This window comes from Trichoplusia ni, chromosome 7, assembly GCF_003590095.1.
Source record: "Trichoplusia ni isolate ovarian cell line Hi5 chromosome 7, tn1, whole genome shotgun sequence".
Lineage (NCBI taxonomy): Eukaryota > Metazoa > Arthropoda > Insecta > Lepidoptera > Noctuidae > Trichoplusia > Trichoplusia ni.
In genome coordinates, this window is record NC_039484.1 from 2,357,752 (window position 1) to 2,501,930 (window position 144,179).

Consider the following 144,179-nt stretch of genomic DNA (forward strand, 5'->3'; position numbering starts at 1 on the left):
CCGATACAAAATAAAAAATTGAGTGACGTTATTGTTTCGTGTCCCACTTTTCTCTTATTTTGAACGACTGTTCGTGAACAAGGAAAACGATAGCGCACTCTCGTCTTGAAAAAGATTTACTAAAAGATCCATTAAGCACCCGTCCAACTGGATGACTTCAATAACAAAGCAAGGTGCTTTTTAACAATTTCCTAATAATTATAATCTTCCGCTCTGACGGGCCGCGACAAAGATAGAAATTAACATATTTCTTTAATTTTCAAGTCGACTATTGTCCCAGAAAATTAGACATCGGGTGGACTTAATCGTTAGTCCAGCAATTTGCTGTAAAAATTATGTGGCGTGGGAGCCAATTAGACGGAATAAAGGTTACAGCGGAGGGCTAGTTGGAAACCCGGCTTTGTGATCGTTAATTCATCTTAATTACCTTTTTTGATGTACTTTTCGAAGGTCGGTCCGTCGAAATCCTTCGTCACGGATTCAAAGGGATGGAATTAGTTAATATTCCGACAACGTAAAAGAGCGTCAAGGGGTTATACATTATGAGTACAGATTTTGTAGCATGTCACTGACTGTTGATAAATTGGGGTGATGTAAACTTGTGTAGTTCTTAGTGCAAGTTTTGATGGTTTTATTTTGTTAAGACTAGTGACACGTGCGAGAGGGGTTTCTAATTAAGATGTCAACATCATTTCAATAATTTCATAAAAAAGGCGCAGTCAAAGTACCACAAAATTTATTAGTGCAAGAGTTGACTCGAACAAATAAGAGCACAAAATTTTTTTTTGTATATAATCTATTGTTGACGGAAATCTAGTTAAAACTTGCAAACTACATAAAACCTATTTAGAATCCTTATTCACTTATAGGAACAATACGCTACAAAATAATAAGACATCATAAACCAGGTAACAGCTAACAATGAGCCACGGTAATAGCAATACGTGTGCTAAAACCTCAAAGCATTAATATTCCTCCCCCAATTAACCTTAATAAAATTAGGCGATACTCATTTTAGAACAATACAACATTTGCTCGCACCACAAATTACAACGCGTTGGCTACGCCTTGCGGTCCAACAACACATTTACCGGGATAATGAGTAATAAATCTAAAAAGACTAGACCAAAACAACGACGGCAATATTAAAAGTTTCAGAGGACGCGTAGCCTCTTTAAAATAATGGGCTTGTACTACAAACGCGTAAACGAGAGCGTAAAACCCGGGGTGTTATTATAAAATCTGAATTTCATTAACCATAAATAAGTGGACCAATTTGTCGGGGCGAACGTAATTGCGCCCATGTCCACTCTCGGGGCATCGACATCAATATTCTCTTTTTTTTTACTCAGATCTGGACAGAGAAACTACTCCAATTTAAACATAATTAGGGACGAGATTATTTCTTAATTGCTTTCTTTTTGTCATAAATACATATTATTGTAATCGATTTTGAGAACGGCGGGAAACGACTGAGTGAAATAAATTTAATTTACTTGTTTTATTTTTAAGAAGTTGAGTAAACCTCATAACAAACACGAATGAAACTAATTTGCTTCTCGTATTAATTTGTAGCCGCAAACATGAAACGCATCTTGTACATTCTTGAATGTTAAACTGCAGTCGTAAACTTATAAATGCGGGGCCACTTTCAACCGAGTCAAATTTTATTTATCCTTGGGGACAATTTCCTCTTGTCAAGCGTCGGCCACCCGGGCATTCGCTATAATGAGAAAACGACGAAATCAACTTGGCCCAAATTAGACGCACACCGCCGCGGCTCACATGGGGTTCATTTTAATTATTAATCCAACTAATATTATAAATGTGAAAGTTTGAACTCAAGTATGTGTGTGTATTCTAATAAAATTCGGAACACAAATATATTACTTTTTGAATAAAAACATGGACTATTTTAGTTAGCTACGCGAAAGATAGTAAATTTTTTTTTAATACTTTCCTAACGGGACTTACACGGGCAAAACCACGGGTCACAGTATTATAATAACTACATAACATCGAACTTACAAATACGGGTTCTACAGCTATTGGGCGTCGCTTCCTAAATGGGGGAACTCGGTTAGTGATTAAGACAGTAAGCCAAAACGTAGAGAAAGATCTATTGGGATTAATGACTGCCATTATCCGATCATTCGATTTGTAACGTCAGATACTTATAGCATTATGTGTTTAATCTGGGTTCATTGTTTATACACAAAAGGACACTAATGAGAGTAGGTACATGAATGTAAAGATTTTTTTAGTTGAAAAATATTGTAAAATTGCAATTGTAAGAAACAGAATTTTGGTCATAAAATTAAGACACAATTAATTTAGTTACTCTTTATTGCATTTAGAATTTTCTACTTATATTTCATATGTATTTAACCAACAGTTTTACAGTTTAGAAATGAGTTAAAACACGCCATCTCAGCCGTTTTATTAAAACTTGACACTTTCTATGTGAAGTCGAACTTTCTTTTAATAATTCAATAATTTATATGAGAAAACATGTTAGCCAACAAATTATTTATACTGATTGCTTAATTTATTACCGTACAGTTTCACGCTGTGCTTAGCGTTAGTTGTTTTACAAATAATAATTTATATGAAATATTGTGAAATCATAAAAACCAAACGCGGTTTAAAATATTGTTGTTATTAGTTACAGATTTACATTTCGTGATTGTATAAATCAATAATGTGCCTCTCCTACTGTCCGTACCGTGTTCTTATGGAATTAATATTCAAGATGTGTTCTTTAGATTATGATCAGTTTATATATTTGGTCAAGAAAGTAATGACAGAGACATAATTATAAAGTGACTGGGTGGTTATTTTAGCTTTATTGTAAACGAAATTAACAATTATATTTTTGAAATAACGTAGCAACAAACTCTGCTTTCTTATGCAAAGAGTAACTTTTATCTCAAATTTATAACAATACTCGAATATTGATGGATGAAGACATTAACTATATGGAATTATCAAAACAGTGTATCCTTTTACGACTTGTTTAAAATTACCTGTCGCATTCTCAAAGAAGTTTTTTTTTCGAATACTTCAAAACACTTAACTAAAAACTTGATAAATGTTTATCGATAATATAATTCGATAACAATGTGTAGAGCTCGCCCTCCCAAATTTCTACGTCTGGTAAATCATCCGTGACTGTCGGCAGTAAAACTGTTGTTATGTACACATTTGGGGTTATTTCCCTTCATTAATGAATCGAAATAAATTACGAAAGCCTTTACTACCCGCTAATAGAGGCATCGATTCCTTCATTGTTAAATGTTAGACAAAAACGTGTGCTCAAAATTTATATGGGAATTGTAGAGCGTGAAATATGTGACTATAATTTTTACGACTCTTATATCGCTACTTATCGTTAATTTGTAAGGTTCTAGAAGTTGGAATGGTTACATTATTTTTATCGATCACATTAAATCGTTAAGCTTTTATATCGATAGTAAAGTATTGACATTGATACACCCACACGATGTTTATCGACGGTCAGGTGAACGAGACGTTGTCTTGACGAGTATTGAGCGACAGATTTTTATTTGAGTGTTTATTTTTCATATCATAAACGTTTTAGATACATTATCTTTGAATAGTTTAGAATAATTGTGATGTAGAAAATCATACATACATGATTGCAGGTATGATAGGAATAATTACGACGCATTAGGGAACGGAAATATTCTTCCTAGTTTTTAATCATCATCATCACCTGCCGGTCTCAGTGCACTGCTCGACATAGGCCTCCGTAATTGAATACAACCTCGAAATATTTATTGTATAAAATACCAACTGTAACGACAGCTACATAATTACCAACCTTATCATTTATAAAATAAGAACCAAAACAATAAAAACTCTACAATATTTTTTCATCGCCATGTAATCCAACGGTATCACCACTTGTAGCTGAAACGTTACGTTAGCGCCACGTACAATTAAAGTCATGATCAGTATCTGTTCGGCGAACAGTTCACCCCTAAGTCCAGTAATGTCATCAGACGAAAATAATTGTAGACTAAACTGCAGACGGGAGGCAGGACATGTGTGCTTAAACAGTAACGACAGACATGTGTCGATGTAGGGAAGTTGTTGCAGAAGTACCTTGATATCAGGCTAATATTATAAAGGGGATAGTTTGTGAGAGGTTATGTTTGTTGATATTTCACGCTTAAACTGATTGACTAATTGCGATAAGATTTGCTAAGGGGATAGGCGTCATATTGGATTGACAGCTTTGACCGATTTCTAAGCAGGAAAAGCCGTAGATAAAGCTTGTTGTTTTTAATGCTTTAATAGTGATTTCAAAAATATGTTTAGCATAAAAAATCGTCTTTTATTTTAGGAGTGTTGAAAATTTCGTAAAAATATGAGTTGCTTATATTATCATTTCATAGTTTATTAGTTAAGGCAGCATATTCTATATGATTTTAAATGCAGTGCAGAAATTTTAGATGAAATATTAAATTAAACAATAGTTTTTAATATTTCTGACCGCAAAAAGTTCTTACATATTTTCAGGGTCCAAACAAAGCCAAGCTACCGTATATTCCTGTCCGATGCCACCGACTTTCGAGATAACATTTTAAGTATGCTTAAACTTTTATGGCAAAATATTTTATGCTTTGGTGCCATAACTGGCCGAGCGGTAGCGACGATCTTTGATAAAATAAATGATGGGAATTATGCAACTTAGCGCGAAGCACTTTCATGTGAGTGTCCAACACGCCAGAGCTTTTACGACTTGCCTCTGGGTGGGTATTTTAAAACTTCTGGGGGCATACCATCATCACTTAAAACCATATTTTTACAAGCGTGGAAAAGAGAGGGCGCTATTCGCTGCGTAGAGCGTCATTTCGCTTCAACGACTAGTACAATACTCGTAATTTTAATAGGTAGTAGTAGACTCTCAGGACGGGGTTATCAGTACTATCGCGATTTATGGGTCTGTCTTAACCGCGGAAAATTTATATTGAGTTTCTTAAGTTTGCTATCCGATTGGTATTCCTATTCAAAATGGTTAATAGTTGTATTGCTCAGAACAATAGATCAGATAAGCAAATTGGTGAACATAATTTGTCAGATATGTGTGATATATGTATTCCCTACGTGTTTACGCTTATAGTTGACAACTCAATATTATATGGTTTTAAATTAGGTTTATTTAACTATTTATGTACACAGATATTGTCAAAAATACAGGATATGAAAAGATCGAAACGATGTGTCAAAGATACTGATTTTGTCACCTATTTTTTAAATTAATAAGTTTTGTTTTTACTGTAATCGTGTGCAATGGCCGTGCTACAATAGTTAATTCACCAAACAACGGCGAAGAAAAAGCACTTGGGTGATCCACGAATGCTTATTTTCAATTTGGGTGACTTTGTGTATGGGAATTGAATTTTTGTGTTACCCCACGACATAAAGAAAAATCCGCAGTTGCTTGTTTCGAAATTCAGTTGACGATCATTGCCAGTTTTAAACCTCCGTGGGCTGCGGGTGTACTTGACTACATTTTTCTTTAAGATACGTTTTAAAAATACTTTCCAATGCATAAATAAAATTCCTTACTCATTAAATGTTAACTTTGTATCAAATACAACATCCGATAAACCACACACAATTAATTAAATTCAATGACGTATCTCTAATTAAAATACTGTCGCAATAAAAGACAGTGGTATCGCATTTTTTTCTATGAACTAAGAGGAAATTATTCAGAAAGGCAAAGCATAAAGCCGGCACTAAACTGATTAATATGCATTTAATATCCTTCAGTATTCACCAGCTCCCTCGAGTAATTTCACTCGAATTACCAATGCATTATTTATATGTAAATGAAAATGTATGGATTCCTTTGAGGTGCATCCACTGTTATAATAACTAAGTGTAAAATGTATTTAAACTTTCGTCCTTTTGTTTATTGGTAGATGGGTCCCGCGGTGTTTCTGATTTTTATCAGAAATAAAGAAGTGTTTTGTTTTAATGATTGGTAATAATATTGTTTTTAAAAACGTGTGACTTAGAGAACTGCATAAATTTGAACTTCGACTGTAAGTTTGGGGAAACGACAAATATACAAAATCAGTATATTTCGTCTTTTTCATTAATGATAATAAATCTTATTACTTATTGGTCTAGGTTGGCTCAGCATAGTCTAGATTTTATACTTGGATTCTTAATTATATTCTTAGTCACTTAATTATTTTCAATTTTCATTTTTTCAACAAACACTTACCCACAGGCACTTATTTTTTATTTATATAGCTAAAAGCAGAAGCTAACTTTTTATAGTTATATTTTCAACTTTCAAAATTTCACAAGTTGATGTCAAAGGATAGTAATAAAATAAAATAAAAACTCGGATTTCACATCCTCGGGCGAGAAAACTTCTAGGAAAAATGTTCTGACGAACTAATTCTCTGCTCCAAGCTTACGCTAACTTTGTAAATTATTTGACTTGTAACGACAATGCGGTTCATAAAAGTTTTCATACCCTGACTCGGGCACCTATGTTTGTAAACATACAGGTTGTACCTATTCATCTTGTGTGTTACTAATTTCGAAACACAATATCAGCTCTAGAAAGTTAAAAACGACTTATCATACACCATTTTAGTCTTTAGTCGTCACTGAATCTCCTTTTTTTCGCGACAACTTTTACTAAAAATATAAATAAATTGTGTGAAATATTCATAAAAAAGCTGCATCTAATAAAGTTGAAGAATTTTTAGTTTCCGATGTACAAATGAATATAATTTAATTTAGTCTACTATTTTGGTAGTTTAAAAACGTTTAAACATATTGATAGCCAAATAATTACTCGTCCATTTTAAAACAAGCAAGATCAAACAAACTCAAAGCACTCCGCACTCCGCGCTCGCGTACAAGCCATCAATCTTATGCAACGCGCCTAAAAGATTCGATTACTCATTAATCTATAGAACTAAATAACGAAATTAAAACAAAACAACTGCTAGACCCCGAGAGTATCGATCAAATGTGGACTCTTATCTTTTGTTGACTTATACCGATTTGTCACTAGCTTCAGCCGTCACTGGGCAATTAGTGGACCACCCAGGAATCGTCAAAAGAGTTTGTGACGTGCGTCAGTTATGACCGGCTAAAACAATTTGTTACCACACGAATGTTTGGGAGCCGATAATTGTGGACAGTGGGCGTTATGCTTTTGTTTCCTCCCAAATAGTCGCGCTATTCTTAGAATCGTGGTGATGACAACAGTTGACAGTCGTAAATGTACGTAATTATTGAGGATTGGATTAACTTACCTAAGTGACATCCAATCGTAATTTTATGAAGGTTGATCTGAAATATAATTGATTAACAGAGTAGTATTCCCATTCGCTACTGTGTGGCATCGCGAATTTTTTCAGAGAATAAAAAAAAAAAAAGTTTTTTAGTCTATGGCAACTCACAACTAAACGTCACTGATTTAGAGCTAACCATGATTTTGTGGGTCCCATTATGCCAGGGTTCAGCTATTGATGCTGGGGTTGGGGTGGGTGATTATATTTCAGATCAACCTTCATAAAATTACGATTGGATGTCACTTAGGTAAGTTAATCCAATCCTCAATTTTATTTCATGTTGATCTGAAATATAATTGATTAACAGAGTAGTTGTTCAGAGATTGAGGCATAATGGGTACATCTTATAAGCCTGGATATGATGAATAACGGTTAAGGCTTTATAATTATTAAGATATCTATTTATAGTGGCATATTATCCTAATATTAGTATCTATATTTGTTTTTATCCATATATTCTGTCATACACATTGATTATTGATCAACTATTAATTTTCATTTTTTATAAAATTAGTCTGTAGTAATTAACAAATTTTTCTAAATGCCAAATTTGTAAGCCAAAAGGGCAGAACATGTTGATGCATATATTGTCCTTATATTTTCACCACATCAAAAAATGTTTAATACATATATTCTGTCATACACATTGATTATTGATCAACTATTAATTTTCATTTTTTATAAAATTAGTCTGTAGTAATTAACATTTTTTTTCTAAATGCCAAATTTGTAAGCCAAAAGGGCAGAACATGTTGATGCATATATTGTCCTTATATTTTCACCACATCAAAAAATGTTTAATACATATATTCTGTCATACACATTGATTATTGATCAACTATTAATTTTCATTTTTTATGAAATTAGTCTGTAGTAATTAACATTTTTTTCTAAATGCCAAATTTGTAAGCCAAAAGGGCAGAACATGTTGATGCATATATTGTCCTTATATTTTCACCACATCAAAAAATGTTTAATACATGTTTTAGGCAAATAAATACTTCTTTATCTTTGTTCTATTACTGAGATTAATGTAATATGAGTTTTTAAGTGGAACAATGAACAAATTTTATGTTATGTTACACATGTTTATGCAAATAAATATATCTTTATCAATTGTTCCACATATTGTGGAGACTGTGTCCACCAATTTCATGATTGACTATTAATTACCAATTTGTGCTCTTTTTGACATCAATGTAACTATGACTTTTTTTAAGTCATACAAATTTCCTGCACCTTGTGCAATTTGATACTTAACCATTAGCTTTTAACAATGTAACTATGGATTTTGAGTAAGACACATTTCCAATACATAGTGATATTGTGTACAGTTTGATAATTAATTATTCATTATTAACAATGTAACAATAAATTTTTAGTAACAAATTTTCTACACATTGTGTTAATTGTGTCAAACAATTTGATAATTATTTACAATGTAATTATGATTTTTTTTGTAATACAGATTTTCTTCATATTGTTTTAATTTTGCCATAAAATTAGATAATTAGTTACTAATTTTTGCTCTTTTTTAGCGCAGTAATAATAAGAGTATTTAAGGTACTGCAAATATTTCTTATTTATAAGCTATTAATAAGAAATAACAAGATGATAATGAGATATTCCATTTACTGTCAGTTGCAGTTTGTAAGTCACTCAATTATGATTAAAATTAAATTAATTTTTTTGTCACTGCAGTTGTCGGTTCCTAAGACATGAGCTATAAGGCCTTGCAAAGGTAGTAGAACCTACAACCAAACCACCTTTTTCCCTGATTAAACTCAAGAGCATTCCTGCTGCTCTTGCAGATGTACTGCTGGAGTGTGGGATACAGCTGTCAGCAGGTATAAATTTGATACCTGATTAACTGTTTTGAAGGCCAAGGGTAAAACTTTTAATATGGTAAAGTTAACTTATTTCAGGTATTGGTTAAGGCTACAAGGATCTTTAAATCTTAGAAGTTAGCCATAATTTATGATCTTAAAAGTAAAAAGTACATTATGGTTCCTTTCCTTTTTTACTGAGAGTAAGGTTGGTTATCACAATTCTCATCTTATTAATTGTCAGGGTGTGACATGGGCTATGTTATTTAGTTTAATGTATGAGAGGGCGTCTAGTACCCATTGAGCAGCTATCCAAGCTAGGAGTTAGAAGATTTTTGTGTCTTGGTTCAAATAAATAACTAAATAATTCTGTGTCTTCAGATACAGGTGTATTGTATGTTTCATTAACATAATATATGTATGTTTGTGTCTATTGTCAACAGAGTTATTCCTGTGCCATATAATTATGTTCTAGCCTATTTTGTCATCATGTTGCTTGTAACCAGTTGTTGCAAGTTCTATTTAATAACCATCTATACTTTCTTAACCGATAAGCAATATGTTTATAATATTGTGTTTTGAGGCAGCTAGCAGATGAGTTAGCTGGTTCAATACAAAATATGGGTTCTGGCTTTCTGTAATACAGGCAAATCTCAATCTGAGTAAGCCTCTCAGAAATCCTTTGTTATCCATGCCTAATTCCTCTCCCATCTTTAGAGTCAATGCTGATTTGTAGAAATTTAGGGTTTTGAAGCTAGCTCCATTCTCTAAACTTTCTATTAATGTTTCCTAATTAATAAGGGTGAAGATCAAAATTGGATCCCGGTTACTGCTTTGTTGACACAGATGGTAACATGATGGTTAATGAGCTATCTAACGTTGGCTTCTAACTGCTTCCCCTAAGAGATGCTTTTTGTCAGGGCACCTAGTCTGCTCAGTGTGTGTTGTCGGTTAAAAATCCCAAAATTGGGTGAATAAGAACTTAGTGACTTTTTGCTTTGTCATTATTAATATTCTGAAACATTTAGTAAGGTAAACAAATGTTGGGAATGCTTAAAAAACATATTCATGTCCACTGAGTATTGATGCATATACATTTAGTGTTTAGTAGCATTAATGTTATTGGGTGCCTCACTTCTTAGAGATGTGTGTGTCACATTGTTTTTATTGCTATAGATAAACTTGTGGGGCCCAAAATCTATTGATAACGAAACAAGTATGGTTTTTTCATTGATTTACATGTGGAACTGAGCACTATTTATCTTACTTATGTATTTGCAGCCATGTTACTCTGGCTGTATAATCTTGCAATGTGTTTTAATCCAGTTAATATTATGTTCTAATTGATGTATTAAATGCAAGTCATCATTCTAAACAAGGCACCACACTACAATTGTTTTCGCCATTACAATGTGTCACCATTCTATTAGAAAAGCTTTAGAAACTAGTTCTAGTATACATTTTCTATAATGTTCTTATAGTTTCGGATTATGTAATGGGGCCCCATCTTTTGTCAGTTGACAGCATCAAGATTGCTATTGTTATGCAACAAGGCTAAGTACTTAACTTGTTCTATTATTTTTTGTGTGTGTTTGAACATAACCTCTTGGGCAGGTTCACAGAAGGTTCCCAACAATCTTGCCAATTTGCTGATTGGGCAATGTTTAATATCATTGATATTTAGTATCTCTATAGGAGTTGCATTCTTGCTGTATTTCTGATGTTAACTAGTCTCTATTCATAGTAAACCTAAAGTATTTATTGCACTAATATACTTTAATCATAGTTAACAATGAGGGAAAATCATTTAGATAAATGTGAGTGTAGCCCCTCTGTCAGCCAGACATTTATACTGATTCTAACCAATGGGTGGTCATTCAGACAACAGTTTGTTAAATTTCTAGTCTGTAAGGACTGTGGGTGCTGTACATGGACTACATGGAATTGCAGTAAATTTATATGACATTTTCAAACTCAAAGCGGATTAATTTTTCTGAGTTTAGGTGTTATTGAACCTAAGGAATCAGTTTTATCTTAAGACTGTGCAAGACATGTGATATTGATGGTCCAAGGTTTCCATATCCACAATTTGAAAACTATAATATTTTTCTATATATATCTTTGGTTTTCAGTTAAGAACAAATCTGATCTGTCCGTTGAGTTTGGTGGTCTTAAGAATATTAAATCTTTAGACATATATGTATATAGATAGAAATTTTTACTGTGACGTTTAGTTGTGAGTTGCCATAGACTAAAAAACTTTTTTTTTTTTTATTCTCTGAAAAAATTCGCGATGCCACACAGTAGCGAATGGGAATACTACTCTGTTAATCAATTATATTTCAGATCAACATGAAATAAAATGTCTATTTGGTTTGTAATCGAATTCAAAAAGAACGAATTGGATGAACCGATTTGGATGATTCTTTTTCATTTAATGTCGAACAGCTATCATTTAGTCCTACAAAACATTCATCAAGTTTGGTTTAGTACTTTTCTGAAGTGTCTGAAGTCGGTTGTAAGTTTTTGTTCTTAACAAAAAATATCACTTTTATCAATTGTAATAACCTCCTGCACGGTTGTTTTATTTTAAGCAATTATTTTATTGTGACGTTTTTTATTCACGGTTTATAGCACGGTTAGTGGTTTGTAATACAGCAAACGTGATTAAGAACCATCAAAATGACATAAAATATAATTGAGTACACATTAATAGAATGAAACCACCAATGCTTATAAAAATGTTTTATGGTAAATAAATTTCACCTTGCAGATGCAGTAGCCGACTATTACTGCAAATCGAAACGATGTAATTGATTATTTATACGATACTTATAATCTAGATAAAGGTTAATTTAATCTAGACGATTAAACAAAGTAATCAAGATCTTAATAGATTCATATTAATTGCTATCTTTGAAAGGCCATAACGTTTTATAGGGTCGTCAACTCGCAGCCTTAACAGAATTAATACTTATTTGAAATTTAATTATTTTCGCTGTTTAATCCTGCCACGTACACCCGACATTCGTTAACTTTTATATCTGTGTTTTTTCTGGAAACTTCAAACAGAATTTCTTGTGCCAAACCTTTTCCCATTGGCGTAGATTCATCAACAGATAAGAGCACGTCGTCAAGAAAAACTTCTGCAAACATCCGAAAAAATCACGTGAAAGTACTGCGCAAATCTTCTACATCCAGAGCAGATGGTATCTTTGACGCCGAGAATAATATCCCCATGAGCGATTTCCTTAATTTCGTGAGCGAATCAAGGGGATCGATCCGCCCCGATCGCTAGTTAGTGATAACGTTTATGGGCGAACGCCGGCTCGCAAATAACGAGTATCTTTCTTTCATTCGATCACGACCAAAAGCGGTATTCGTGTCTGGATGTCAATTGGCAATAAGGTTGCGAACCTTGTACAGATACGGCGAGGTCGTCTTCTTGTTTTTGGTTTTTGTTAAGCGCTTATGAAAGTGTTGCCCAAGCGTTATACATGATTGTATTTGAACGTTCCTATTGTATCTATTCTATTATATTTGTCTTTTGTTTCTTTTATCGCATTGAGGCTTAGGGTAACTTTGTCTACTACAATAATTTGATATGTAACGAAGAAATGTATAGAAAAATAATTCACGTACAGGTTAAACGGAAACACGATCATTTTAAATTTAGAAACACACGATACGTACACCGTAAACCAGATTAACGAAAACCTTCACACCTACACGTCATTTAAGAAGCCATTACAAAAAATCCCTTTTATAAACAGCTTAAAAGTTTTATCGGAGTGACGTGGCATTACCAGTGTGATCCATGTGATGCTGAAACCCTATACAGTACGTAAGCCATGATTTGAGGACCAATCGGCTGCGAGGCGGCGGGCTTACCGCGGCTGGGCGAGGCTTTGTGAACGCTGTGTTCGGTTACATACCACATATTTATTAGACTCCATGGTTTCACAAACCTTTGTCATATTTGGGCTGTAGTGGGAATTTATAGTTTTAATTTTCTGCCGTTTATCAAGTCTTATTCAGTTAAGATTTAATAAAGGTTGAAGGTTGTAAAAATCTAATTTTAAATGGAGTATATAATTAACAAAAATTTGTACCAAAACATTGTGACGAATATACAAAAGACATATCTATTATTAAACAAACTGAATCATTAACCTTAATAATCCATATCCGTCATAACATTCAATTAACAACCATTACTCGGTGAAATCAATTGCTATTGTCTCCAAAAGACAACCTTCGCACATCACTAAACATTCGAACAAAATTACTCATACACATTGTTCGGAGCGACTCACCGCGAGAGCAATTAAACCACTTGAACGTCATCCGTGGATGACAGTCGCCAGTTGTCAGACGACGTTGAAGCATAATTGTCGATAATTCTGTCGTCATTGGTCCCAGCTCGGCCCACCCAGGAATACGTTGCGTGTAATAAGGCCATACAGCGATGCGCTGGGGAATAGACTAGATTTATTTTTAATTTTAAGTTGTGTTGGGGAAAGTGATTTTAAAGTGAAATTACGTTCAGAACAGAATGAACAGAAGAGTTGACAAGTTTGTGTATAAGGATAGAGAGTAATAGAGAGAAATCCATGTTTTTTTTTCATAAATTTAATAAATCTCATTTTATTTGGATGTTTTAAATGATTGATTGAAAAAGAAAACTTCCGTTTGTAAAAATGATATTCTATTCTACGCCCTCGTAGTACGTTATTTCGATTCCACAGTTGCTGTAGTCTTAAGCTTTTAATATTCATCCTATTTTAGCTCATCCACGTTATTAGTATAATTAGGACTTTTTTCGTGTCATAGAAACTTGTGCTGATTACATCACGAAGTTTGGTCTTAATATGGCGTATCAAACGATCGTAAAATTTTGTAGCTTTCTCTATGTAAGAGCGTTACTTCGAAATAGGGATTTTGCTCATAAAAATGTTTCTAAAACTCCTCTCATTTCTAAGATAGTCGTTTTGTAGCTCCTTGAGACCTTAAACCGATTACGTAATGTCTATTAAATAACATAAAATTTTATTTTGGTAAGAAAAATTAGTTTTATTATTTATTTAAATTAATATTTTTGTGCCTTAAGCTGGGTATTTCATATTTCTGCTTGTGTATAACTAAGTTGTGTTCTGCTAGCTTTCTGATCCGGATTAACTGTTTTCCAAGTAAATGAAAACTAAATTCAATAGTGGTAATTCATTAGTATAAAAACATTTTAATTATCTCAAAGTGAAAGAAAACCAAACCCAAGCTTAATTTAACAGTAATTTACGATATATAAACTTCAAACAACAAACTCTAAAAATCACGTGAAAACGGATGCTCCCAGATCTTTGATTAAACTTTAATTGCTATCACCAGTTAAACGACTTTTAAAAATAGAATAGAATTGATCAATGGAAGTTTACCTATAATTTGAATCAGCATTCGTTTCAAAGAGAAACTTTTATTTTTACACTTTAATGGCGTCTTAAAGTCTTTACTACCTTTGCTACTGGCTGTAAAGACTAACACAGTATTACAGGACTATTTTATTTGTTCCTCATTTTTACTGAACCGAAGTTTTAATGTGGTGCCCATACACGGGGCGCTTGGCTAGTAAACCAGGGGTACTAAGAACATACAAGGATATTCCGTAGTGTCAACCGCTCTCTCGGTTCATTTACACCTCTGGCAGTGATAGTACCTAACTTAGAAAACGTGATAGAGAAAATTTGCCTCAATATAAAAAAGATCTGGTGATATTAAAAATTCTCGTAAAGTATGGTTACACCGCTGCACGCCCAATGTTCCTAATAAACCTCGTCTGTGAAAACAAAGAAGTTTTATTTATCACCAATAATATAATTGTTTGAAAAAGTCTAAATGAGGTCGGCTTAAAAGTTATTAAAACCAAACAAACTTTTAAAATAATCTTGTCAAAACTAAGAATGTTATCAATTAATTAAAATTAAAAACGTTATTTAAAACACAGATAGTTTCTTGTATCCAATTTATTAGTTGTTGTATTTTTTGCCCAATTTTAATTTAACTTCACTGTTTTTTGGGTCAACATTATTCATAAAACTCTTGACTTGTTATAATATTCTGGGCCGCCGTTGTCTATGTTAATAAATGACTTAAGAGTAGCTTAAATTATTTACAAGAAAATTATTCTAAAGTTTTATGACCGAGGTTAGTGGAATCTAATTATGTAAAATAATGACGAAGTTAGAAATAATTACTAGTTGTCTAAGGACTCCTAACTATACTCAGAAATTAAATACTTAGAAAATAATTTAAACATTAATTTATTTATTTTTGTTAATTTAAAGTTTAAGACCCCTCGTATCCTTCTGTAAATGACACAAGTTCTATTTGCCAGTGCTTTCATCATCGGCCTAGCCTTTTCCCAACTAAGTTGGGATCGGCCTTCAGTGTAACCGGGTTCAGCTAAGTACCAGTGTTTTACAAGGAGCGACTGCCTATCTGACCTCCTCAACCCAGTTACCTGGGCAACACGATACCCCTTGATTAGACTAGTTGTCAGACTTTTCAAGCTTCTGACTACCTGTAACGACTGTCAAAGATGTAGGAATAACAGCCGGGACCCACAATGTAACGTGCCTTCCGAAACATGGAGGTTCTCGTTATGACAAAATTGGTGACCCATCTACGGACCAACCGCGTCAAGCGTAGCTTAACCTGTGATCGTGTCACTTATGCGGTTATAGCATAGCCACGAGCTACCTCTCTAGTGATTTATTACTGCTTGAATTTAATCTTAAAACAATACTTCCTACTGTCACCAAGTCACGTTATCCATCATTCTTTTAATCACAGCTATCAGATGTAAAGCGTAAAACTGGTCTGCTAGGCTCTCGGACAAGTCGCCCGGCACAGACAGTTTTGCATTCATCATAGAGATTCGTACGAGCCATAGTTTGTACGATATACTGAAGATGAATGGGACAAACAATTCTATGTTTTCATGTATCAATGCATGGATAGGCTAGGAACCGCCTGTCACGAGCATTCAAAGGCCTTTCTACTTGAATTTATCAATCGACTAGCATTTTCCATGAAAACGTTCGCAACTTGAATCCTAAAAACAAAATGCGGGATGCGAGATAGATAGCGTTTGTTTTTTGTTTATATTGAGAATTGTTTACGTAGAAAGTTCGAATTTATAACGCCTTTAAGACTTGATAGTCCTTCTTGTAGTTTGGACTTGAAGAAATCCAAGAAATAATTTTAACACTATAAAGGCAAACGGCGACAATTTTAACACATTTTAGTACATTACCTGTCTTCACAACAACGGTTATAAAAGTACATCGAAATAAACACTAAAGGTTACAAAACCAATGTAAAATTAGGACAATCAAATATATTTGTAACCAAAGTATCGCAGTTACTTCACACCCGTATTTTATTATCCAAACAAAAAGGGCAATATCGAATCATTGTTAAAATACGCAGCGAAAAGCGAAACAAAATTTAAATCGCTATCGAGTTTGCTTCGGCGTTTTCCACAGCCACATGCAGATAATGTATGCAAACGCAAGACAGACTAATAAAACTGAACGTTTCAAATATTAAGTTCAGTTCGACAACCAATAAACACATGTTTGGATACGCTGTGGTACAAATAAAAGACAATCGTAAGTAATGATAATTGTTCTTTTTGCCCCATATCGCGTGCACCTTAGCGCGAACTCGTTTCGCATTAAAACTCATATTTTATTGCATTAAGGTAATATTCTGTCTCTTTTACGCAGTTTCTTTGCTTTTACTGCCTTATTATGGTAATTAAAACAGGATAATGCATGATTTTGACCTTAATATAGGCTTTTCATAGTACTGCGCTACGTTAAGTGTGAAATTAACTTTTTGATATTAACACGTGTAAGATAGGATTATCGCGTAATGTATATTAATGAAACTGTTTCCTTTAAGGACGGTGTGAATATTATCTAGTGAACCTTATAAAAGCCTGCTAAAAGGGCATATCCATTTGTTGTTTAAGAGGTGTAAAAATAGAAGTGGATAATAAAAGTTTAAGATATGTTTAAACGTGTATTTTATACAAATGGGTATTTAAAGTATGGATTATTGAAATTCTATTTATTGCAATAGTCATACAAGCACTTAAGTGTTTCTGTTAAAACATTTAATTAAAAAAGTACAATCTGATTAAATGGTATTACTTTAAGCAATATATTTATCTACAAACTCATTTATTTTCACAATATTCCAATTTCACGACAGATCTGTGTTCGACTGAGCCGTTCCGGGAAACTGTGCGCGTTGTCTGTCACATCCAATTGTACGCGACCACCGTTTCGTAACCCCAAACACATAAATTTCGATGCTATCTCCACAACGCTACCAACTTATTTAAATGTACAACATCACAAAAGATTATTAACGTGAACTGTCCGATGCGAACAATGACAATGACAACCCTGCAGCGCTTAATTTAGATTTCAGTGGAATACCTATAAGCTGACAACTCCAATATAGGCTTGTAAGTCCCAGTCAAGTTCGACTCTAATTTTTTTCGATAGATTGGATTTGGATAGCGCTCGCGTACCAAATTCGAATCGGCGTTTGAACGCTGTAGTAATACGCGTGCTCGGAGTTGAGACGTCGGCTTATATAGGTGTACAGAGTGGAATAGATTTCGAGCTGAGCCCTGCTTCACGCGTTGTCAGCCTGAATAAACTTCCAAATCGATTCCACAGCTGAGAGTGACACCCTTGGATAAGGTTGGCCCGCGTCTCGGCGTTTCTACATTTGCATAAAGAATAGAAAGACGAATATTGGATATGGGAGTATCTACGACAGAGGTTTGCAATTTACCGTTTTCTTTTTGAAATATTTCCATTCAAAGTCATAACATTGCATGTCATGAAAATTCGTGGATTGTTCACATAACATTTGTGCATCAGGATTCTTTATTTATTCATAGATCAGATTTGTGTAGCGAATATAGAAAAACCTGCAAAAGATTTGTTGAAGGAATACTGTCATTTGACTTAAAATAAAATGAAACAAGAAAGTAGATCGTATTTTATAACAAGCGTTTAGAATTCAAAAGTATTTGTCTCAAAACCGTTGTATCGCATATACAATTTATGGTAGTAATTTTACAAAAGCTAGCAGAATTTGGGAGAAAAAATAACAAGATGTATAGGTTCAAACACAATAATCGAGTTTCCACACCACAATAAGAATAAATAAGTCATAATAGACGAATAGAAGGAAGCAACAAACTTATATTCGCGTGAAATGAACATAAAAATGTCAAATGTTAACATTATGCCGCCCGCAACAGTTTTATTGCAACCGGTCCGAGTCATTTAACACATCAACCTATCGGAACTGCGAATTGTTGGCATTGTGTAAGCGAGATAGAAAACTACAATAAGCATATCGGCGTCCCGCTTACTCCATAACGACAGAATATTTTAAGAGCTCATAGTACAGATATTGTTGTTTATTTTATTGGATACATTCCGCATCATATTCGTTAAGTTATAATAATACATTAATTGTGTTGTGAACATTTTATACTATTTTTTAATCCAATATTGGTAATAACTTAATATGTAAGGTTCATCCTCCCCAGATTTTAGCAATTACTCGAAATCTTAAATTCCTTTTCTTATTCAGACAGAACTTTTAAGAAACATATTTTTAAAATTCTTAGTACCTTAAACGAGGATTTCAATGATTAATTTTAAGTTAAACTATATTAATTTTCGATCTCACAGTCAAACAGTGTGTACTGTTTTGTGAGACCCTGGCCTTTCTAAGAAGAGTAACATGTAGCTACCTTTTCATTAAAAAAATAAAAATGTATAAATTGAGTCACAAAACGACATTATCAAACTTAGTTCCAAGAAACCGACATTTAGGTAACCTTTCTTTGATAGTCTGGAAAGTCAATTATATGCCATGTTTTCACTCTTCAGAAGACTAACAGTTGCTTAAGGGCAGACAAGAGCAAAGCTCTCAAACATTTTCTCTTGAAACTTTCAAGTTACATCCTTGATGGCTAACATATCAAGTCCTGGGGCGGTGCCGGCACTACTAATGTTGTTGAGTTCAGCCAAGCCTGATAACTGTGCACAAATGAATAGCTTTGTTAGACAAGACGCAGTCGGACCAGTGAAGTTGTCCAATATCGTACGTGTAATTTCCATTTTGCTATGCTACATTACTTTTGAATAGAATTTACATCTCCAAGGGATTCTTGATCGGTTCGGGTATGTTAAAGAGAATTTTGATGGTATTTATTTCTATAATACCAAGATTAGTAATTTAAGGAGAAGACACTTATTATATGACTACAGTCATGTTGTATTTTTGATACCTTTATACAATTCTACAGAATCTTTAACGTTCAATTTAAACTATAACGTGAAACAAAACGAGACTAAGTATGTAGTTCTCTTAAAAACGGTTAGTTCCAAACAATAACTTGTACGACCCATGTAAGGTGAACGCATAAATTCATACAACACAATTTCCCCGGAGATAATTATTTGAGTCAATATAGTGCTTTTAGCAAGGCGGCAGACAATCGATCAAACAGCTGGTCGCGAGGCCGCGTAATTTGATACACATCGGAATGTGGACACAAATAAAATCACTTAGCTGAGGAGTGGCGTCCTGTGGAGAACATCTACCGCTTACTGCGAAGTACAAGGAAACAAAACTGCTAGAAGGGATGACCAGAGCGACGGTTGACTGCACGGATAGCCGAGTAGTTGAGGTCACCAAGCCAAACCCACTGAGCACGACGTGTCGCGGGTTCGATCCCCGCGTAGGACAAGCGTTTGTGTGATCCACGAATGCTTGCCTAGAGTTTGGGTGTCTTTTTGCATTTGACTTGAATGTTTGTGAATCCCTCCGAGACATAAGAATTTCATAGTGATTGAGTCGGTGTTAAAAAATAAAAATAATAAGAAGCACCAAAGCATTATTCTCAATTAAATACCCAAAACAAAATATAATATGCAACAAGTTTCCATATTAGCATAAACACTTTTGGTCCGCACTGTACAAATAATTGTAGTCGTCAAACGACTTCAGTATTGGCTACACGGTTCTCAATAAACTTCCCAAAAATGGTACCGCTTTAAATAAAATATTAAAATTTGTTTTTAAAACTGTCATTTTGATAAGCATTTCAAATTACGAATTCAATTGAGTCCCTCAAAAATGAGCAATAAACGTTTTACGAAACTGCATACTGCGTTAATATTTGCTTATTAAATTATTAATTTACTGCCTTATTAAGTAAACAAAGTATTAAATTTCTTTGGCAAATAAATTATTTTTGCTGGCTACCGTTTCCAAAGTCCACAGTATTCTTTACATCTCTTGATACGGGAGTAAATAAAACTGAACCCAATGATCTTACAAAAGGGAAAGGCGAGGGAACTTCAATTCTCAGTTTTGCTACATCCGACAGATTAAAACGTCAATACTGGTATATTAGTATCGGTATTGACGTGGGAGGGTTCTGAGAACTGGGACATGAGCTTATGAGAATCTGGGAAAAAACTGTTTTTGCCTTAGATAGTTTTCTTTTTAGAAGCTCTATGGACGGCTTAATCGGGAAGGTACTCGTAGTAAGGCTTTGTGATACTTATTTTTAATTATAGTTCTAACAACTTATTTTAGAACTGGTAATTTTTCAATGTAAAGTTCTAAATGAAGTGTCACATTATTTATCCGTTAAACTACTTACCAATTTTAAGCAAATTTACTCGCGATGTGTGATTTTATGCAACTTGAAAGATAGGATATTTAGCTTATTCTTCATTTTTATGTTTATCACCCACTGTTAGGCGGTAGGAAGTTTGTCGAGAGAGCTGGTATTATATAAAACAGCCTTAGTGCGAGCCTAAAAATATATCTAAATTATTAAGTAAACAAAGTAGCTAGTACCAGTTATTAAGCACTTTAAGACGACTACGACATACTACGTACAAAAAACCTACCAGAATGAACACATTCAACTCAGCATATAATAAAATTCACGAAAATGTGGGAGAACGGAGAGACCAACTTGTATTTTCGATTTAGTTTGATTGAAAATTCAATTTTCGTCGTCCGTATCCTGTCGAGCCCAACTATTTGCCTCAAAAACCTATGCGGAGGCATAAGTTTGAGGAAAACTGAGTTAACTTCCATCCTTAAACATTTTAAGGGTTTATTTGGAAGTAAGTACCTCCACTCTTGTAAGGTAAACCAATCAACAAAACATAGAAAAAAAACATCAGTACACACAGACCATGGCGAAGGTAATATTAACGAAACCGGGTTTTTAATCATAATTATGCAAAGAATAATTTTCCAATTAAGCAAACATTCTCATATCCACCGTTCGCTGTAATTTATAAAGTCATAAATCTTTAATTTTGTTATCATAAGGCACATTAACAAACCACACAGACTAATTGCTTTCGAATCTTCATTATTTACAGTAGCCGGCAAATAATTGTGTATCATAGCGTCCCAGAAATGAATGAAGCAATTTATTCCACCATGGCGAGTAACCAGCAAAATTAAATTGAATAAAGAATGGAGGTCATTTATTCGGAGAAACTAAAATGGTATGTAATAAAAAATACTCATACAAAGGCCTGGGTATCGTGAAATTTCAACTGCCTTCAACTGGCGGACTAGAAAATTCGTAGGGGTAAAATAGGGCGTGAAATTGTTCCGTGAATGGGTGGTATTTGTTTATAGAGAGGTCTACGGGTGTGAAATTTAGATGTAATGCCTTGATGTGTTCCGTGTGGCAGTGATGGTGTCGCGTTTGTCACGGCCTTGTACTTGACATGTGTACTATTGGAGTTTATTATGCGGAATTTTTACTTACGTCTTGAACTTGTTTCGTAGCTACGTATTCCGGTGATTCTTTTGTTTTTTCGGTTAACTCGTACGATTATTTTTTCTGCCTCCCAAATTCTGTTGATATTTACTCCAGCCTTTTCCCTGCCAAACATGAGATGCAAAAACGAAAAGCAGATGTAAATGTATATTGATATTAAGCCACAACTGGTTGGACTAGTGACCGACTACAACACAGTTGGAGAGAGGCCAGGCGATGACGCTTATGTTCTAGTAGCTGAGCTTCTACATTTCATAACATTTACTAAAGTGAATGGCGGGGATAAAGCCTACTTATTTCTTTTTATAAGTGATAGTTAGTAAATGTTAAGTGCCTTAGTTAAAAAATATTTGGAGGAGTAGAATAAGCCTGTTTTACTGCTTTTGGTATGTGTAAATATTTTACTAATAACTCGCTATATGAAAAAAATATTGGCGAAAAATGCTCATGGGGTAATCCTCTCCTCCGCTCCTGCTAATTTATTAGGCACTTAAATAATTTGATAATTATCTTTAGCCTCTTTGTACCGAAACGCCCATGTTGCTTGTCCAACAAACATTTTACCGATTTTAAGATAATGTTATAACCATTTAATTTTCTAAAATCAGTTCACCTGACCCAAATACAAAACAAACACACCATACACCAAAATTAAAACCAAAAATGATCTTAAACTAAAAAACTTAACAAGAATAAAGAAAAGTAAATTCAAACGCGCTCTCAGAATACGGATGCACATTGACAAATAGCTGTAGTTTCTTCAGAACAAAGTGGGTTATATTTCGTTCCCACACTGTAAACGTTTATTGAATAAGTAAGCAGTGGTTTTCAGAAAGGTAACGTTTGTTGTTGACGATGCTGCATTTTTATCCCGACGATAACAATTTGTTAGTTCCTTTGTTCGTGGATGAAATATATGGTACTTATTGATGTCTAGACCCTTCTGGGCTAATAGTCAAAGAAACTTTAAGGTAACCGTAATTTTTTTGTTTGATTGTTTTTAAAACTGTACTTACTATACATAGGTACTTGCATTTTTTGCTTAAAGTGATTTCATAGTAGAATTATAGCGTAGGTTGGTGCGTTCTTATTCCAGGATTCTGAATTATTCTTGGTAAATGATAATACACTCGCTTCCACGCACAGGTTATGAGTTTAATGTTATGGAAAATTGTGTATGTTTAACAGGATCGTCCGCCTACCCCTCGGGCTTTAGTAAACATAGGCAAGCAACAAAAGAACCAGTAACAAGGAAAAAGGCATTTTAATTATCCATAATTTGCATTTCGTTGTAAGTCCCATACTTTAAATTCAAATATAAAGCTTGTACTTTGAATAATTTCTACATAATTACGGTGTTACGATGGCAAATGACATCATCACAACGTTCTCAGTCACATGTAACGGCATTCGAAATGTATTCCCTCCGTGTCCCAACTTAGCTCAAACATGTTGCGACAGTTTTTATCAACATAATAACCGAATATGTATTCAAGTGTTGTGCTTAGTTTTACTCCGCTACAACTATGTTCATACACACTCCATCTAATACTCGACTTTATCTCGTCACAATAGAGACTATAAATAAACAAAACATAATATTGTCTTAGCAATAGATGGTCTCACGGACTAACGGCGATGCGTGGTGGCGCTTAGGTGCTACGATAAGTTCCTTGCCCTTATTAGTAGCTATTGCTCATAACCCGTAATTAATAATGCATATGGAAACATTCATTCTTAATTTTACCGCTACGCTGCATTTTTTATTACCGCAAAACCGATTCCCCTCAATAATAAAGTTGTAAAGAAGAAGTACAAATATTAATTATGAGGCTGTTATGTATGATGTTCCCTCGCATTCAAATCGACAAGCATTAAATGAGTCGTCGCTCCGGGTTCGGTCATTCCGATTATCAGTTGGCATATCTTCGTCCGCCAACAATGAGAGACAACCCGCTAAATGCGCGCTGCACTCGAACATCTTAATAATCCGTTGAAGGGCCGTGTCGGCCCAGCATGACGCGTACCCAACACAACCGTAATTATTTTTCAACGGAGTGACATTTTACGCAGAAATAAATAATTTCAATGCGTCCAGAAATTACGACTACATTAATTCGAATGTGCGAATAAATAATTTAGTGCCAACACGAAATTTAATTATTTCGACACAAAATGAACCGATCCAATTTAACATCAATTTTTGTCGCTCGGATTGGTTTAATGCGTATTCGATTTCGAATAACGTGATCATAATATGACTAGTTCTCGATACTACACGGAGTTTGGTGTTCACAGGCTCGTACCGGGGCAACACTGCTTCGAGGTGACATTTGACAAGCGTCTCCTTTAAAGTTTAAAGTAATTCAACCGGTGGGGACGTCACGTCGATGCGCGTAGAAAGTCAACCTTTACGATGGTCGAGTGAACAAAACAAAACAAGTTGGACATGTCAATGCCCACGCCTTTGGTACGGTAACCTGATACAAGCAGGCGGATACATTTAACACCAGCGAGAGGTTCGCAAGCGGTCGCGTCGCGTGCGACCAGAGCATTAAGCGGAGCGATGAGCGATGCGGCGAGCGTAGGTCGAAGGACGCCGTCGATAGTTCAGCGCAGCTAAGTTATTCTACAACGACGGTAATCTCGCTGGAGACTACTTGATGTCACGCACGCCGCTACGTGCTTTGTACTACTTTAGCACAGCTTTTAAGTTGCCACGACAAGGTAACTTTAGTTTTTAGATAGCATTTTACAGCCGGTCTTAAATATCGTGGTAATCGACACGACTAAAACAATTGAAGCTCGTACCTGGAAGTTATGTAATGTCGGAGAAGTAGTATTAGTAACTTGACTCGGCACGCGATGGTCGTTAATAATAAATCTACGGAAATTTGGTACCTCGTAGCACTATGACCGCAGCCTTACCTACCCATCCGCTCGCCCGTGTCATGAAAGAAGATACTTTAATATCCGATTCATTGTTCTGTTACAAATTTGTCAGTGATCTTTACATTAAACTTTTTCTCTTTTAAAATTTGAGATGGGTCCATAATCCTCGTGCGGCCGGCACGTTGTAAGTAAATCTTCGTCACGTATTGACGTTTAGACCACACAAATAAAAATATTAGATATCGTATTAAAGGGCTAAGCATCTATAGTAAGCATTATATGAGTGTCGATATTGATTACACTTTATTTTCTTTCTTTGTAAGTTCCTGTTTCCAAGTCGTTTCGGTTTCTAGATATTACTTTTCTGTGCATGCGTTCTGAATATTACAAGTATTGTTATAGTTCGGGGAATGTAACAAAATATATTCGTGTGATGTGGAAACTAATAACAAATGGCGCTGATGCATTTCATGTGTTATAATGTAACGGTGACTTTGTGGTATAGGAATTATGAGTTTATGGAATATTTGCTGTGGAGTTCTAAATAACTTTAGTTGCACTTAATGACATCCATTTCAGTGTTAAAACGTTATTCTTACCTAACTGCTAACTACTCGATATTGTTAGATTATGAAACGGGCACATTATGAATTGCATTTTGCCATAAATGTTATCTACCCATACCATTATGATTAACGTAGTCTCTACGTCCGAAATAGGCATGAACTTTATTATTATTATCATAATCACTCACTTCTATCATTATATAAATAAGTAATAACAAATTTTAAATCAGTTGAAATTCATAACAACTCTAAGTTTTGGCAAATTAAGGTATATTTGCATAAAATAAGAATCGTGCGCCCGTAAGGATCTGATCGACCGTAATTACTTATCATAATTATTAATATTTTGTAGCTGTCACGCAACGGGTAGCCTCGGGGCGGGCCTTAATGCTTCCCTCAGATGATGGGTAGCATCCACAGTAACCGACTCCAACGATAATTTGAGATAATTTACGTAATTCGGCACAATTTTCATTCGAAGTGCATGTTATGCTCAGCTGAACATCATTATATGGAAGTATGCTTTGAAATCGTTCACGACCTAATTCTAACTGCCTTCCAGCGGTTTTAAGCGAATTAGAATTCGCTATACCTCCATTATTGGAACGCAAATACTCGGAACATGTTAAAATTTTAATATTAATATATATTCTGAGAAAATCTACAGTTTCAAATACATCCGTAGTTACTACGATAAAAAATAAATTATTCTCACGGAACCCATCGAGAAGTTAACATGTTTTTTTCGCTACATCGCTTGTAAAAATAAGCGTCGTTATTGCAGTAATTAACTTTGATTGCGCAACACAATCTCCCGTTGTGCATTAATGATATCAGTGAGAGAGCCAATACAGAGCATCGAAGCTCTCACACAGCGATCGGGATCGAACCGCGACGACACGCGGGGGACACAGACCAACAATGGAATAGAGGTGAACAGCGATTTACGAGCGTTATGTATGGCCCCGGTTTTTTGTTGCAACGTTTATTGACTTTGCTGGGACTTTGTTTACGTGGGAGTTATTGGGTCCTTGCCGATCTATTTATTGATAAAAAATATATTGTTCCCATGGGGGCGTTTTGCGTCGTGGGTGTTTAATAGTCTTCTTATGATATTTTGCACTTTAAGATATCAAAAGTGAATTGAACAAGAAAATAATGTGTGAATTTTTGGAAGATAATTTGGTGCTTACTGTCAAAAGTTAAGTTCAGAGTAACACTAAAGTATTTTCTGGTACAATAGTATTTTTTACAGAAAATGAAAGACATACGCCATTTCATAGAATGGCTTCTATAGAGAAAATAAAGTATGAAAGACTGATAAGTGCGACAATATTTGCACAGAGATAGTCCACATTTTGTACCTATATATAAAGTAAAATTTAGCCATAAGAACTTAATGAAAGTCCAAATTTCAAATGTGAGAGAAAAATGTGACAGTAAAACTAAAACATTAATGTACTACAGAGCACTTTTGGTAGCTGTAATGAGCACCAATAGTCGAAATGGCAATATTGTATCGAAAAGCAAAACGGTTGTCGATGAAATGTTTTAATCGATCGGATAGTGATTAAAAGACGAGTATTTATATAGTTACCTCAAAGAACAAATGAAGAATATTCATTTTGATTATTGTTTTCAGAAAGCGATAGTATCGGGCGCCTTTTCTTCTGGTTTACCCATATGGCGCCTGCTGACTAGTTTCAGATCAAGCGGAGTCTTCAATCATGAGGGTTCGACTCGTGCCCACGTGAGCCGATTTTTCACTTTGGTATGAATGAATATTATTACGAAATATACTGTGGATGTGTGAACTAAATCCATACCAAATTTCATCGAAATCGCTTGAGCCGTTTATGAATGAAAAGTTAACAAACACTTGCACACACAAACACTTTCGTATTTATAATATACATGTGAATAAATGAGAAATAACAACTACACACAATATTTTCCGTTCTGTTTTATTAACTGGTCTACGAGTTGGACGCGCTTCGCAAAGTTCATCAGATAATGAGCACATTTGTTGCGTGTGAAACTAGAATTCCATTTTGCACGAAGCTACATTTCGCGTAAGCATCAAAGCGAATGCTTGCTCTTAAACCACGGCCCGGCCCGATAAATCATGTTTCGTTTTAAAACATTCTAACGCTTCATTTTGCTGATCCAAGTTGCGATTCTTCAGTGCAAAACACTCTTAACAGGTCTTTTGTAATAAATCCAGGGAACGTTGCGTTACGACTGCTATAATACGAATCAGATTAAGTACGGAGTGTATTACCTTTTGTTTAACGTTTGTGCTCTGGCTTGGCTTCGTAATTAATGTGTAGAATGTCAGTGGTTCCCTGCCTGGACATAACATCCCGGGCACGACTTCGACGGACCTCCTTTTTCTGTTGTCTTTGTTGTTTTCTTAAAATAACGTATTGCTAAAAAACAGTCTCGACTTCGCAATAAAGCTCAATATAGCTATCGATATTCAAATAAATTAAAAAGAAATTTGCTTGGACTTTTTGTTTTGAAATATTTTTCATTGATATGTATTTTTAAAATATTTCAATTTTATAGGGAAGTAGTTTAAGCGTATAATTCAATTCAATTGGGATTGAATTGTAAATTAAATGTATTTTAATATACAATTAAAAATAACAATATACTATTTTGCCCTCTTTGAATATGAAAGTACTTGGAAAATGTTAAAAAGTTTTAGCTCGTATGTTGATTATAGAGATAACTTTATATTTACATTAAAGAGATGTCTGCAACTTTAATATTTTTGCAAGAAAGTTTAATGTTATATGAAATATTAAAGCCTTTGTACTAAAGTTAAATTTGCTTTAATAATTTAAAATACAATTTATCTAACATTTTTTTAAGAATAATCAGCTAAACTGTTTTTCACTAATGAGAAAATTTATTTCACTGTCCCTTTGGAGACCCTAATTAATTTGACGCCTTTACTATGTGACTCTTCATTTAATCTTACAAAAATAATCCGAAAACATCTGTTCAAAATTAGTCCATGACAAAGATAACACAATATTTCACACTCATAGAATAACAATAAGAATTCCACATGACATTCCCCGCTTTGTGAACACCAGTCACCATTCAATCGCATTCAACATGTCCAAAGCATTTCGTGGTTAAGTGTCTACAAATAGACACCATATTAAAATGCTTGCTTCAATCATCAAAATTAATATGTGTAATAAATAACTTAAGCCATTCGCGTTCCATTCGACCTAATGTAAACATACACCAAGGCGTTACGTTAAAAAATTATATTCGTCTAATATCTGTCGAATTTTTGTAGCTACAAATTACTCTGATGCGTTGACTTACTGAATGGGCGATGGCAACAAATAGTATAGTAATTCCAAAGAGTTTTGAATAGAGTCCAACACTATTTTGGTCGCGAACGGTGATCTTTAAGCTTTTATTTCGTTTTGTCCAGAGATCGCTTGCCGATAGAATGACGTTCCATAGAAGCACGATCAAGAAATGTTTTGGATATTATAAGGCTATATTTAGAAGTAATTTTTTGAATAGAAATTATTGGAGTTCATTGATGTTTTCGATTAGACTGGTAATTTACTTATCTGTGGTTCGGATTTTAAATGAAAATCAGATAACTTTTACTTGCGACGCATTTTTATGTTTTGTTTTTTTCTTTTTGCTTATTTTGAAATTGTTCAACTACTATAATCAGATTATAGGAATAAGAAATTGATTGATTTTTAATCTTGTTTTTATTTCCATTACTAGCTCTACTGTACATCTACTGTAATCAGAGCCGTCATATCATCATCATCATCATGTTTATGCTTATTGACAAACTTTACTCCGTACTCCTCACTTTAAATTTTGACCCAAAATATGATTAAACTTAGTATTTTGCATACCAAAAAAACACACACAAACATAATCACCAACCACAAAAGAGCTTAGAACTTCTCGCACCATCGTATAATATCTAGCTTTTCGAGGTTCCATAGTAGCGAATGCAGCTGTGCTCGCTCGCATCTCAATAATGAATGTATTGTCCGCCGGTACGTACCCGATCACAGTCCAGACTATTTTTGCTCAAACCTGTCGGCGTCTGTCACAGAATATTTTTTGTTCATGGCCAACGATGGAAGGTACGGTATTCATACTCCTTAAAGTTAACTATGTCATTCTGAAGAAATGAAAAAATAATAAAATTTAAAATTAGAAGTTGATTTGCCAGCGCAATAAAACTTGTCAGTTCGGTTTTCATCTCCATGCCATTCTAATGCTCGGTCTACCATCATGAATGAAGACACATTTGCCAACGACAGCAAATCCAACGGAGTTATTTGATTTATTCCGAGCCGGAGACTATTGAAAACTTCCATCAGAAGTCATTATTTAGACGGTGTAATGAAGCTGTGTTAGGAATCTTGAGCAGTGGACAAGTGCAGGCATCAGTCCTTTGTTTTTTATTGCCAATGCTGTTTGTGTACCGCTTGTTCGAGATTATTTCGAGCGCCGCCTTGCTTGGACAATATTGATTGTGTAACATATTATGTTGTACGTTTTGCACTGTTATGAGAGTGGAATTCATACAGGTACGATCTAAAATAAGACGGATCTTGTAAGAGAAAATTAGATGAATTATTCTCGATAATTAATTGTATTATTAACTATATTTACAAAATAGATAAACATTTTCTTTCTAAATTAAGGTTTTGTTTCTAAAGACAAAAATAATTGACGAGTTTAGCTTTGTTTTGCAAACACAAAAACGACCGCAATAATTTAATAGTTATTTGTCCAAGTTTCCAAAGAAATGTTTGAGCAATTTACAAGAAATTCATTAATTATGTTCTAAGAAAGTTTAGAGAAGACAGAATTTTACTTCGGAATTACTAATTTAATTTTCGTCCAAGTCTGTTGCTGTCACAAAAAACGTGACTGTCATCTCGACATTACTGAGAATAAATAACTGTACTTTGATGACGGCAATCTGGTAGGATAGTACAACATAATCTCCCTTTTTGCAAGAAATACCTTCAATTATAAAAGACTGTGCAGTTAGAACAAAATGCAAAAGCTCATCGTCTTGTTAAACGATCGATCTTTGACATTTCCGTGGTTCGTTGTCGTATCGCTTCGTGACGTCGTGGCGCTACGGACAATCTTGCAATTTGTCAAATATTTGGAATAGTCCCGTCTGCGGCCACCAACGAATACGACTGCGGACCACTGTATGTGCGGCCCGCGAGCATTAGATACTTCGAATTGGTTTTTAACTAATTGTTAGCAGAATTCACTGGCCACCGGCTAGATTTATCGAGGACACACAAGGTGGACCCCACAACACAACGATTAATCAAGAAATACAATCGAATAGAATGGCTTCTTCGTAGCTTTCGTTGAAGAACACAAAACACGTAATTGTTTCTGTGTTTTGATTAACAGTATTAGCAAAATAAAATAAACAATAGGTCAACAAATGGTAAAGGAAAATACTATTAAGGAGTTTGTTCCCACATTGATGGATTCCCATATTAAAGAATTTTTGATTACAATCAACATCATATTTTGCTATCTACTTTTATCGATAGGTATCTAGGTATCGGGAGATAAGCTAGTAGAAAATAGCGTGCAGAATTATCTGAACACAAAAAGATGCAATTTGAATGTAAATCCAACTTAACTCGATCAAACAGTAATAGGGTTAAGTGGAATTTGGCATTAAACTAAAACATCACTCTTTGTAAGGAAAAGGGGAAAACAATTTTATCGCTGAAACTAAAACATTGAGCGCAGCTGGAGCTTCGAACTAATCGAGTGTGTAGTTATATTATCTTCAAAACAGACACCCTTAACCTACTTCTCCCGATATCGTCGGTATTTTTTTTGCGAAATCCTCCTAATAGTGGGTGAAGTGTTTCCAAGTGCACGACCGTGTGTCTCGCGCGGGTGGTCGCTACGTAGACGATTCAATAATGATGCCCCCTGACGTAATGTGGCGGCTACAGACGAACCGCGCAAAAACCGACTTGCAGGAATCACGGACAATACAATAAAATGCACAACGGACCATAGATGCGGTATCTTTTACTTCCTTGAATTTTATTACGTCATCCTTTTCAAACAACTATCATAAAGTATTGTTGTACTAGCCTAATAAAATTGGCGGCACCTTCTGTTGCCCCAATAAAAATCGTTTCGTGTAAATAGTTGAAAAAGTAACCAACGTTTTTTTTGCTAATGTGAGGATCGATTTTGTTGTTTACTCGCAGCGATATTTTGGTAAACAATACTAGGTAGGTAAACAATAAGCGTTTAACGTTTGTCATCTCGCACCTTTTTTACTTTACACGTGTTTTTATAAAACTTTATCTGAATAATCGTTATCTAATCTCCCATGACAGCGCTAAAAATTTACTTATAACATCCAAAGTGTAGGTTTTTACGAAATATAAAAAAAAATGAATCTGAATTAATGATAGCAGAGCGTGGTTTCGATCCACGGACCTCTGGGTTATGGGCCCAGCACGCTTCCACTGCGCCACTCTGCTTATGAAAGTGTGTTGTGAATCAAGTGTGTTGTTTAGAAGGCTGACGCAATAAGAGCAAATTATGACCAAAAGTAACAATAACAAAAGAATACTAGCAGAGCGTGGTTTCGATCCACGGACCTCTGGGTTATGGGCCCAGCACGCTTCCACTGCGCCACTCTGCTTATGAAAGTGTGTTGTGAATTAGACGTCTGCTCTTTAGGAGGCTGACGCAATAAGAGCAAGTTAGGATTACATATAAAAATGTCGCAGGTTTTTTGTTAACTTCTAGATAACTACAGCCACTCTAACTTAAATTAAGGTTCACTAATAGCTATATGATTATTTGACTTCGGGTGCGAATTCAGAGCTTATTTTTTTAAAGTAAGAGATAGTAGTAAACAACATACATTATGAATAAATGAAAATGTTTTTTTTTTCTATCTTGTGGAAGATTTTTCAAACAATTTAATGTACAAATGCACGTATTATAAAAGTCTGTATCTTGAAAATATATACAAGTAAGCCAATTCAAATTAAATTGGACTTTTTAATTTATAAATCGTGACAGATGTCTTTTTTTTAATAGTTATAAAAACCTTTGGTTCTTGGACCTAACAAGTGGTCATGACTCGACAACAAAAAATTGAGCTCGTACAAGAATGAAAATTTCTAATTTATTCCCTGTTACGCTTGATACGAGTACTACATTAGGTATAAAATTATAAAAGCCCAAAATTTTCTAAATCTAGATTTATCCAATACTTTAGGTTATAAAATTATCTTTTAGATTAGATAAGATTAGAGTATTCCTTATTGTATCCAATAGAATTGTAGTAGCGATTATCATTAGTGCATAAATTTAATGTATAATGGTGGTCTTATTGCTAATAACATAATTATATAATACTAGCTGTTTTCTGCGGTTTCACCCGCGTAGTACCCATTCTCGTGGTGATTTGACAACTTTTGTTTGCTTTTTGTCTGCCGAAATTCTTCCATAGTTTCGCACCATTTAAACCGTCCCTGGACTGCCACCAATATTTCAAGACTAAAATAAGCCAAATCGGTTCAGCCGTTCTTCAGTTTTAGCGAGACTAACGAACGCCAATTATTTTTTTCATATAAAGAGAAGATATATCATTCACGATTTTATGTCGACCTTTCATCAGCAGTGGCGCAGTGGAAGCGTGCTGGGCCCATAACCCAGAGGTCCGTGGATCGAAACCACGCTCTGCTAGTATTCTTTTGCCATTGTTATTTCTAGTCATAACTTGCTCTTATTGCGTCAGACTCCTAAAGAGGAGACCTAATTCACAGCACACTTTCATAAGCAGAGTGGCGCAGTGGAAGCGTGCTGGGCCCATAACCCAGAGGTCCGTGGATCGAAACCACGCTCTGCTAGTATTCTTTTGTTATTGTTACTTTTGGTCATCATTTATTTTGCTCTTATTGCGTCAGCCTTCTAAAGACTAGACTTAATTCACAACATAACGCCATCAGCAGAGTGGCGCAGTGGAAGCGTGCTGGGCCCATAACCCAGAGGTCCGTGGATCGAAACCACGCTCTGCTAGTATTCTTTTTGCGCAATTTCTTCTTCAGTAAAGGAAGAAACCATTAAATGATATAAATTTATGATGTAAAATAAATTTTATATTCTAGTAAGCACTGTATAATTTTGTAATTGACCAACCACAGAACTTCAACGTTCCATCAATGTTATTTTAGATTTTTGTTATTTCAAAATTGATTTGAGGCATTGGCAACCCAATTACGTTCATCCGTACCCATTCAACTGTGACTTTCTGTTATTATTTTGAACATCTGTCAATTTCACGGGACAACGCTTTGGGTCGAAGAAACAGTACCTACCTTGTCAGATTGTCTTTGTTCATCGCTAGTTAAGCGGAAGAAAATAATTATATAGACGAATCGAAGACGACAGCGGCTGAATTGAACGTAAAATAATTATCGTTTCTATAAATCTGAATCTATTATCAGGTATACAAGGGAAATGACTCGATAGGCCCTCTGATTTAATTTTATTGTGATTGGAATTTGAACAGCGGAATTATCCATTTGGTATTAAATAAGGTCCATGATTGTAATTTATGGCTACAGATAATAAAATCTGTTTGTGTGTTTTCTTTATGACATGCCAACTTTGATTGTCTGGGTGGTCTTAAATATTGACTTATTAATTTTCTTCGGTATCATAAATTAAGTATTATGAAATTTTTATGACTTAAGAAATCAATAATATGTATTACTCATAATCCTTGTGTTATGACTGATATGACTATAGCTGAATGGGATAAGTTTACAAAGTTTTATTTTGTTTACATATTTTATGGTTTGCCGTTTTCAATTAAATTTGGCCCTGTACTGCTTTTAAAATATCAATTTTGACGATGTATGGAGTAATAAACCAAAATATAAATTTTATTAATAAATAAATAAATTTTGGTTTCCTTAAATTACTTAACCATCTATCGTGTTGTGGTTATTATTGTTTGGGAAAAGTAAAGCTGTTTTTTTTATTATTATTTAAATACTGAATAAAATAATAATGGTAATAATGTGCCCCAAATATGAGAGCAACGACAATCGACAAAGACCCAAGCAGCTAGATAATTTAATTAAGTTTATAAGCCAGGCTAAAATGTTAGGTTACTGTTAATCCAGACTATAGAATCTTTCCTAGATCCTGGATTAATACTAAAATCTCTTTTATAGCGATTGATGCGACAAACAAAATTAAATAAACTGCCTCAGCCTTAATTTTGGATAAAATTTAAATAGGGATTGTGAAAACCGAGATTTCAAGATATTTAAACAACAATAACATGCACAATTTAATTAGTGTAATATCAGCCTTAGCACGCTTTTACATATTTTTTGTGAAAGTAATTATAATATCATATTTTATTTTAGTCTGGAAATAAACCTAGGTATTCTGACTAGCTAAGTATATTTGAAACCTACCTTAAATATTGATGTTATTACAATTTCATTACAGAGAGATGGCGCTATATGCCTTGTAGTGCGCTGCCACTCTTTCTCAACTGCAGGCATATTGATTGAGAAGGCGGTTGAAGGCACCCAGGTTGTGTTTATCCTTGGCAAGGGGAAGATTTTCAAAATACTATATACGTATTTACCAACTAAAATAAGGTACATTCATAACAGATGAAAACAAAAAATAATATACTAGTTAAGGAGTCTAATTACAAAATTACACACAGACTTAAAAACATTCAAATAAGTTTAAGTAGTCCTTGTAATCACGGTCCTTAATTAAAAATAGCTTTATATTTTAAAACAACAAAGACTATGAATTTAACATAATATTCGGAATGCTTTGCATAAATATTTCAATTATTTTATAAACGGTGTGCGTGCTGTAAAAGCCTAGTTACACTGGGTCGCTATGTTTTGACAAGAAATTCCGACGTTTTTTTTTTTTTCAAATATTTAATAAATAACTATGGAGTTTGTTTTGCATGTTATGTGTTAGCTTTTAATTAAAATTCTGTAAAACACGAAGTTACAACATGTTATTTTTTTTTTAATGATTATGAATAATGATTGTCATATTTATTTGAATATTATTTTTAACGTTTCGCACCCGAAGGGCACCCTTGTACTGAACTACCGCCGTCTGTCCGTCTGTCACCAGGCGGTATCTCATGAAAATGATCATGTGTATTCCTTTTGCTATCACTACAAATACTATTGTTACCTTTAAAAATACAATTGCGACTCAAAACTTGTCTAATAAGTGAATATTATCTTCCGCTTGTAACCCAACATATTTTACAGTTTCGACAAAAGTCCAACATATAGGTGCATATATTAAGCATATAAAAGACAGTTATACAGGTACCTTTAGATAATTTACAGCGTTGAACTTTTTAAATCGTAATTTAGCATCATAAGCGGTCTTTTTGTATACAATAAGAGTAAATTGCTCTACATAAAATAATTACAACATTCTGTTTGTTCAGCACTGCTATGTAAGGAGGTTTTACTCGTGTAATTTTCTTGTTAACCTCTGGACATCGGTTCTTATTAAGTCATCAAAATTATACCACACCGGTACTCAGTCCGTGTTTTGTTTTTGAGCAAAAAGCTAAAGGCGTACTTTTGAAAATTAAATTGTTCGGCCGATGATCGGAGTCAATTTTGTGAAACTATATTTATGTTTGAGTAAGCTTAAATTATTTATTATGTTTCTTTTGGAATTTTAAGACGGTTTATGTCTTTCAGATGCTTTTTAATTTTCAATTCAATTTTGTTTATACTTATAATATTATTACTTGATTTTAATTAAATTACTTTTATATAATAAATACAAATGTGTAATGAACTAAAATACGTATTCAAATATGCTACTAACGACGAAAGATTATTTGAAATGTATTGAGAGCACATTAAAATGTATACATCGTATCCGGGAAGCTTAAAAACAAATACATTACATAGACAGTTGATATTACACAGTGCATCAATAATTCCACAATCACGAAAATTAAAACCCAACCATGAAAAAAGAAACAAAACAATAACCTCTAAATACAAGTGGTGAAACTTCGCTTGAATACTTCTAATCCATCGCAAACACTATAGGAAACATTTCAAAAAGCGTAATTTTCGCTCACTATTGATCTGCTATTCGTCCATTGTCCTTGTTTTTTATACACCCACATACGCTTTTATTGCGCCCTCTGAATCTGCAACACTGTAAATAAAACTGGAACTGGAATTTTCGGATATCCCTATGTGATATATCCGAAAATTCCATTGTATTATGAATAGATCTGTCGTTTATACGGGCTTCGAATATTTCGACGTGTTGATTATTTTCAGAATTTCTAGCCGACTTGCAAATGTTGTAGGTATAGTTTATTTGGTTCTATCTGACTGTTGGACATATTTTTGGTTGATGTAACGCAAAAACAAAAAAGGTGACTTGAATTAGATGCTGACTAAAAGAATTCGAGATCACCGAATATCTTTCTGTCCAAACCTATACTAATATATTATTTAGTTTGTTTGAACGCGCTAATCTCAGGTTCTACTCGTTCAAATTGAAAAAATATTTTTGTGTTGAATAGACTATTCATCGAGGAAGGTTTTAGGCTATATACCATCACGCTGCAACTAATAGGAGCGAAGATACAATGGAAAATGTAAAAAAACAGCTTCTAGCTAGTATTTTATACAAATTTGATTTAAACACAGTTTTTGCGATCAATTCTTTGATACCATTTCGAAATTGAAGTGTCAACGTTTTTGTGATAGTTGCACTTTGCGAAAAGACCATACAACATCAAGTGGCCATATTGATTTGATATCAAAAGGTCCGTCAAAGCATTGCATTGTGTCGACTGCCTGACATGGCTATGCAGTTGGCCTTTCACGTGAGAGTTTTAGCTTAGTATTTTAAAATATAAACTGCATAGAATATTTAACATAATGTATAGCTGTTGGCACTAACATATCTAGCCATAAATTCTAAATTTAATTATTCGGTCACACATACTATTAATTATTTATAAGTAGCTGAGACGGATTTATATGCTAAAATATTAAATCGTTAAAACGGTTTTCGGCTTTATGTTTAAGATAGAATAGCCCCTTTTTGTTAGGAAAATCTTCATGGACATCCATGCCCTCGGCCTCGGTGTAAAAGTGAGTAATGTCACATTTTTACTGACTAAACCTGAATCACTATCATCTCCCGTAAAAACTATAAAATATACTATTATTCGAAACCATGTTTTAAAAACTAAACCAACACCAGCCCTATCAGAACGAAAGTAAACAATAGGAAATGAATCTTTAAACCTAAAGCAAACAAACAAAACTCGTGTTAATCATAATAAGTTAAAACCCAAACATTTCCATCTTAAGTTGATTGTATTCATTAAAGATGTTGAAATGAGAAGCTCAAAGTAGTATTAACGGAAAAGGTTGTATCAAGGAAATAAAAACAGAAGTGTAGCTAATCTTTATTGCCACTTTAGGCCGCAAAAAATGTACGCCATTATAAAGTCGAAAAGTATTTTTATATCTCAAGTTTTGCTTTTATTCGGTAAGGTAGCTATTTTGTTTCGTGGTTATTGTCAGTCAATAAAAATGAATGAATTAAGTATACGAAATAATACGGCGTACGAAAATCTATTGGTTGTAGATATTAGCCTAATTTTTTCCTCATAATGCGAGAGCCGTGAATATTTCACGTTTTTTCGTTTGTGACACTATTGAAACAAATACTGTCTAAGTTTCAGTATAGTACCTGTTTTTCGGCAATTTGTAAAACAATTTTATATAAACAAATATCATTTATCATTGTATACATTCCAAATATTTATCTCTCATAAACAAATACCTCAAGAAAAATCACAGAGCAAATTTTTACAAAATAAATCCGAGTTGGTTTTTCACAGTAAACGGATTAAAGTGTGGTAGCAGGACCCATAAATCTGTGGATTAAACCAACCTATCTGGAGATTGCAATCTTGCGGCCGCCAGTACCCGGCCATCGATAATTGTACCGATAACCGATATTCTCGAAAAACGTCTCAAAAAGGTCTAAGAGTTTAGATAGAGTCTATTGTTGGAACTATATAACTTTCGAGTTTAATGTTTATTGAATTATAAAGTTGTAAAAAGCCTTGGGCGCGACAACTTTCTGACCTTTCGGTTTCCCTCCAAAGAGGTCATTAAAGGTCACCGAACAAATACATCCTTAGAATTACTTAATAGAAGTAATAAAGTATTGTTTCTATTGCGTAGGTACTTAAATTAACAATGGGAATGATTAATTTTCCGTATAATATTTAATTGATGGTTCGAACTCGTATTGAGTTTAAAATAGACCAATCTATCAATTGTTTCTAAAGTTGTATAACAAAAGCCGACTTAAAATTTGATTGAATAATTAATTGTATTGTGTGTGTATTTATAGCAATGTTCTGTTAAGCTCAAAACAAATTATTTCAAATAGGGATCGAAATATTCAATTTATCAGAAAACTCGGATTAAATTCAAGCATAAAATATTCTAATTTTAAAAGGAAGGATCTGTAAATAAAACAAAAGTTGGTCGATTATAAAATGGTCTCCTTAAACAATCCGAGTGCGTTCGTAAATTCGATTGCCATATTGAAATAAATTGCTTGTAATCTTATACCCAAACAGCCAGAAAACAACTGAATGAGCAATATCAGGTTACCCAAGAGGAAAGAATGGTCTCAGTTTTGGTCCTTTTGTATATTTTGTCATACGTTCTACCTAAGGAAGCACGAACAAAGCGAATCGATAACGTTCCTAACACAAACCAAATACTTTGATTGAAAATTCCCATTAATAACATATTTTGTTCCACAAAACCATCAAAACAATTATATTTTATGAAAGCATTTAGACTTTACGATGAAAAAAGGTTTATGATTGTAATTTTCGTATGGAAGTCGATTACCGTCATTAGTTTCACTAATTACAAGACTTTACAACCACAGTTTAGTTTTATGACTATTGAAACATTTTCTATTGGAGGACTGGAGTCCAGACTACAGAAGAACCATAAAGACATTATTACTCACTCCTACAATTTTAGGTTGTAAAACGCTTCCAGAAAATTTTGGTAACATTCAAAGTAGAAACGAAAATTACTAAGCAGTCGATCAAAATATTTTGTGAATTCATACACATTTACGACGGGACGTGGAGAAAATTTTGAAATAGTTCACAAAAAATAAATTTATAAAATCCCAAAATACTAGTTTAAATACTAAAACATAAAATTTACACAAAATGGAGCAAATAAAACACTTATTACCAACTGACTCCCGGTAAATATTTCAAGAATAAAAAAACCAGCAAACTTTGAATAAGGTAAACCGTGGGCGTTCCGACAATGAGCACGTCACTGACTGGCCTTTGAGCTGTCAGCCTCTTGAAGAAACCGGGGCAATTACATTGAAAACTCCCGCAATGCTATCTTTAAGAAAAATAATACTTACTTTGAGTCAACTGACGTAAGGGGCTTATTAGCACGCCAGCTGTGACGGCCAGTAGGCTCCGCTTTGTCTTAGACTCGGCTACATTATATAAATGACTTGTTTCCATGCTAAAAAATAATAAAATATTCCTGTAATAGCCGACATTTGTAACTGACAAGACTAATGCCATTTACTGTGAAAACAAAACAATTTCTGTCCAGTCTCTTAGATCAAAGCAGATATCTAATGAAGGGGAAATACAGCATTAAATTACTGACATCAGCTTTATGGGCTATGATGAGTGATTATTAGAGGTGTCATGAGACTTTGATTGAACATCAGATGGCATGGCAAACGTAAGTAAATTAACACAGAATACCATCAAGTGTTAATCACATGATGAATCAGTGAAGCCGTCGAAGCACCGAAGCTTGGCGTTTGTGATTGGCCAGCGAGGAGGAGGAGGTATGACCAAAGCCGCAGTAAACCCATTAAGATCTCAAATTACCTAGTACGCCCAAACCACGGATCGTGTGACTAATCGGTATTAAAGGTGCTGTTATGTCTTAATTAAATTATTCTCATAATTTCGTGGTAATTCTGTTGCGGTCGAAGAATTTTACTACGTTACAAATTTTGTACAATGGAGCAGTTTCTGAGGCGAATGGGAGATCGACTGCGTTAATTAGAGAGTTACACACGGAGTTACATTTTAATGGAGCATTTGGGATTACTTATGCTGTTAGCAAAGGTAAAAAATGGAGGTTGTTAATAAAATAATAGCTGCGGAAAACACGAGCGCTTTTTAAAAACGGTTTAAATGTACGACGAACGTTATGCGAAATGGAATTATGCGGTAGCGGTGGCGGTTAATATTTTAGTGGTAACAGGCTTTTTCTATTACTCATAAAGGAGATAGTTTTGCTAGCTCAACCACGTGAATAGCCGAGGGAAATAAGGATTCCTTCGACCGTTAAATTTACGACTTGTCCCAAGAAAAGCCTTGTCTCCTACCCGAGATCTCTTTTTATAATTTATTTGGTTTGTTACGACCGCACTTCCCAAGCTACTCTCATGAAAATGTATGTCTTGGATGCACATTGAAAATTTGCCATTCATGAAAAATGTTTTCAATTATTTACCTAGTTCAAATTTTTCATTTTGCGAGTTGTTTTGGAGGTTTTATGTAAATGTGTCGAGAATGAGTCGAAACTCTGTGGTTAATAAATCTGCAGAGCGCAGCAGTAAGGGTCTGATACCTATCACGTGGTCACGTCCAATCTTTTCGGATGGGGACTCTGCTCACTGTGTGTAAAATTTATGGAAATTGCATTTCCGCATTATGTCCGATATGAGGGTGAAATGTAAGTTCGCAGGAGAAATTTTCTTTGAAGGAAAACTATGATGAACAGCTTTTTTGGTGTCTTATAATAAGCGCTCACAGTTTCAGTAATTTATATAAAAGAGATTTAATACAAAGATAAGATTTACACAACGTAATAACCGACTTGATATTAAAAAGAAGCTTTCATTATCATAAAATTTAATTTACTTTCCAACTAAAAATTTTATACTTTATTTTCACTATAGATGCAAATAAAAATGACCTTTAGTACGCTATTGCAATCTCTTTAAAGCTATAACAGGATCATAAACACGAAGATCCTCGGGGTTAAGACTGTGTAATAAAAGGGGAACTTCATTAAAGTTGGTCAAAGATACTGGCCAAGTAATTCTGGACTTGAAGCTACCAACAACACCCGACTCATAATCTTAATATAAATTTCGAAGAGCAAACTATGTATGAACATTGGAGGAGTTCAGAAGCTAGCCAGATATTCGAATTCAGTGTGTTTAAGCTATTTTGATTAAGTATGAAATATTTGTTCCAATTGTAGCCAAGAAATTGAGTTAATTTATGTGCGAACAAGAATCTTGCTATACCTACTTTATTCAGAAGAAACATTTCTTAAAAAAAATCAAATTAAAAATGAATTTTAGTATTTGATAAAACGCCCTATATATTAAGAAAGCTCTTGAAAGTGACAAAAACAGATTGAGAGGTTTGAAAAATATAATAATAAAATTACAACCAATTTTCTCTACATCTCTCCACCATAAAATATATATGAGTACGCACTTAGTATCTACATCATATTCATTTTCGAGTCAACGTATCATAGTACCTTCAACTCTGACCACCTCTCTCCACAATAAAGTTGTAATCAAAGTAACGATGCGAGCTCATCTTTCTCCTTTGAGACCGAAATCTCTTTATATCTTCAAAGAATACGACGGTAGAGCAACTCTCTAACTTTTGAAATACGAGTTTTTCCTAGAGTTAGTTTCGGACGTACAATGTAACTTTTATCGACAACTTCGTGAAGCGATTTTTGTATTTGCCCTTGAAATATATTTGTTTGTTTCGATAATATTCGATTACAGGAATTTGCGATTTTGTTGTATGGAGGCTCATCTACACATAAAGCCTTCGAATTATAATTACATTTACTTCTTTCAATTGCCATCTAACACTTCATAATATATTTAAAGTCTTTATTTTACCACACATGAGTTAATTTTGGATCAGTTTTTGTTCCAAACGTTTTTTACAATAAATACAGGAAATATACATTTTTGAAACTTGTATTTAAGTTAATTAATGTTCGCCCCACCGTTTATACAGTAACAGTTAGCTAAGGGTGTGCTCTGCCATGCGTTCAGTGAGGGTGACACTCTCTCTAGTCATCAATTTAAGGACCATAAATACTTATAAAAATGCTTACATTTCTAAATCTTTTTATAATGTAGGGTTTTCATAGATAGTAAAGCTACGTCGTGGAAGCGAGAAAGCGCTATAAACGCCCTAGAGCGCCGTCTTCCTCGCACAACTGCTAAATTACTACCAAAGGTATTGCTAGAGGCCTTCAAGGCTTTAAACAGTCTCATACTATTATTTTAATGCAATATTGTTATTTCCCACCGCCCGCAAACAATTCCTTAAATAAAACACAAAAGATGTCGCTCAGACTGGATCTTGAAATTATAAAGACCTTTTGACATTGCCATGAATATGAAAACTACAAAACTCATTTCATTTTAAAAATAATGTCATAAAAATAGTTAAATAAGGAGAGATGGCTCTGTTCTTCCTTTGGTGTAACAGTCCCATCTTTACAACTGTACATTTTTGTGCACAGAGTAGGGAACTGATTCAGAGAATGATGATATTCATGATAGACAGATTGGACAGACTTTGTACGAGTACCGCATTTTTATTGTCATTACGTACTTGCCCCATGTATTGTTCTATTAAGTACTCGAATTAATTGCAGTTCTGCGTATTTTGTCAGGACCAATTTTCAACTTATACAAAGTACCACCGATCAATAAAACAACCGACGATGAATTCTACTATTAAACAAACTAGCTATTAACTCTCCAAACGATTACATAAAACCGCGAAATCCGATAATGAATACAAAACAAATTATGTGGTTTTAATGAAACGACAAAGTCATATGGCAAAGTGGAAGTTCCATTGAAAATCACATGTTTTAGAACATGCAAAATGGAGGAAAAAATATTCATAATTGTCATTGTAATCTCTGTCGTTTCAAAACCTGTAGTTGCATGGCAGACAGAACGAGTAAAATAAAAATACTGGGACTGAAGAAATAAACGAAAGTATGCATTATTATGATGACGATTCGGAATAGGAATGCATGGAGATTCCTCGTTATGAAATAATTTTAGTTTATCCTAATACTCTCATTATCTTTTAGTTAAGTCGGTAGATCTAAATTGAAATTTTATAAATAACTTACTTTGAAGTTTGGTAGCCGTATCGATATGGTGCATATTTTAAAGATTTATATTGAATCTGTAATTAAATATTGTGTCGTCTGTTATAAAATTTGTTGAATATTTTGGTTCTGTTTTTTTTATCCAAATATATGGACTTATTTCCTTATAAATTAACAAATCATATTTTTCTATTTGGACTTTTTTCTGAAGACATTTGAAATATCCTATAAGAAAATTGGACGTTTGTTTTCCAGCAAGAGATTTTTTTTTAAGATTTTTTCCATCTTCTCAATGTCCTTCTTCACTTAAATCACAGACATTATAATCTCGCCTTAATGTCGACTCAGTACGTTTCTTTGTACCTGTAAAATCAATGAAGAAGTAGAGGATTGCGGTCCCCAGCCACAACGCTGCAGGTTTTATGCATAGATGACATGACGGAAGAACATACACAATACAACTTATTTTTTATACTTGTTCGGTAAGCGTGAAAATTTACGATCAGCTTTAGAGAGCCTCATATTGGTTTCCCGCAAATATACGAATGAAAATTATTGACGATTGCTTTTTATGTTCTTGTGTTTCGGCGGCGAAAAACGAGAGTAGTTACTTTTAATTTGGATGAGAGTTCTCTAGGGTTTACGTTGGCGAATATTTTGGATAGAAACTGCGGCTCTGCGTAGTAATTCAAAACAAAAAAACTAACGTATATATACTAGTAGATACTAGCAGTAGTAAATCGGTTAAGTGCGATTCTGGTTTGTGACACCGAGAGTGTCGTACAAAAGTGGTAAAAAAGAGAAATTTTCCAAAGAAACCAAACAAATTAATTAATGACTCTACATTATAGTTATAGCTGCAAAATGTACATCATCTGTGGAAATTTAAACTGCTTACGTATAACAGTTCTTGAGATAGAACCTGGTGATATACGGAGCTTATGAGATAGACTCTGGTGATAGACGGACAGACAGAAAACATGGCCTTAAAAATAAGGTTGCATTTTTATCTTCAAACAGAACTCTACATAGAAATGAATGATATTGGATTACAGTCTTGGTTTTAATGCATCAATATACTTATACAGATAATATTATAATATATCCAGTATGTTAGTTCAACCAATAACCACAAACAGAACATGACATATGCGGTCGGCAGTTGGCATATAAAATAAATACACAGCGTGGTTTAAAATTGCAGCAGCATGGATACAATAATGAGGAACCCGTTTTGTACGCTCATAATGTTTGAACATACGCATTTTCTGACTTAAGTTGAGGATATTAAGAATAATTTGAATAAACTTTAACATTCGTGTAGATATTCTTAGGATTCTGTTACCAAAGGGTAGATAAAGAACCCTGTGACTAAGGTTCCGATAAAACAGCTAGACAGTTAATATTTCTATAGATGGTGCATTCCTGACGACGTAATTAAAAAAATCTTTCAAAAAATTTAAAAAAGAATACAATTAAACAAGGTTATGCAACGGTGAGGACATAAATTTGATGGGTGATCATTTCAATTTTTCTTTAGCCTATCGTTATGTTGGAAATCTCAGTGTCATATCCGACTCCGAAATAATGTCTAAAATACAATGATTACAAGTAAACTCCGTTATTTAAAAAAATATTTGTAACTCAACGATTTTTTCTTTTGTCTATTTGTCCCTAATCCCCAGTGTCGTGGGTCCGACTAGCCCTTGACCGGTATTTTTATTATTTAGGTATAAACTAAGATACATATATTAACATGAAATCTACTTATCCTTTCAGAGATTTTATCTTAAACCTACGCACAATTTAGAGGCTAAAATTGTATATTCTCCCGCAACACAATTTCAAACAAAAATACCATGTCAGACCCAAGAAATTACAACACATTTTCAGGAATCTAATTAGCAACAAAGTAACGTAAGACATAAAGCCAGCAATTTATAAGGGATGTTTTAATCCGGCCGTTTCACAAATCGTGGTTACCAAAGGTACAATACATACCTAACTTAGATAGTACCTACGTAGGTCGCTAGGTACATACTGTTGCTAATGCCACAAGTTGTTTCTAAGCCCTCAGCGTTAGTTACTTCGACCATCTTACAAGTTCTAATTAGCCCCCTTGTTTCACGAAACAGCTACCTACGGTGTCCGGTTATTTCTATTACATTCGCTTTAACGTTTATTGGTATTTTAATATTTGTGCGCGTTAATGTCAGTAGTATATAAATAAGATTTATATTTTTATTTTAACTTAGCATTTAATTGTAGCTTCCTTTGCGTGGATTTCCTGTAACGCAATCGGATTAAAAGTTTATTTATAAATCTGCATCTTACTTAAAATTTCATTAACTTTGGTATTATATAATGATGAGATATCGTCAGAAAGAGTAAAAATCAACCTTTGCCCTTCAATGGGAAAGTAATGGCTTGCCATAAAAAGTGTGATGAGCGTGCAAAACTTAAATGTAAAACAAATGCACCAAAAGCCCAGCTGTAACAATGTAGTGTACAATAAAGAATATTCTAATCTAATGTACAGTATGCAGTTAGCACGTCTTACTAGTTTATCGATGTTATTGGTTCAAGTTAAGATCATAAATACAATATCTGATAATGTATAAATTATTGCAAAACTCATATGTATCAAACGAATTGCTTTTGAGATATTAGAGGCGAACAATAAAGTTTGGAGCTTAATGTTAAGATAATGTACGAATATCTTACAATTTAATGTATTTTTTCTCATGCAAAATGGATTCATATAATTCTTATAAGCCATACTGAAATAAATTTACGACTGCGTCGAAAAGTAATTACCAACCGATTGATATAACTTTATTTCGATTAAGCCTTGGACATCGCAATATTGAATTTTCGGAATACAATGATGTATTCAATAACAGATCAGATCAGTCACAAACAGATCCAATTTATGAAAGCACTATTAATAAAGACAAATTCGTCTGCCCGCATCGCCAATCCAAGTTGTCAATGTTAATGGCTTTCTATTGGCAGTAAGATGGTTTAGACACTCGATAGTCAACGACAATTAGGTAATTAATTGTGCTAAAAGTGGTGGTAAGTCAGTGGTATGAACGGTGATCTTTGTGTGTCTAAAGATCAACGATCGTAGATTCGATTCAATATTGTATTACGAAGTGATTTTTGATTGAAGGAAACAACCTTAAATAAGAATATTTCAAGGTATTAAAAATCTACGTGAAGGACGAACGATGAAAACTCTGGTACTTATTTAGACATTAAACATGCCTGAAGAAAATTAAATTATTTTGAATTCTGCGAATAAAATCGATCGTTTATTGACCTTTGCCAAACAATCAAGCTACCTTTGACCTCCGAAAGCGAGCACTTGTTTTTATGGGGCCGTAGTAAACCTTTCAACGTAGTCGACAATGCGTTGGCTGTCATGGCGAGCAATAAACTGCCGACGTGGCGGACTGATCGCATTTGTCAACAATATAAACTTGAGACCGCCGCGGCTAAAAGGACCCAGGACCGCGAATAAGGGTTCATTCATCTATTCTGTTTTATACTCAGGGACTCATGTTTATTAGTTTTTTTTTTCTACTTTCATATTAGGTATTGAAATAAAGATTAAATTGAAAGAAATCAGATCATATTTTATAATTAAAATTGGACATATCGCTTTCTCAATTCGTTTCTAAAAATGTTGTCGAAATAAAATACAATACAATCAAAATAAAAAGCGAGCACTGTTAAATCTGAAAATGATAGCTTTAATATAATGCCGATGTTTTATGTACTGGTATTATAAAATTAAGTGGGTTGATAATAATCATAAAACCAATCAACTTCCTAAAATGCATAAACACATCAAGTTAATTTTGCAACTAAGTATTTTTTAATCAAAAGCAATCAAATTTTATACATCGTGCTAAGAGTCTGCAAAATTAATTGGGATTTTATAGCGTGCAATAACACTTTACGAAAACCTACACGCCAATTAAAAAATAAACAAAGTAGTGATTTTAGCGACGGCAGAAATGCAACAGATGATATCGAAGGCTTGAAAGTTAAACTCGCGTACTACTTTAATCGACATTCAACTGTCTATTTAAAATATAAATAACCATTGCTTGCTTACGCAGTGTAAGGTAGATACCGCTAGCGATATTAGGCCCAGTCTTCGATTATTCTACTTGTACACTTGCCTCTACAGAACTATGTTCGTATCGGCATTTACAGTTTCCAATGCAGCTAAATATAAATTTTATACTTATGACCTGTCTGACCTTCGCTACTCAATTACTTGATGGGAATACTTATTCTAGTCTCTTTAGTAGCTGAATTTACTTTCTTTGATCAAAATGTTTGCTAAGCTCACCGATCCAGAGACTGAACTTTGTGTAACTTATCATGAAAGTTTCGAGATTGAACCGTTTTTTTTTATGTCTTAAATTTTGCTACTTGGATTTGACGAAAATGCGAAGAAATTTCTTGACGTGTGTCTTGTTAAATTTCAAATACAAAAGAGTTTGTTTATTTTAAACGTGACAGCTCTAGTGCATTGTTACGTCATGAATCACTTGATTTGTCTGTCTAGTATAATGAATGCATGAGAAAATAGAAATTGTCATGATCGTATATTTAAAGCCAATTTCTTCAAACAAGGATTTAACTACTTCAAATAAAGCAGATTTTCTTTTTGAATAATTATTGAATGCGTGTTGAAATGAAAGATTTTAAAGAGATTTATTTGACCCATAAACTAAGCTACAACCTACAAGTACATTCAGCGTCTAAGATACTGCCGACGAAATAAATCTACGTAAGCTTTTACCCCTGGTAACAGCGAAATAACAGTAAAGCCTGTACATAGCTGTAGCTTTTCACACTAAGTACGAAACTAATAACTTAGGTCCGACAGAAACATTCGTCCTGGTTCGACCGTATCGAAATTGTGCGCAGTTACCTTAGGACGGCCTCGTCTAGACAAAGTCTGCCAAGAGGCTGGAAGATTAAAGACAGCGAGATGAATAGAACGAGCCTAGATTCCGGAGAAAGAAAACGAAAAATGCCTTTACGTAAAGGCTTGTGCGCTGTCACGAACACTGTATTCTTATTTAATCTTTTTTTGCTGAGGGGGTTTTGTGCGAAGCTACCCTCTCAGCGGATTCTTACTTCTCCCATCGGTTGAGACGCTGGAATTTATACTTTTTATGATAAGCCCGGCTCAACATAAAAGAAATCATCATTATCTTTAAGGTTTTATAACTTTATATTTGTTTGGAGAATTTTGTTTCAGCTGGCCTTCATAAAACCTTAGGGCCAAATAAACTATTATAAAATTAAGAATTCATAAATGGTGTCATAAAAAAAGTTGTATTAATAGTTGATGCGGCAACCATTAATATTATTAATATGGCTTCACGATGTGAGGACCATAAAGTTGAACAAACGAGAGAGGCGGGATACTTTTTACCGCGTCGGCTCCCATAAAAACGCAAGCCCTGAATTAGCTCGATTCTTTGTCACCCCTTTTGAGCAACCCTAAATTTTTACTACCACCGTCTTTGTCTAACAATAACCACTACATTCCCATCCGTTAAACTGCATCAAGGAAAAACAACGTGAAACCGCCCGAGATGAAACGAGATAGAATAATGTATATGCACTAGTAGAGAGGACAGAGAGAGCGGCACACGTAGTAGTACGAACGTAGCCATGGATGGGTGCTTTGTACTGGGAGGGAAAGAGACGAAGGAAAGCTCGTGCGTGCGAGCGAGACAGACATTAAAATTAACCAACAGAGGGGAGAGGAACCGAGCTTCTTCAAGCGGGGTGGTTAGTCCGCATTCGACCGCGTCGGCGGTAACGTCGCCTCTCGGGGAATATTCCGCCGGAAACGATTCGAACTGTGAAAAATATTTTCCAAGTGCGATTTCATACTGTTAACGTTTTGTGTTTATTTTAAGTTTTTTACTGATATGCTTCGCCGTCTACTGAATTTTGGATTTCGGATTTCAACACCGCAGCTTAAAACTTTCGTATTTGTTTGAAATACGATGTTATTGTGACGAAAAACCTGACAAGTTTGGAATTGTAAACACTGAAGAATAATCAAGAAGACGTTATGAGCGATATTGCGTCGCTTAGATTAATGTGCCGGTTATGATAAGCTTTGAGGTTTAACCAAACTTGGATTCGCTAAAAGAGGGATACCAAAGAAAATGTGTGCCAAAATGTTATTTTATTGTTTCTCCTTGTTTACCCTTATAATGTCTTGGATTGGAGTGTCGGCTGAAGAGGAAGTGTCATCTCCGTTGCGGGTAGCACAATGCAGAGCAACATGTTTACAGAAGGTAAGAGAACTATACAATTTGTTTCTAGTGTGCTTCAATTTTGCCTGCGTCACCCGTAGTTAGCTATACTCGTGCCAAAATACGCTTTTACAATGTGAAACTCAATTTGGCTACTATTTAATTATTCGTCAAGAGAACATGGTCTCTCAAATCAACTTGAATGTAGAGCCCTCTAGAAATCCTTTGATCCTTTGACCAAGGGTCCTTTCTCCGTCGTTTTTTGCGACGACGCGATAAAACCGACAAAATCATGGTGTTTAAACACATCGACAACATCAAACAATATTATAAGGGCAAACAATCACTTGAACTACTGCGCCAGTTTGGCACAGTACCTTTAATTGCACTATTATGATGTAGAGTGAATGTGTAGAGTCAAAGTACGAAATGCACTTTATCACATGTGTTATCTCTGCTGTCAAGAAGACTTTATATTTATCATCAGAAAAGATCAATAAACACAATCATTGGCTACTCTCACTGTTCAACATCTGTAATAATTGAAAGCATTTGAAAGAAAACAAGAGAACGGAACCATAATCCAATTTGGTTGTATTGACTTTTTTTAAATTACTTATCGTTGAACCAGATCTCGAATGAACTTGTAATCAAAATCGAATCTTGTACGGAATTAGAATACATAATAGAATGAAAAACCTTTTTATTTGTTTGTCCTTCGACTAAGTTTTGATGTTCTTGACAAACGACATCGATCATGAATAAAAGGTTGACAGTTTCTGATCATAAATTTGTATTCCATGCCTAATTTTTGGGCCTACAGTTGACAGCGCGACTCTACATTCTACTCTACGCTGAATTGATTGATTTACAATTAGCAAAATAATCTTTATTTTTCAAATTTTCCAAAAAAATAGATACATGCTTTCTAGGAAACCGTTGGTAAATACATAAAAAAAAGATTACGGTTCTTATCATCTTAACCACAATTTTTGTCGAAGATTTCGATGTTTTGTGATTTTTTTTATGTCATTGTATATGGCAGTTAAAACTTGACTAGTGCTTGTATGTAGTTAAGATCTATTTTCTATTTTTGAGTAGCTAGTAGAGAAAATATATTCAAGTACAACCATTTTCACCATTATTCCTATCTGCTTGAAAGATGTAATAATACAAATGTTAGAACTTGACACTAACGTAAGTTTTATGAACGTAGAATTGGAATGGATGAGAGAACTATTTCTATTCATAAGATGTGTAGTTATGCCCTTTTTTAGGTTTGGATAATTTCAATTAACATTTGTGTGACATTCCATACACAAGTACTAAAATAAAGTAGGCCTAATTCAAACGATCCCTAAATTATCATAAACTCCTCTGTTGTTAAGTGGGCAAAAATGTATACAATGTTTTTTTATAAAGCAATATCTACACTTTTTGTTTTATGATTTCATATCATCTAAAACTCAGCCAATTATTGACAAATAAGATTTGATACTTATTCCTGAACAACGAAATATTACTATTTTTGAGTCTGATAGATCTCTATATTTTTTCCGACTCTACCGTTACCAAAAGCTCCTTGACAGATCTCTACAAAAATACTTAGTGTCCTATCGATAAGTATTTTCATGGGATTAATCTTCGCTGGTCGCATTATTTATTCGAATCAATCGAAACAGGTTGCCTGCTGGTTATCTCCCGGACCATGCCTCCATAAACGTAATTTGTATCGGCTATCCCCTTTAAATTGGAATATACTTATTTGTTCCTCTCAACTAAGAGATTACACCATAAATTATTCTGTTTGTTAATCATTTCCTTCTTTTGGTTAAGTTTAATTAAGTTATTCGAGAAGATTTTTCTATTATTATTTATTGTCCGTTCTTGTTTCATTAAAGAAGTACTTCATCGAAAGAGTGGTATTTCAATAGCTCGATTTCATTGTTTGGAGAACAAATTGAATTAGAATAGTATGCATAGTCGTCGATAGTGAAGCCATAAAGAATGTTTCTTAAGAAGGAATAACTTAGTAGCTGTCAATAAATGGCTTTGCAGTCCATTAACTTTATCAAACGGGAACCACGTCCTAAATCAGATTTCAATAGGACCATAAATAAGTACCAACATCCAAGTTAACAATTTAAGTACCAACGAATGCTTGAATCAAATTACTTAGATCGAAAATACCTTCCTAATCGAAACTTTTGTTGGAGAAAATTGATCGCATACATTGGTATTTTATATTACAATACCCTATTGAAGACTCTACTTACTGTTAAATAGGTTATTTTTTGCCATTTATATTGAAAACATGATCAATCCGGACGGAAAATGATTATTATCCTACACCAACTGTACAATGAAAGAAATTTCGTTGTAAAAGTTTCGCCAAATACCTCTTTTTTAAGATAATCCTTTATCCCCAATTCGTCATAAGACACGCTCGAACAAATTTCAATAAATACACAATACTGAATAGATTATAACGCATTGTATATTTTGTTGAAATTCGGCAACAAAATATTTATGATTTCAGGTAAAATCGTAAAAAAAACTCGTACCCATATCATGCCTTTCATCTACATTTCAAATATCGACATCTGCAGCTAATCCCGACGTATTTAGTACGATCACGCTTTCATTTTTTGCGGACTAATGCTTTGCTTTTAGTGGGCGTTTTTTATCAAATTCTACCTGCGACAAGGGCACAATGATCTTTTTTTCATTTTGTTTGTAAAGGGATATGCGTGACGTTGCCGGAGGCGGAAGGATAGGTAGTTTCTTTTTTAAAATTATTTAGGGACGTGAGGAAATACGCAAATTACTTAACTATAGGCTTAGAAATCGGACGCCTACCTGCGTTTTATCTAAGTTGTAGTCAGGGGCAAAATTACATTTATTGGGTTGATGTGCAAAGCGGTCTTTGTTATTAGGCGTCGATAAAAAATAATGGATGCCATATTGGGTTAACTGCAAAATACAAAGGACTGCCTAAAACAATTGAAGTTGGCTTTAAAGAATCAGGACAGTTACTGTCTCCGTAAAAAATGCAGACATTGACGGGCCACGCTGTCGCCAGAAACTATTTTCTCCTATTGTGTGTCATTGAAACATGGACCTTTTAAAATATATTGGCTTGTTTTTTTTTCTCGTTTTTTCTTTTTTGGGTAGCCTTTTTGTTAGAAGCGCGCCTCCCTCGATGGTAAGTTGGACTTTTGGAACACGTGATGAATTCTAAAAAGTGCTTTAAGTGCCAAGATATAGATATGGTTATGACTACATTATGGCATGTAAGTTGACTTGTCATGTAAATTTTATGTGTCGTTCCTTTATAAAAAATCGTTTTGAATACTTTCATGTTTGGAAAATTGTTATGGGATGTACATGCTTAGAATCAGAATGAGGTCTTTTATTATTTATGTTACTGCTTGTGGTATTTTCTTCAATTTTATTTTGTTTGTCGGTATGGTATTTTTGGAGCGGCTCCGAACAATGTTGTTTGTTTACGCTTCCTAACCTTCTACTATTTCAACCTAGATATGGTTTAAGTAACTTTAATAAATTTCCAAGTCTGGGTTTTCATATACACAATTTGAAATCAGGTCATACCATTTTCGGTAACAATTTTGTCGAAACCATTAGCTGATTGTTGGCACAGTTTCAACGTTTTTGAATCAACTTTTATTACTCCATTTTGTAAATTTTATTGCACAAATTTTAAGTTACCCAAATATTTATGTCCCATGCCGTATTTTAAAAAAAGGAATAATACCGGTTTCACCTTGAGACCTAAAACATTGCAAAAAGAGACCACAAAGAACAGGCCGGCTGATCGTGAAATAAAGTCTCGATTAGAAATTTAGGAACGTTTCGACCTTCGCTTACGGTCCCTTTTTGAAGCAGTCATTCTGACTTCGAGCATTATTATTTTATCGTTGTTCAGCCATGCACAAGAGGTAGAATAAAAATTTTGTTCGAGAACAAAAAACAAAAAGGCTACTTTAGACCAAGTTTGTATCATTAAGAGCGGGTTCCGTTTATTTAAATGTTGATGGAATTGTAGTAATTTAATAAATCTTAAGTAAAAATAAATGTGCTGTTATACTTGTGTCCTTACTCATAAAAAACTAAATCCAAAATCTACCGAACAGTAAACCAAAAAAACAAAAGCACATATTTTATGAAGTTTATAAATATTAGTCTCTTGTTTCGGAACGACGAAATAATTATGTTTTAAATTTCAATCATAAGACAGCTCGTAAGCCCAGCATTCACTTTACTTAAGGGTCCCATTAATTTATATTCAAAGTGCGGAACCTTAAAAAAAGCTCTCAAGGTTTCGGATGCACGTCCTCGGGCCACGCGGCGTTTAGAAAAAATAAACGAGAGAGTCCACGTCGAAATGACCTGCGTTTTTGTCCACGATTTGTTTTCGTTTTTGTTACGTTTGAGTTCATTTGGAAGTAGCCATGTCTGCTGCTTACTGAATTAACTTAATTGCCTTCGCTTTTTTGTGTTAAGAAAATTGCTTTAAGTTCTACTTGGGGTTACAATTTTTAATGTTTAGCGCAATTGGGGTTTTCAGATTAGAATGTTTTATTACTTTACATAGGTGCTACAGGTTGGTTTCGTATTTTGATCATGACCTACAATTTGAGAAGCTACATAGGAATGTAAATAGATGTAATGACCTTGATTCGAAATCGTTAAATGAAATATGAAAGTCATTAGTCGGCTGAAAATGAGGAATTATGGGAGAGCCCATGCTAATAGGAAAAAGGCGCGCGTTGGTGGCGGCTCGGCTGCCGCTCAGGGCGCGAGGCGCTCATACGGCCTCACCTCGTGAAGGGTGGCTTATCCGGCAAGGCAGTCGTAATAGAGCCGTATACCAGAGCAGACGATTAATGATTCATGACCCCTCGTAGCGCAGTGTCATCAATATTATTCTGTTTGTATCCTGCGCGTTTGCCCACCCTCACCAGCGCCCCGTTCATACATAAATAAGCGCGACACGTCGTCTTCTCTGATTACATCGCACCGATGTAGTGAGAAATAGTGTACTCGGATGCTGAGCCCGTCTTTTGTTCAATATATTCCCTAGAGACACCAAATGAATAGTTAACACTGTATGCTCAACGTGCATGTTTACGGTTTCGGGTTTCTCTTAAAGATTTTAGATAACGAAGGTGAAGGAATTTATTCGTTTGGTGGCAATAAGCTGATGTTACAATCGGCTTTAGTGTGAAGTTATAGGTTTCAAGTGACTTTGATACATATCAGTCCGACCGAGTTCATCCTCTCGCTCCTCGAACACATTGATTCTACGTAAAGGAACATAAATTTTCAAACATAAAAATAACCTTAAAATAATAAATCTATTTTCACCGTCGTAAACTTTGTAGTAGCGTTTGCGGATCCATAAAATATTTAACGTGTTCTTTTTAGTTTCCCATGATGATACGATCTTAGTAGAGACAAAGGCAAGATGGATACATCTATAAACAAAAACATAGCTGACACAACTATTGGTTATTGGCCGTACCAAAGTCAATATTTTAATATTCCGGTGCTGTGTGACAATAAAAGAAACACGTCGTTACTAGAAATTACATGACGTTCCGTTAGTCCTAAAGTTGACGTAGGGGCTCTTGTCACGCGATACAGCGATAAAGCACGCTTCGGGCTAAACTAAGCAACGTGGACTCGGACTGAATTCCAATACAAACATTGATTGATACTGTCTTTGTAGACAAAGCTGGTAGCTTCCTTGCCAATAAGTTCTTTATTAATTGAATGTTTGACTCTTCGAACAGTCTCTTTTAAAATCGTGATGAAAACTGAAATCAATTGACCTAGATGCTCTGACTGGCCTGTATGGTGAATAAAAGTCATATTGTATCCATTTGAATAGGTTTAGAAGTAAGATGGTTTTGTTGTTGGTATCTATATTGCTCGTCGGACGAACCGTTGGTGTTAAAGCTCGGCCGGGTCGCCTCGGCCTGATAAATGATGCGTCGGCTACTGCTACACCGCTTCGCTTTTAATCCTCGCACCACCATTGTGTCTCCGTCGAATTTTTGACGTTAACCGTTTTCTTCCACAAACGACACACACGTTGTTTAGGTTTGAAAATAAGAAATTAATGATCCCTTCTCATTTATCTCCATTCATAATCAATCAAAAGTGAAAAGAACATAATAGACGCTATTTGCTTTTTAGTGTATCCAAACAAAGGGCTTGAGTCTTAGAACATTATTTATGATTATTAATTTTAAACCCCTTTGGTTACAAATTACGACTCATAAACAAAGAAGTTAGATAAACATTACACAAGAGATGTTAAGATTAAAAATTATGAAACAGTTAATCAGTTTTAATGGTATAGTGAGCCGGAGCGGCAGTTTTGATTACATATTTAATGTTTCACTAAACTATTTTACAACGTTCCATAGTTGATTGGGATTCGATTAAAAGCAGCTGCCCTCACTAAGGCGTAGACTAAGCCCTACAGGCTGCGATGAAATGGAGATAGTTTTAATGCTCGTAAATTTCATTTCGAGACTCCGACGTCCGATCAACTAATCACTTTCGTACGGGTATTGGCGCAAGTTTCAAAACTAAAATATGCAGCTTTTTAGTAAGAACCGAGCTTGATAGTCTATGTATATTGAGCTACTAAATATTATAAATATGTACGATTTGAGAGAGAGATGTTTTTACTATTTAAACGAAATAACATCACCAAATTGTTTAAAACTTTTTCGAAATGTCCTCTTTTAGTATCATGCTCGATAAACTACTATAACAAAGCAGTTATACCTAATTTAAGTATAAAATGACGTCATTAGATATGATAAATAAAACAAATGCTTCACGGTTCAGGAAATTTGTTATTAAAACAAAGCACAGTAGGATGTCCGCGATGGGCGGGGCTTCTGCGTACGCGCAAGCAAAAGCGATTTTCGTAGGGAGGGGAAACGTCCGAAGTGGGGGGAGCTATTAATCCAACCCTAATTAAAATGTTAAAGAATCGAATCGTTTACTTAAAACGTAAACAAGGATAATTCCGATCCATTTGTTTCCCTCTAAAGTGTCAGAATTTATCGTGTTCCGAAAATTCCGGTTCGTCAGTGCCGCCCCAAATCTCTTTATCTCCGCATTAATCTTTTAAAAGCCATAAAAACGAATCTTTGGATCTTACCAAATATTTTGTACGAAATTGATGGGGGACCGTCTTTTATCTAGAGCTCAAATCTATAATACGACGATCAAAATTCTTAGAGGTGTCGATACAAGCCAAGTGTATGTCACAGATCTAAGAGATTGTACTTTATTATGGCTTATTTTTTAGTTTAAGGGCCGATGTAATATGTAAAGCAATAGTAAAATATAACATTACTGCAGGCAGTTATTAATTTTTACTGTCGTTTTTATTACCCAAAAAGGTATTTATTTTTCTTAGTAATTAATTTTATTGCTCATCTTAAAAAAGCAGTTTCAGAATATTTGCATAATGAGAAATGTTTTTGCTATTTGCTAACAAAAACTTGGAAACAATCAACGTAGTTTGCTGATGTAGGCGAGGGCATGATTGCAAGCCCACATTTAAAGTTCCTACGTCTTTTAGTTGTTTTAAAAATAGTTTGAGCATGTATATCACTACTGTACTGCCACTTAAAGTGTGAAACGATCGTTGGGGGCTCGCGTGGGCTGCTACACAGTTGGTATTCTTCATACAAAAACACGAGACACCCCGTTGTTTTAGAGCTAAAAAAAAATAATGAAATATGCCTTTTTATAGAGGTTTGTATGTAAAACGAAGAGTCTTAAACGTATAGTTTAAAAAAAGAACTACCCGCGGCGAACGAATTTGTATTCGGTATCGGTTTTGAATTGAGATTTTTGAAACTATACGTTTGCTTGAAAATTATCATTTAATCATACGAGTTTAAATGAATTTGATTTTCATTAAATCTTTATTATAATATTTAATTTGTATTCAAATTTAATAGAGAAATAACGTTTTAATAAATTCGTTAGACATAAAAAGTTAGGTAGCCTTTAAAATGAAAAATACATGAATAAATTTAATAGATTGCTCTAACGAATTGTGCTGGTTAATTTGGACAGATGTTTCTGTGTGGAAATTAAACCTATTCATATGAATGAACAGGAAAGGACCATAGAATTGTGGGAGGATGTATCAGGTCGGTACCTCGTCTATTTATCTATGGTTATAATGTTGTAGGTGATGTATAATAAGTTATAGAAAAAAAAACCGCAAGCAACAGTCGTTTAAAGCCTAAATTAGCAATGTCGTGACTTTTCCAAAATAATACATACAAATAATTTTAATACTTATAAAAATTTGTATCATATTAATCTTTTATTCCCTTCGTTAATTCCTTTAACAATAAAATGAAACCACATAAAATGTATCACTACTGAAAAACAAATCTTAAAAATAAATCATTCGTCAAACTATCCCCGAATTCCTTATGTAAATCCACTAAATCACATCCTAATTTTAAATTTCCGACTCATCTGAGTAAACACGAACCATACGATCTATTGGGACAGCGGGTGGACTAAAATATCAAGGGCCTACCACCTTTAAAAGGACTTAAAGTAAGAGAGACGGAGATATACGCAGTGTAGCGCGCTCTCTCGCTTTCACAAGTGACTATAAGCCCCCAGTCGAGTTCAAGCCATTCGTCTTACAGTTGCCTGTCATGGCCAATAGCGACCATCAATGTTCAGCACGTAACACACTTATTTTAGAATCTTAAAATAATATTATTTTTTCCTTTTGTACCGTCCGCGTCAACCATTGTCGTATTAGCATCTGGTAGGCGACACGTTGCGACGCTGACGAATAGTTACTATTAAATAGGTTTATTTATCTAAGAAGTTTGCTTCGGCATTGTTGGTTTTTGCTTTACTTTTCTGTGTTTATTTTTTTTTTTAATTGCTGCTGTCAGTTTTCAAATAAAGAAAGTCGGTAATAATAATTTTAATACGTTATTCTTTATAGGAAACGATTAATTGATATGATACTTATATCATATCAATTAATCGTTTAAATATCGTTTAAATAAGTTATATCCAAATGTAAAAAGAAAACATAAAAATTATGCTCGTTAATTTGTGATCAAAATAATCTATAAAAACGGAAATATAAATAAAACTGTTTTTATTACTTCATGAATACAAATTAATATGCGTGAAAACTATATTCCCAAAAGAAATGCAACGAGTCTATAAAATCTCAAAAGTATGTATAAACTCACCGATTGAAAATCGAATTAGTTAGCTATTTTATCCGAATAATATCGATTTCAATGGTGTATTTATTAGTGGTACAGTGCACAGACAGTTTTATTATCACGACCAAGATATTTTAACGAACCGAATGTACGTCTAAAATAAAAGAGGAACATGTTGGAACATTTTTTGTTCATCGGACACGCCATTTAAGTCACAATCGTAAATTTTATTGAAATGTCGCAACAGCGATCGCCGCACGAGATGTCTTGTCTCCGGGGACGAATTTATGCGTAATTCGTAAACAAATTGACGTGTTCGGGACGCAGTTTGAAGGGGACCCCGGCTTGACGACTTGACGCGTCTTTTGCGTCTTTTTGAATATTTACGAGATGGGATGAATGCATGATATACATTGTGCTAACTCCAGCGTTCTGTTTCATGTTTTATAAACCAATACAGGCAGGATTTATTAATCGCTGCTCATTATTATTGTGAATTCTTCCGTTCTTTAAACCCGATTCAACGTATTGCCGTCGCTTTAAGAAATGACACCTCAATGCTTCTTCAGTCTGGTTCGTATGGCTTCTTAAGTCGTAAAATGGTATCACCTTACACAATAGATGCTATTGTCTTTTTATAAGGAATACTGTGTTTTCATTACACGATTAATTTGATCATTGTGTTCGCTTTGTTATCTACAATGTTGGAAGTTGAATGACTGAATGCGGAAAAACGTAGGTATAAAAAAGTTACTTTACTTTGCCGATGTAATGTTAATTTATTTTTTAAGTTTGGTGAAGTTCAATGTGTAATAAAGTAAGAAAATTACGAGTATATTGTGAAACGTTTTGCTACAACGGTGTCTGAAAGACGTTAACTTATATTTACGTGTTTTGAAAACTCCGAAGGTGACTGTATTGTAAAGTTTATTAACGAACGCAAAAAAAACCCCGAGCTAACTTTACTGAATGGGGCAATAAACTTTTTAATTTGTGGCGAATTCAATCAATAAGAACAGGAGAAGTGTCGTAAACACGGCTGAGGCCTGCGGCGCCCGCGGCGCAAGTGCCACAGGTTTTCTCAACATGGCTTCCTGCTGTTCAGTGTTGCCATCTAAACGGCTATTAGTTACGTTTTACGCGAGACGCGCCGGGCGTTCCAACGTGTTTATTCTTAATTGACTCCTAAATATCGCTGTTTTTGGCCATGAATCGTGTTAATCGGACATATTTATTTGAAAGCATGGGAGCGCACTTCTAAGTGAGCCATTCGTACAGAGTTTTATAGCTGAGGAAGGGATCAGTTCGATATAGTTCCGTTGCTTGTTAATTAGGGATTCGTGGCCACACTTTATGGTAGGCAATAGTCACAACAATAATACATGTCGAGCAATCGCGTTTCCTTTCCCAGTCGGCCGAGGAGGCTTTCTTAGCTTATCTGATGTCGTAAGGAGTATCGCTGGAGGCTATCGGGCCGCGTCAGACGTCCGTTGTCCTGTTCGTACTTATCTGCTCACTACATAAAAAGCTTTTCCGCCAGTCCGCCCCTCATGGACACCCAAGTCTTTCTTCTCGCTGTCCTGGCTCTCGTTTATCGCGCATGACGTGACAATTCTTTTATCCCCGACACTTTGTTTCCACATAAATTACTCGGCTGTTCGGTGCTACCGAGGAGTGCTTCGGCTAATGTCACAACTCGTGGATTTCTCCCTTTATTCAGTTTCGTTTTGCATTCCGCCAGCTGTGTTTGCTCATTGTCTCTTCGCTTTAAATTAAAAAAAGATTTTGTTTTTATTCGCGCTGTCTTCCTCGCCCACGACTTTATGTGACGTCAAGTTTGGAATGAAGTATTCTTATTGTTGCGGCCGTGGAGTCTTTACGCAACGTTGGATTGCATAAATTATTTAAAAGGTTTTATTTAAATTAATCTGGTAAGGGGTATTTAATCTGAGTATTTCTTGTTTGCGTATATAATTTGCATAATACGGTGTACGGAGTTGCAACGTTGTAGGGTAATCAGCGAGTCGTTGACTCGGTATTAATATGGTGGTGGTTCAATAGCTGGTTTGCGTAATTGTCATACAATCCGGTCATATTCATGCTCAGGCGCAGGTGGCGCGGCGCTTGGACACGCGCCGTCATTACCGAACTACGTACTTAACTAGTTCGCACGTTCAACTTTATATTCTATGAACTAACATTCTGTGTGCATCAACTGCTATTAATAAATACACTATGACACGAACGTTTTCAGTTTGCATATTATTATTTGGAATTGAATAGTGAAACGATTTACCAATTTCGCGCGCTATAGAGCCGTTATCTGTGATATAAATGTAACAATCACATATTTGTAGAGTAATTCTAACCAAAGGTATTCCAATATAGAACATGAAAGCCCTGATGACCACTAATTCCGTATTCAAAGACCCTTCACCCAACACATTATTAAGGGAATCTGCCCAAGGACGGAGAAGTAACAAGTGCCTAATCTCCTTAGTGGTTACGTCACGGTCCAATATCTCATGAAAATTAGATCCTTAACTTAGTTGAACTTTGTGGACCCTTTGAAAGGTATTTTGGTGTCTTGGCCTACTACTGAAACCGATACAATGTACTCGTAATATACTTAACCCATTGTGTTTACATATACCTACCTAGTGACTGTACAGAATATGGTACACTCGGCTACAATAGTTTTGACATTTTCAGATGTACTTGATCTATTTTGTATAACAAACTGCAATTACTTAGTGTTGCATTGGAAAACCAAATTACATAGCATAGGAAATGTTCAAAATTTTATTTAATATAATGTTGCTAAATATGTTAAGGAGTTTGTAATTGTCATAGTTCCTGACTCTACATTTTGTTTGATGTAGGTAACAGAATTTTCATTTTCGCACCTCTAGTTTTAAAACACAATAAGTTTAAGCTTAAAGCTAAAAAGTCGATCCTCAGGATTCAAAGAACTAGTTTGATGGTTGATTGTGTGCGCACGAGCAGTTCCTTTAATCAATGGGCATAAAGAATTCCAAATTTGAAGGTACAGGTAATGATAAATGATCACATCGGATAGGTCTGGCAACCAGTCTGATCACTGAACCATTGTTTCTTTTTCGTATAAAAAACTAGATCTTTCTGTGTGTCCGGAATATATTATTTATTCATTAATCTCCTTACAAGGATTTGTGCGGTTAGCTTGAAGGCAAGAGCAGAATTTTAATTTATATCGTCTTAATAAAGCAACTAGAGTCAATCGTTTGGAGACGGAAAACGATCTTTATAAGTGTTTTATTGTTAGCAAAAAACATCGTTTTGTGATAGGTGTTTGATTTTTAATAAAGTATAATAATGTGATGTGGCAATAACAGCTAGTTCACGGGACCTACGTTTTAGTGAATGTAGAGCAGGCTCTATTTTCCACAACTGCCATAATATCACTTTAAGACGAAGTTACCTTAATCGAAAAGACATGTTGCAACTATTCCTCAATGTTATGCTTTCGGTTATCAAACAAAGGCTGAATAAAAAGCATTAAAAACAAAAGACAACCAGTAATGAGCCGGCACCATACATCATGCTGTCAAATTCCCTTGCAACTAAATATTTGTTCAGTAAGTGTATCGGAACCATTAGATATGTATTATTAGAATCATCAATCATTTTAACAAAGCGATGTTTCTTTATTCTGATAATAATAATTAGAAGTGATTTGGCGTTCCATGTTTCTCAAAGTGTTTGTTAAGGGCCGATAAGGAAGCGTCTTGACCTTTACAAATTGATTCTTAGAAGTATTTCTGTTTCTATAATTAGGAAAATTGAACTATCTTGAATAGGGCTTGATCGTTTTGCTCTTTATTTTATTGTTATTGTGTGATTTATTAATCATTCATTCATTTATCATTTATTACAAGCAACAAGACTCATAGTGTTAGTAACAATATACTTACAACCTATGTTAGTTAATCCCTTTATTTTCGTGAACATTAATCTCAGTTTATAAACTTTTTTTGCTTTTACAAAAATTCAAACGACTACTCTTTTCAAGTGCCCGACTAATTGTTATACAAAAATGAATAATAAGGTACTTTTGTTCTCTTTTCTTCCATTAATTCGTACTAGTATGAATTGTTACAAATGCTCACCGGAATAACCATATCTATTCAATAATCCTAATCCCATAAACCAGTGTTAGAATGGGGAGCGATAACGGTAGAGTCAGTGCATTGACCCGCACTGCCTTAGTTCACACTGTAAATGAGTGCTAATAGTTGTATAATGTACATTAAGCTCTGTCCCAGACCAACTTTGTATATAAGTGCTTCTTAAGTAGCGATGTAACGTGCATACTTATTAAAATTATTGTGTTCTACATGCGGTGTCTGCTGTTTAATACGTTTGATCGTAATATAACGTTCGCTAACTGGTTGGATAGAATTATTTTGTTTTTTTTTTGTTAGCTACTTTCTTGGACATCTGGTTACTTTTTTTTATACAATTTCGTTGTAAGTACTAGTACTATTAAAACGGTTTTGACGTTGCAAATGCTTTTTATATTAAATCTCAGTTCTTAGTCCGGTAATTCAACTTTGAATAGATGGTTGAAGATACGAATATCTGTTTTTATTTTATTACGGTGTGTAGTATTCCACAGTAATCTTAATTGGAGGAAATGCGTTAGTTCACTATCATAAAGGATGTGCTTGTAACCGCCTACCGCTAGCTCTGTATCTAAACAAGATGTGCTCTTCTACATGTGGCTTCGATAAACTTATGGAAGTGAGAAATCTTATACATTTATGTATAAACTTTGTATAAACGGTGCTAGATATCAGTAGGTGTGTATGCTGTGATTGAGGCTCAGGAGACAGGTACTGTGGAATCATAATTGCTCTCGCAAATAGATAGTTTTATTTCTACAATGTCAGATCTAAATTATAGGTTATAATTGTTTTAAGAATTCCAGTTTATACAGCTACCTGTAAAAAAATACCTACTCTTATTAAGGTTCAACAACCAAAAAGTCCGTCAGTTACTAAGCTATATTAAAAAAAAAACATAGTAGGTATTTAGCTGATATTTTCACAAATTATAATTAAATATAATATTTAAAATAATTAAATTAAATATTTCTGTTTTTATTATAGCTACAAATCTAGGAAGAAAAACGGTTGGTCACATTCATAAAATTGACGGATGATTATTTTTACTATTTTTTTATACTGATCCCTCGTATGGCGCGGCCGACTCGAACTTGGCCGGTTTTAAATAATATATTTTTTCTCTGCAAAGAGATAATTGAGTTACAACCCACGAATATCTAAATAACACTGTCAGAACATGTGTATTTAGTTTCTATGCTCATGCCTAAGGCAAGACAAATAATACGGCAGTAGATAAAAATTCAATTTTAATCGTACCAATAAATCAATCGCTCTTAATTGATACAAATCGTCATACATTAAAGTATCATGTAGTATTAAAATAGTACTAGAATAAATCTGTAAAGCTGTCCTAGTATCAAGTATTTGAGATCTATCATGTGTCAACTATTTATTTGAGTTTTGAGACACCGGATCTAATCAATCAATAAGTACAGTTGATCTAAATGTTTTATCAATTTGATCTTTCTCTGTGGATCAATCTATATAATGGATTGCAGTATGTTTGACAGCGCTATGGTAAGACGTATAGTCATGATTTTTGTTATCAGTTCATATCATCGACGTTTGTGTTGCCATTTTCTAAGTTACGAGTATGTAGAGGTCGGCTTCCAGTGATATTGAATTACTGTCCCTCTATTTAGAAAAAATAGCCCATTTTACTTGGAAACACAATATTAGAAGCAGTTTTAATATGGTTCAGTGCCATAGTAGTTCGATCCTAAATCTGTACAATTTTTTAAAAAGATTTATGTTAACATTGCACTGTTTCAAACCTCAATATCTCTTGAAGTATGCATTTTCGTTTCAAACAAGTGATACTCGTCTTGAATTACGACTTTTATCAGAAAACCTTTGTGTGTACCAAAGGGTTTGAAAAGCAATCTTGGGCCATTTTATCCTTTGAAGCGCACCTTTTACCTCGAACCATTCTCTCTAGCAAACGGAAGCATGTTTTGAGAAGTTTAATATCGTCGGATACACATAAAAACCCGAATATATCTACGGGGGAAAATGAGACTGGTTTTAAGATTGTGTTGAAGTATAATGATAGGTTATGTGTAGTATATAAAAAGAGTTTCATTTATAATGAGGTTGTCTAATAATTTGCGTGCATTATATTGTTTTAACCGATTATAACAAGAGAAGTGTTTTTTTTTGTAATAAAAACCCTCTTTTTCAATGAATTATTCTTTTGCTTACTTTTCTTTGATCACTAATAAATATTCCATTTCTGTTACAGGTAATTACAAAAACCGTTTCCTGACATAAAAAAATAATTTATTGTAAGTAACCACACCGATCAATGTACAATTATTCGTAACTGACTTATGTCATAGAATTCTTTGTCATCAAGGTATTTCTGAACATCCGAACCTTGTATAGAGCGGAAATCGTTCGTATAGGTCGCTACACAATCGGACCCACAAAATAAATCGGGGCCATTCAAAGTTAGCGAAAGACGCGTTCTAGCGTCATTTCAATAAAAGTTATTGTATTGAAAACTGACAATAGGAACAGGAAGTGACGTGTATATGGAGGCAAGTGGACTGTTTATAATTTGTCCATTGTGAACATGTAATGGAACGTGTCCAGTGACCAATGCTATTGTTCAGAATGGCGACCAATGCACTTCCTTTCTAATTGGCTTTCACACTACGCACAAATATCCCGATAAATAGCGTAATTGATGGTTAAATTGTGAATGGATAGCAGTTATATTGATACCTTTTTTTTTGGGAACTATTGTCTATACATATAATAAAATTGTAGAAAAGTGAAAACTGTACATTGAATATTTAAAAAAAGAATAATTGCAGGGTGGTCTACGAACGATTCCGATGCCGAAAATATGATTTTTAGAATTTTTGTCTGTTTGTCTGTTTGTCTGTATGTATGTCCGGAAAGATCTCGGAAACTACTGGCTAGATTAGATTCAAATTTTCAGAGAATATCAACAAGAGGTCCGGTCAACATACTTTCTACTTATTATCTCGATTTTCGTTACAGGGGGTGAGCAGGAGCCTTTTATATCTATAAATAAATATCAAATTATCTCATAAACTACTGAATATATTTCGTACAAATTTTGCATGAATCTTATCGTATACATGATACAACAAATATACAAAAACCATAACGCTACTATGCAGGGGGCATGAGCAGTAAAGTTTTAAATTTTTGAACTCACCCGTAACATCGTATAATACAATTATGAGGTGTATTTTCACCCCATTGAGTAGTAGGCAGCACGGTCATCAATTTACACAAAAAAAACATCACGCTATTTATCTTAAGACCTTTGCCAGAGCAATAATAGGATTTTTCGAAAATAAATCATTTTCACAAAATTAGTCATTTTATTCTCTTTCAAGTCTGATATAGGCCTACTGCGACTATTTCACAAGTAAAATAAAAGAAACATAAACTAATACGCTTTTTATGCAATTGTTACCGTAATCGGTACATTCTTGAAAGAAAGGAACTTAAATTCTTTTTATTTTTATTGATGTACTAAAATTACTCAAGTTCAAATGTGGAATGCCGTAATATGATTTTGTATTTATTTACGATAGGAGTATATACCTATGTTTTTAGCTCGGTAATGTTGGCGATGCTACTTCAAGATCAAAACATTCGTAGTGACAATCAACCCAAAGTTGCATGTAGTTCACATTGATGTCATCTATAATTATGCATAACAAAAAAATACTGAACGACACAGTTAATTATTACCTTGGAACAGTATTTCGGATAAAAAAGCCCAGAAAACTTGCATAAAAACTGCATTATAGGTATGCAATGTGAAAGATCTATAAGACCAATGCTATCAATGAATAGACATTATGTATCTATTGATAGAATAATGTCTACTGATACCTGGGATTTTTCAATATTTTAACGATTTGATCGGTCTACATCCGCCATTATAGAGACCGCACACGTGGTCCTTGAAAAATTCCTTTAACAATTTATTGCAATCTCTACTTATTAAACATTTTCTTCTTTCGTAGCCTGGTAAAAACAGGGGAAGGAACGAGACTGAATGAGTTTCTAAGATCCCTAAGCCGACGAGGATTAGGAACATATTTTTGGAAATTTCCCCAATAAGGCTGATAATAGCGTGTAGCTATCAGCACTTACATCCGTCATACAATGTCTGGAAAATTCATTTTGGCTGTCGGTATCGACAGCGTGAACCCATAACCAACCTCATGTAGTCTTTATTTAAGTTCCATTTATGCAGTAGGGATGACGGTAGGTATTTTACTTCAATGATCGTCAGGTAGGTTAACGAATAAAATACGTAATTTTTCTTTGTAAATTGGTACAGTAAATAGAACTCTTGCACATGAAGTCACTTTTATGTTCATAATTTGCTTTGTTGTAATATCACAAATTACACATATCCTATACTTTAGATTTTTGTCATTGTCATTTTTAAAAAAAGGGGTGTCTGATTTTTTTTTATTATCACGCTATTCATTTATCACCAATTTAAAGGCAAATCATGACCAAAACACCAGGGGACCAAGATAACACGTTTACAAACTTTTTTTTTTGGAAATATTCCAAATATTTGTGAGGAAGATCAGGTTTAATATTAAGAGGACAATCAAACATAACGTGATTTAGGAAACCGTTTATCTGGGTGCAATTTTGCAAAATCTTATATCTTATGACACTATGTAAAATCCACAGTTACCGAGCCCGACTCTCACTTCACCAGCTCCGTCCACAAAAATAATTTGACATCTTCTTTATATCTTCAGAAAACATCGTGTGTGAAAATAACAACTGTCTGGCTATAACTGTTCCTAAGAAACAGCCAGGTGACAGACAGACAAACGGACTCCGGGGCCTCAGTAATATGGTTCTGGTTAACCTTTTTGGTTACAGTACAATAATAATTATATGATACCTCATAATCACTGTCATAATCCGTCTAGCAATTTCAGGTGTAGGCCGGCCCAAGAACAGACGTGCTCGAAAATCCTTACCCACCCAATTAGTAAATGGAAAATTTCGAAAGCAAAACATTTTTAGCAGAAGTGCTAAGACTGAGTTACACCTTCTGTTATATTTTCCTACTTACAACCCCCATTTTTAAACGGCTCGATTTGTCAAACATGTCTAAACGAACACTCGCACATAATTGACGTTTCAATTAAAATAGTTCAATTCGTTCGGAAGCTATGATGTCACAGACAGACAGGCAGGCAGATATGTCAAAGTTATAAACCCCTCTTTTAGGGATTAAATAAGAAAAAGTCATTAAAACAGCTGTGAAATATTTGACACCAGGATAGTATCGTAAACGATGAAATGTGTTTGATTCAAACATTTGATAGTCTTTGGGCCGCACAAGATTCATTATAATTTAGAAATAAAAAAGCAAGCTTAAATATAAAAAAAGTGTTTAATTTTTTATATTGCATTACATTTTTGTGATGATCGTTATTATTAAACTTCATAGTTTTTCACATCTTGAGAATCACGCAGACAAAGTCGCGGGCAACAGCTAGTTGGTATATAAAGAGTTGTTTGTTGCTAAGGGAGCCGTATATCAGCGCGGGTGGTGGATTATTCCATGTTATATATTGACCATACAATGAAATTATTGCAATGGTGTTTCCTGCAAATACATCTTTTTATTTTACTTAGTTGTAGGTAATGCAACTGGAAAAATAACACGGCAAAAAAACTCATAAAAAATAAAACCTATATCCCAAAAGTCGGTTAACATCAATGAAGCTGAACATCGCACAATCACTTTATCAAAACATTCTGCTAAAGTATTATCTTCCAGCGCATAATGTCAAATTATTTTCCCGTTCAATTTTTTCTCATAATTCCATCTCAGTAGTCTGATTACAATGGCTACCGCGAGAATGCACGATAGCTAATCGCATTACGTCTGTTAATAATTAATTCTCCGATATTTCATACGCAGTGATAGACGTTATCTTCATTCCCATCTATATCTGATACTCAGATACCCCGAGTGCCTTACTCAAACCAGTTAATGAAGAACTCTCACTTATAAACGACAAAGTATGCGGTACAATACAATTCGGAACGGTCAAGTTTCACTGGTTAGTTTTTACTAGCGGCTGGCGACTCGGGACCTCCTAGTGGGTCAATCGTTAACTGTTTATGTGATTTTTATTGCCGTTTGTGAACTATATTAAAATGCTCTATTAAAATTCTAAGCACGATACATGTTACTTTACGATCTGTATAGAAGGTTGCTAAATGTGCGTAATGGCTTCATTTCGAATTGAAACGGTCTTATACGGTGTATGAACATTATTGAGATTCTGATCATTTAATTCAGTAGCCGAATAAGGTGTACTCCAGTTTTTATTTCGATCATCAATTTAGTTTTATTATTCAGACGTTGCGTCTTTTGTCATGTAGAGAACAAAATATACAACATTTTAGCTTGTTTCAATAGAATTCTATTCCCTAATTCCATTTCAAAATGCATGTCAAAGCGTCCAATATCGTCGTTTCTCGTAGCGACGTACCGGTGACGTCATGGTACCATTTGTCAAGCTGAGCCGGCGTTGCACTGAACCCGACTTATCTAAGAAAGCTGGCTTTATTTCCATATCGCACTGAATATCCTGACTCGATACGGCACCGTGGCGCTACACAGATTTATTAGTCTGTAATTTATGAGAATCTACTTTATAGACCTTTGACGTTTATTCGAAGATAATATTGATCGCTTATTAACTGCAAATATAGAACGCGATACAAAATTGCAAGGGTCAAGATTATGTTGAAACAAGGATAATAAATTGTGGGCACTGATGTCCACTTAACCTTATCTCCGCCTTGAGTAAGCAGATTAAAACGGAACGGTTTTTTATCTTTGCCTTAAATGCTTGTCTTTGATTTGCGCTCTTACTAAATTATATGTACCTAGTTGTTGCTTGCGGCTTCAACTGCCTGGATTTCTATTGAAGCTGCAAATACATAACCCTTCTTTAATGATGTCGGATAAAAGTAGCCTATGTGTTACTAGCCAAGGTGTCAGCCACCATACCGATTCATCGAAATTAATCCAGCAACGTTGAGGTTCACAAAACACATGAATACTGTCGAATTTATAATAGTGGTGTGGTTTTTGTTCTGATACCACGCGTTCATTGCCGTCAAGGCAATTATGCACCCACTTAATACACGGCAACAATCTTCTCTTATCAAAAAAACATACTAACAACACACCTTTCTATTAGTGTAAAAACAGCACATTATTCAATTAAATGTAACTCTCGAAAAAAATACACTCGCTCTATATTATGGGTCTTATACAATGTAAGCAATTACAATAAAAGCAAGCTAAAGTGCAGCTTTTAACATAATTATGGAGGATTTAAAAATGCTTTCAAATTTAACTGGGTAATGGCAGATTGCCAATTTGCCATCCAACATTTTAATAGTTACTTTACTTTAGATAAGTTGGGTTTACATTGAAAAAAAGACAAAAGACTCATTGCTGGTCGACTATTTGTTTTACCCTAATTTAAGAATGGACTAAAAATTTAAATTTTCTTGAGTCAATTCTGTCTCTACTTGGCTCTACATAATTATCAAGCATTACCACCTCAAAAATGTACTATATCCTTAATAGTTGAATTACCAGGCCCTTCAAAACCATCGAATAGCTACTTACACGACTGTTTCATTTTAAACGCCGATATCTGTTCATGTTTAACACTAAAGAGCAATTACCGCGTTATTAGATACAGGAAATAGACAGACAAAAAAACTTGACGTGTAACGGAAACTTTAAATACAGTCAACCTCGCAAGTAGCTACACTTCGATTAAGAAAACATCTTTAAACTAAAGGAATAAGGTTGGTTTTTCTAAAGTCCTTGTCAGCAATGTGTGGTAGACGTATTTTAAATACTCTTAACATTTGGTTACATGTTAAACAATAGAGCCTTTTCATGTTTGTATTAGAAGCTTCATTTATTTTTATGTTCGACATTTAACGGTGACTCGTAATGGGACAGTTATGTGGTTTGAACAGAAACTCTGTTGTTTGAAAGTTAAACTGTCGACAGTTTTTCGAACATATGCCCAGTAATTAAAATTTTATTACCGACTTCGAGTGGCGAGAAAATTGTCGTAAGATAGTTTGTATTTGTAATAAATTTAGTTTGTACCAAATTCTTGTTTATACACTATGCTATTTGGGGTCTTTTGCAGTTAATAAACAATCTTGATAAAAGCGATTTAATTAAATTGTCTTGATTTGTAGTTTTGCGGTGTTTATGAAATAGTTCGAACCATGAAAGCTTAAAAGTTAGTCAAAACTACATAAAATACCAGCCTTAACTTACATCTAGGCTTGAATTAAACCTTTTTCCATACATGGCTTAAGCATTGATACCAATGCTAAATCACTGCGGATTAGCGATTTCAGTTTTATTCCGTTTGTTTTAAAATAATTAACAAAAGTATTTAAATGTGTTTATTTTACGTAATAACATCTTTAATTGCTATTCACAATATAAATATCATTCATATGAGTACCTCAATTCTAGGTATAACTCTCACGTTTACAAATCTATTATTAACAATTACATAACTTCAATTTCCCTGAACCTTTATCCCACCGTTGTGTGAATGAAAACACGTTACGTATTCCTGTATTTCCATTTCAAAACAACCAGGATTTCGTTACGTAAATGTTTCTACATGTAATGTTAACAAGAGGTGTGACGTAGTTCCCGACTGTCCACAGTTTGCATACGACGAGGCATGCATAGTGATTTGTAACTAATAGTACAGTCAGAAGCAAAAGTATGTGAATACTATCAACATTAAAATGTTCCCAAATTCAATAAAAACAATTAATATTGTTGTAGATTTCAAATTCCAAATTTTGATAAAAGCAAAATCCAGTCGATTGATTTTATTAAAAATTGGAATTTATACCAAGTCTGAACTACAGAATCCTACAAAAGCTTTCTCTGCACCAACATAACTGATATTTTTAATCAACATTGGGAGTTTATATATCTGAAATTCTTTATTTATTATTTTTGTTCACTGTACTTCTTCGAAACGATTTAACTTTAAAATGTGTGACGAGAAATTGAATAGATTAGTTTGACGTGTCAGTGATGGCACCTTTAGATATTTGTATGCGTGAAACATGTCAAATTCAGGGCGCCTCATTTAAGTAGTAATTCTAGTAAGAAAATTCGAAAACATTTTTAGTTTTACTTTATTTATATAAGTATGGTACGAAAACAGTTAAAATAAAGGTATGTATGTACAGTTATAATAAAGAAAATGTTAAAATAAATCCGAGAATGACTATTAATGATAGACTTTGTTACATACTTGCTTCCGCACTTTGATTAATCACCCAATGACACTTTAATGCCCTCAGCGAATTATACAAGTAATGATAAGCGACGAGTAGGTACAATAGGTTCAAATCTATGTTCAGTTGTGTTCGCTTTTACTCATGAAAACTTAAAATTGATTATCAAAACCTTAACGCAAATATCCAAAGTCGTTTTAGTAGATCATGGCGTTAACTATTTGTGATAAGTTTTTTCGTAAGCTGTTCTTGCTAGCTGTAAGTTTAACTGAACAAAAGATATAAATATTCTTACACCAAAATCCATTTCGCATTAGTCAGATAAAGTTCTAAACATAGATAACCGAGAAGCTACATAAGTACAAAGTGCTGGCACTAGGCAACACCATTTACTTAGTCGGCTTTTGTTTTTGCTGATTTAAGTACCGTTTATGCTCTAAGTGGCTGGTCAGACGCGGTAAGTAGATAATCTTTTTTTCCCCTTTGTTTCCCTTAATGTTCTCAAGGAAAGCCTTTGTTCGATATTTATGAAAAATCCTCAAAAAGAAATTGTATTGTTACGCTAATTATATGCGCAGTTCAAATTGTTTATTCGTTTTAGAAACAAGGACATTAATTCGTAACAAATATTTACAATGCCTCGAAATGTATTCGCGGTAATACTTGAAGTGTTTATAGAAACAAACGGAATATTTTATAAGCATCAAAAAGAATTGGAGTTTTTATGTGATCTGAATTATTAAATAATATCCTTTTGTGGCTTGAATGACTATGATATGGATTAATTTATTCCGATATTACTGATGCAGAGTTCATACAATGGAAATAAAAAATAAATGTCTCTATGTAGATACTTGCACGAAAAATATAACCATGCTAGTATAAAAGATCTGTATAAATCTTGAACGTAACGTCTAGTCTTTGTAAGCTTATACCTTTGCCCCTTAAACTTTTATATAACCGAGCCAGCACATCTATGACGCAATTCATTTGACATTTAACTCTTGCACGCTTACATGCCTCACCTGCATTTCTATTAAGTTCAACCGACCAGCTAGCGCAATCCAATTTATTCTCATCAAAGTCATCTCTCAGTAGTTTTTTGTTGAGCACGATATCGTCTCGAATATTTTAATTTGAAAGTACCAACATAAATAAGAAGCTATTACGTTTACAAAATGTTCGGGGTTTCGGCTGGCGTGACCACGCGACAAAGCGTCAGGTAGCATCGGACGCCGGCCTCTCCTAAGTAAATTGGATACCAATCGAAGCGTGACGATTTTATCTCATAAAAAAAAATTACCCTTTCTTTGGTATTTTTACGTAATTCTGTGCACACAATGGACAGGTCGCGGCAGTTCTTTCTTCGCCTGAAGAATAATATTATGATATTGTGAATAAAGTTACGATAGCGACGAAACTCTTGCTGTTATTCGCTTTTCTTAGAACACCGTTACGTAACTCCTTTTACGATAAGAGAAAAAAGGTGACTATTTTTAAAATGTATTGTTAAGTGTAAACAAAAATACAGTAGGAGTATGCGCTGGTATTTAAATTGAATTAAAAGAATATAAATATTCTCAGGCATCGGAAATTGTTGCCCTAGTCTTCCTATCTTCGGCTTCGCGTTTGTAGGCCAACGTGTTCTATTACAATAATGATTAGCACTTCCATACAGTCAAGCTACAAAGCGTGCTGGCCTAAGATTTATCGCGTTGCAAGTAGAGCGAGTATACCATCACCGTAAATATCCGCCTTACGCTTCCACTTCCTCTGAACTCCTTTCTATTGATTTATAGCGAGGGTTTTAAAAGCTAACTTTTTATAAAGCAACTCCGGCCAGTTGTTTCCAACTGTCTGCAGCATCTGGCTTCTTTACTTCACTTTTTCTCGGCATTTTGAGAACTTTGTCATTTTAAACTTTGTATGGAAAATGATTTTGGGGTGCTGGAAAACTTTGGAGCTCCCTGTACCTGTATTTCCAATCGCAGCAAAATAAATTGCAATATTCCATAGATTGAAGAACAAATGCGGGCGGCGACAGATGAATGGTAAATGAACTATATTTAATCGACTTAGCAATGGAAAGTTTCATTCTGTTTCTGCGTCCATAAATCGTTATTAATCCTCATTTGGAAGCCGATTCAATAAGCAATAATGAAAGACAAGACCTATAGCTGTAATAGCAAGAGGCACTTTCTAGCTCAGTGGTTAATATTATAAATCAAATAGTCGTGTTCTTGTCATCAGTGCCGCAATATCAAAGCTCGCTGTAAGATAAACCGGGTTATTTAAAATGTTCGTTTGTCGACAGGCATTTAGAATTAATCGCGGGCCTACACAAACTTGTCGGTTGTGTTAAGCGACTGGGGGCGAGTATTTTGTATTACGGTTACTTGTGCTATCTTCATGTCAGTTTATTTAGCTTAACACTAACTTAATTGGCTATAAATTAAGCGCCTGGAAGTTAGCTAGTTACCGAGTATACAGTACGCTTTCTCGTCTTGTTAGATCTGCTTATACCCGGTAACTGGGTAAATGTAGAAAATTTATGTATGTATTGTAGCTCGCGTTCACCTATAATAAATACTTGTTGTTTAGTATGCAATCCGTAAAGCTTGCTTTAAATTCATAGACGTCCATGTGATAGTCACAAATTTAGGCGCAATAAAAATATTTGTCACTCAATGAGGTACTATTATGTAAGATATGTTTGCTATGTTATATGCTTTTTAGAATTCAAAACCTAAACCACTTATCATAAGGTTTAAATTCTCTCATTCATGTCATCCAACATAATCATGGCTACTTTGTAATTGGCATTCGGAATACGAATAGATCAGATACCATTTTGCAAATCATTCCAAAGCTCAATGGAACTCCACATTCATACGCACAGCAGCCAATGCAGGCATACATTGTATAAATGATTCATAAGGACATGTACACACGGGCATACCAACTCCCCTACCCACTTGCTAACACAAGATTGTGCCTAGTCGCTGAGGCTTAAAACAGGTGGAGTCACAATTAGCGGCAAAACTAGAGTACCTAAGTGTCTGATGTACGCCCACCTTTGCCGCACGGGATGTTAGTTTGTTAAGGGTTAGTGACGTCATCATATACTATACCATTTTCGAACGAAGATCTTTCTAGTTTTTATTTTTTTCTTTTTTTAGATGAAAGCATTTTTGTTTGGCCAATAATATTTTGCTATTCCTAATTACTGAATCACATTAATAGTAAAAGCTCAGATAATTTAAGCATTTCTATGTACGCTTCGAAGTTAATTTGTGAAAGCAACATGTTTGAACACGTAGTGTGAAAGCACTTCATTATAAATAAACGTTTTTATTGTAACTCAATGACAATGTATAAAATTACCATACACATGCAGATTGCAGCTTAATCCTCTAGAGAATTTCTAAGTAAGCTATTTACATTTTGAATGGAGGTACTCGCCTTAATAGGTCTACATAGCATCGTACACCTAGCAGAGATTACCTCACTTCACGCACTCTGCTGTTTGCCCTACGGGAAAGAGAGGACTTTACGGCGTTTGTCCCTCTCTTGTAATTCTTTCAGCCTGTTTGTCTTGGATTAAACGCATGTCTTTGCTTTTAAGGCTACTGTTTACTCGCCCGCCTACATAAATATTTGTAATACTATGCGGCCATTTACTCGCCGGGTTATGAACCCTTTAATTGCTCTTCATATTTTATGCTTTTGAAATATGGTCTTTGATAATTTTAAGGCCAGCCGCCGCTCGTAAACGCACTCGTAAAAGCTCGTCCCAGTTTGGTTAAAAAAAGTGTAGCACTAATCTCATTAGAGATCATATTCGATTTGATATGGGTTACCGTTCTCATCGGTGGCACAGATCAAAGGAAGTGCCCTTTAGAATGTGAGATCAGGCTAAGTGTTTCGTGCAACTGTACATTCGGACTAATGATATCTCTATGGTTCACGTTTCTGATCGATAAGTACGCTCGTGAGCCATATATGATTTGTAATATAGTTAACAATGAAATAAAGTTATATTGGAGTGGAGAGACCATGGAGTACGATATACAGGAATTTCATTAAAATTACTTTTAAAGTTTCTTATAAATCCCTACCTACACGTGAAGTGTAAATGTTGATCGCACGTTTTTGTTGTGTACGGAATGGCGTCGATTAAATTACCATCTCACATTTCTTTAATTGCTACTTCATTAAATATGTACAAAAGAAACAACATGTTTCATGAATAAAATGCTGCGACTCCTGTTTAACATTTCGCCGGCGGTAATGCGGGAAATGTAAATAAAATAATGTCGTAAGCGCTAAAATACTGGAGTTTCCTGGCATTATTTCAGTTATATTTGACGTAGAATAACCATAAAATAGGAATAAACTGATCGCATCTAACTCAATGTAAGCAGTATAAACGACACGTCACAACTTAAATCAGATACATAGCAAAACATAACCATTTCTGAGACCTCTTTACGCCTCCACTGTACTCTACGGTTGCGGATAATTTTCGCATTGCGGCAATCGGATTCGGTACCGATATCGCTTCGTAACGGTCCTTGCATCGAGACTGCATTCTACACGATTTCCTTCGAACTTGAATCTTGATTATACTCCGCTTTATCTAAAATGAGTTCTAAGAATGCATTATGTCTATAAAATTACAAATAGGAATCGATGTTTTGATCTATTTCGTTCGTGTCCCATAAAACTTAAGGAAGAGTGAAATGTTCCATATTTTATCTATTAATGATTTCTTGTCAATCAAATGAAAGCCCACGCACGGTCAAAGGATTCACACAATATGCCTTATACTAAAGATTATTCCGATTGAATCATGGTTCGTTAGTAACCGCAACCATGCGCACATTTGTCGCATGGCTCACAGAACTTCTGAGTCTTATAAAAACGGACAGCCTTCTAAAAAGGATAGCTGCATATAATATTCCCAGAAGTTGGAAAGGGATAGCTTGAATCATATTATCCTCAACAAAAGTGTCCTTCGAATTGAATGAATTTCGAAGAAAAATCTTATTTGGTTTAACGAACATTGCATTAATCCGAATTCATAAGCTGTCATAAGCGATGTTGTCAACACATTTTTTGTCTACTCCTGGTTTAGCTCCGTAATAAGCTATTTTTATAACACCCACACGTTGTTTATTGCGTGCTCGTATTGTTTTATGATCTTCCAAATGTTCCAAAATTAGTCAAAGTCCGGACATCTAAACCAAAGGGTTCTCTAAAACTAAACAGAGTTGTGTAGTTTTTGGTTAATCCTTTACACATCTTTATTTTAGGGGAGTGATCTGTTAGAGGATTTGATACGAAATGGATTTGGTATTAGTTCGTAATTGTTGGTATGCGAGAAGGTTCGTTGATCCTGAAACATATTCCCTAAGATTGGACTTTGTGTATATTTCAATTCGACAGCTTACCGAACCGGATTGTCGGGAAGAGTTATTCTTCTGTCACGGCTATCGAAACGCTTTTATAGCCGATTGTGATTTTATATTGCTAAGGAAATATTGTTTTTAGACGATCTTAATTTAAAAACGTTTTACTATGCCATAAAAGTGGCTATATTATTTTATATAAAGTCTTAAAATTTATCGCCGTTGTTTCAACTGTCACATAGAACGAAGGTGCCTATAAAAGTCAGGATTTTTATGATAAGAAATCAAATAACAAAGCGTTTCGAGATAATACCTCCCGATCATTAGACGTTCATTCGGATCATAAATCATTGATCTCTATCTGATTTGGAATATTTAATAACATAATCGTCCAAGAGAGCAATACCGGTAGATCGAAGCGAATATTGAAATGCGGGCCTACGACCACTTAACGTACGGAGCCAGTTTTCTTGTTGGAAATGTATGCTATTGTCTCCGGTGAGATATAAAATACCGATATGACCCTACGACGTCTTCGTTGCAAGAAATATTCAAGGGATACAGCCCACACTTTTAATAGCGGTTACATCATTTCCACACAATGAGAGCGCCGTCCACACCCATTCTCTGTCCGTATGATTTGAAATTATAGCACCGTTTTATTTGCTCTCAGCGCATTTATATGCGGTCGCGGAGCCGCACAATGTGCCACGATATTATATGTTAAGGCAGCTACATACATAACACGCATCGGTCGGCTGCAAGCGATGTGTCGCACATGTGTCGCAACGCCCGCTCGTGTGGGAGGCAGAATGAAGCAGTAATTTAATCCTTGATTGTGTTCCCATTTAATTTATTCGCGGCATGATCAAATTTGGTACGTGTGTGTGACCATTTATATCATTGTTAGGTTGACAGTGGCAGCTTGATTTAATCCTGTTTTCTACAAAGACTCGCAGACCACAGATACGACATTGTATCTATTTAAATACACACAAGTGGAGCTGTTAAAGTGTTCTCTTCTCCGCAATCATCGCAAAATTACAGAGTAGATGCAAATACAGATATGCTTGACATTGTATTCAGAAAGACGTGTGCTTAACATACAATTTTATTACCATACGTGATTACTTTAAAAGCGTCCTTAATGGCTTTGTTGTTTCATACTTTAAATACCGATTGTTTTAAAAGCCTTACATTTATTTTAGTTGTTGTACACCAATTATGATATCGTCCACATAATATACATCATTCTTATAATACTGGGGCAAATTTTAGATCGTCTTCGAGTAATTTAAAAATAGTTTAAGGACTGCGGCCTCATATCATCATAATTATAGGCGGTCCGTCAGAGAGGCAATGGATATAAAAACTTAATGATGCTATAATATAACATCAATAAAGTAAATTGCCAGGATGTGTTCAAAATAACTAAATGGATCAACACTTTGTTTTGTGTACATTTAACGTTTTTTGTTTCGAACTATTTTGTTTAGTTCTATCCAAGAAAGTTGTTCTGAAAGTGCTTTGTTCCAAAAGTGAGTAATGTATTCCATGTCACGTTTACCAACGACTTTGAAGTACATTTTATGGGCTTGTTCTAAAGGCAAGATAAAATTGTTGTGGTCTGTCAGTCGATCGCAAAAAGTTGTTCAACGGATGGAACTGATGAAAATAATAATGTTGATACCTCGGTCCATTCTACTCGAAGCGACGTACGAGGGCTGTGCGAGTCCATATTTCATGAAAAATTCATATCTTCGCCGGGACCTAATGATGTCGATGCCATCTTTTATTGCCGCTGGGGACATATTTTTCATTAATCGTATATTATGATACTATATGGCTGCGATACATCGCGCGCTTATGCTCTTATAAAATGTTAAAGACACTCAGAGTGTAACTAATTAGACGGCGTAAAAATATAAAATATGGATGTTCATATTTTTTTATTTTAAAAACATAAAGTTTCCTTTTTTAGCTTCGGTATGCTCTAGTATCACATTCGCTTCATACGTAAGGCCGTTTTTATTTGTGAATGTTCTGTTTTTTGTCGTTTTGCTCATTAAAATATCTCTTTGTGAGTGTGATGTCACAAAAAAATAATAATGCTCGGATATGATTTTCAGACATCAAATTCAGCGACAATCCTCAGGGCCTCACAAATGTTTGTTAAAACACAATTTCAAAATATTTTATTTATTTTATCCCTTTACTAACGAGTAACCTAGTTTCCACTAAGAACTTAAAACCGAACGGAACTGAAATTGAATTTCTACTTGTAAAAACGGACCGGTAATAGAGTTTACCTACTGCAGATCAAATAAAATACCAACTTGTGTACGGAAAGGGTACACAGTACACAGCTGCTCGGTGGACTCCCACAATTTGTATTAAGGTTTTATAGTTTCAAGCAACTTTATCTAGAAATGTAATTAAGCTGTACTGGGATTGCATTACGTATTGATGGTTGCACAGGAACGGAACATTACTTACAAGTATTTTCTGAGCTTGCAATTCTGTCTTCATTACAACGGCAACACTGAATCCACACCAATTTGAATACAGAATACTTCGAACCGTATCTAGAGGTTTCCCAAGAAATGACGTAAGTGTCAGACGCAGACCACAATGTGAGTTACGTTCGGCAGTGTCAGCAAACGAAAACCACTCATGTTAAATTATATTCGAATCTGAATAACAAAAAATAGGCTGACTCCGGCGGGCCGTATTCAATAAATTCTTTTGCTCGATCAGTTTAATCGTAATCCGCATCAGGCTCTAGGTTTCAACCCTTATTTCTTGTTCCGCTCCTCAACTCTTACAATCTGTTCTGCGGAGCTAATTTGTTTTTTTTTTATTCGCCGTTTGGCGCTAGCTTAGATTGTATTTTATCTTTATGCGAAATCATAATTCATACTGTTTTTGCTTTTCTCCAGAAGCTGATAAGTGTTTAATGTTTTTCTTTCCCAGTTAGAAATCTCGCTCTCACCATTGTTTGTCGACGTCGATAAGATTTCAATTTCTGATACGTTAAATTTAATTGATGATACTTGAGATTCATAAGAATTTCATTATTTTCTCTATTTCCTAACTATCATTTATTTATCTTTTACTATTACAATGTTATAAATCATAAGTTAATCAACTCTATACTACCGATTGCACAAGTGATTAATCTCGAAGATGTGTCTTTAGATTAAAGAAAAAAAAAGTTGTTTACATATCATATTTCGTAAGTCACTGGCATTTATTTTGTACGGACCTCTGGTTTGACCCCCAAGAGCGCGCGCTGGCTACCCACAAAACAAAATGATAAATGAAGATCATCGGTAGTTGCGCGTTACATAAACGCTGATGGATTGATTGTAAACGACCGTGTGTGCCCATCGATCGATTAGTTCCTGCTCGGCCGCAGCCCCCGGCCTGACTTATTGACGATTATCTTTAATGGATTTCGTAAACTCTTAAGTGTTAGTATGCAACATCCTGGCTTGTTTTTAAAATGTAATAGATCCTTTAACCCTAATTTTCTATCGGAATTACCGTTCCACTCGAAATAACTATTAGGACGTGTTCCGACGTTTATCGGTCGTTTTTTTTTTGTTCTCCTTTAAATTATTAGTCGGTTCAATATTTTAAAAACTTTCCATACTTATCTAGCGTCCAATCTTTAAGTGATCCGTTTTTCTTCAGACGTTATCCGAAGTCAAATACGAAAGATTAATTAAATAATATTCAATAAACGTTGTTTGATTAACAAAAGGGTAATCTGCGGCGGCATCTAACACAAATACGAGGCCACTCGACGGGCTGTGTTTTCAATCACCGTCATTCGTTATTCACTCACTTCCCTTTGCAGTTGCCGAAGTATATTCACGTCGTCTTGTTTTGTTTAACTTTCATATTTCGAACTCTCAGAAGCGAACTCGTGCGATACAATACTTGTAATAATTGAAACGGTTAAAAGTTTGTTGTTCGCATATTTGGGAAGGCGAAAGTTGATTATCTCTTGTTTAATAAAACTTTGTAGTTCAAAAATAAAGTAAAACTACGAGTGTAGATCAGAGGTGCCTTCAACTCGGTATCTTTTTAATTCGCTTGATTTATGAGGTCTGTTTTTAAAGCCGGCTGGTATAAGAATGTAGTAAATATAGCCAGTTGTTTTTATTGTGGGCGCATTGCGCACTCAATCTCGAGTGTATTTTTTGTCGTCATTAGTTGACGTGAAATAACACTCCTGAGCTATAGTATCGTGGTAGAAAAAAAATAAATTGTGTGAAAAATTACGATGATTACATCTAATAACGGGTGGATGGACGGAGTCGTTTGATGGCCTCTGCCACAGATTGGCATCATTAGCCGCAATGATAGTGACCTAAAAGAGTAATTTTATTTTCCTTTGCTACTCTTTGTTCGCTACTAGCTTTCTAAAGCAATTGTTTTATGAGTTATTTGGAATACGTGAATACTTTCTGTTTCTCTTAATAAAAGAAGCAAAGTTTCAAATTAAAAAGATTTGTGCAAAGATTTTGGAATGGTAATAAAATATCCGGAATCCGGAAAAGTTTCATTTAATGCCAGTAATTAAGACTAAGCACGCATCATCAACAAATGTTCACACAGAACTGTGTTTGCACAGACTGATGAAATTTTACAAAACCGTTTACTGCGTAGTAAATAAAGAAAGCCGAATGTTTTGACTATTCAAATACTCATAAATAAATTCGGAAATCTCCTACTAAATAAAATTTTGTTCATCACTTTTATAACGACGGAAAGCTGGCACAAAAGTCGCCATTACACTTTATTTACGACGCATTTTGAGCTCATCGTGAAACAAAATATTAAAAGCACACAAATCGTCACAATCGACATAAACTCTTCAGCGCGACATTAAAATATTTGACATTTAGGCCACTGCACTGTGTTCCAACAGTGCCCCATTGGCATATCAGGCAATTAAAGCGACCGTCCGGCCGACGGCGACGGTAAGCAGATGCCCGTCACTTTTATCAAATACATTAAACTGGTTGCTCGAATCGAACATTTATTTTCTTTTTTTTTCGGCCCGTACATAAAACCCTCTCGGAACACTGTTCAGATAACGAGTAATGTATTGGTCCTCCGTCGAATAATTAAATGTCCCTTTTATATTGAGTTTGGTAGAACTAAAGTGCGATGTCAAAATACCAATTAAGCGTCATTAGTTTTTTTAGGATGACTGTCGGTTGGATGACAGGTCTATTAAAGTTTTGCTTAGACGTTGAATGAATGGAAAGTGAATTTATGGATAACTTGAACTATGACCGCGTGTGTTATTACCCAAGCATTATCTGCATCTATGAAGCCAGTTTCTATACATAAAAAGTTTCAGACAAGTTTACTGTACGTACTAACGACATCTACAAAGCACGTGCTGTCAGATTTCGGTTGCCCATTAAATACGTGGTATCAATATTTGACATCTGATCTTTCTTTGGAAAGTTCAGTTGGTAGTCAGGTTTTTAAAGGTGTATAAAAAAGTAACAGAAGGATTTTAATAACGATCATTTAGTTAAAAACACATACAATTTTAATTGTATTTTGAACAGATTTTACGACTCTACATTTAATGTAATTCAATTCTGAAAGATGTCCAAATAAGATACAATTTGTGTTACTCAAAGAATTGAAACAATAAAAATCTTGATTTTATATTAATTTACGTGTATTTTAATATAGATCGGAGTGACATATTCGATGTTTGTTCACAGTTCGCGGCGCCGCGGCCTAGCGGGGAGTCATCGTGTTTGCAAGGCCCCGACTGTTTTATGGTAAGTAGGAGATGGGACTACCCTTTAAAAATTTTATGGTACAAATACATAGTTTTTAATAGGAGCTAATGTTTTAATACTTTTTGGCTGTGAGTTCAGGATGGTAAAGAAAATGTAGTTCATATAGAATATTAAATAAAGAAAAAGATAAATTCTTTATAGTAATTTACAAGGTATAATAAAGTGGGTTTTGATACTGTCACTACAGGTAGTGAATTGGGTACTGTCAGGAAAATACAAAAAGCTGCTACATCTCACTCATACAATCAACATTTATGTATATTTTAATAAGGCTTAAGAAGAAGCTGATTTTAAACAGGAACTAAACTCCAAACACCAAACGCTCGAAGGCAGCAATTTACTAACAACAACTGCTTGTATTCTCACAAATAAATTTAAGACTCTACTTGTACATCATGCTAGTATTGAGGAAACTCGTAAAGCTCTTCCTAATTGGTTTTGGCTTAGCAATTAATTCTTCAGTTGCATGATTTTATAGACAATCCTATGATTATTCTAACCTTACTTGTTTTTCTTACTGAGAACCCGTAGTTAAACCTAACAGTAAACTACCAAGCACTGACATTAGCTTAGCTTCCTCAATCTTTGGTCCAACCGTTTTTCTTACTTTATGACAAAGCCGTTAACTTAACAACACTCATTTTTGAAAACCATTAAATTTTAAGTGGAATCCTGCTTTTTCAATTAGTCTTTATTTTCAACTTAATGTACAAGGTCTTATTACGTTTTATTCGAATTTCTAAAGTGCAAAAGTTAAGTTTTATATTCGAGCTTAACTAAAACCGATAAATTCTCACTTGAAACTTGAACTCTGTGCAACGCTACCTTTTGTCAATACCAGTAATTAATAATCGTGGTTCGCCCGTTCTTATAATTATTAAAGCTTGCCGAGGCGAGAGCGGGCGTCAAGTTAACGTCAACTCCAACTAATGAGCGTTTCCAATGACAAATGCTGCATTCGAAACGATGGCGTGCTCAAATTTGGCTGGATGTGCCGTTGTCCTGGAGATTAACGAAATTAATGTATTGCTTACGAAGCAACAAACAAATTGGGATCATTTGAAACGATACCTTGCATTCGAAATTTGAAACGTTTGTATAAATTCGAAATCGAAACGTTTGTCAAGTTTGAAACGCCATGGCATTTAGCTGTTTAGTGGTTTGCAAATAGCAGTTTGATTACTATCGTAAAATATTCAGCTTAAAACTCCAGTAGTAATTTCAAAGTTCCCATAATTGCGTACCTGTACGTAATAAATAACACGTTTGGTTGTACCTGTCTATTTGTTATAGTGGCTTATTTACATAACTCAGTGTGCATGATTATATGTCAGTAACGATGTCGCCCCAATTTTGAAAGTAATGAAAAACGAGTGTATCCACAATGATGTAGACGACCAACCGATAACATATACTAATTTGACAAAAAACATTTCGTTTGAACACATTGCCTGCCTCGAATGAGCATTAAGTTTAAAATTTGTCTGCGTCAGTACACACTTCTCATTTGTCGTAATGACCGACATGATAATAAATCAAAGGAGTTCAAAAGACTAGTTTAATTGTGACGAATATGTGATGTGATGGTTTTGTACAACATACGTTTGTTGTTGCAGTGTTGGGAAAACTGTGAACTGCTGCAGTCCAACTACCAGGTTTGGGGAGCGATCTGCGACGAGAAAGATATTTGTGTAAGTTGACAGATTTGTTTCAAAATCAATTATTTTCTCTTAAAAACAACACGAGGCTAACTTTCATTTTATTTACAGTTCCCTGGGTGCAAGATTGCATGTGAATTCCACGCGGAAGCGGCGCGCGCGTCGCAGACGCAGCCTGTCATCCACACAAAGGGCGAAGGGGTGATGCGTGTGAGTGGCGCGCTCGCCCGCTGGCCACCACCCGCCCCCCGCGCCGCCTCCCGCCCCGCACCTTTCGTCTACGTCGTCATGCGTCGCGCCGCGGAAGGCCCCTGGCGACAGATTATACAAACACAAGCGCTAGCCACACGAGTACCATCTAATAATGAAGGCGCCCTGCTTCGTGTACTCGTCGTAGATCCATTAGGACTGGTCACTATCTACAGTCCGGATGAAACGTGGGTGGCTCATGATACAAACACTTCTAATCATGACGAACACAAGTGGACTCTTAAAGAAATCTCCCTCATTCATCAAAAGGTCCTAGTAATTGGTGAAATTGCATGGGAGCCTAGAATAGCACGAGGAGTGTATTTAGTAACTTGGGAAGTGGACGGTGGAGGCCTAAAAGGCAACTTGTTCACGGACTCCACTAGGGTCACTTTATCATTGTGGCCCGATACAATCTATCATATTCAAGTAGAACTAGTTTCTCGCACCCCGGGTGTCGACAACGAGAGGTCAGAGACAATGACTATTGATACCAGTAGAGCTCAACGTGTTTCAACCGAAAGCGTTCAGGATGTTCAAGTGAGCGAAGGCGATCGCTTGATGTCAGTTCTGGTGAGTTCCATGAGAGGAGAGAGAGTACCAGAGCGTTCTCCCGATTCTGAATTGGTATTGGGCTGCTTGTCAGCAATGATTGCCTTTGGACTGGCTGTGCTAGCTGCCATATTATGGAGGCGGAGACGACGAGGAACGTTCCCAGGTACTAACGTGTACATTGGTTCCTCTTCTGTGTTAAAGCGAAAACTTGTTGAAGATTTTGCTCCAGCTTCCCACTGTTTCCAGCCGGTGCTCGTTCCAGAGACACCGACCAATGACACGGTGCCGCGGGACGTGGTCGTGTGACGTCACAGCTTCGATATGCTGTCGGTGGAAGACCGCATCTTCAGTTCCTAAGCATTTGGACGAACCCCTATAGACATGTAGTTCAGGTGTAAAGAAGTGCTGTTTGTGATACTCTAAAACTCATCATGAGAGAATAAGTGAAAGTTATTGCATTTATTGTGGAATGTCGTGTAACTTGTTACGTTGTAAATTGTAATGGACTCTGGACACTATATGTAAATGCTGCTGTAATAAAAATTACCCGTGTAATTTTGTTTGTACGTAGATTTAGGCGATTGTAAATTAAAAAGTTACTACTTATAAATGTATTTATGAAACACAGTAAGGTTAACACCAGAAAAAATAGTTATGTACATATGTTAAGAAGAAAATAGTACCTAAATGATAATTTTCTAAAATATAACTTGATTTATACTGCTTGTAAATAAATAACTGTAATACGTGTACCGGGTTTCGATGTTCAATTTCAATTCGTTTGTATTTCTAAGTAAATTCTGGGTTCTACTACAAAATTACGAAATTACAATTGAGTTGTATTGTGTTGTAGGTTCCATACATTAGTATCTACCTATATTTTTTATGGAACGTTTATCATAATGCTGATGTGTTTCGTATTTTGTAGTTGACTGTCATACAATCAAGATTATTAGAATAATCGGTATGAATATCTAGAACTATTTTTACAACTAGTCCTTATTATCGTTTATTGAAAACATAGTTATTAGATATATTTTACGATAATAGTTTTGATGAGGTTCTTACTCATTCTAGTGAACTTTACGACGTCTTCTTCAGCAATAACATGTATGTATGTATTTGTAAATAATGGAAACATTTATTGTAAAAACATAACAGAGAAATTATATTTTTCTTGGCCTATGACAGATATTTGTAGAAGTTACGGATGGATGTATCAATGAGGTTTCGAATTAAGGTTTTGTTGTTCTGAGTACATGGTTTTTGAAGTGATGCGCAATGTTCGCATATCCCCGAAATGTGTCTTTCTGAATCTCTTAGCCATACAAGTAATACGTTACTATATCACATTGTAGTGTCATAATTATTTGTTTAAAGTTGATGTTAGGCTTTAAACAACGTTGTACTTAATAACTTAAGTTTCGTTTCGTAGTGCAAAAGTGTAAAAGAGACCAAAATTATTTTTTATTTTGAAACAAATTTTGGTTCTGTGACAACCAAAATCCGAGTAGGACGTAAGTTAGGAGCTTAATTAAATTTATTTATTTTTTTGTGATTAATTAGTACCTTCACTCGATTTTGTAAATAAATGAATTGCTATAAAATGACGACGCTGATCTTTAACGTGTATAAATAAATATGTCTGCCAAATTAGAACCGTGTTTCAATTTATCGACATTGTAACTTTGAGAAAAAAAGATGATGTTCTATTGTTCCGAGTATCTTTTGTTTCAAAATACAGCACAAAGAATTTCTCCAGTTGCCAGAACGTCGTCTGAATAAAAACTAAATACTTTGGTAATTTATATAATTTAGAGTGGACGGAAAGAATGACGGCTAACGAACGGTTCTGACACCTTAAGCGAGATTACCGAACTTTTTCATTACATTCTCGAACTTTCTTGACGATTTATAAACGAGTGTTGGGCAATTACGTTTTTATACGATGATACTTTAAAGGCATCGAAGACTTTAGCATTAGTACATATTTCGGTGAATTCTGGCCTCTACCTTCAGCTTAGAAGCGGTAGTAACAGGTATGTAGAACGTTGAAAATGAAGTAGACGTAAACAAAACCATATTAGAGCAAACTGAACAAAACGCCATAATATGTGTCACCGTTATCGAGGTCCAGCCTGGTGATAGACAGACAGTGCCTCAGTAATATGGTTTCGTTTATACCTTTTTGGTTACGTAAAAAATGCGCAAAGGTAATATAAAAATAATTCCAATATTTCATAACTTATTCATAACGCTCAAATGCGTTCCCTATAAATGTCACAACTATTACCCATCAATATCGACGTATTAATTTTTAATACTTCGTGGGTTTAGTCCGGATTTACCGCTTGAATAAACATCAATCATTTCAAAAAAGTCCTTTAAACAAACATTGATATTTAACTTCGGTTAAAGGATACCGTTGGGGCCGTCTGGGCCCGGATAAAACGGTGCTATTGTCTAGGGATTAACGTCAACGAATTTGTTGTCAACAAACGCCTGATCAAACAAAAAGATCTGAGCTCCACAGAAACAAGGTACCCCAACTATTGTCGTTCTGTCCGTGCCAGATTAAATTCTTAACCACTTTTTCAAATAACGGGACTCTGGACTCTTTTTTTTTGTTTTGGATTCCATGTCCAAGGGTTCTAAACGAAACCCAATTATTAAGCCTTCGCTATCGGTTCGTCACTTCTTTTGTTAGGCACCAGGCTGTAACTTATAAACTCTGATAATTGCAATTTCGCAAAAAAACAAATAAAAACCAGATTGAGAATTAGTGTCAAATTTTATTTGCATCTTTCTTTAGCATAATTGTACGGAATACTCTGTGTCACGAGTTAGCCTCACACTTAACCGGTTATTCATAAACTCGCTCCAAAATCGATAGGTCGCCGACGAAAAAAAAACTGTAATAAGAAATCGTAAATTCCGTCCTATCTTTTAAAAACCCAATTACAAAGTTTGAGTTTCATTAAATTGAGAAATCCATTAAGCTAATCGCTAAGTTGGGAGCCACCGAGCGACGTGACGATTATGAAAAGGTTATACCGGCATGCAAATGCGAAGGCATCTTAATGTAAATTACGTGTAAATGGAAGACAGAACCGACATTCTGAACAATAATAGACGACTGCATTCACAGATCCCCATAATTCACGTCTCTAGATTAGATATAGGCTTTTTGTTTCCACATCGTTAAAGTCGAATCAGTATACGTTTTTTTATGTATAAAAAGCCAGTTAAGATAGTCGCCCTTTAGTATCGGCTTCTAGTTTTTCTCATTCGTTTTCATTAGGTAAAAAAGTTATACAGTTTGCTTTGGGGATCTATGATTATGGTAACGCTGGACCATTTATTTTAGTTACCCATTTTATTCTTGGCCCGCGGTTCTAGTATAAACCATAGGCACATAAATAACAAGGAAAATAGAAGGTGAATGCTTCCATGAGTATCCTTTTGGGAGCGGGCAAAGCATTCTTTTAAGATTTATTACAGAACTTGAGCACATTACTTATTCCTTATGTGCGTTTGGATACAATACCCTTAAATGTGGTATTTTTGGTGCGTTTCGATTTTAATTTATACTCATTGGTATTAATTGTTAAGTATGAATATAAATCGAAAGTTATTAATGGTAGACTATTTATTAAGGCTATTCACGCCTTCTTTCTGCCATTTCTTGTCATCAATTTGAATCTTTTATACGAGTCAAAGTAACAGCAATCAAAGTTCAATCCCATCATAAAATCGATTGGAAACTCCTTGTGAAACTTACAAAATATATCGAAGCCTCAATCCCCAATATCACAACAAGTTATGCGCCTTGATCTGGATTATCCTGCGATTACAAATCCTTATTCCACGTCGATAGATAACCTAACTTATAGCTTGAGATATTGCAATCGGGATATTTTAAGTTGATGCTATCTAAACTGCCAATGCAAAGCGAATGTGTGGGACTGTCTTTCTTGTTAACGACCCACTGTACAACTATCTTTTATGTTACTGAAATGTTGCTTGATACCATTGGTTTGTTATTTAAAAGCAGGAATATATATGTCGTGGTATAATATCTGTAACACTTGGAAATGAAGTGATGTTAGTAACTCTTTGTCAACTACAAGTTTCTTGGAAAAATATAGTTGGAGTAATTGGAAAAGTTTTTATTCGTGCCATTGTGATAGACAGTCCAATTGTGTATTGAAAAGATTTTTTTTCCTAACGATAACTTCTTAATGGCCTAGGCAAATGACTTCGTAACCATTCAGTTGACAATAATAATGTTATATTCAAAGCAATTGATGAAAACCTAGTATATATTTTATTAATTTCAATACACAAATATACTCAATTTGTTTAGGTACAGGTAAAAAAAGTAAACAGTCTTACAATAGAGATTTTAGTCAAAAAGACAGATCGTTCATCTTTTTAAGTACCTCATCAAATAACAAATAATGATGTTAGCTTGCTTTTCTATAATTTGCCCGTAAGCGGATTTGACGTAGGTACAGGTACTAGACCTGACCTTTATAATATTCTTGTCTGGTTTTAAATTCAGTTTTTTTTGTACGCTTTATATTAGCGACATTTTAATGGAATCTAACAAATTGAGAAATATTTTTTAAATACCTTTTAGGAAGTGACGACAAAAGATAGAAAAGTACGGCGTAAGTACACAACCTTTGCCCAGTGGATTAAAGATGGCCGAAATGGTAACTTGTAACACCATATATTTGAAGAGTAAATTATTTATAGTTGAACAGTTTATTTTTCGATTAAAATAATTGACAAACAAATCAATTGATAAACATCATAAAGACAAACTCACATCTTAAATGCGAATACAACTAAAATATTTTCTTAATTTAAACCTATATAACCAAAAAAAAAAACAAGTAGCAGTCAACACAGTTACAAAAGAACTAGTCCAACATTATTTAACACTTTAATTACGAATATCAAGTCTTAGTAAAGTCTCTCGGTACTTTAATATGTTAATACGTCCATTCGATTCCAGTCAACCAGCTCAGATTGCGCGTCGGAAACTCGCGTTATGCGATTACCACCATTTTAATGACTGTCAGACGGACAGTTCGAAGCCTGACGCTCTATAACCACGTCTTAAAGTAATATTATTGGATTTGTGGAAGCGAGACAGTATGATATGCAGCGTATAGCAGCATCCCTTTCGTACGTCTGCAATAGTTTTTATTTAACAGTTGCTGGTATGGAGGCTTGCAGTTCGAAAGCCTGAAGCGCAGTTCCTTATCTTAACTTGACTTTTGAATCTAAATACTAGGAGCCGTTACATTAAGTATACATATTATTTAAATATCTCTATATAAGTGTAAATGGATGGATTTGCATGGCTTTATATGTGTTTGTTTGAATATAATCTGTGAGTAACTCCGTTGATGCCGGTTTTTATTATAACGTTTATTTTAGAAGAAATCTGAGTAAGTATGTTCTTTTAATATTTCTACTCATTATAATTTACAATGAGTAAAGTGGGTTCCATGCGGCCCAGAATAGAGAGTCGTGGAAGGATTTGGGGGAAGCCTTTGCCCAGCAGTGGGACACAGTGGGCTAGAGAAAAAAGTGGGTTCAGCACAAAAAGGCTAAGTATTAACAAATCGGTTGGGTAACAAAGAAAGTAGACGGATAGACGTTCTGTTAAGCTAGTTAATTATAATTTTCCATTTTCCATGTATATTTTTCTAACTTAGCATTACCTCCTTCAAAGTAAATTAATCAAACTCTACTAAAAAAGAACGATGATTAGTTTGTGAGTGAGACATAATGTTCTTTCTATTATTGGCTCCCGTGACCGGTGAAACATAAGACGACTCTTATTCGTTTCTTTTTTTATAAGGCTTATTTTAATTTTGCAAAACAAACTTCCACAACTTTCTACTTCTATCAGTAATAAAAATCAAAGTATTGAATGTTAATTGAACCTGGAGCAATGTGAAGCAATTACCACTGGTCCCAGCATCTGTCAGTCGGTTATATCAAGGGCCTGCAGTGCGTCTGCTTATCTGCACATGCTAGTACATTTATCAAATATGTTGAGGCCGTTTCACACTGCACGATGTCTAAGATTTGTTAAAGTAAAAACAGTTGATAAAGGGAAAGAGATTTCGGTAGCTTTTCGACGACAATTGAATGGATACCAAAACTGATTTGATGAAAATTTATAAACATGTGAAAAATGTTCATACATCTTGGTTTAAAAAAGATATAATGATGAGTCGATTTTGGTTTGACTTAACATAAAGCTATGACTTTTCCATTTAAGTTATTTATTTTAGAATTATACCTTACCAAAAATTTAATGCTATATTATTTTAAAGTCTCACTATATAAATTATGAATCAAAAATGTCCTTAAGAACGTAAATAACCTTTTTATATTGAGATAGGTACGTCTAGAGTATATATTATCAACTACTTTATGACTTTATTTTGAATTTAAATCTTGTATAAAACAGTTTATATGAACAATTTATATTCAAACACTTGGAACGATATTTATTTTATGTATTTCCATGAATCTTAAAGTCGCCAGTTCTTAGGTATAAACCATACTATGTCCCTTCTTTTATGCAATAATAAAAGGTTGTTTACATATTTATATTCCGTTTTATTATTTCTCAATTGTCGATACTAACACCCGGGGGAAATACACGTTCATGCAACAATCTGTAGGATGAACAAAATTCAATTAAAAATAACATTATTCGCAAATGTTCAATTTGTACGACAGCGCAATGGTGTTATTGGAACGAACTTGTTTCACGAGCACAGACCGATTTGTATAGATCAAGATAAATAGCGAACAACATTAGTTTTGTATTAGCGTTATTTTCGACGGTGTTTTTTTTTCTTTGGTACATAGTAACTAGGTATGAAAGCACTTAATGTCACAATTGAGATATTTTAATAGGCATATTAAAATCTTAATGGCGGTCATTATCTATTTATCACAAAATTTAATCTGCATCGAGAAAAGCAGTTGCTTAACTGTATATTATCGTAGGTTCACTAAATCCGTTCTGTTTTCTTGTCAGTATGATACTTTCAGACTGGATAATGTGAAGGAGCTTAAGCCTAAGGGCTGCACAGACGCAGTAATGGCCGCCTGTCATCGCGTGGGCGATCGACTAAACATCACTTGTAAATACACGGTAAATATTTGTCTTCGATATAATTACTGTAATTGTTTGAGACGTTGGCGGTACGTTCATTAAATTAATTGAAGTATACATTACTGGCGGACTAAGGCGCTAATAGGTTGATGTGCTGTTTAAACGTCAACTGATATATTGGTTGTGAAAAAAGACGGTCTGAGATATCCTTCAATGAGACGTTGTTTGATTTAAGATAAGCTGGGTGTGCTGTGACAAGGGTATACAAGTATTCATCTAAAATATACATAAAATACTGGATTTACATACCTAAAATTAAAGGGTATCTATGTTACCAATATTTATAAACATATCTATATTTTTATTCTACAAGTTAGTGTGTATGCAAAATATTTTTTTTGTATACATTTTGCGCCCTGCATGATTATATTTACAAACCAGCGAGGCAGAACGAAGTTCTTTGCTAAGTTTTTATTATGACCTTTAAGTTACATATCTTAAAACCGCAACTACTTAGCTATAAGAGGAAACAAATTCAAATTAAAGTTAAAATTACAAAGAAAACGTCAAATTAAATGTATCTATAGACGACAAACATTACGAAAGCTAGCCAAGCATTTATAAAACTCAAAATATATGGCAGCTTGCTTTTACCTTGCCAATAACAGTGTTCGAGTGATTATATCTAAGCAACCTGTGTACGCCATAACTATTACCCTTCTAGATACCGATATCTATGTACTTATGAATAAACACTTAGCGATATTGAATGCAGCCCGTTTACGCCTATCGTTGGGGCTGCCAGATGTTGGGTGAAATTTACTCGATATCGGTGTTATGTTTTGTTTTAGAACACTTGTCTTATCATGATGTGTTACTGAAGTTTTGATAAAATATGTAAGTGGTTAGTTTTTAAAAAGATTTAACTGTGAACCTACACAAATTGTATGTTTGAAGTAAATTTTAAGTATAATGCAATAAGCGAACTACTCTTAATTTTACTCTTATTTTCTTGAATATAATAGAGTGGTATTGAAATTAATTATAATTACAGCCCATAAAAGATAATATTTATGTTATGTAAGACTTAAATTACCAAAAAAATAACGTTAAATTTTCAATCAAAGAATGAATTGACCAGTTTATTAAAAAACAAATAAATGCTACTGTTTAAGTCTCCCCGAAATAAAGGTAAGGTTTTAAAAATGGCAGCACACACCGTTACACTGCCTGCCGTTGCCAGCAATCAATCAATAATTTCGCGGAAGCGAGGAATTATATGAAAATAACTGTTTACATGCATTTATAAATTACACATAACAGCTAGATCAAATACGGAGGATGTTCGGAAGTTAATTACAGGGATACGAAAGTAACTCTCAAATAATTACTCAACTTGCTTTTTAATAAGTAAATAAGCTAAAATGTTCTAAGAATTATGATGTGAATATGTAGACTAACAGGCCGAAATATAACTGTATCCGATTTTTTAATGTGTTGAATGGATTTTTTGCTTACGAATTAATATTATAATGAAATTTTGTTATACTCAAGAGCTAGGAGGTATAACAAGTTAATTATTTGTTCATGTAAATAATTCTGTTACAGAAATAGATTTTACATTTTCGTTCAGAAAATATTCAGCTTCTTTGATAATACTTTATACCAAGTAAATGAATTAACGGTATTCAGAATTTCAATCATTTTTTGTAAATAGAAAGACGTAGAAGTTTTAAAAAATGAGTTCCCATAGAGTATGGGTGGTTCATCTTGTATGTTTAATGGTCGAGGTTCTGCTCAGAATATTAAGCACATTCAAATTATTGTAGAATCAGGAACTGTTCTTAAAACCTTATTTCAATACATTCAAAGAAAGATTACTTTTGTAGCGAAGTTAGCGTCTTTAGATAAGTATTTTTATATGTATAGTTCTTGATAATCAAATTGTATATTGGTACCAAAAAATATTGTTAAGGCAAACCGACTGAGCCGACACAAAATAATATGCTAAATATCTGAGTGCATAAAACCCAGAAGTATATAACTCTTAGAATCAAATTTGAAACAAACCTTCTTCATTTCCCCACTAAGATTCCAACAGACCGTTCTACATAAAATACTAGATCAAAATGCATCGAGTGATGAACACATCTTAAAGTGTTCAGACTTCCTTTAGAAGTTTGGACGTGTGGTGTAAACCCATGTTAGGCTACAGCATCGTGCAAGGATCGGACAAATCACTGGGCGATCTAGTGCTCACGATACTCACTTGTTTTGTCTCGCCAATAACATGCAAGGAATTATAAATAGGAACATGTTTCTTGTATCTTAAAATGAAACGTTACGTCATCCTATTTTTAGATTTGTGTCAATAGTAATAATTTAAATTGTGTGAGAAAATTTAAGTGATGACGTTCGGATGGATGAGGCTTGAGATATTTTTAGATTTCGTCATTTATTTTATTGCAGTATCAATTTAAATAATGCGGGCCAAAATACAATTGAACAAAAATTGAAAAAGGCTGAATATGGAGTTGTCGGAGACAGTGTCGCATAATCATCTGGTCATTTGAAACGCATCTATGAGAATACAGTATCCAAAAATCATCAGCTGCTTTGAAACAAACCTTCCACTAATTTTGATAAGCGTTTCGTAACAAAACGAATAAAACTCGTACGAAGCCGAACACGAACTTAAAATATCTTCATTCAACAAGTTTATATTATTTACAACTTGCGCAACCTAAATTTCGAACACAAATTAGTATTCAACTCCAATATCCGAGGAGAACTTCCGAACGCTTCAGAAGTTGCAATTACAAATAGCTCGTATGATGTTGAATGAGAACAACAGGTGGCGTTACCGGTTAATTACGATAAACAAAACCGGTTATAATAATTAGTAGGGGGCGGCAGTAGGAGGGGCAGCGAGCTGTCCGTTAAGGCGTGGTGGCGCGGCGACTTGAGCTCATGTATAATTTAACACGCGACTATGTCGTAATTGTAAGCTTATTTGGTGATATCCGAATTTATTCGAAGCTGAGTAAGCGGTGGGATGTTTTTCTTCTTTGTTTCTATGAGCGTTGTCATTTGTTTCTTGATATTCAGTTTGTTTATTGCCTCATTAGGGACGACATTGCTGCTTGAGCAAAATTATATGTTGATTCAAAGTGATTTAATATGTAAATTCTTTTTTCAAATTGACGAAAACTTAATTTGAACAAAATACAGATTTCTAAATAAAAATGATAAAATTTATATTTAGGTTACATCAAAGACTAAAGAAATCACTTTTCTTGCATCATGAAACATGATGCTAGACTGGAATTGAGGTAAAAAATGCTAGCCTTGAAGCCACGTCTTAATCCATCCATAATACCAGGCAGTAGTAACTTCATGTTAAACTACATTACTTTGCGGTAAAAACAAAATAACTCCATATCACGTAGCAATCAGCGCACAATTTACTAAACTCTACTTAGCTTGCGTTGCGCGTGCGGTGATCGTGCGTACTGCGCGTGACTCAATGGCTGCACTGTTGGGCCATTGTTGGAACCAACGTTGGTGGCTAACTTTAAGGTGGATGACATTTTAGGGATTGACAAGACTTGGGCATTAATAAGTGTGAAAAATAAGAGCCTGTGAAGCAGCCATATTATATAGTTAAATAGTTTAGGGTGCGATGGGGAGACATGACATAAATAATTAAGGATTATTCCCTTAAAATGCCACACGACAAATCTGTAACATTGTTTAAATAATATTTAAACAATAAAACATTATATTAAAATGGTTTATAATTTGGCTACCGCTAGTCTCTTCTTCGAAGTCGAGATCTAATCGAAATATCATGTACGAAAATTAAACATCTAATAAATTAAATTATCTCGAAAAATTCCCTTATATTATTTAACTTGTAGGTACTTCCTTTAACCAAGGGCAATTTAATAAAAACTCATTTTATGAGATTCTCTGTTCCTTATCTCCAGCCAGGAGCTTCATAAACGATTTTTAAAACTTTCAAATGAAAACGTTTTGTAAGCTGGTATTTTATGGCTGACCCAACATTATCACCAACATTGGCGCCAATCTTACGTCGGCTTACTACGGCTTTAATAGTCTAATTCACTTGCAGGCCGTCGGCGGAGTTTTTATGACAAAGTAACGTTCGTGAAGTTGTGAGTTTTATTGTTTACGTGACGAAGCATCTGATGGTCGACGTGCATCCTGCATGCTGCTTAATGTGGGTAAACAGGATTGTTGGAGGTCAAGTGTAAGGACTTGTTCAAATAAATAACTATCTGAAAATACCTCACGGTATTTGGATTGAAGATCAATAAGGTTAAAAAAGAGGTTTTGAGCTTGAAAATTACAGTATTCATTTTATACATTAAACACTAACGAAATCAGTTGCTTTCATGTGTCGCTGTTCCTTAACTTTTAAACTTTTTTTCTTCATGGTTTGAATACAGGCTACCGAAGTGAGTTTATGCATCCAGTCTTTTTATAATTACAATAATAATAATATTTCTCTAGGTTCGAACGTTCACGCCATATAGTCTAAAACAAAGCAAAGCTTGTATTATAAATAGTAGACAACTGACAAACATACTTAAATATTTCTGAAAACATACATTTTATTGACTAATTCCACCCAGACCAAATGACTGTGATCAAAAAAACGTTTGTCCTGGGTGGGAATCGAACCCACGACCTCCCTTATGCAGCAGTCAGGACATCTAACTACTAGAAAAAAAGGCCAGTCGTACAAAATTTAATAGCGTGATGTTTCCAGTTCACATCGGCATCTGTTAGAGTGTACTTAAATACTTAGTTCTTACCCGGCCTAACCTAGTTACGGGTTGTATGCTTCTGATACTTATTCTATTTCAATAGCAATAGCGATTGGTCACGTCTACGTATAGTAACTTGAATTTACTATAGAGATTTAAAATATTTAAAATATAATCAGTAAGACTATAACAATAATAAAGTGTTTATTTATTAGAGAACGTCGAGTTAAAAGTAACCCCAAATATAATACACAATTACATAATTTAAGAGGATCCCACTCAACGTCAGTCACGGCACAATGTAACATTGATGCTAATAATTGTCAAAATTAAGATCGATCTGTTCACAAAAGAATCGGCAATGCGCGTAACCTATTGTGAAGTCATACGGGAACCAATACAAGTGCCTAATAGGAGTAATAGGCAATCAATCAACCCATTCTCCTAACCATTTATTTATGAAACATTCCTTATAAACACTAAACATTCATAACCATCTAATACCATATTAGTTTTCGTAATACAAATGCTAAATGGAAACATTAAACTTCACCTTTTATGGGCGAAGTGTTATCCGATAGTCAGAACAGACGTAAAACACAGCAGTATATTTTTCACCTCATTAAAACATTCATACCGAACGAACTCATTTCTCACTCGATTGCTAGAAACATAAAATCAATTACTATTAGCTTTAGAACCGAGACGGTTTACAGATAACGTTAGTAAATTGCAACATGCAGAGAAACGGCCTACACATTTTTCAGGCTTGCCTCTAGATGGTATCAATAATTGGCATATCTGTGAACCGGCACACGGTAGATCATTTAATTTTCTTAATAATTTTCTATCGCGGAGCGCCCGAGGCGCGGTGCGCCGGTCTAGCCTGCTTCTCGTTTTATACTTTTTAGTAATACAGTATAATCAATCTCACTGTACGGATGTTTAGGCCTAGATGTAGTACATGCGATAATGTGAGATAAATTGTGTCTGACGTAGTCACGGCACATTACGTTGCTTTTTACTTTATTTTTAGTTTTTGTTTTGATCTTTGCATACTACTGGAATGTAAGATTACGTGTGTTCGGATTTACGATCACTTGAGTTTGAAATACACTAACAGCTATTGTATTTTACTTCATTGATTTTCATAATTTGTAACAGAAGTAACTTTATGAAAACTCCAACCTTAACTTAATCCCGTAATTCCATGGAATCCAAAACATGTAACAGAACTTTAAAACCAACTTCCGCGAATGTCTCCATGGGGACACATATTGGTTCGAGTGCCAACTACGAAGCCAATTTCCCAAACACAAACTTACGTTCATCGAAAACATCAAAATATAACAGAGTGTACCCAAGATTCGCATCTCACCTCACATTTACTGCAGCGGTAATCTGAATCAGTTGCGTCGACTAGTGATTTATAGGTACCGCCCGACGTCCAAGCATTCCGCTTTGTCTCAAGCCCGCAATAAAGGTAATTTCGTTACAAACTATGGACGGTCCATCCTAATACCTATAGAACCATCGGCCATTTCTATTAGCCTCTAACGGAAAGTTATTATGATAGTTCAATTATCGTGATTTTGTTTGGGTTCCGTAGCAGCTTCTGTTGGGCTCGTTTTATTATTTAAAGTGCGGTTATAAAAGTTATTACAGTTGGAACCAGTACCCGTGACGATCTATTGATCTCCATCTGATGGGTTTTTAGTTTTTGTTCTATATATTTTTAAAACACTTTGATTACAACTTTCTTTTTCTAAATGTTACTGTTTGGTACTTCTGTCAGTGTCTATAAGTTTATTTTTCTCACTTAATTGGGAGACTTTAATGCAATATTTTTCTTTGTATCAATTTAATTAGACGCCAATTTTAGAAATAACATCTTTACTTTTTCTTTTCTTATTTGTTTCAGTCCTGGTAGTATCAATAGCATTTGTGTCGGCACTATTCAAGTTTGTAGCAATACGTATAGTCGGTTCTCGATGCAGAAGCACTGACAGGTTAGTAATCCATTGCTTGCGACCATCACAGAAACTGGTTTCTGCAATTGACTCTTACAACTTGTGTGGGTTAACTACCATCTCGGACACATGTTATCCTTTCTTTCAATATAATAAATGTATAGGTTAAACTTATCCTTTGGCATCTACATTTGTAAAAAGTAATTGGAATACCACTTTAAAATATCTGACTGGAGATTAAATCATTCTTATTACCTTTAATTTTGACAATTTTACCAAACTTTATTTACCATGATGCTTTTTCTGCTTTGCGCCATTATCGAACTTAAAAAAGTCAGATTTAATAATTTAGAATCTGCTTTTTCAGACTAATCCATAAATTTATTCGAGAATTCAGATTATCAGAATATTTCTTTGTCAAGATACTTAGACATATAACAAAGAAGAAAATCCATCGTGAACAATATCGATTCCATTATACGAAATTTAAATAACAATAGCTAACAACTGGTTCTAAATACATTACGAAATATTATCTTCATTCAATCTATTACAGGTGCTGCAATCTGAATGACAGCATTGGTAAATCGTATTAATGTCAACTGTTGCAATAAATTGGCATTTATAACTGTAGACCTTAAAACATTGCTTAAAGTAATAACGTTGAATCTGTGGAAGCGAGACAAAGCACGTTGTGTATAGCGGTATCTCTTTTCCACAACTGCATCAGTCATACTTTAGAAGATGGTGGTAAGTTCTATGATACAATTACTTTACAAATTGCATTTCTATGACAAATCACGATTTTAGCTTTTGTTTATTATGTTATCTGTAAAATGTGTTTTGTAATTCCATGGTTCTAGAATTACTGTGTTTCAAAAACCACTTTTCGTTATTGACGTGCCTACTTATACTGATTACATTAATACTTCAATAGTGCATTAAATATCTTTGTTTAGATAAGTATTTGTAGGATCTACTTATGCAATTTATTCTTTAATTACGGTTTACGGTCCATAAAATTTACACTAAAATTTCAACTTCATAAACATGAGAATCCATGCTAATTTTTACGATTACACGAACCCCCAAATCGGACCCTAACATGTGAGGATATAAAAAAGTACGAGCAGGTCTAACAAAAATACATTTTTAGATCTAAAACAAAAAGTACGTTTTATATCATTTGAACACTGTATTTTCAAAGAAAATCCTTTTAATCTAAATTTGGAGACTAGGTGACCTCACGATTATTATTTAGTTAATTGTAATCAAAAGTCACGGTACTAATACATGATAATGAGTTTAGGAAGCTCATCAAGATAATCTTATCTCCTCATTATAACAAATTTACAAACACGAAGCTAATCATTCCACCTTAATTATATCTCAATACAAACGCTACTGTACCATTAGAACAAATCTAAATTTTCAATCCAGTAGTTTTGAATTGAAAAGTTTAATTTATTGCAAAACTCCATTAAGATAAAAAAACAATTAAGACAGGACTGGGATATCAAGCAGTGAGACAACCAAACAATATAATATGAAAATAGACTTAATTACGCCTACAGTTTCACATTGGCATAATTGTAAATTATTTAATAATGAACTTTAAGTCTGAAGTGTAAAGACTAGAATTAACTGTAATACATTTAGTGATACGCTTACACAGGATGTATATTTTAAATCCAAGTTGCCTATCGATTATAGTGCAAATAAAACAAATGAGAAATCGTGCTCGAGTATAATCTTCAGACGAACACAAAGTCATTTAAGGATTTTCGGTTTTTTTTTTAGAAGTAATTGATGCAGCCTGCATTTACTTCGACAGCTCGCCTATAAGACCTGTTAACAATATCAATCGGTATGAAATATACAATAAAGCGGAGTTCCTTTTTGTTCTATGGGATCCAGGAAGTCATCACTCATGCCGACATTACATACTGTATAGCAGACTCTGTAAAAGTCTAACTTCCCTGAGTTCTGAGATCGCGGTAATCATTTCTCAAAATCCCGCTGAACTGGGAATATTTAATTGAGATGTATTTCAAACTAGTTTTTATTAAAGCTGACAATCGATAGAGATTAAAATTTATAAACAAGCATTTATGTCTCTCTATATTTACGCTAACAAATTCAAATATTCATAGTTATTTTCAGAAAATGATATTTCATAATCACCAACGCACATTCGCTTTCGAATTCAGGAATAAGAGTATCGCCCACACCTTCCACGAACCTAGATTAAGGCGTACCTTTTATAGTTTCGGATTCTGAATCAAATATACAATTGCCTCGTTTATACCTGTTCATTTAACTGCGTCCTGTATATATCAGAGAATGTTTTATTCAATGTATTGAATCACTACAACCTAATCTTAATTGGTATGGCAAATCCCAGCATAATTGACATTAAACGATTTATAGACGCTGCCGCCATTTACCACACTATAATGAACATATCGAATAAATATAAATTATGTTAATTATCAAATTGTATGTGATTAATTCTAAAATCAAAGAATTTCGAACATAATTGACTTATTTGTTGGATAATATAATGCTAATTAGTCAGACTGTATTTTCGTCGAACAAAATTTATTTTGTGAAGCAAGAAAAAATAAGGTCAAGCTTTAAATAAAATCTGACGTATTTACCATATTGGAATCTAAATGCTTAATAGCACATTTATACAATACGAAGTTTTATGAGATAATTATTGGTTATTAATGTTAAATTTCAAGAAATAATTTAGATCTTAAATCGATTTTAGTGTCAAGTGTCGAAATGCTTGAAATCAGATCCGCAAAGCCAATGGAATCGAGTTTGAAAGGAGTTTATATTTAATCTTGATTAATTTACCTTGCTTGGGATAATTTAAACATTAGTACTAACTCTTATTTTAATACAAGCCAGTTTGAAATTACACGTTTTTTAATAAGATTTTGTATTATTTGGAAAGAGTATGAGGTCTTCTTTTTTCCTATGGTTTATGTACAACCTGGGACAGAATGCACCTGCAAAGACCTCTGTCGTTATTGAACACACGCTGGGAAAATCTGTTTTAATCTACAAAAGATTTTTCCAGTTGAACCAGTCACGGCAAAGGAAATGATCGTGAAGAATGAATTGAAGAGTTTCGAAAAGGATGAGATGAAGAAGAACTGCCCTTGATTTGAATTTTTGACCTTGGACATGGCAATAACACAGTCATAGTTACCACTTGCCTCACTAGTAAGATATAGATAACTTAGTATTTACATAAATACGTTATCAATACTGAATCAATATAACCAGCAGGTGTAGCTACTTTATGTATATTTACGCAGGCATATTTTAACGACACGGCATAAAAGAGAAACTTTCAACAGAAATCACCCAAGAACATCGGAACACGTGTAATAAAGCTATAATCGTCGTCGACTCATTTACGTAATGTCGAAAAAAAAATCCTCAATTATTCGTAGCTATAAACGGAAAATGGAGGCACTTTAATTAAACTATATGGTGGGTAGTAATTACTACGATGCACCAATTTCACTGGATTAACCAAATTTGAATTGCTTATTAAGGTGATTGACATGTGCTTTAATCCCTTACACTATAAGTTTAATCGAATTAACTAGTGACCGTAGCACTCGATTTTTAGGGGTCCGTAAAGAAATGGTAAAAACCCTATTACCAAAGCTCCGGTGTTTGTCTGTCTGATACCAGGCTGTATCTTGCGAACTATGAAAAGTTAAAGAAAAAATATCACAGTAGGTATTTCTATTCTCGATCTAGCAATTAATAATTAATTAAAAGAAAAGTTCAACATGTAGCTACTTAGATGTCAGCAGTGGATGAATATGGGCTGACGATGATGATGATGATGATGATGAAAGTTCAACAACTATGAGTGCGGTCGGAACATTGATTAGTGACCAAAATCTTTGCAAATAAATTTTTCTGTTTTTGTATTTGTACGGAACCCTCAGGTTTGTAAAATGAACTCGCCCTTGATGATTTTTTAAATTCATATATTTAAATCGTGTCACTATCAGAACTCTGATCTAATCACGATGAGAACGGATTGACGCTTTATATGACGGTTTAATTTATTCCAGTGATCCTGTTTTTGTAATGTGTTATACTAGTTTGTGCGGCCTCGTTATACGTTTATGAGGTTAAAAGGTTTAAACAATTTAGTATAAAGTCAAAGAAATTAAAGAACCACCTAAAAGCTAGATTCATTAAGCAGATGAATATCGAATTATATTCGTCATGTTTGTTCCAAAGAAAAATTTAAATTTTCACCCAGGTATGCAGGTTATTGGTAGATATTATCAGTAATCTAACAGCTGTTTTCTTATTTTATCAATCAGAAAAATAAAAAGAGAATATTGATAATTGAAAGTTACTTTTTAGTATCGCTTCTTTTTATGTGTTTTATGCTGTAGGACAACTTGCGCGAGGCTTATGTCCAACAGTGAACCTCTACAATGGCTGTGCTACAGTGGCTGAATTGAATGTTGGGTTAAATAAAAACTTTCATTAAAAAATAATAGCTCAAAACAAAAAACGATCTTCTTTTGTTAACCTTCTGTCCCTTACTCCGTTTCATACTTCAATATAAAACAAATCAAAGATTGATAAACTTTATCCGTAAGTAAAACAAGGACTCAACTTTTCAATATTGAAGTTGAAACTTAGACACTTATTGGTATTAATTCTAGGATATTATTACTTTGCTCTTTATTGATTTTTGTAAACGTAAATATTTGTGTTGTGTTAAATTCTATTGTTTAAAAACTCATACTTTTAATCAAAATATAAGTGTTTATTTGACATCATTTCGATCGGTATTTTAGGTAGTAATTTACAATAGATATTTTTTCCTTGTGGCCCAGAACAGAGAATCTTTTATTGAGAAGTATTTGGGGTGCCTTTGCCCAGCAGTGGGACACAGCGGGCTCGGGAAATAAATGTTACATAAAACAATTACAAAAAAATCATTTATCGAAATATTATTTTGATTCATCCACGAGTATTTAAATGAGAATTCGCAATTTAGAATCAAAATAGTAATTTGAAATCGTAATTACTTTTAGCTATGACCAATAAATATTTTCGTTTGCAAACATCAAAAAGTGTAGTCGCAAAAAACTGGTAGCTATGAAAAATCCAATTTTTTGTGGGCAGCCCGCGAGGCGCGAAGAGTAATTTTATCCGGAATTCAAACCGACGCAACCAACACGTTGTTACGTAGCCATATAGATACTTGCTTTTAGTTAGTTTTGCATAGTTACATAGAGAATTTGTTTTTACCATTCACTGTTCCAGGTATTGAAAAAATTTAACGAACTTCGGACATACGACGGCAATTGTGTAGAAGGTTTCATTTTTAATATATTTCAGTTTATTTTTCGGTTCATGAACGGTTCAATTTTATATATTAATTCAAATTTTGTTTTCACTTCCACAAATAACTATAGTTTTTGTAATTCCTTTGCTTATGCTGCCTTCAATTAGTATGTGTCATTTGCCAATGATTAGGAAGCCTAAATTATAACAGATATTTATTCATCATGAGTTTATAGAAAGTTCAAATTGTTTCCATAATATCCATTTGTTTACATACAATTTGACCTCAAAAACAACCATCTCGAAGTAAATTAACTCGTCTAAGTTCCTATTGTTCATTTATAATGATGAACTAACAAAGAGACGTAAATAAAACAGAAACTGTATTGCTAAATAAGCTCTGCACAATGTAGTTTTGTTGACATAAGAAAGAGCACGTTTTTCATTGGAATCGCTTGAAAATAAAGGCTGGGAGGCAGCCTGGGGCACGTGACAAGGCGAGAAAAGATCGTCGGACAGGTATTCGGTAGACTCAAAATTGGATAGTAATCGATGCGTGAAACTATACTTATGTCATGCGACATAGCGCTCTTTAATATTGGTAACATTCACTGAAGTCTTTCGTTGAAAAGTCATGTAGTCAAAGTGACTAAGAAATTATGGTTGACTCATGAGAAACTTACAAGAATATCCTTGTAATTTACCGATTTTACCGTACGTGGTAAAAGTTTCAATGCGAACACAGATAATATGGCCACCGCGATACCTTTAAGTATTCTTAAAAACCTATTGTTTTCCTTTTATGCACCGTACTACCGAGCAGCTCCTAGCCACATCTAGTGCCCAACATTCCTTGGTTACGATGATGAATATAGAAAACATATTCCAGTACACGAACATAAAGTTTGTTAGGGTAATTTTCAATCATTCGCTCATTATATTGACTTCGACAAACAATAGCTAATTGTTTGCTATTGCAAGAGTTAACTGAGAAACGGGTAAGTAACAATGGCCTAGCGATCACTACTTATGCGCAATTGAAATGTTTAAGCTTAAAACGATGTAACTGTTCGTAGTATAAACCTTAGCGAAATTGCCGACTTAGGAATGTTGGGCGGATCATGAAGGAAAAGGGGGCTGCTACATTGTGTGGAAGGACCCATGGGATTTTATTCATGAATTTTATTGTTCACCTACATAAAATGATGATTTCACAACAGTCCTCTACCTGGTTAATATTTTCACACCGACATGCAGAATTTCAAATCGAGGAAGCAATCGATATGGCCCTTTACTGGCCAGATGATATATGGCTCAGTCCAGCATGACACGAACACGATGGTTCAGACTGCACTGTTGTACACCCACTGACCATCGATGACTATGAAATTCTATACGTCCCTGTCATGGTAATTTTTGAACCGAATAAAACGAAATGAAACTTTGTCTGACCCGGATTTCCAAACTGGCACCACAACTTCTGCCTTTTTTTAAACGTTTCATTAATACAACTTGCTCCCATCTTTTTATTCATAGCAGATAACATTATTTAGGTAGTTATTTTATATGATTATGCACACTAATATCTATGTTTAACACATTTAAAAATTTCCGTTTAATAACCCCTAATTATTTTGCGAATAAAAAAACGAACTGGTTTCTTCTATTAAGTCGTTAATTAAGAATGTTCCGTCATCGTCTTTCTCATTTGCCTGGTGTTTACAAACCAATTCGCTTCGCAAACTTTTTTGTTTCGTCCTCGAAATGGAAACTTTCGATTAAAATGATAATTTATTCAAAGTAATTAGGGTTTTATAAGCGGGCCGGCCGTGTGTCCCGAGTAAGGGTAATAAGAAGTTGGACGGCATCCGCCTTCGGACTCGCCTTTATGCACAAACGAAGGTCATTATGATCGGATATTCAATTTACCATTGCGCTGACTCAGCAATAATTTACTTTTAAATCGAATTGTGGCGTTTGAATCGAATTTTATAGCTTAATACCTGCTGCTTGTTTTATGTGTTTTCACTCATAACTTAAGGACCCAGTATGATTCTAATAATGCCTAGACACAGGGTGATTTAGTTACGTTATAAACAAACTTACATTAGAGTTCTGTATTATTTTAAGTATACCATTACATAGAGTTAGAAAACGATAGACATACCATATATCAGTTTAAATGACCACTAAAAGTTGCTGGTGTTAAATTAAGGTAGATCTCCCCGATAAGGAAAATCTGATACTTTTTACAAATAGAAACAAAAGTCGCCTCGAACACAAACACACGCGTAATTCGATCGCGTCTTTAAATCTTCTAGCAATTTGAATGTTCGTTTCTACCACAATTCAAAGCGTGGGTGAATCTGCGTATCAAATTAAATCTGTAACATTTTATGCAAAACTTATTATTCGTATCCAAAGTTCTAACAGAATAGCAATTTTTCTCGAGTTAGCGACTTTATAATTTTCTCGGGAATGTTGTGTCGTCACGTTATAAACCTGATTAGGTGTCAGGTTTTGAGCAAAATGACATCAACGCAGCAGCCGCTCCGTCCGTCGATTCGTCTCTTAACATAAATTGAATGATTTTATGACTCTAGCAGCCTATAAAGATCTCCAGTTTTGCCGTTTGACTCATTTTAATTGCTTTCCGGTTTTTACACCCTACGCTTGATCGGGGTACTGTATTTCACGTACATTTTATCGTTTTAAAACTCAGCCGGTAATAATTTACAATACAGCGAGGCTTCGATGTGGGTCGTAAATAAACAAAGATTTAATGCACAACCCACTTTACAGTCTGTTTGAATTCGCTTTATTTGATGTGACGCGCTGTGACTAAGCACTTATTTGCATAAAACTATAGATACGTTTACCAAAATATCGGCGTTAACAGAATCTGAGAACGCTTTTATTCTAAGTATAAATAAACACTCCGTCATTGTTTCGGTTTATTTTCCTTTGAATGTTTCAGGAGTTTGTTTTTAAGAAAAGCTACCGAAAGTGTTTCTTTATTTAAAAGACGTACAAATTACACAAAAATCTTGCAATTATAAAAAAAAGGATCTGCGATCTACAAGCCTCAAGGTACAATCACCAGCATAACGTTTAATGGTTAATTTAAATTTGTTATCAATCACACTCTCTCGATACAAATTATGCGCATATATTTCACTTGTCAAAACGAGTAAAATCTCTTGCAGTTTGTATGGTGGGCGTGGCTTATCCGAGCGGTATCGGCTGCTATCGTTTTGATATGACAAATTCAAAGAGGCGATTCATATTTTATGCATTAGGCGTGTTGGCTATGCGTTTGTACTGGCACGACAGTATTCTTAAGATTTGAATTTTGTCAGCGTATGACATTTTCGTAATGGTAAATATGTGTACGATAGTTGTAGAAGTATATTATTTGAATAATATTGTGTAACGTCACTTTTATTTCCATTGCGTTGATGTTTCAGCTTTTGTTGGCCAAAGTCAAACTTTTTAATTAGTTTGTTGGAGACTTTTGGAACACATCTTATCATTGTATTTCTTCAGCACAAGCCTAATGATATTATAAGTACGATGTAATAAATGTACCAAAAAATAAGTCACAGCCAAACCTAAAGATTTTAACGGAAACCAGGAACGATGGCACAAAAAAAAATAGGATCCCAGAATAACTCCCCAACAAAAACCGAAGTAGGCACGTACGGCTTAAGAATACCGGATCTCTGTTTTGATTCGACTTTTATAAATCGTTGTTTTACCGTGATATATTGTTTCTAAAAACTGTTTTCTATATCATATTGTATTTTATAAGCAGATGGTTTGTGAGATAAAATACAGATAAATGTGATTTGCCATCGCAGTGACAATGGAGTTTGAATAAATATTACGCCGTGTGTAACAATGGGCACGACTATCTTTCAGTGTCATGCACGTGTCGTTAGGATCAGTAAATTCAATTATAAGGACTGGGGGCCTACTACTCAAAATAAAGTGTAAAATTTGTGGGAGCGAGAGAGAACTCTTCACGGGTTATAGCGGCGTCTCTTTTCAGCAACTGCAAGTCTTATTTTAAGAGGCAATCCCTCAGAACTCCGCTAACTACAATATACGTTAGCAAAGAAAAAAAATATGTTAGAGGTTTGCAACAAATCCGTTCACTCATATACAAGTAAAGTCCCATTAAAGGGCGCACATTACTAAACAAAATGATATGGTGTTGCGTTTCCTATTCGAATAATTACTAATTATTACAAAACAAATTACCACCCAGAGTTGTGTTTGGGACCACCTTAGGGGCAGAAGTAAAAAGGATTAAAAATAATAAGAAATGACTTGGTACCAGTAAAAGTTAAAGGGAGCATAAATTTTGAATTTAATTGGCGCAGTCTTATTTGACTTTACAGCCAATAAAAATATAATTAGCTGTTTTTAACAGCGGCCATATTTTTAGATTTTGAGCTTGACACACGTGTGCTGGTATTTCTCTCACGGTACTAAAGACTTTTTAGCAAGTTTAAAAGATACATTTCTATTAGATAGCTTAATATTTTTAATTTTGAAAATAGATGTGTTTTAAATAAATTCCATTTTGTATTTTCTAACAACATATATTTTTTTAACGTAAATTCTTAATAATCTAATAATGACATCACATTTGCATCCGGGGCCAATACTTTCTAATTTCAAGTCTTTTCCTTAAAATATTGATCACTTGTTGATAATTATCTAAAAGATCATCGCTTTTAATATCAGTTTTGATAAGAAACAACACTTCTAAAATCAGAACACACTGCCCCATGATAGATTGCTATTTAAACACGCTAAAAAATAAAGCACGAATTTAAAATTGTTCTTACGATTTGATCGAATATCCGATACCACTAAGTTCAACGGATCTCACATTGAACTTAATAAATATAATTACATATTATAACAACGGACATTTAGAGGTTATAAGTATGAGTAATCTCAAAATTTTAAAACGGAACGCTCATTTTTAAGCTATCAAATTCATAAATCAGAGTTACCGCATCAAAAGTGATTGATGAATCGTTCTTGGGTGTAAAGATAGTATAATTTAATGTGATATCACGAGTCTTAATCACACTTAATAAAGTTCTTTGAAATGACATATGAAAATTAGATTTAAAATGTGCTTTTTAATGGCGTCCAGTTTGACTTTACTTTTAATCGTTGTCGAGCAATAAGAGTTCACTGACTTCATGTTTCAAAAAAGAAATATTCACATTTAATTGTTTTAGAATATTCTGGTGTATGAGTAATACCAGCAGGTACATAATCATTGAAATACCGTTGTATTGTTAGTTTCAAAAGATCATAATTTTTAGATCGACATATCGATAGACAGAGCTACCACCGCAGTTGCATGTCTTGTTCATCATTTATCATAGATTTATCATTCGATCGACGGAACGCAAAGACGAGTCAATCTTACCTTCGTGACGTCACTTCAGACAATTTACGGACACCAATACCGAAGCACAGAAGCGGAAAATTGTACCTTTTTTATCCACCCACATTATTTTAGTTTAAGCTCCATTTTGATTATGAATCTAAATTGCATTATTTTATAGACATCCGTTGTAATAATGTCTGGTGAACTGATTCTGGTAATCGTTGTTAGGAAATGTTAATAAAATATAGGTTTCTTAGTTTATTGATATTGCTTTCGTGTTTTAAGCTATTTCTAGTGCAAGATAATTGTAACAAATGTTGTTGTTCGGTATTTTAGTTTTATAACAGTGTGAAATGCTTGATAGACTAAAAATACAAAATATCCACACATTTTTGTTTATGTTGTATTAAATGCTAATTTCAGTCTTTTATAATAATGACTAAGCAAACTACCAAAATGCTTACGGACAATGCGTACACAATTTCATATTACAACATCAAACCACACGCGTGACCAAAAAATGTGTTGAAATAAACATAAAAAAATCTGAACCAAATAATCGACACAACCGCAATCTATAACCGCCAGAAACGACGCGAAACGTATCTAATTAGGGCGGCAATTGTTTATTGTCGAACTCATTCCATACAATAGAGGCTCAACCGGCAAAACTTCAACCAATCAGGAGTATACCACAACGTCTTAAAGTGATATTATGGCTGTCGTGGAAACGGGACAGCGCACTACACGTCGTAGAGCGGCATCTCTCTTACACACCTACAATTACAGCATTTGGAGCAGTAGTGGTGGGTTTTCAGAGCAGAATGTTACCAGTACGACATTAAGATTATAATTCCGCTTCATTCAAGAGCAATAAGTAGCAATAAGGTCCCACTCACGTATTGCTGAGACTGCTAAAGGCACGTATTTTTCGCATTATCGGCTAAATTATTATAAAGGGAACAGACGTGTGGTATAGTCTTAGGGAAACGGTTCGGTGTTCCGAGCGAAACAATTGCCGGGGAAACAGCACGTTCAACATTTTAAAATGAAGCCGAAATGAGCGGCGTGTTGGCAGTTACATGTAAAACAGTTGCTGCTGCAACTATTTTGCAGTCATTTACGATTTCACTACCATTTGTTGTCGAAACAGGAATAACAAAGTCATGCTGCTAATTTACGAAGTGTTTTTGATATAAGAAATGTATTGAACTCGCGTCGAAATGTCTGTGAATAAATTAATAAAAGAATAGGAATTCGTAAATGGTATTTCGTTTTGGAATATTGATCAAAACCTTTTAAATAAATAAAAAGTATTTGACGTCACCGAACATGTTTCCGTTCAACAATAACAAATTCAAAAGAATAAACATTTTATTCAAGAGAACATATCAGTCGAACATGTACACATTATTCCAAAGAGATGTTCAAATTCTAAACAATGGATAAGTTCAGATATTTCCATACTAACATCATAGCTACAAGAATGAATTAATATAATTTCTTGTCCGCCATCACTCGGTGACGTAGACACATCAAAAACTTGTAATATCATTGAGAACAATGATAGTAAGCATATTGTTATAAAGTATTTTCATTGTGGTTCTGTTACTGCCCAAATTTAATTCCACAGGATACTTTTATTGACTTTTTATGTAATAACTTTTGTGATGGTTCGCCATCATATTTCATATTTAAGCTGTCTTAAAAACATTCCGTTCAGTTTCTTACACCTTAAATACATATTAACGTACTTCGTTTGTATTCACCAAAGCTTCCATAAACTTCGGACGTCGTCTCAAAATTTGGGATTTTCAAAAAAGTGCATCTTGGAAATTTTCACCTCTTCGTGTTCCAAGTTAATATTTATGACCGCGACACAAACAAAACATGGCCGCATTAGTATTCGATCGTGCTTTAAATTTTAGATTCGTAAACCGCTTTATCAAAAGCAATATCGTCTATGTATTAAACATTAGGTACCTAAGTTTTAAATGCGGTCGAAGTGGGGGCGTTTTACATCGAAAAGTTTGTAAGAACCTCAGAATTTTTGAGACTAATAAGTGTCGTAGCAAAGCCCGCATACTAAAACGACATCCCGTGCATGGTAATAAGAACTCGGAGGGAATATAAAATGCGAGTATCTACCTACCTACCTATCATTTTAGAGGGTGCCGCTGTCAGAGTGTTTAAGATAACCCAGGACGTGACACCTATATCAAAGCGTTCAAATGTACCTAACGTGTCAAAATTCTTAAGTAAGCTTAGACGGCGCGAAAAGTCCCCTGGTAAACTTTTAACCCAATGCTCTCTCTTAAAATATTACTCAGGTAGGTACATGACCAGAATTCACAGTGTTTTTGTTTTTGACAATTATAAAATATTTGGTAAAATTGGCTGGATCTAAACCTAGTTTGCAAAATAAAATGACCAACACACTTCACTGAGTGGTAATCACTATTTTGGTTTCGGATCAAAAATATGTTGATGATAATGGAATAAGTAGTAGTATTAGATTTAAAAAAGGAAGTTATTTTAAAACCTATCTAGTAAAAAAGGGTCATATAACAGCAGACCATTAGTTTCTTATAACTAAAGAACGACTATGTTTGTAATATCAATCCACATCATTACAAGTGAACTGGATCATGTTCTAAGAAATGGTCAATTTGTGTTGTGACAAAAAACATCATCCTGCCATAATGGGGTCTTATCTTTTGCGCTGATTACATGTTCTCTCAGGCAACAGAAGGCGATGCTATTAAATTGTCATTAAAGTCACCTCGGTGTCATCTGCGACGTCCGTTTTCGTGGGACCACGTTTTTGTTGCAGTTTTTAGTTTTACATCACATCCAAACAAACAAATTCGGCCACTGGATTATGATCGTTGTATCCAAGGAATAAGGTCTGGTCGATTATTTCCTTGATGCAAATGTAAGGTGGTTGAGTTTTGTTAATGACACTCGATGTAATTTGATGTAAATTGACCGCCCCGTCCGTCAGGAGCGGCCACGCAACATGTCAACTATGAAATTGTTACCTGACTAATGTTTAATTTTAGTGTGATTGATGCTCTAGACCTTTATTTAGAACTTGGTAATATAAATTTGATGTACTTTCAGATGGTATTATAATTTGAATATTTTAATAACAATCTAAAATTTTCTTTAAAAAAGGGCATCGTATAAATTATCTACTTCCAAATCAGATTGTGAAAATCGATGATCTCCTTGTTCGCAAAACTTGGGTGAACGGTAAAATTTTATTGAAGACTGTCATGGTAATTCCACGGGCTGGTATTACGGAGTAAAGAAATTGCCTCGCCAACCTCCTCCATTGCGTAATGGTCGATGTGACCGCGATATCTTAATAAGTGGTTCTTGATCAAGTACCTTGGAAGAAGCCTCGGGGTTTGCATAATTGTTAAACGTCTGAGCATCGTTTCAGATACGCAGAGGACGGGAACCATTTACCCTATTATCGGTCCTTTGAAGAACATCATGATTCGATTCGAAGAATAAAACTCTTACGTATTAAGTTACAATTCTCTGGCACTATGTCATAAAGAACATTTTCTTCGTCTCCAATAAACAGTAATGTTAGAATATGCTCCAAAAAGTTTTGTAACAATATAAACATTCTAGCATCGTGTTATGTAGCTTTATCTTAAAGATATCCGAATAAATTAAAAAAAGGTCTTTGTATACAAAGTACTGTTCCTCTAAAACGCGATTGTGTTCTAAAGTTGGTCCCGAAGTCATTTGAATTTCAGAATATCAAGTAGGGGTCTTCTGTTTAAAACTGTAGGAGTTAATAATAATTTTAGATACGTACTTAGAAATATTTCCAATTCTGGGGAAAACTGAGAAGGTGGGTTTACTAAAACAACACGAGATAATTACAATACTGTAATGTGTATTTATGTTCTGTATTATTATTATTTTTTCCTTAATTTCCTAAAACCTTTAGTATATAATTTAATTTGTCGTATTTGAGATCAAAAAGAACCTTAACCCATTTTTGACACTCTATGATTGTGACATTTTGGAATGCTACGAAAAAATATACTTATGTTGACTTTAGCCACGCTGGAGCTACTCAATTCTCCTTGCTTGTCATTCCATTGACGTGTGTTTGCTTTAAATTTCCTACCAATAAAATTGGATACGGTTTTGTTAACGAACGATCACAAATCTCACGGAGCCTCCTCTCTCCGTAAACCATAAATAAAGTTACCGCTCGTGCATGACCGAGTTTTTGCTCATTACCTCGCGAAACTGAATAAGCTTCATGGTTGTGGATAGACATATAAAAAAGTAAATAGATCACATGAAATATGCACATTATTGTAATATCACGAACAAAGAGGCTGGATGGTATCGGAACCTCCGGACGCTATTACTGCCATCTAAAAAGCATGATTACCTAGTTCAAGCGAATCATATGTTGTAGTTTTCTTTGCGATTTTATTACGGATGATTACAAAAACATTCCGCTGGTGTCGGTACACGACTCGATCCGTCCGGACACAAGAAGTGAACATGCATTTTTTCCTGATTATGATTGATAACTGCAAGTCAGACAGTGGCGGTTATTATACCGTTAATTAGTGTTATATTAATAAGTTTTGACTTTTATGGAGACTTTTTTAGGTTAATTGAGTAAGGAAGTTCAATAAGCGATTTAGGTTACGAAAATGACAGACACACTGCTTTATTTGTTATTACATGATATTTTGTTCATGGAGTGAATACGCTCAGTAATTAAATTGTATTTTGAGTCACATTATTAAATTAATCCCAGTTCCATTGTTTTGTCCTACTCATATGCCGGAAGTGAAACAATGCTCCTCTCATGACTCACAATATTTGAAAACCATGACTAAAGGCATAATTATGGACGTGTAATAATTGGCATTTACGGTTAAAGTATTTCACTACAAAACAGGTTTACTGTGATTTCTTTGAACTATTTATGTATCAGGGTAAACCGGGAAGTTTTTTTTATGTATAAACATAAAAAAAAACAACTTACTACTGATATGATACTAGGAAATTCATTCCTATCATAAAAATATAATATTAAAGTCATAACCATGAAACAAGTGTTATGTTTCTGAAGTATTAAGAATTAATTTTATATACAATATAAAATGTTTATAGTAAAAATATTGATAATAAAATGGTTATAAAATAAAAAGGCTGGATAAAAGTCAGATATCTTCGGATTACTGTTACCTGGAATAGTCATTAAAAATCTAACTGTTTGAGTATGTTTTTGCAAATGCAAAAATAAATACAGTTCTGATTCCTAAAAATCTGTTGTTTCTTGCACAGTAAAAAACAATAACCTACCCTAAAAGCATAGCAGATAAAAAATCGCAAACAACTTTTTGCAATAACAGCATGTTAAACAAAAAAATAAAGGAGCTGACAAACAGAATAGAATATTCCATTCAAGCGAATTGTTTATACAAAATATCCGTTATGGTCAGAATAGTCCGCTCCCGTCGGTCAGTAATAACAGCAATTGTATGACGCCTCAAGTCTTTCCACAAACGAGGTTGTGTTTGTTATTACCGGTATAGTCCAGGAGGTACCGCTGCAGGTAGAAAACGCCAATCGGTTGCCATCTTTTATGACTGATAAGTGAACCAAGTGTCAGCTATGCACCAGCCCTGGGTGCTAAAAAAGGTCATAATATGCCTAGTAAACTAAGTGACTGTTTGACGCAGATTTACGAGACGCTATTACAAATTAATCGTATTTGAGCAACTTGGTCTTGGGGTAATGTTGCCCAGGTAACATCTTGGATGAGGAAGTCAGATCAGCAGTAGCTCCTTTTAAAACACTGGGACTTAGTTGCTTAAAGGTTAGACTGGAAGCCAACCCCAACATAGTTGGAAAAAAGGATATGTCAATGACGACGACGATGACTTGAGCAACTGGGGTAGGTTTAATTATGGGTCATGTTAGATCGACCTTTAACGACAATATCAGCCGGGTTTTTATAAGTTTTTGATCTGCGCTACCTCCTGGACTACTAAACTAACTGTTATGCTTATTTTATTATTCCAAGAAGTTGATCATGAATTTATGGACAGCATTTAAGGATTGTTCACTGTTTACGTACTTATCTAGTATTTCGTACCCTAAAGACTTCGTTAGCATCAAATATAGGGGAAGTTCGGTTGTAAATTCGAAATAGGATGTTGAAATTACAATTGTACTATGAAGGGTTTATAATGATAATTACAATTTACATTTCATGAAGCAATTATATTTTGTGTAATAAAATGTTATTATTTGAGCCGAGTATTTTAATTAGTTTTCCATATTCGGATCTCAAAACATTTTAATGTAATGTAAACATGAAGTGTTATTTCAGTATCTTTAAATGTGGTACTTAAATATTATTAGAATAAATATAATTTTGAAGAGCGGTACTAAAAAGCAACTTTAAAAAATATAACCGACTTGCGATTGCCCGAGATTTATTTAAAATAATTCATAAACGAATATAAAAGGGTGACACTGATACGCCCTGCTGTTTCTTTATGTTTAATGTTATTAGCCCGTAATGGGTTTCCTTTGAATCGGATCAGGACAAGCCCTCTTCATTGTAAAGCAAATGATAATGGTAATGGTTGGACACCATGTTGCGCTTTATTGTGAATCATGGATATTAGAACACATGGAAAGGGCGTCGAGTAAGGCAGAAAGCACACCAGACCAGCAAATAATATGTGCTATAGGCAGCGATTGCATTGTCTGTGCATATATTTCCGAATGAAATGGAATAAAATCATTTATTTAGGAAATGGGTTCACTCTTACATGAATTATGTTTAGAACGTTGGTGTCGTCGATTCTTACCTGACTATCCAGATAAGAAATGTCAATAAAAAAACTTATGGGCCGCTGTCTCTTTTAAAGTCGTTAGTTTAAATGCAAATATGAATATAAGTGTATCAACTGATGGAGATTATTTGCAGTGAATACTAATTCTGGCCTTGCCGAGTTATAAGGAAATTGGGTCCAGTTAGCAAACCGCAAAGTCACGGGTTTATTTATTTTTTGTTCAAGCAACGAGGCACGCTAATAATTGCTTACCAGTAATTTCCTTGAATTCAGGTAACGCGTTAATTGCATTTTTTTCTCAATCAGTCACTCCGTTTGCTATTATTTGTGCTCTAATGTGAACAACGCCTTACAAACTAACAAATAAACGCCGTCCCAGACGCAATGTGAATTAATTTAAAACCACGACTCCATAGTTCCATAACGTCGTTGGCCGTGTCTTAACCAGAAGACCAGTGCCATATAAAATTTAATGTTGATATTTCCAATGAGAATTGATGAATGGCCGATAAACCCTGCCTTTTGTGTACAAAGATAATCGCGTTGTTAATAAATTTACACATAATACAACAACTGACGGGACAACAAAAAAATTAATACTTCTTACACATGTATTAATGGTAAATTGATGTTGATTGACATATCATGCTATGAAAAACTGTATAGATTAATCTTTTGAGAACCGGTAGCATAGTTTGCCCTTACCGGCGACTGGCTAGGTAGCCAATGTCCTTGGGAACAGGTTGTCAGGTCCCACTATATAATTGGATTAAAATAAATGTGCCTTTTTAATTGCTCAATTGTTTACGAAGCGAATAGTTTTTGTAATCGGAGCCAACTAAAATGTAACTCAGAGTTCATTGGAAGTGACATACCATAGACTATTAATACCAGTACTCGGAATATTTTTTGTTCGCCTATAACTTATTAAAACGATTACGTGGCGAGAATATAAGTGAGGTAGTTTCAAAATATGTAGTCTTTACGTACGTTGTAATTATTTTTAATTTTATGAGCTTTTTCTTCTTTAATTATAATTATGAATTCAATTACTGTGCGTTTTAATTATATGTATATAAGTACAAAAAATAATAATAAGTATGTCTGAGCTTTTTATTATTTACGAAGAAACTTTGTTCCTTTTTGGTAATGTTTAGTAAGATTTCAATTATAAAGTTTAGTATTCCTTCAAGTAAATATAAATTTATTTTATTTTTGTCACTGGTCACTTCTAGTTAGATTGAATCTTTGTTTGGGAGTACAGAACACTAACATTTGAGATAGGACCGGTCGTTATGTCGATAATTTACTGTGGAAATGACTAAATAAACAGAGATATGAATGACAGAGCCACTGTCAGAGAGGGGTGAACCCCGGAGTTGATTGAGTAGGGATGTCTGATACAATGCTGATTTAGACAGCTATGTAGTATTGTAGAGAAGAGGACTAACTATATTAGTAGAATAGGGTTGAGTTCTATACCTAGGAATTACTTCGTGAGGTTGGTACATGGTATTCTATCTTTTAGATATAGGAATCAAAGTAGACATAGGGAAATTTAATTTGATAGCGGTCGCTTTTCTTTGATTTTTTTTACGCAAAAGGCAGTGCTCTTTCGAATATTATGAAAAACAACTGTGTTCAAAAAACAGTCTGTTTTTGTAACTAGCTTCACATGTCAATTCTTTATTTAAATTAAAAGTAAAGAGAAGTTCGAAATTCAAAACTAAACATAAAACATATGCAATGACATAACATTAAATAAAAAATAAAACAACGAAATTTGTGTTTCTTTTCCATTTTCTTATGTCAAATGTCAATAGACGTTTTTTTTTAATTTGTGACTAATTATATTTCAGACTTTAAAAAGAGTACGGTGTTACAATCTACGTCCATTGTACCTATATATTATGTACGTAGGATGCTAGGTATAGCATATATGTACGTATAACATTGTCATAACACTGTTATTGGTCGAATTGTAAAGCTGAGCGGCATGTCTCCTGCAGTACAGTTGCGGTTAACCGATGCGGGTAGATGGAATTCTGAATTCTGACATTTGACCGTTTGTAACAACACGAAATCCGATTATGTGTAGGTACCTATTCGTCATTTATGCGTGTTATTCTGTTGTTGCGTGAAAAAGTTGCCTATAAAACCTACTATAGAAATATTTTTTTTTTCTTCCTCTTTATAATATAACTAGCTGTTGCTCGCGACTTCGTCCGCGTGGTTAGAAGATATAAGTTATAATTTATACCTACCTTCTATCTATCTATCTTGTAGGATTCAGTCAGCGTTTGCAATGTAAGCGCAAAAAATGTGTTTTTTTACGACCTCACATTAGAAACCTCAAAAATTGTAGCCTATGTGTTATTCTGATGTATAAGCTATATTGTGGTAAAGTGTCATTCAAATCCATTCAGTAGTTTTTACGTGAAAGTGTAACAAACATCCATACATCCATACTTACAAACTTTCGCCTTTATAATAGTAGTAGGATTAATTTGAGTATGTAATAAAAGACAGTTTTTAATGTATGGTTCAGTAGAGTTAAGTGATTATTAGTGAGGCAACCATCCATCCACCTTTCCGTCAGCCACCAGCCTGTATGTACTGATGCCGCAAAATATACTTAAATCAAAGTCCTTACGATCGTTTTTTTTTTTGGTTTTATCGATTCGTCGTTACTTCATTCTTTACAAAAAAACCTACATAGTCTTAACAATTATTTTGAAATGATAAAGACTTTAAATGAATAAAGTCATACTACTCGTACCTAAATGAGCCCGCATGTTCTTGCAACTGAAACTCAGACTAAGATAATGTTAACATTTTGGATAATGGATAGTGAATTAATTATACATTTCATATTAAGAAGACTAAATTATCAACTTAAGAACTAAAATGTGCCATTCAGAAATAACTCTGAAAATTTGACAGAAAGCATAGAAGCACTTGAACGTAAAAATATATTATCATAATTAAAATTAGTGTAAATTATCAGGTCTTGAAGAATAAGCAGGATTTTTGTGTAAGAGGAATAGCGCTATGCATATTAAAAAGCATCATCTTGCTTTCACGTAATGTGATCTTGTCATGTACCTAATGATTTGCGAGTTGGGACCTACTTAATTGAATTTCAAAATTGCTTGAAGTCAATAATCATAAGTATGTTTTCTTTGCTGAATATCATCTTCATCATATTAAAAATTGTTAAAACCATCATAAATGGTAAAATTAATAATTATTTTTAATGTGTTTCTCGATTTATTGAATCCATAATAAAATAAAATTTTATAAATCACATTAAATTAATATTTATTCAAAAACATTTATTTTAATGGGTTAATTTTAATTCTGGCACGAGGCAGATTTATTATTGCATACGATTAAAATTAAATAAACACGCTAGAATAAAATTATAATAAAAACAATTCGTTATTTTAGTATTTAAATTTCGAAATTAAAGAATAGCAACTGAAATTTGAAATTGGAATGTCGGTCAAGTTTGTAACTTTCAGATATGAATGAATACAGTTCTAAAGCTGCAGCCATCTAAAGTTTTTGATATTCTTTTCTCAAATAATTTGTTCTTAAAATGAAAGGTTGCACAAATGTTTTTTCTTCGAACAACAAAATGAAAAAAGTAAGTTGTTTTTCCTGACTGGTTACTTTGAAACAGACTTACAAATTTAACTTTATTTTACTTTCTCAAGATGAAAGTGATTCACATAAGATTGTGTCCTGATACATTATCTATTAAAGACCAATGTATTAGAGCGACGTGTGTCAACTATAATGACCTCACGCGGCCGTTAGCTATCGAGTCAAACTGTTCGCACTGCGATCTCGCCGGAACGACAGCTCCTGAAGACTCCAGTTGAGTAAGAAACTAGTCGAGCTGTGTCGAAAAATTCGCGTAATTAAACCTTTTAGAATTATTATTGTAACAAAATCAATATGTTTTTATTTCCAGTGGAATGATTCAATGACAAAACTCCTAAATCTAGGTGCGCGTTTCCAAATTGCCATGTAGAAGAACCGACACGAAACTCCATAATATTACATTTACAAATAATCATCCATCCACAGCCAAACTTTTCTAACTTATTACCAATTTAATACAAAACCTTCTGTTTCCTCACCCACACTTAAATTGCTCAACTATAACATATTTTCCACTATAGTTCGTTCAAATAGTTATTAACGGTACAAATTAGTTACTTGTTCAACTAACTTGACAAAGAAGCTTGTACTTATCGGGAACAGATAGTATCGGACTTAATGCGTAGGCTCATACAAGTTTGAAGTTTATTCGACTTGTGACACAAGGCTTTTACCACTACAGCAGCAAGTATGAGAATTGCTGTTGTGGGAGCGAGATGGAGCGCTATAGAACGTAGAGTGCTATCTCACTTCCACTCGTACGAGACTTACTTTAAGTCTTGGTGGTAGGCATCCCAGACAGGTATAAAGCTATCTTATATTCTTATACTACAGGTTTAAATCCAAACAAAATATTAACTATTCATTATTAGGAAATGCAAGGATACTGACAAATCTCCTACCAGCGACAGTTGACTGTAATGAAGTCCGTGATTACTTGGACTTAGTTTACGAATAGTTACAAAACAGTCATCAAAATTCACTACTTTATGCCTTATACCTAAGGTATATTATTATTTGTCCGTTCGCAAATTAGCCTTCCTTCGGAACGATAAATCCGACAGATAAGAACTATTAGCCGTACCAGTAACATTCCCGGTATTATAAACTGCAGAAAATAGTGGAAACTTAACGAAACTTCGCCCGCAGATGTTGTGACATTAAAAATTATGGCTGTTCAAACCAGGTGCTTAAATTATTCTGAAAATTATTAGGCGGTGGATTAACGCCCACACTTTGGTAAGTAAACGTAAATTGTTTGTTTAAGTCGAAAATCGCTTTAATTTAGTCTTTAATTTGACCTTTTCGTGGCACGAAGGCGACTTGTCGAAGACCAACCGTGTACCATGATCTTTGAGCGTTTGGCTGCTGTCGTTATCGAAGTGAGACGACGCTACTAGAAGTGAAGTGCTTCTTCTCACGTTTTTAATAAAAATAGTTTTGCTTTAAGTGTTTATCATGAGTTCGTAGTACAAGCACTGGTTGCGTATTATGATAATAGAGATTAAAAACCTTTTACTTTTAACAAATTCTAAAGTAATTTGAAATATTTGATAGCTTTCCATCAAATTAATGTCACTCTCAATAAACGACTAGATTCTAAGTTAAGAAAACACAATCAGAAATGCACATACAAATAATTTATTAGAATTAGGAACGATTTGTTACCGCAGCTATTACAAGACGCAACGCCCACAGCTGAACGTAAAACGAAACTATTGGCCTACTGCTACCACTGTGTATCTAGATACCGTACAAAATACGAATGAATGATAACTCTATTCGCCCTTTCACAGCTAGGCATTTAGGTTAAAACGTGGACCATAAACCAAGTTAAGGACCTGCAGACCTGCACTAATGAGCCTTCTCTTGCCCAACGTAAAATTGAATTCTGACATTTATATTTGAAACAATTATTGCTGCAACTGCGGTCTGCGGTATAGCTAAGGGAATTTATTGCATTTGATATAAATAGTCGTGACGCCCTTAAAAGTGGTTTTTAGCAAATTGCCTGTTATTTATTGGATATAGGAAAACTAAATTACATTTAATCTTTTTAATTGATTCCGATAAAGACGATAAAGAATGTTAACTTCTAAACGAATCTTATTTACAAAATTAATTAAAGTTTTATTTTTATGTATTGAAAATCGATAATTATGTAAATAGGTATTACGGACGTAGCTCCAAATAATCGAATATATCTGCCGGACGTCAGGCGAGGCGAGGCCGACGTACTGCCAACGTGACGTCACGTGCAGACTACCCGCCATCTCGTGCAGTTGGCAGATGGTAAAATTGTACTTAATATAATAATAACGTCTGTCTGCCGCATTTCAACGCTATTTTAGTAGCCAACAGGATTTTACGTCCGATATTTTGATCAGGCTAATAATCGAACAAAAACCTGTTATTTTATTATCTTTGAACAAAATGTTTTAGAGCCAATCAGTGGGCTTTAATGATTGATGGCTCTTACGCTAATGATATTAATGTTTGATGAGACTCAGATTCCAACGCTTGGAGAATTTAGACTTAGAAAATTAAAACGGTATTCTGAACAGTAGAAAAAGGCGTTCTAATATTAAAAGCCATATTAATTATTCATGTAAATAAGATAAGATAAATGCAATATTAGCTGTTAATGCGTATATATTATCATTTGGTCTCCACTCCAAGCTTTGCATGTTAGTATGACGTTATTGGCTCCCGAATGATTACCTTAATGGATACCACGTTTTAACGATCTTTTAGCTTTTAAATTGACTATAAAGGAGATACGACTTAATTTATGGCCATTAAGACGTTACCTTTAATCAGCTACTCTATTAGCCTCATGCGAATTCTAATGTATATTGTGTATCACGGTTATAGATCAAAGATTATCGAAGGCATTAGACTATTAGAGTGTTTGTAAATATTTTAACAAGTTTTGGGAATATGGAGTCAATAAAATTTTAAAGTTTTATGTCAGAGTCCATTCTTTCTATATTAGGTATTCGAAAATATAATTCATACTATATTTGACTGAATGAATTTCAAGTCAGTTCATATTAGGATACGTAGTTGAATATGTTTTCTCAGAGAAAATCTGAAATCTTTTCTACCTACTTGCACGTCTTACTCGACTCTGCAATCAAATTCGATCTCATTTCTGATACTCTCAAATCGTAATACTTTGTTACCGATATAAATTGCAATTACAGTAAACAAAAATACGAAAGAAAATCAGTCTCCCATTTTTCATCATCAACAGACTTTACGTAGCCATTCTAAGTTCCAGTTAAATAAATAACCGCAAAATTCAATTCAACAAACCGTTATAAAATAAGCTGCAGGCAACAAAGTCAAATCGTTTTGCGCGGTTAACCACAGCGCTTTCTGTCAGGTAAACCATGGATTTGAAAGTTTACGTTTCGAGTTGTGTGTTAGTAACTAAAGCCTTCGATATTTTAAATAGCGCATCAAAGTTTTTATCCAACTATTTGCATACCTGTTGAACTTTGTCCATATTCACACCTCGCGGCGGCCCTCGATCCGCGTTACGATTTTGTTTTGCATTATTCCTTGTACGAGTATGTGTCGATACGTCACCGCAATCCGTATAGGATAAACATTATGCAAAATGCATTTCAATCGTCACATTCGAAATCATTTCTCCCGTTAATAAATTAGTTTTGAAATGTTTTGAGAGTGCAATCTAAGCCGTGTTTGTTTTCTGCAGTATCACAACCTTTTGTTATTCGAACGTTCGTTTTTATAGTTTTGTTTTGTTTTCATTCAATCACTTCTGTAGGTTTTATCTGACGCGGTCTGTCGCCCTTTGACAAAAAACTTACTTTAAATTATTGCCCGCTATATGTTGCTGGGCTCGTCTTGAAACGTCCCCCGGCTATCCCTAATACCCGACGAAACCAATTTGAATTCAATTTAGCTTTTTTTCGAGCAAGCTTTTGTTGCCTCCGAGTTGTGTTTACCTTATTCGATTTCTGTAATTTCATTCATAACAAACTGGATTTGGGGTTCGAAAAGCCCATCGGGGTTGACAGGGGCGTTTGAAATAATATTCTCTTTGATAAGAACCGGTTTGCAGCGGGATAAGTGGTGGGGTTCGTGCTATCGGCCCATAGACTCGAATGGGATTTGTCAATGTGAAGTGACAAAAACTAATTATGTCCCACAATGAGCTGGTTGGGGCAAGGGATACGTTAGATCGATGTGGTATCGATTACAAAAATTAATTGCATTTTATTCATGTTATTTATTTTATCTGTGTTCTAGTAACGTAAGCTGAATTTAAAAAGTAAAAAGCAAATAATATATTGGTGATCTTGATGCGGTAAGGTACTTCTTTTTTTATTTTTGGGAGCGTTGTTTTTTTCTGGTTGCAATGAAGTTGTCATATAGGAGGAAAAAGTGTTCGAAAGAGGACCTGCATAACATTCAGTTCGCTTCCAAACCTAAAGAAACGGTCAATCGACCTGTGTATGACCTTATTTATCTGGAGACTGAATTTTATAAGAAACGAATGACTGTCTGACCTCCACAACCCAATAGCAGTTATGTTCATAAAACATTAAGATCCATGAAAGAGTTATTGTATCCAGACAGGTTTCTCAATGACTACTAAACTATGAAATACAAACATACGATAAAAATTTCAAATCTTAGTAAGGTCCATGTCCATATTTAAAGAATTTAAATCATTCAATTTACCGCGCAAATGGAATATCAGAATACAGCAATAAATATTCTTTATATGAATAAATATATTGAGTGAATTTGAATTGAATTATAATGGGAAATATGTGTCTAGATTTACACTATTAACAGCTTGACACAGCAGGAGAGGACATAACAACAAAAAAAACATAATTCTTAAACTAACATTCTTTTGAATGTGTTTGAGTACGCATTCTCGATATAAAAACCACGAATAAAGTTTGTTAGAGCGTTATAATATAATCATTGGCGGTCAAATATTGAAATTTGCATTTTATAACACCATCCAATATTTATAAGTATAAATCTTGGTGTTTGGGCCTCGTGCTATATTTTTGTCAATTTGTTCGTAGTGAGGTATCCCGCTGGGCGTTTGAAACAAGACAAACAATAACACGGCACCCTACGGATACTTATTGTCTCAGCGAGTACTGATTATATCTCATCTTGGTGCTAATAGACCATTGACAGGCGGCCCTTCACTATTAATTGGAAATAAAGTATTGTCTCCAGTTTACTTGTTTGTGACGTCACTGATTTAATTAAGTTGTTTCTCTTAAAGATATATGTGAGTATTGTATCCTCTATTACGTAAAAAGAGATTGTATTATATTGAAACGGAATTAAAAAGCTTATTGCTCCGAACCACAATTCTAAATCAACCGACCGGCTCTTGGGGAGAAAAAATATTTGCCAACTCAGTCAAATGTTAACGAACAATGTCGTATAGTAAAAATATAATATCGGAGTACAAATATAGAATCATTTATTTCTGCTTGCGGCGTCTTTTCCGTACGTGTACTTATGACGTATTTTGCAAATTGTATTTTTAATTACGTCTCTTTTATACGTGAAATTTAGGGTTAAACCGGTCTTTTATACCCCGTTGCCTCAAGCACCATATTGCCCTTCTATTGTGCTCTTTATTAAAGGAACCCCATGATAATTTTCGTTTCCCGTCTTACGTAAAACGAAGGGTTACAAGATGTTATTCAGTATTAGAATCTTAATTTAGTTACTAAACAAGGTGTCTAATGCACAGGATATTACGAAGGGTTGACTTGAAAGCCCGACCCGGTCGCTCGGTATCGCATTCTGCCCCTTATTGCCTGTAAGCACTTAGATACTATTGAAATCTTTACGCCCAATAAGTTTTTATGGACACAGCCTGTACCGACTTAGATCAGACTACAGAAATTGGAATATAAATTTCTTACTTCAGCATAACGTTGTTTTGATAGTGATGTGTCGTATTCCATTACTTTTATCGAAATCACATGTGTTTAACTTCCAAACAAACCAGGTATAATTGAAACTAATGAAGAAATACTATTCTGACATCAAACATCACTGATGTATTGCTTGCCTTCTGTAACACATCCCCAATAACCTAAAAGCACTGTAAGCTCTTTATCAAATTGAATCACTCTGACAACCGTCAAGTAATAGTTGCATTTACAGCAACCATCTTGATGAAATATCTAGCCTGGAATTTAGCTCGAGCTTAACATTACAATAGTACCCAGTTGACTCGCCAATTTCCGCGAGCCAGTTCATTTGGAGCAAATGTAAATTCCTTCATCCCAAACTGTATCCGTAGATGGATAATGTGGGCTAAAACCAGTTGTTAATATACCTGGGTTATATAAATAAACGATTACGCTTCACAGCTATTAAAAACAAACATTATAAATCAAATGTGGAATAATTGTGCTTTGTTTCGCCCCGGGTCAGTGTAATCAGCCGTTTGCTCTTTATTTTGTATCCGAGCCTCGAACTTATTTATTTGTATATGTATATGCGGCTATAAATAATCTTATGTAGACATTTGCCTGCGTTAAGTAACCGAATTGTGCTGTAAATTAATGATTAATAATTATAGGTTTGAATATTGATTGCTTTCTTCCGAGATGTTTTAATGAAGTTTAAAAAAAACTTGTTGATGTAGCTCCTGGGTATCAATAATTTGGTGTTTATAACTGTTTTATAGAGTTATGTTGCAAATAACATTTTGTAGATCTGTACAATGGCAAAAAGTTATTGAATTATTGCTTGAACTATTTACAAACTTCAATTGCCTTCTTCAATTGCCTTCTTCTATAAGTTACTCTTGCCCATTTAACATGGCTAACTAGAAGTTAGATGAATGAAACTTTACCTACCAAAGATCATAAGTTCAGTATCTTACTACCACAAAAGTCCTAGCCAAGTGTATAACAAGGCATAACTTTCGCAAATTCATTATTCACTACCCTTCACGATCGTAAGATAATTATCGTGAACAATGCACCTCTAACAAGACAACTTTCTAATAGATTAGCGGATGTACCACCATCTTTTAAAACGAAACGTCGGAAGTGTGCAAGCGAGACAGAGTACTGTAAAGTCCTACACGGACTAGAGCTTCGTCTCTTTCCCACACTGTCAATTATGATACTATCAATGATGGTACGGTTTCTGATGGTGTTATAGTTTCACGGGTATAGTTAATTAATTCCCGAGTAATTCATGGCGATGATCGACGCTATCCCATCGCTTATCTATCAGTATCGTAGATTCGATATAGAGATAGTTAAGTGAATGTAACAAGTACAGTGTAGTGTAATGTCGCTGTGACGGTTATTGTATTTGATAGCTTGAATGTACGTTTATTGTATAAGTTATATCAATTAGAATATGGAGCTTTTGAATGGGTTGATAAAAATGAAGTATTTGAAGTATTACTTCGTGGAATATTACTGGTCTAAACTAAGACATGAATGTTTCGACGAAGACAAATTTCAAAGTCGAATTTTAAAATGTGAATGTAGTGTAAATGTGAGTGTAGAATGTAATATCATAAATAAAGCTATGGACGAAAATAGATAAAGCAACTGTTTCAAAAATATGTAGAAAATAAATAACAATAAGCCCTCAAAATATCAAGAACCTAGTTTTTTTTTAATTTTGTGGTTGGTCAAACAAATTCCTTCACAACCAAATTATCCGTTCAATCTCGAACCCAATAAGACAATCAGCTTCAAATAAGTCGCCACAAAATTCCGGCTTTAGATTAACAATGACACTACGTTAAACCGAAGCTATCTAAATGTCACCTTATTTAACTTTAACACCAGGTAATTGACCATAAATTAAGTGCTGACTTAAAGGTTCGCCAACTCGCTTGTTCCTCCTTCCCTTATATTCAACTACCTTTAATTTAACACAACACTCTGTGCTCTAATTACGACCATGTTCGTTTTTGTTCTGTTTTTAAAACCATTTTTGTTTCTTAATTTCTTTTATTGTTCTCTTGATTTATTTTTTCAGCGGTTGCTTTCTATGATGTTTCTTTGTGGTTTAAATTTAGATTGTGAGTCTTGCGACCTTTTTCTTCATTTGAAGATGATGTCTACATTTTTGTTCATTCATTTTATTAATATGTACGAAATACTATGTAAATAAATTTATTGATCAATGAATATTTATAAATTATGCTTTGTGTCTTTCTTGCATAGAACATTCCAAGTTTACCCTTTTTTTGCTTCAAGTATGTCTACAGTTTTATAAAGATATCAACTAAATCCACACAACATGTGATAATAAAACTTATTAAAAAGAAACTAATAATGATTTTCATGTTATTTATAAATAAGTGAATATTTTTACTATAGCTTAATAGATTGTTTGTTGCGGATTTTTGAAGTGAGTCCTGTCACATAAATAATTCAAATTAATGCGACGCGTTATTCGTGTACGATTGAAAACATTAATCACGACGGTTGGCATAAAAAATAAGTCAATGCTTTCTGCATTGCCGGTTTAAAATGTTTTCTTGGAACCGTTTTATTATTACAATAATCTTTAAATGTTTGTGACCAAACTAAAAAGGTTGATCAACTTCGGTTTATTTTCAATGTTTACGTCAACCTTAAGTGTAAAACGATGGTTTAAAATGTTATTAAAATGTTAAATGTCACATTAAATCTATTGTTATATAAATTATGGATATATTAATCCTTAAAAAATGCTAATCATCTAATAACGAAAGCAAGGATTGGTCGAATCACGTTTTGATAAAAAGCCGTAGTCATTATGATTTCCAAGTGTAATTTATTACTGGTTACATACATAAGCTTTTAAATCAATTTATGTTCCGAATGGACAAAGAAAAATAAAATAGCACTTACGTCTAATTAAGAAAACAAATGAATGCAGACTAAAAAGAACACAATAGGTGGCTAGATGCCTACCGCTTAGATTTATCTATTCACTAATGCTCCTTTCCTGTTATCTTCGTAAGCCACCTGTCTCCGAGCTTTGACTCTGTTTGTGTCCCGACCCGTCCCATTCTAATTAGCTTCTGTAACGACCAGAGACAGTCCATTAATTATAACACAAAATGCGGTTTGATCCGTACAAACGATGTTGGAAAAAAGTTACAAAAGTTTAACCTTACAACTGGAAATTGGGAACTTTCGCGAACATCTGCCGCCGACCAAGAGCGGTTGTTTCAACTTTTAGGCGCAGCCTAGTTGCGACCGACGAAAAATCAACATAAAAAGGCAAAAAAAAAATCAAAAAAGTATACTTTATTTCTGAAAAATCATAAAAACACCGTTTGCTTTAACGACTCGAATGAGAAAGGGTTTTCAAATCGTTTCATCTAAAATTTCGCAAATATTTTTACGTTCCTGTAAAATATGTTTGCTCTCAAACTGTCCGGTGGTTTTATTAACAATGAAATAAAACACTTAACTGCTACCTGGAAGAGTCAAGACAGTAAAATCAAAAAGGTATCATATCGTAATTAAAACTGACACGTAAATAAAAAGCACTTTATTAGGCATCCCGGACGAATAAGGAGAGTCACGCTGACTCAGAAATAACTTGGTAACAGTTTGCAACAAAATTAACTTAATCGTTTTCTTCGCGATTGAGAAGAAAGTCAAAACGGCTAATTAATTGCGTTCCGAAAGTGTGTTTAACGCATTTGTCAAAAGTTTTGAACAATGCTTCGGGGATTTTTTTTGTGACAAGTTCAAGGTTTAAAGTTAATAATAAAAACGTTCCATCAATTTAACAAATTTTTGGGGATAGAAAAAATGTTTTTTTTTTGTTCAATATCAAATTGGCTATCATCAAATTTCCCTTCCCGCTTTTCGTACAAATGAGTAATAGTTGTAGAAATGGATTACTTCATTAACCTTTCCCTAAATTATTTACTTTGTCCAAAATTAATATGAAAGCGATCATGATTCTTCCATTACATTCGCTCCAATAAAACATTCCATTCATTACACTTTCATGTTTGATCAAATAAACATGTTTTTAATATTTGAAAAAACTCAGTGGTTTCCGTGTTTTGTCGACTGTAAAACTGTTTTTCATTATTTCGATTGTTTAACTCAATTAATTTCTACTCCAAAAAAACAGTAACAATTTATTCGTGCATTTCCACAATTTATTGTAACACCCGTTACGCCACTGTTTCCTAAAAAAATATCACCCTGTATAAAATTGTGACAGCCGGTGATTTACGCCCGAAACAAAATCTCTCATGAATTATGTTCTTTTAAGCGCGACACTTTCTAACAATGCAGCTTTCTCTTTGTGTCTACGTAGGCGTCTAGATTGTTTAGTGCCTTCTGATTGTATGATGTATGTACGAGTTTGGATGACAGCTTTTTGTATTAAAATTCGGGAAGTACCCGAGTGCGCACGAGCTGCAGCGCTGTTGATTAAAACTCCTTTTTTGCAGTTGCTTTGTCATTTTTACAAATACGGGCATAAGGTACCTAAAGAATTTAATGATGTTCAGTTTATAGGTCCTAAACATAAACATTTATGAATAAAATATAAGTCATAACGACTTATATATTTGTGACAAAGTAAGCAGCTCATAAAAAGACAAGACGCTACACAGCAAAAAAAGAATCATTTAAAGGAACTGTCACATCAGTTACCTTGGACGCGACATTTGCACTCGTAATCATTTTATTTTTCTGAGCGCAGACACAATCGCCTCTACGATCAACGACATATCGCGCTTGACGTTCGAAATTCAAAACAATAATAAGTTGGAGTTCCTTTATTTTTTACTGATAAATTATTCATATCATAATCCGAGTGATGGGAGCGATCGCGGGACCGCGTTCCGTCGACTCATCCGACAGGTCTAATTTAATGCGTGCATTTATTATTGGTAATGGAATTAACCGAGCCCGATTATCATATGATTTGATGGACGCACTATCTCCCGATCGCGAGATCGTGCCGCCCACTGCACTTAAAAAAACCGAACGGGGCCCACAGACGACGTGGTCATTACGACTAATTATTGTTATCTTTATGGTAGCAATCGGTCTGCCGTGTTCGTTTAGTGCCCGTCTTTCGATAAAACGCTACTTTATAACGCGAATTCGTTGTCATTCTGTGTCCCCAAAAAGGTTGAAAGGTTTTTTTCGGGCTAACTATCATTTGCTTCGAGTTTAGTTTTTATTTTATAATGACAGAGCGGCGCAGATCTCGGCTCTTGCCTTCATTATTTGCGATGATACGGATATTCCTGCTATTTCATTAAATTTATCTAGTAGTGGTTTTCTTTTTCAATTATTTATAATTAAATTAGGTGTTTCTGGGAGCACCTATTCATTGTGTGGACGCGGAAGTGTAATAATCCGTATTCACACACTTGGTTGGCTTTGACATGTAAAACCAACAAAGTGTTCGTTTGAAACATTCAAATGTTTGAACATTCCAGTCACATAAAGTAATCCGTTCCAGCGAATTCATTGTTCATATTAGTGAGCGGAGCGTATTTAGTCACGTAGCTGTGCTCTAAAACGTTTACATTATGTACGCGGATGGCGGAAAATGCGCATAATCTGTTACACCTGCTCCAGAAGATAATCCTTTCTTCCAAACATTTTTTCCCACAAACAAACGATTGTAGAATCAGGGGCACAGCGACAAAGAGGATGGCGAAGCATTCAATTATTAATGTTTACTCTCTTGAGGAAAAGGAAAACATTGTGCTACATAAATTCTAATAACAGTCATTCTTCAAGCTGTAGCAAAAAGGTTTTACTTTTTGCCGCGAAGTGGAAATCCAAAATAATGTCAAAAACGTCGTAATTTCTATAACTTATTTTAAAAATAAGGTTAAAAATGTATTAGACGACAAAAAAGCATGTTCTAGAGTCGTCGTCTTTAGGTGAATGTAAATAAATGGAACAATGCTCAATTTGGCTGGCGTAGCTAAGCCGGGCACCTGCGTTAGACGTGACCGCCGCCTGCGACCGTACCGAGGGGCGCAGGTTGAATGAAATTAAAAAAGAAAGTCTGTTTGAAGAAGTTATCCTCGATTATCTTGAAACAGCTTTTGTAGTCACGTATCTAGTGGAAATACGTATCTCAAATGTACAGCCAAGAACAGATGGTGCGTCTTTCATAATTTGCTCTATATTTTGTTGTAGGTTTTTGAGGTTGTACTTCAAAATGTGTTTTTCTATGTGGGTAATGAAATTAGGTATTCACAACCGAAATATCATTAGGGTAATACCTTTTGTGGGATTATTTAATAACGGTTTACTCTTGCGTATTTACAAGATTGCCCGACTAGTTTCGGACCCAACCGGAGTCAGTAATCATGGGCTGACGCAGCAGGTAGAAGTGTCTTAACCGGGCAGTCCTGAAATACGCATGACTAAACCATTAATAAATAATAAATAGGTATTAGGGCAAAATCCATTATTACTAATTGACTAACTCTAGATAAGGATCCATTTCAAGCTTTTATTACTATTGAAAGAAAATCCTAGACACAGAGCAGGACCAATGCCCATCCTAACTGCTTAGATACTTATACGATCAATAAATTCCACAGTAACTACCCACTTTGAACGATAAGCGGACACGAACCAAATCAGCATTCCTAAAACGATAGACCCAAAAAAAAATAGACCCTAAGCATTGGTAGTTGGGCGCAAGTGTGAAGTGATTAATCGACGTCGGCGGGCACACATGCGACGGGCGTTATTTCGAAAAGAATGTCGGGAACGTGATTCTTGACCCCCCGCGAGTAACAAATACGCGAAGCGACCATGTTGCCCATTCGTTATTGCGATCCCTCATTTGAATGGTATAGTGTCTCAATTCCGTTTTGTTTTTGTTTCGACAGTTTCGTTCGATTCGGATCTTTTTGCTGTCGCTTTTTGAGTGCTGTTCCACTTTTGAATGAAAAGTAGGCCGACTGTCGAATTTTTCTTGTATTGGATATTGGTTTCTTTGGAATTGTATGTTTTGCGCTGTCAGTCAGTGATTCTCGTAAAAAGATTTAGATATTATCGACGCACAACTAAGTTAGATATAAAAATAAATGAAATTGAACAAGTTTCTATAGAAAAGGTCTTACTGAATGTGCTAACGATAAAAAGCAGATGAAAGAAAAAACAACTGCCATCAACCAATGAACAAAATGTCATATTTGTCAAAGTGACGGTAAAAGATTGTAAGAAACCACGTTACAACTTGGATTATTGCACATTAGCTTTAATAATTGATTTAAGAATAAAAACCGTCCTAAAAATGAAAAAATAATCACTGATTTCTCCAACTACCCAACAAATTGTCATCACATCTAATAAAGTACTTACAGTTTTTTCCACAATTGACAATCTCTTACCATTTCAGGCTACAATAATTGTTAGTCTCGTGTCAGATTATGTCATTTTGGTACTCTTTATCTAACGTTTTCTCATTCCTTATTACGTATTTATCTGTTAACATTATTTTTATGTTAGTATCAGTAGGGTGAGGGCAGTCCGTTATCATAACCTTTCGCTTGCCTGTCCATCCAAAGGTTGTCTGTAAGACACTACCATTAGCGATAAGATCACCCATTGTATATTTATTTTATTCTTTTTTTCACGTCTGCTATTTGGGTGACATCGTGTGACATATATTATTGTTAAGCATTTTTTTTTTGTTTTTGTTATTTATTTCTGTATATTGATTACACTCATATTGCTAATGTGAAATAAATTGTTATATTATGTGAGCGTGATGTATGAATGGGTCTGTGTGAGTTACCTATTCACGCCCACTTTTGTATGAAGGTTGTTGATACTTTGGTTTAACATAAGCTACTTTTTCGGGTTATCTTTAAAAGTGGGTTAATTTTTGCACCTATACTCGATATACGTGCGCTTAACAGCTAGTTCCAAATTACTGATTAGATATAATTATTATTTCATATCTATAATCATATTCTTAGTACAACATGCACAATACGTCACTTTTCTTACTCGACAGCTAAATTAGGTATCAGATTTGACTTCATCAGACTCAAGACTCAAATAAAGCAGGTTGATGACATTTTCATACCACAAATTTTACTTATCTGTGATACGAATATCAACACTGCAGCATCCCCACGTCGCTTTTAAATCTCTCACACAATATCATCATTCACAACGAGTGAATATCATTTCTTCCAAAAATGGCGAATTTTGCCTCAGAATATTTATAATTTTAGTCCGTACGCACCATTGTGCATGGTTCAAGGAAACAGGAAACCATTATAGCGCCATGTGCGGTGTCATACCAGTTTCGGTGATACCTCGCGTCATTTAAATCTCTTTTGTGTGACATATTTTTAATATTCGCAGAATATAGTCGGAGGGTCTGAATCCTTGGTGATTTGTGAAGGTTTTGTGTAATTTATATAGCTGAGGTGCATGAGAAATATTGTGGATTAAGCGTAAGTACTTCGTCGTTAGGTATATTCAACGGAGCTTTTTATGTTGATACGATTTTTGGGGTAACCTCGGAATAGGTAGACTTACCTACTTGTAATGAAATTGTTGAATTATTTTATGGACTATTATGTTCTCTATGGCACCAAACATTTTTAAGTTCTACTTGATAGAATGTTTAGTTGTTCAAATCGAAATAGTAAGAAAGAACAGTAACAAAAGTTTTCGTTTAAAACTGAATTAATTTACAAATCACATTACATAAACAACACTACATACCCATACCTATGGGAATCGATCACCAAAAACATACCTAATATCATTAGTAAACTCCATTTTAGATTGGTTACAAACTTTGAGAGTTTATTGCGTCTTGTATCATTTTTTACAGCACCGCGCGTGAAATGTGTTTCTCCGGTGTCTAATGAATTTGTAGCAGACATTTGAAAATAAGCCCTGTCAACGAGTCAGATGTTTTATATAAATCGTAGTCTTAACGACGTCGGCACATAATAAAATTTATTTTTTAATGTCTTTATGGGCCTAGATTTGTAACGTATTTAGGGCTCATTTCGATACATACGTGTGATGTGTCGTAAAGTCGAGTTTATTGTTGTGCTTATAGATTAATTATTGGTTTGTATAGAATCGTTATTGTGTTTGGTGGCGATAGGTGTTATAATTGTGAGATGGATTGTGGATTGTTACTTGTTCATTTCGAAATTTTAAATGAATATTAACATACAATTTCTTTGATAAAGAATAGTCTCATATTACCTAAAGTGCAACGCAAAATTGATGTATGAGTAGCTATTCTAATTAACACCTTTTTTTTTGGTAAGGCGTGCGAATCCTCACCCCCTGGGACGAAATGGGTAGTGTCAGACTTTTACTGACTAAACCTGAACCGGCGTGCTACGTCATCCGCGTTTTTGTGTCGGTTAACACCTAGTTTTAAATGCAGATTACTACTTATTTAACAAAGTTGCGCCTAACAACATTTTTGTCGACTGTTATGATTACTGAATCTTCACATCACAGCATAAACTTCCATACTTCCTTTACAATTTTAATGAATATAACCGTCGTTACAAACAGAATGACAAGCAAACAACCCGCATTAAAAACAGTTCGTTCCGTTAATCAAGTCTCACTATTACAATGGTAATATTGGACCGTACATCCGGGTACAAAATTGTGAAATATAATGTGTCATTATAACCCCTTCATTCGTTCATACACACCTTTTGTGATATTGTAAAGGTGTTGATACATTTGTGCAGCCGACTGTACGTAATTACGATAAATAGTTTTTTTAGCTTATTAGGATTATTTATTCAGAATATTTATGTTTATGTTTATAAATAAATTGAATGAAACATGTTACTTCGCTAATTAAATATTAAAAGTTTGGAATCTACTTAACATTTTATTTGTATTTCACTTACTTAGTATAATATTTACTTGGGAAAACAACTACTTCATAAAATAGGCTAATTGACTAATTGACGTTAGTTTAAAACGTTAATTAGTTTAAAGCGTTCGGTTTGTATCACTTTAAAGTGTAAAGAAACGACAAATCGAAATAAAATTTAGTTACCATTTAATATTCGAAGAGTACTCATATATCTATCAAAAATACACGAGATATTCATAAATATATTATCATTTATCACAGTAGCCTAAATAAGCTATTTATAACACACACTACAATTTAAAACACAGCAGGATGCGAGACTTTCTTTGAATTCGAAATAAAAAGTGTGAACACATCCCAACATTGCCTTAGTAGCTTAGTACCGTATCCACCTCGTACCACTACCCCTTGAATTTGTAGAGCAGATGTGTAAGAAAGATGCCGCTCTAAAAAGTGTAGTGTTCTCTCTCTTTCACCACTGCGAGAGTCGAGCTTTAAGAGGGCGGTAGAGCCACAGACTTCCGTGACCAATATTGACGGATAGGGCTAATTTATCAAAGCGTACTTCAATTTTATAATAAGTTGCAGGTTGCGTGTGTGACTGAATATTCTATTACTAGTCGACGATTAATCTTCAGGACTACGTTATTAGTGTCTAAGCTCGATTAATGACTGTTTGTTAAGTGATCGAGTGCTTTTTTAAAGTTGAAAGTGTTTGTTTCAGTATTGTATTGTTTGGTTTTATAAACTACTTAGTTGTGTTCTTGACGATGTTATATTTGGTTATGTTTCAAGGGTTCTAAAATGTCAACTACAAAAAATTAACTGGATGTCTTCATTAGAAGGTACGTACCACTTATTTAATTAAAAGAGAAAAAAACAGTTAAATATAAATATAAACTAGATTTTTAAATTCTATATTTTCTAGATTGTTATTTGAAATTACTCTTTAACTCAAAATTCTAAAGCTCTACAATACTTAACTTACATCAAAAGAAGGGACCTCTCAAATAAATTAAAAAAAGCTTATCGTCCTACCAAATTGAACTTTCTCATTTTATTGCACTAATGTATAATTATAGTGATGTCATAATCCGTCGTAAAGGTAGCCATGTTCTGTTCGAAACACGTTCTACACTCATCAGAAGACAGCGTCACAGAGTAAAATATATTTCAAAATAAATTGAATTGCTGTAGAAAATATGTTCAAATTGTGTACTACAAGCGCAATGCAATGTGTGCGACGTACAACGGCCGCACGCTACGGCTTGACTCGCATCTGGCGCAACTCGAGGTGGAACTTGGGAAGATTAGGTGGCACATATTAGGGTTATGTGAAGTTCGAAGAGAGGGGGAGGACACCATAACCCTCGAATCAGGTCACCTAATGTACTTCCGAGAGGGAGACCAACAATCTCAAGGTGGCGTTGGGTTTCTGGTTAATAAGTCCCTAGCTGATAACGTTGTGGAGGTGTCTAGTGTGTCGAACAGGGTAGCGTACCTTATCATAAAGCTCACCGACAGGTATAGCCTTAAGGTCGTGCAAGTGTACGCACCGACCTCGACACATTCAGACGATGAAGTGGAGGATATGTTTGATGATATATCAAGGGCCCTCCACTTCACTACAAAGACCCATTACACCGTTGTCATGGGGGACTTTAACGCTAAAGTGGGAGTACAGATTTGCGGCGAATCGGCAGTAGGATCCCATGGATTTGGAAGCAGGAATCATAGGGGGCAAATGCTCGTCAACTTCCTCGAACGCGAGGGGCTCTTTTTGATGAACTCCTTTTTCAAAAAGCAGCCTCAAAGGAAGTGGACGTGGCAAAGCCCCGACACTATGACTAAAAATGAGATTGACTTCATCATGACGAACAAGAAGCACATATTCAGAGACGTCTCCGTGATCAATAGATTTAATACCGGGAGCGATCACCGACTTGTCCGAGGCTCTCTGAATATCAACTTCAAGGCCGAACGTTTCCGTCTGATGAAGGCCAGGCTCCGACCAACACTGCTCCAAACCATGACAGGATCTGAAACGTTCCAGTCAAATTTGGAGAACCGATTTGCCGCCGTGGAAACCACAACAGACGTTAACCAGAACCACGAATATGTGGTTCGGATCCTCAGGGAGGAAGGTTCGAGATTCTGTAACATGCAGCGTAAGGGCAGGAAATCAAAGCTTTCGGAAGAGACATTAGGGCTTATGAAGAAACGACGTGAAAACCCGCCTGTCACTTCGTCAGCTAAGCGGGCTCTAAACCAAGAGATCAACAAGCACGTACGACGCGACCTCCGGTGCTCCAATACTCTAGACATTGAAAGAGCAATTGAGCTGAATCGGGGGTCAAAGGTGTTCGTACAATCTCTTGGAAGAAGCCACTTGACGAAGCTGACCACAACAAGTGGAGAAGTCGTCTCTTCGGTGCCGGCAGTCCTTACGGAAGTGGAAAATTTCTATGGCCGGTTATACGCATCGCATGCATCTCGACCTGATCCCGGAAATGAGGATCCCAGAGCCACATTAACACGCCATTTCACCGAAGACCTGCCAGAAGTCAGCAGTGGCGAAATCGAGATCGCTCTGAGACAGCTCAAAAATGGAAAAGCCCCTGGCGAGGATGGCATTACAACAGAGCTATTAAAAGCAGGAGGAAACCCCTTACTAGGGGAGCTCCAAAAGCTTTTTAATGCCGTCCTGTTTGAAGGGAGAACTCCAGAGGCGTGGAGTAGGAGCGTTGTCGTCCTGTTCTTCAAAAAGGGAGACAAAACCCAGCTGAAGAACTATCGACCCATTTCCCTCCTAAGCCACGTCTATAAGCTGTTCTCAAGAGTGATCACGAACCGACTTGCGCGAAGACTCGACGAATTCCAACCGCCGGAGCAGGCCGGGTTTCGGAGCGGATACGGCACCATAGACCACATCCACACAGTGCGGCAGATTATACAGAAGACCGAAGAGTATAATCAGCCCCTGTGTCTAGCATTTGTGGACTATGAGAAGGCCTTTGACTCGGTGGAAATCTGGTCTGTTCTGGAGTCCCTGCAGCGTTGTCAAGTAGATTGGCGATACATCCAAGTGATGAGATGTCTTTACGAAGCCGCCACAATGTCCGTCCAAGTACAGAATCAGCAAACAAGGCCCATACCGTTGCATCGAGGAGTGAGACAAGGGGATGTTTTTTCCCCGAAATTGTTCACTAATGCAATGGAGGATATGTTCAAGACGCTGAACTGGAAAGGACGCGGCATCAACATCAATGGCGAACACATCTCTCACTTGCGATTTGCTGACGATATTGTCATCATGGCGGAAACGCTGCAGGACCTACAACAGATGCTGAACGGCCTGGCTGAATCTTCTCTACGCATCGGCCTACGGATGAACTTGGACAAAACCAAGGTCATGTTCAATGAACATGTTCTACCGGAACCGATTGCGATACACGGCGCCGTTCTCGAAGTTGTTCAGAAATATGTATACCTCGGGCAGACATTGCAGTTAGGTAGAAACAACTTTGAGGACGAGGTGAATAGGAGAATTCAGTTGGGTTGGACTGCATTTGGGAAGTTACGTCGAGTCCTAACATCGTCGATCCCACAGTGCCTAAAGACAAAAGTCTTCAATCAGTGCGTCCTACCTGTCATGACTTACGGAGCCGAAACGTGGACACTGTCGGTACGGCTGGTTCACAAGTTTAAAGTCGCTCAGCGGGCTATGGAAAGGGCTATGCTCGGTATTTCTCTGAGGGACCGCATCAGAAATGAGGTAATCCGTCAGAGAACCAAAGTCATCGACATAGCCCACCGAATCAGCAAGCTGAAGTGGCAGTGGGCTGGCCATATTAGCCGAAGAACCGATAACCGTTGGGGTAAACGAGTTCTAGAGTGGAGACCACGCCTCGGCAAACGTAGTGTAGGACGTCCTCAGGCACGGTGGAGTGATGACTTGCGCAAGACGGCTGGCAGGAGCTGGATGCGAGAAGCCGAAAATCGATCTCAGTGGCGTGCACTTGGAGAGGCCTATGTCCAGCAGTGGACTTCGATAGGCTGATGATGATGATGATGATGTGTACTACAAGTACACAATTTGAACATATTTTCTTAGACTGTGGTTATGACATTCGAACACCTCTTATTAGGGAGCGTTCACAATGTTCCCTGTGTATTGACAGAATATCGTATCGTTTGGTTAAAGCCTCGCTTGTGTAAAATAGAGCAGCTCTAAATAAAATACGACATGAGTCACTGCTGTCTTCATTACTTTAAAGATACGTTTTGATAGCAATTGCCATATTTGTATGATTTTTTTAACGATGGATTTATTTACAAATAAAGTCAAAAGGAGACGAAGCTCTATGCCAAGTGCAGTATGCTGTGCTTCCACAACTGTAACTGACCCTAAGGTAGAGACGACATCCGTTCCTAAAAGAATCGTCACGATATCACGGGAACGCGTCCATGGTAGCTGCATTAAGATTGTGGGTAATAGAATTAACTCAGGCCGATTATCATATAATTTGATGGACGTGCTAACTCCGGAGCTGCAATTGAAGAAAAAACCCCCCGGCTACGTCTCAACCGGCCATTAGATCTAATTACAGTTATCTCCCACCCTGCAATTCTCATTTGTTTTCATTTTCCTCCAAACATAAGTTTAGTTTTCTTGGTAGCAAACGCTGTAATAACTTAATTAATGAAATTACGTAACTTAGGTTTTCTAACTTGATTGGTATGTTAAGTGTAGTGTGTCAAGCTTGTTTGGTTCACCTGTGACAAGCAGTTATTAAGATACGACTTGAGTATTATCCGAGATTAAGAGAAGGAAATGTTCATGTTAACCTACTTGTAAAATGGAGGAGGTTATCATTTGACGCAATCTTTTGTTTTTGAAATGATTTCGACAATTTGTTTGAGTAAGCTTGCCCTAAATCGAATGTTGATGCGGAATCTTGCTTAAAATATTTCGAAGTAAGTATGTTGTCAAATATATTTTCAACATGTTTACAATATCCCGTTCATTCCACCGAATCTAATCAAATTATAACTGTCAAAGTCTCGTCACAAACCAAAAACAAGTTCGTTAATTTCGAAAAATCTCTACAAATCACGAAACAGTCCCACAATCAATGTCATCAGTCCAATCCCAACCATTCCTAAGCCCGAGTTAATTACAATTTACAAAACGAAGTAAACATAATACATATAAGTCTAATATAAGAAGATATTTGTGTCGGTCCCAAATGAATGTGTTTCCTTGTGTATTCTAAATGAGTTTCATATTTTTATGAGTCAAAAATCGTTTAGTATTTAATACTTTCGTCGTTATTTATAGCATGCTAACGAATCCGTCAATAAATTACTTTACTAAGCCCCGTTACGCTTATTTTGTTGTAGGGTTTTGTTAAACAGTTAATGGATGGATCTAGGATTTTTTTTAGACGTGATTTTGGAGTAATGATGCAATCTAACATGACAGCAACTTATTAGAGTACAGTGTTAATGATAGTTAAGTTAAAAAATCTTTGTGTTCGGGTTTTCACATAAGCATGCACAAAGACACCCAAACTTATAACAAGCATTCGTCGATGACATACGACTGTACTACATTCTAACTATATGCTCCTAATGTTGTTAGAGACATTCTTAAAATTGACAAACTGTTTTGCTGATTTCAGTAAAACAATAACTTGGCAGTGATGATTGACAGAACAAGTACTTCTTAATGAAAGCCTTCATTAAGAAATACTCAATCTGTATATATTTCTACACTAAAGAATATACAGTATTAATTCCTTTTATTAGTCACCGAATTATTTGAGCCGTGGTTGTCATTAGACAACTCAAAGCTTTAACCTGCCTGAGTAGTGTTAGGTAATTTTATTTTATATTGGGCTTACCGAAACATCAATCGGCGTTTAAAACATAGTTAATTATATGTTAGAGAGCTAGGATTATTATTTAGTTACTAATTTCAATGAGAGCTCTGTATTACGCAAAACTTTACAATAAACTAAGTTTAACTATTAAAAACTCACTTTGCAATTCGACCATTTTGATATTAAACTTTCATTGTGATATAAAGTGCAAACATTTATATATACAATACGAATATTTTTAGTTTAAAAAATAACACAAAAACTTGATACTTGACCACAGGCATTCATACCTCATTAAAAAGTGATTCCCCTTACAAAGAATGACTCAAAGAAGTCACCGCGATCTTAATACGACATAAAAAAATGTATTATGATTGTTTGTTCGTTAACCGGCTTTCTTGGTAATTAATACGACTTGATATTTGCTCATGCATAAAATGAACATAAATATCTCTCATTGTGTAACATCTAACTTGTTAGAAGCTATGCCGGTGACATATTTAGGTTATGTCAC

At 34.6% G+C, this 144,179-nt stretch overlaps 1 protein-coding gene and 5 non-coding genes across 6 annotated transcripts; 4 read left to right on the forward strand and 2 right to left on the reverse strand.

Annotated features, from left to right (window-relative positions):
- Nucleotides 1–32,034: 32,034 nt before the first annotated feature.
- Nucleotides 32,035–32,106, reverse strand: Trnam-cau. Its single transcript has one exon. It is a non-coding gene; the product is annotated as a tRNA-Met (tRNA).
- Nucleotides 32,107–32,198: 92 nt separating this feature from the next.
- Nucleotides 32,199–32,270, reverse strand: Trnam-cau. The gene has a single exon. It is a non-coding gene; the product is annotated as a tRNA-Met (tRNA).
- A 985-nt stretch (nt 32,271–33,255) lies between these two features.
- On the forward strand, nt 33,256–33,325 carry Trnam-cau. The gene has a single exon. It is a non-coding gene; the product is annotated as a tRNA-Met (tRNA).
- Nucleotides 33,326–33,417: 92 nt separating this feature from the next.
- Trnam-cau lies at nt 33,418–33,489 on the forward strand. Its single transcript has one exon. It is a non-coding gene; the product is annotated as a tRNA-Met (tRNA).
- Nucleotides 33,490–33,586: 97 nt separating this feature from the next.
- On the forward strand, nt 33,587–33,658 carry Trnam-cau. Its single transcript has one exon. It is a non-coding gene; the product is annotated as a tRNA-Met (tRNA).
- A 15,907-nt stretch (nt 33,659–49,565) lies between these two features.
- On the forward strand, nt 49,566–88,353 carry LOC113495744. The gene is made up of 4 exons (XM_026874656.1): nt 49,566–50,243; nt 84,155–84,214; nt 85,852–85,926; nt 86,005–88,353. The coding sequence occupies exons 1-4, from the start codon at nt 50,112–50,114 to the stop codon at nt 87,001–87,003; spliced, it is 1,266 nt and encodes a 421-aa protein (XP_026730457.1). The 5' UTR covers nt 49,566–50,111; the 3' UTR covers nt 87,004–88,353.
- Nucleotides 88,354–144,179: the final 55,826 nt, after the last annotated feature.

What these genes read in the sequence shown, in the direction of transcription:
- LOC113495744 (XM_026874656.1), top strand. Translation starts at nt 50,112, where the DNA reads ATGTGTGCCAAAATGTTATTTTATTGTTTCTCCTTGTTTACCCTTATA. An exon ending in AAGGCCCCGACTGTTTTATG is followed by an intron (nt 84,215 to 85,851) that starts GTAAGTAGGAGA and finishes TTGTTGTTGCAG; the next exon opens with TGTTGGGAAAACTGTGAACT. An exon ending in GCGACGAGAAAGATATTTGT is followed by an intron (nt 85,927 to 86,004) that starts GTAAGTTGACAG and finishes TTTTATTTACAG; the next exon opens with TTCCCTGGGTGCAAGATTGC.